This window comes from Salvelinus namaycush, chromosome 32 (assembly GCF_016432855.1).
Source record: "Salvelinus namaycush isolate Seneca chromosome 32, SaNama_1.0, whole genome shotgun sequence".
Lineage (NCBI taxonomy): Eukaryota > Metazoa > Chordata > Actinopteri > Salmoniformes > Salmonidae > Salvelinus > Salvelinus namaycush.
Window position 1 is genome coordinate 25,373,392 of NC_052338.1, and position 144,179 is coordinate 25,517,570.

The 144,179-nt window shown below is 42.6% G+C and overlaps 2 protein-coding genes across 2 annotated transcripts; both read right to left on the bottom strand.

The window, feature by feature from the left end:
• Positions 1-10,189: 10,189 nt before the first annotated feature.
• On the bottom strand, positions 10,190-74,047 carry LOC120027071 (calcitonin gene-related peptide type 1 receptor-like). Its single transcript, XM_038971914.1, has 15 exons — positions 74,030-74,047; positions 73,329-73,488; positions 70,402-70,509; positions 69,036-69,139; positions 68,156-68,306; positions 44,780-44,890; positions 42,425-42,537; positions 35,290-35,381; positions 29,839-29,965; positions 26,347-26,500; positions 23,414-23,474; positions 23,195-23,261; positions 19,684-19,902; positions 18,949-18,990; positions 10,190-10,414 (listed from the first exon to the last, which is right to left on the bottom strand). The coding sequence occupies exons 1-15, from the start codon at positions 74,045-74,047 to the stop codon at positions 10,190-10,192; spliced, it is 1,752 nt and encodes a 583-aa protein (XP_038827842.1).
• A 65,536-nt stretch (positions 74,048-139,583) lies between these two features.
• Positions 139,584-143,771, bottom strand: LOC120027444 (tissue factor pathway inhibitor 2-like). The gene is made up of 5 exons (XM_038972380.1): positions 143,668-143,771; positions 143,101-143,271; positions 142,627-142,806; positions 141,074-141,247; positions 139,584-140,109 (listed from the first exon to the last, which is right to left on the bottom strand). The coding sequence occupies exons 1-5, from the start codon at positions 143,741-143,743 to the stop codon at positions 140,006-140,008; spliced, it is 705 nt and encodes a 234-aa protein (XP_038828308.1). The 5' UTR covers positions 143,744-143,771; the 3' UTR covers positions 139,584-140,005.
• Positions 143,772-144,179: the final 408 nt, after the last annotated feature.

Genomic DNA, 144,179 nt, shown 5'->3' on the forward strand with positions numbered 1-144,179 from the left:
TTCTCACTCTTACTTTGTCACTACTATAATTTGCATGAGTTATGTTACGGGTCCCATTACCATCCCCCTTAGACTGTCGGGCCAAAGGGATTCGTAACAGTCATATCGTCCCTGCTGTCATATCGTCCCTGCTGTCATATCGTCCCTACTGTCATATCGTCCCTGCTGTCATATCGTCCCTGCTGTCATATCGTCCCTGCTGTCATATCGTCCCTGCTGTCATATCGTCCCTGCTGTCATATCGTCCCTACTGTCATATCGTCCCTACGTCATATCGTCCCTACTGTCATATCGCTGTCTGTCTGCATCTCAACTGGCCCCCCTATTCCCAACATAGTGCACTACATTTGACCAAAACCCTGTGGGCCCTGGTCAAAAGTAGTGCACTACACTCTTGGAAAAACAGATGCCATCTAGAACCTAAAAGGTTCCAGGTAGAACCCTTTTGGCTCCAGGTAGAACCTTTTGGGGTTTTGTTTAGAACCCATTCCAGAGGGTTCTACCTGGAACCAAAAAGGATTATTCTATGGGGACAGACAGAATGTGTGATTCACAGTTAGAAGAGCATCATAACTCCGTCGTTTCTAGTGTCTCCAGACAGTGACAACCAGATTGACAACATCTATCAGACGTGGTGTCTCCTCACACTACACACACACGCATGCACACACACATACACACACACACATGCATGCACGCACACACACACACATGCACACAAAAACACACACACACACATGCACACAAAAACACACACACACACATGCACACACGCGCGCACACACACACACATGCACGCACACACACACACACACATGCACACACACACATGCACACACGGGCGCACACACACACACACAGAGTACTGCATCCTCCTGATGGATTGGAGCTAAAGGCTGACAGATCTGCTGATCTATGTTTATGATAGTGTGTGTGTGTGTTTGGTAGGAGAACCGTTATCTCAGCAGGGGGCTAACAACGCCAGCATATGGAGGAAGCACAAAACAAAACTACTACATAAAAAATATTGAAGAAAATAAATAGTTGCACTCTCACAAACTGATTGTAGGCTGTTACATAAACACTTGCGAAAGACTTCCATTACAAGATCCATGATTGGTAGTACAGATCTTCTCCAATATGAATGTAATGCCAAAGGCAATCTGGTGCTGTGCGTTCACAGCAGATGGGACACTATGACATTGAGTTTTGAGCGGCAGCAATCCAATAAGCATTTACAGCTTAAACCATCGACAGGAGAGGTTCTGTAAACATTGGTGTGAGGTAAAATTCCAAAGTACATTGTACTTGATTACTCCTCCCTGGTAACTTACAGGTTAATACTGTACAACCATTAGCTGCTCATGTTGAGGTCAATGCTCAGTGAAGACCATAAGCTTAGCGCAACAAGAGACTGATGCAGGTCCAGTCATGAGACAATCCCAATTAAACAATGTTTTGTGGTGACGTGAAATGCTGTATACCCAAAATAAGACATTTATACAGATCCATACCGCTAGGATCACTGAGTTAGAATGATTGCGTAACAGGTGAAAATATTACAGCCTTGGGAAGGAGGGAGGGAGAGGAGGCTGAACTGTAGTTTACAGGCCCGTGTCAGAGGGCCGAGGAGAGAACGAGAGGAGATGTGGTTGGGTCTGGCGTCTCAGCGTGGGAGGCTAGACTAGGGGACACAGAGATGCGCAACCAAACAAACAAGTCATTTTGAGTCCCTTTCTGCACCCTGGGTCTATCTATATATGTCTATGTCCGGTCTCTGAGACACAGTACCAGTCAAAAGTTTGGATACACCTACTCATTCCTGGGATTTTCTCTATTTTTACTATTTTCTACAAAAGTTAATTTGTGGAATTTCTTTCTTTCTTTGAGCCAATCAGTTGTGTTGTGACAAGGTAGGGGTGGTATACAGAAGATAGCCCTATTTGGTAAAAGACCAAGTCCATATTATGGCAAGAACAGCTCAAATAAGCAAAGAGAAACAACAGTCCATCATTACTTTAAGACATGAAGGTCAGCCAATTGGTAACTTTGAAAGTTTCTTCAAGTGCAGTCGTAAAAACCATCAAGCGCTATGATGAAACTGGCTCTCATGAGGACCGCCACAGGAAAGGAAGACCCAGAGTTACCTCTGCTGCAGAGGATACGTTCATTAGAGTTACCAGCCTCAGAAATTGCAGGCCAAATAAATGCTTTACAGAGTTCAAGTAACAGACACATCTCAACATCAACTGTTCAGAGGAGACTGCGTGAATCAGGCCTTCATGGTTGAATTGCTGCAAAGAAACCACTACTAAAGGACACCAATAAGAAGAAGAGACTTGCTTGGGCCAAGAAACACGAGCAATGGACATTAGACCGGTGGAAATCTGTCCTTTGGTCTGATGAGTCCAAATTTGAGATTTTTGATTCCAACCGCTGTATCTTTGTGAGACGCAGAGTAGGTGAACAGATGAACTCCGCATGTGTGGTTCCCACCGTGAAGCATTGAGGAGGAGTTGTGATGGTGTGGGGGTGCTTTGCCGGTGACACTGTCAGGGATTTATTTAGGATTCAAGGCACACTTTTTATTTAACCTTTATTTAACTATGCAAGTCAGTTAAGAACAAATTGTTATTTACAATGACGGCCTACTCCGGCCAAACCCTAACCCGGACGACGCTGGGCCAATTGTACACTTAACCAGCATGGCTGCAGTGATACACCATCCCATCTGGTTTGCGCTTATTGGGACTATCATTTGTTTTTCAACAGGACAATGACCCAACACACCTCCAGGCTGTGTAAGGGCTATTTAAATCACCGACAGTAGGGCAACTGCACTGCCGCGTGCAACTGCAGGGCTCCCCAGAGGGTGGTGCAGTCTGCCCAACGCTTCACCGTGTACAAACTGCAGTACCTGCCCTCCAGGAAACTTACAGCACCCGATGTCATAGGAAGGCCAAAAAGATCATCAATGACAACAACTACCCGAGCCACATCCAGAAGGCGAGGTCAGTACAGGTGCATCAAAGCTGGGACCGAGATGCCATCAGACTGTTAAATAGCAATCACTAGCACGTTAGAGGCTGCTGCCCTATATACATAGACTTGACATCACTGGCCACCTTAATAATGGAACACTAGTCACTTTACATATTTGCATTACTCATCTCATATGTACAGTTGAAGTCGAAAGTTTACATGCACCTTAGCCAAATACATTTAAACTCAGTTTTTCACAATTCCTGACATTTAATCCTAGTAAAAAATTCCCTGTCTTAGGTCAGTTAGGATCACCACTTTATTTTAAGAATGTGAAATATCAGAATAATAGTAGAGAGAATGATTTATTTCAGCTTTAATTTCTTTCATCACATTCCCAGTGGGTCAGAAGTTTACATACACTCAATTAGTATTTGGTAGCATTGCCTTGAAATTGTTTAACTTTGGTCAAATGTTTCGGGTAGCCTCCACAAGCTTCCCACAATAAGTTGGGTGAATTTTGGCCCATTCCTCCTGACAGAGCTGGTGTAACTGAGTCAGGTTTGTAGGCCTCCTTGCTCGCACACACTTTTTCAGTTCTGCCCACACATTTTCTATGGGATTGAGGTCAGGGCTTTGTGATGGCCACTCCAATACCTTGACTTTGTTGTCCTTAAGCTATTTTGCAACAACTTTGGAAGTATGCTTGGGGTCATTGTCCATTTGAAAGACCCATTTGCGCCCAAGCTTTAACTTCCTGACTGATGTCTTGAGATGTTGCTTCAATATATCCACATAATTTTCCTTTCACATGATGCCATCTATTTTGTGAAGTGCACCAGTCACCTCCTGCAGCAAAGCACCCCCACAACACAATGCTGCCACCTCCGTGCTTCACGTTTGGGATGGTGTTCTTCGACTTGCAAGCATCCCCCTTTTTACTCCAAACATAACACTGGTCATTATGGCTAAACAGTTCTATTTTTGTTTCATCAGACCAGAGGACATTTCTCCAAAAAGTACGATCTTTGTCCCCAAGTGCAGTTGCAAACTGTAGTCTGTCTTTTTTATGGCGGTTTTGGAGCAGTGGCTTCTTCCTTGCTGAGCGGCCTTTCAGGTTATGTTGATATAGGACTCATTTTACTGTGGATATAGATACTTTTGTACCTGTTTCCTCCAGCATCTTCACAGGGTCCTTTGCTGTTGTTCTGGGATTGATTTGCACTTTTCGCACCAAAGTACGTTCATCTCTAGGAGACAGAACGCGTCTCCTTCCTGAGCGGTATGACTGCTGTGTGGTCCCATGGTGTTTATACTTGCGTACTATTGTTTGTTACAGGTGAACGTGGTACCTTCAGGCACTTGGAAATTGCTCCCAAGGATGAACCAGACTTGTGGAGGTCTACAAAAAAATTGAGGTCTTGGCTGATTTTTTTTGATTTTCCCATGATGTCAAGCAAAGAGGCACTGAGTTTGAAGGTAGGCCTTGAAATACATCCACAGGTACACTTCCAATTGACTCAAATTATGTCAATAAGCCTATCAGAAGCTTCTAAAGCCATGACATAATTTTCTGGAAATTTTCAAGCTGTTTAAAGGCAGTCAACTTAGTGTTTGTAAACTTCTGACCCACTGGAATTGCGATGCAGTGAATTATAAGTGAAATAATCTGTCTGTAAACAATTGTTGGAAAAATGACTTGTGTCACGCACAAAGTAAATGTCCTAACCGACTTGCCAAAACTATAGTTTGTTAACAAGAAATGTGTTGAGTGGTTGAAAAACGAGTTTTAATGACTCCGACCTAAGTGTATGTAAACTTCTGACTTCAACTGTATATACTGTATCCTGTTCTATTCTACTGTGTTTTAGTCTATGCCACTCCGACATTGCTCATCCAAATATTTATTTATTCTTAATTCCATTCCTTTACTTTAGATTTGTGTGTATCGTGTGTATTGTTGTGATTTTTTTTTTAGATTTGACTTGTTAGATATTACTGCACTGTTGGAGCTAGAAACACAAGCATTTCGCTACACCCGTAATAACATCTGCTAAACATATGTATGTGACCAATAAAATATGATTTGATATTTGACCAAGAAGGAGAGTGATGGAGTGCTGCATCAGATGACCCAGCCTCCACAATCACCCGACCTCAACACAATTGAGATGGTTTGGGATGAGTTGGACCGCAGCGTGAAGGAAAAGCAGCCAACAAGTGCTCAGCATACGTGGGAACTCCTTCAAGACTGTTGGGAAAGCATTCCAGGTGAAGCTGGTTGAGAGAATGCCAAGAGTGTGTAAAGCTGTCATTAAGGCAAAGGGTGGCTACTTTGAAGAATATAAAATATAAATGTATTTTGATTTGTTTAACACTTTTTTTGGTTACAGCATGATTCCATATGTGTTATTTCATAGTTTTGATGTCTTCACTATTATTTTACCATGTAGAAAATAGTCAAATATAGAAAAACCCTTGAATGAGTAGGTGTGTCCAAACTTTTGACTGGTACTGTAGGTCTACTCTTACTTAGTTTGAATGCTAAGATTCAGATTCAGATTATTTTCATGAAACTTTACAGGCGTGGTGAATTCACCACCAGTTTCAAGTTGAACACTATCATTTAATGATTCCTATTTATGGGTTGGGGTTTTCCTGTAAGTATTGTAAAACAGCAATTAGAATAATATTATTGAAATGGCTTTACAAATCCAACTTCATTGCCACTGACTTATTATGGGTTTACAAACACACAATACTATGAATATGGGGGCGGAATGCTTTTTCCTTTTTAGCTGTGCTTCGGAACCAACAGGCCTTGAAATTGTACTTCATGTTATAGATACCCTATAGTTGCAGCAGGCTCTTAGAAAAGCAAAAGCTTTCCCTTTTAGGATGATAACAGCCTTTACCAGAGTCTACTGATGAGAAGAACTGTCCTTTTCAGAGGACAACTGAGCTCTGATGGGCCCAGACTTTGCCTGCGTCTCAAATGGCCCCCTATTCCTTCCATAGTGCACTACTTTGACCAGAGCTCCTTTGGCCCTCGTCAAAAGTAGTGCACTATGTCGGGAATAGAATGCCATTTGAGACTTTGTGTTGTATAATGGGTGTCAAAAGCATTACTGTACGACGGTTGATGAATGAGAGAGCAGGAATATAAATTAAGTCAAACACTACACTACATAATTTCCCTCACATACTTACCACGCAAATCTTCTGAAGCTTGAAATGTGTATTTTCCATTAAGGACACTACATATCAAAGTACACCTAAATAATTTAGTGGGGACATTTTTATAGACAAATAATAGAGGGAGGATTGGTTGTTGTCTGCTGAGAGGTACATCGGTGATGAGGTATTTTGGAACTTTTAAAACCATATTTTTCTGCTCCTTCTCAAAAACACACACACACACACCAAGGCTGTTCTGAAGTACTAGAGGTTACCTGTTATCGTGCAGGAAAGAAAGAAATAACAGAGAATCTTTTCCAATATATTTCTGATTGCAATAGCTTTCAAACAAAAAGCTGGTCGATTTGTGCATTAAAAAAACACAGTTTTTCTCTTGTTTGAAGTAACTCCACACAAAGAGCTTAGAGGTCGAGAGCCAAACACAAGCAAAACAAAAGAACCAAAAACAGTGGTCAAAACATTTCACATCTATTACACACACAAACTTTGCGGTCATGTTGACATGGGCACTGGACAACATAGCCATGAACATACTAAATATACAGAAATATTCATCTCCCTCCAAATGAAGAAAAAAACAACCTTAACATTGTGTTCATATCCAGAACAAATCAAACTTAACATTGTGTTCATATCCAGAACAAATCAAACTTAACATTGTGTTCATATCCAGAACAAATCAAACTTAACATTGTGTTCATATCCAGAACAAATCAACCTTAACATTGTGTTCATATCCAGAACAAATCAAACTTAACATTGTGTTCATATCCAGAACAAATCAAACTTAACATTGTGTTCATATCCAGAACAAATCAAACTTAACATTGTGTTCATATCCAGAACAAATCAAACTTAACATTGTGTTCATATCCAGAACAAATCAAACTTAACATTGTGTTCATATCCAGAACAAATCAACCTTAACATTGTGTTCATATCCAGAACAAATCAAACTTAACATTGTGTTCATATCCAGAACAAATCAAACTTAAAATATGGATGGATCAAAACCTTTCTAAATCATCTATAAGACTTCACAGTAGTTAACACCTTCTCTGATATCAGACAGAATGAGCTCTTAGGGCTCTATTTAATCTGGATCGCTGAAGCCTTACAGAATGAGCTCTTAGGGCTCTATTTAATCTGGATCGCTGAAGCCTTACAGAATGCGCACTAGAAATGTAAAGGTAATTTCCGATTGAGGAAACATTTCCTTTACATTTCAATCGCTCTGTAACGCCGAACTTCCTCAATCCAGATTGAATAGAGCCTATTGAGACCTCATCTAATGGCCTTCTCCCATTTCAAACTGATTGTCTCCGTCTCTTCCATGATGGCCCAACAACAGCAAAGACATTGGATTCAGTATAAACATTGGCATAAGTGTAAAGATTTATTTGATCTTGGCCTAATAGGAATTGAAGCTGTAAAATAAATTAGATTGGCACAATAAGTGTGACAGGGTCTAAGGTAAGATAAGCTTGATTGTCCCCAAAGAAAGATGTGTCTTCGGCATTCAAATCCAGACTAGTCTGCTATGGGTCTGGGCACCTGAGGCCTCATGTATAAATTGTTTGAGATGTATAAATCATATTGTTGCTGTGGATTTCGTTGTATGCACAATTTAGGATTAAATATAGATAAAAAAGGTGTTATAAATGAGTCCCCTCGGCACCCTACTAAAGTCTTGGTATATATCTAGCATAGTGCTATACTCTTAGAAATAAAGGTGCTATCTAGAACCTAAAAGGGTTCTTTGGCTGTCCCCATAAGAGAACCTGTTGAAAAAAACGTTTTGGGTTATACCTTTCCACTGAGGGCTCTACATGGAACCAAAAAGGGTTCTATGGGGACAGCAGAAGAACCCTTATGGAACTCTTTTTTCCTAAGTGTCCACTATATCCAGATCAGAGCTGTTCTTAGTTTCTGAAAGTCCCCTGGAGATAAATCATAGCAGATGTCTATCTTTAAACACCGTTAATGTGAAGATGGGAATAATTTAAACATCAGAAGGCCCCAAGGCTCATGCATCACTAGCTCCATTTACACACTGATAAACATGAACACACATACACACACGCTCGCACACACACGAACACTCACACACATCTTTACTCAATACAAAACAGTATTTCAATGGTTTAGATTGGTTTTCCATGTGTCTAATTTAGGAATCTGTTATGGTTGCGTAACCTACAAAGGAATACATTTGAGAATAGGTGGAGATTAGGATTTCTGAGAAACAGAAGATAAATAGGAGTTATAACCCCACTTAAAATATCTCTTGAGATTCTGTTTCCATTCCTGACTCCCTAGGACAGCCTTTGTGACATAAAAGCAAAATCCCACTCCTAGAAATTAGCCTGGGCTAGCAGATTGGCTAAGAGCAAGGGATTCCACACTACACTCAATTCAGATATTCTGCGCTACTGATTAAATTGACCCCTGATTGAAATGCCTCAAAGACTTTCATTTAGGATCTAAGGGCATAATAATCTATGGGCATAATATAGGTGTATGAAAATAAACAGTGAATGAAAATACACTGTATTATTCACACAAGAAAAATGACAACAGAATCCTTCAAATAGCCCTCAATTAGAATGATTTTCTTCACATTTGACAGATTCTGTACACTAGAAGGATGCTATTTCAAGGTAATTATGTTTTCGATATAGATAATTGCCTGGGGAAACGAGGGTTTTACCTTGAAACATCTTCCATAGGCCTAGATTGTCAAGACTTTTCTTTTAAAAAGGGTATATTGTTATTGTGATTATTTTTGCAGGTAACCATACTGTTTTTTCTTCTCTCCTCCCTCTCTATTCATAACTGATATGACAGAGAAAATCATTTCACCATATTGGAATGGCTTTCATTTAAACACAAAACATCAAATAACGCTTATTGTGGAATCCTAGAAGCTTCACATTAGACCTTTTGGCAAATGGACACGTCAAACAAAATACAGACTATTTCACTGAAAATATTCTCAAGAGCCAGGTGGTACTCAAAAATGTGTCTGCTAAACACGTTACCTATGCGATTCAGTCTGTCTTTATTTTTATTCTAAGTTAACCAATCCTTTTTACTCTATCTCTCTTGAGCCCATATCAAGACGTTCTGTATCTTCTGCACTCTTTAAATACAGGCCTTGTGACAAACACACCGCTAGCACAGTCAGCAGCTGTAAGCAGTCTGGAGGAGCTCGCTAGCTTCACGAAACAGACAGAAAGTGTTTAAAGAGCAAGTCGTTGGCAAGGAAAAAAAACATTTAGTCATAAAAAATCAAATCCTCTAAAACACACTTTGACACTTTTAAAGTGAAAGTGGTAAACCATTATTTACAGGATTCCAGAACTTAGGCACAGGGAGCCTTTTAAACCATTGACCTCTTGTGTCGCCATGGACACACACACACATGCACTGTGCTGTCCGACAGTATGTGACCTTCAGGGGATCTCTTCAGTGTTGGATTCAGTTCACACAGAGCATGCCTCTCATACTGGCAGCCCACCCCACACACCCTTTGGTATAGGCAAAGCAACAATACAGTTTCATCATCACCATTAGCATCATCATCTTCATCATCATAATAATCATCATAGTCATTCTAATTATCATCTTCTTCATCATCATTATAATCATCAACATCAACATCAACCTTAACATTCCCATGATGTGTTAAGTCCCACAGATAGCAGCTTTAGGACGCGCCACATTTCAAACGCGGCTCCCGTTTCATGTACTGTATATCTTAGTGTTTTTAATAAGCAGCCATAGCAGCAGCAATGTCATGTAAATGAAGCATCAGCCATCATTGGCCAATTCATGGGAGAGATATCACTGTCCAGACACACACTGTCTTCTCCTTCACAGTCTGGGGCTGAACCCACCAGTTCTATCTATGAAATGTGGAACTGCGGCGGGATATTAGAGAAACGTCTCCATCTTGGTTCCTCTATTAATTCTACTCTCCTCCGACACTCAGACTGCCTCCCGCTTGTCAGGCGTACGTCTCCCCTGTCTTAAGAGCCACCAGCTCAGAGTCCTCAGAGGTGTGTCTGCCGTTTAAGTGTTCACTGTTGCAGTCGTGGTGGTACATGAAGGCGGGCACCTCAGTGATGGATGTGGCGGTGTAGGAGGTAGAGCGCATGGAGCAGTGGTCCCTCCGTCTCTGACCCCACTGGGCCTTGTGCTGAATCCATTGTCGCTTCAGAGCCGCCTGCACCTGAGAAAAAGGGACATTCAGATTATAAACTGTATTCTCTAATGGGTGAGTAAACATGCAAACACACACATAGAGAGAGAGAGAGAGAGAGAGAGAGAGGGTACAACCATATTTAGCTACTCTTGGAGGACAATGGAAGTACATTTCATAAAAGCTTCTTTATGAATTAAATCAATGCATTTCAGCTGTTGCCTTCATCAGGGTTTTACAGACTCATTAGGCAGGGACAGGTGCATAGAACAAATACACATAGCCTGTTTGTACCTCACTGTCATCACACAGCCCCTTTTTTCACCAAAGAAAACAAGTGATAGACAACAATACAGATATAAAATAAAATAAACAGTGTGCAGGTGTGGTTGGAAACCCAAGGGCTGATTTGAAAACCACAAATCTATATACAGTCATGTGAAAAAGTAAGTACATCCCCTGGAAAGTATTATTTATAAATGTTTTTAACATTTTTGAACACATGGATATGAGCTAAATTCCCACCACATTCATTGACAAAGGTAACCCAGTGTAACAAATCACCCCCAAAAATGTTTGGGAAAATGTTATGGAATTAAATAAACAAAAATGAATTTTCCTTATGCAGAAAAAGTTAGTACACCCCTACCTTTACCATCACATTAAATGGCTAAAATTAGAATCAGGTGCACCAAAACAGGTGCAAATAATTAGAGAGAAATTAAGGAGGGTCCAGCCTTCCATAAAGATTAGAAACTTGGTCTGGTTTGGTCTTAACCATATGGGTGTGTGGTAATACGTCATGCCAAGATCAAATGACCTACCCGAGGCCCTCGGAAGAAAGATTATTGATGCTTGTGAGTCTGGGAGGGGTTACAAATCCATTTCCAAGCAATTCGAAGTACATCATTACACTGTCCGACAGCTCATCTACAAATGGAGAAAATTCCAGACCACAGGCAATCTACCTAGGACAGGTCGTCCCACCAAATTCAGTCCAAGAGTTGACCCGAAAAACACTTATAGAAGTCTCTAAAAACCCCAGGGTAACATCAAGGGATCTACAGACCTCTCTTGCCACAATCAATGTCGAAGTGCTTGAGTCAACTGTCAGAAAGAGACTGCACAAGCGTGGCCTACATGGGAGGTCAGGAAGGAGGAAGCCTCTGCTCTCAAAAAATAATATCAAGACACAACTGACGTTTGCCAGACAACACCTGGGTAAAGACCAAGACTACTGGAACAATATGCTCTGGACAGATGAATCAAAGGTAGAGTTGTTTGGCCGCAATGCCAGACGCCATGTTTGGCGAAAACGAAACACTGCCTTTGAACAGAAAAACCTCATACCAACCATAAAGCATGGAGGTGGTGGCATTATGGTTTGGGGCTGCCTCAGGGCCTGGCCAACTTGCCATCATTGAGTCAACTATGAATTCTATAATGTACCAGATAATTCTTGAGGAGAATATGAGGCCATCTGCCAAAAAGCTGAACTGAACATGGATCTTGCAACAGGACAAAGATCCAAAAGCAAAGCTACAACAGAATGGCTGAAAAATAAGAAATGGAGGGCTATGGAGTCAAAGCCCAGGTCCTATCGAAATGGTGTGGGGGGACTTGAAGTGGGCCGTGCATGCAAGAAAGCTCTCGAACATGACACAATTGAAGTAGTACTGTAATGAAGAGCGGGCAAAAATTCCTCCCAGTCGATGTAAGAGACTGATCGACAGTTACAAGAAACGGCTACATTATGTTATTTCAGCCAAAGGGGGCAACACAAGCTATTGAAGCTAGAGTGTACTTCTTTTTTCTGCACTATGGAATTGCATTTCTGTAGATTTTTTAAATTAATAAATAATTGCAAAGTATAATCTTTCAGTGTCATTTGTTAAAATAGGTTACCTTTATCTGTCAATAGTGTTGAAGTGAAGATTACATATCCATCTGTCCAAATATGTAAAAAAAAGAAAGAAAATGACTACTTTCCAGGGGGTGTACTTACTTTTTCACAAGACTGAACATAAGTACAAAAATAAAAACGTTTGTTAAAACAGATAAAACCTACTATTTATAAGTGTATAAATTAATTGATCAGTAATTACGAAGGAAAAAAATTATATTATGGAACGCCATTTGGTTCTTTGCGTGTCAAAAAAGATGCACGTCAAATAACACTATTCTATTGTAGAATGGTGTGTGTGCTGAATTTCCACGTGCAAGCAGTGATGCCAATTTAGCAATTTTAATGCTAGATTTAGGAACTTTTCAGACTACCCTGGCAACATTTTTTCAAACGGCACCTAGCAACAAATTTAGCTACTTTTAAAAATGTATTTGGAACTTTAAGCAACTTTCGAAAAGTGACTCAAACGCTGAAATGCACGTATTCTAAATGACACAAACGCGATTTTCTCTGTCACACACTCAGTCGCAACACACGTGCCTGGCTGCAAAAGTGCATTGTGAGTGACGTCAGCAGCAGGCGTTCAGCTCGCGCACAGGCAGCAGCAGGCCAGCAGCAATTTCAACAAATTGCAAATCATTTGTTGGTTGACTGCAGCAGCAGTAGTATGGGTTCGGCGAGCGAAACCCAATGAATATAGTTGGTCACGAATGTTTGACCTTGAACAGAACTTACAACATCAATCAACATGTCTCAATCAAAATTGTACAGAAAAGAGTGGGAGTCTGTACCTGAACAAATGTCAAATCATATTTTTTGCCGAGATGGCCAGTCAATTTGAGTAACGTTATTGTGTATTCTACGTAATGACATCACAACGTCATTTAGCAACTTTAGCAACAAATCAACCTGCCTCTAGCAACTTACCCTGAAAATTGGTTGGCAACACTGCAGTATATTTAGCGAGTATTCAGACCCCTCTAGCGCCACATTTTCAAAAAAGCGACTAGCGACAAATCTAGCGACTTTTTCTGGTGTTATTGGAGACTTTTAGATAGTCAAATTGTATGAGTGGACTTGACAGAAAGTAGCAAAATATGAATGTAGATTTTTTTTTTGCACACATTCAGTAAAAATTTGGGATTACATAAAAACAGTTTGATTGCATAATTTCTTTACATTTTTTATTTATTTATTTGCCAAGTATATTATTTATTCGATGACATCCTCAAATTAATTGTGAGAGCCTATAATATAATTTCCCTCCAAAATGCAGTTTTGGAGCGAAATGCAATAATAAATAGTCAAGATAGGCAGAGTAGGCTCTTTCAACAATGAGACCAACCTTGAGGAAGGTGGTATGACTATTTCTTTCACACACACCTCATTGGCTAGGTTAGCTAGCTAACGCTAACTAGCCACATCTAGCACAAGCTCACTACTAAACTGACCTGGCAATCCTACTATCGTGGACACTTGTCTCCAAGCAGCATTTTTTGTGTTTATGTCCCTGTAGCTGTCAGCAGTTGTGTCAAAAAGACACGGTTTTGAGGATACTGCGAAAATGATTCTCTCCTCCATGTGTCCAACCGCATGCGACCATTTGCAAAAGGTACCTGCATCAGTATAGTTGCCTAGCTGCGCAAAATGTTATGCAGCAGTGATGCAATGACGCAGTCGGTGTGTTCGAAGCGTCACGCAGCAGTCCCTCCCAGCTGCAGTCAGAGCAGGAGATGTTCACCCCTCCTACTGCAAATGCGGGAAGCCGCAGCTGACTGACCCCGCCCTGGCTTACATTCAGGGCGGGATGTAAATGTAAAAAATAAAATAAAAAATTAAGTAACTCTGCCAGTGTCTCTTTTGGGTCACTTTTGCCGGTCCCAAGCCGGGATAAAGGAGGAGGGTTGGAATTGTGACATTAAAAAAACAAGAAGAAGAAAGTTCATTTGTAGTTCTAGACATATTTAGGGTGTTTTTTACTCACATTTTGTCTCTCCCACGATGTTATTCCTCTCTTCTACATCGTCCATCACAATTACATGCACGTGGCCAATTATGCAAATTAGGCGATGGCGTCATTTAGTGACTTCTAACGACTTTTAGGACAGCCAATAGCTACTTTCCTTACTGAGGAGTTGGCAACACTGCGTGCAAGCCAAGCGCCACTAGTACTTATCAGTAGCACTGTCAAAGCTGTACAAAAGTCTGCAAACAAGCACACACCGGCCACGAACGATGTTTCGCTACACTCGCATTAACATCTGCTAACCATGTGTATGTGACCAATACAATTTTATTTGTTCACAATACCGCATTGGTAATAAGGCATTATTTGTTTGAACGCTACTTCTGGGGTAGCTAGCTAGCTTTAGCTGCGTACCTAGCTAGCACCAATACAACCAGCCTGAAAACAATGACCAGTAGAAACTGCAGTTATTTTCATTATTCTTAGCAATGATTTAGGAATCCTTGTGAGTAAGTATTAGCTAGGTAGCTACTTGTTGTTCGCCTATTGAAATTGAACTTCAGTTCATGAAAATAAATAGCTAGCCAACTACTTAACCTTGTTGCCAAAAGCTAATGTTATAAACAGCCAGCTAGCTTCATCGGACTAGTGAGGCTTGACCGGACCGGGTTGTGTTGTGAAGCTAGCCACAATAAGTCTTGGGGATCAATGAAATGTGGGTATCAATCTACTCAATACCCAATATACACTGCTCAAAAAAATAAAGGGAACACTTAAACAACACAATGTAACTCAATGTAACAATGTAACACAAGGGGTCTGAGGATCTCATCTCGGTACCTAATGGCAGTCAGGCTACCTCTGGCGAGCACATGGAGGGCTACCACTAGACTCCGTCTCATGCTACCACTAGAGTGAAAGCACCGCCAGCATTCAAAAGTGACCAAAACATCAGCCAGGAAGCATAGGAACTGAGAAGCGGTCTGTGGTCACCACCTGCAGAACCATTCCTTTATTGGGGGTGTCTTGCTAATTGCCTATAATTTCCACCTTTTGTCTATTCCATTTGCACAACAGCATGTGAAATTTATTGTCAATCAGTGTTGCTTCCTAAGTGGACAGTTTGATTTCACAGAAGTGTGATTGACTTGGAGTTACATTGTGTTGTTTAAGTGTTCCCTTTATTTTTTTGAGCAGTGTATTTTTTCCCAACGCCCTCCTCAGACTTATCAGACTCCAGAACATCCACGCAGTATTGTTTTTCCTCTGGAATAATGTTAAATACACATAGTAGATTGACAATAAATGTGTCTCAATTCAGTTGTTTCAGAGACCCGCAATAAGAGCTAACTTAAAAAAAAAAAAAAAATGTATTTATATATATATATATATATATATTTTTTATTACCAATGTAGAAAAGTCTGTATACATACAGTATGTACATAAATAGACACTTATAACATATGCTAGGGGGTACAACAAATGACAAATGATACACAATAAGAGCTAACTGTTACAACACTAATGTTCTCTGCATGTCACTGAGTAGACTGATACCCCATGTCATTGATCCACAATCCATAGGTAAGGCTGTACAGTGAAATAAGTATGCCCACAATGCAATTCTAAAGTATAATACATCCAGTGTGATTTCAACATATTTTTGTAAAATTAACAAATTATTGTCTTTTGTTGATTTTATATAACAACATTCCAAACTCGTTTAGCATGATCTATTAAATTATGGCATAATTCTACTATTTGTATTAATTTGCATCACTGTCAATGATTTACTTTTATTTTGAAGGCTAAGCGCAAAGTCCAGTATTGTGGCTAATCCTTATTGTGGCTAGCTTCACATAGAGGGTCCGACCACCATTAATCAAATAAGAACTGTTTTATAAATTAGGGTTATTTTAGATGATGACACCTAGCTATATAGTTAGATAGCTAACTATAGCTACTGAAACAGATGATGTCGTTTTGCTATGTTTTTGGGGAAGAACATGGCATCCATCAGCTAACGATCTTTTTTTATGACCAGCACATTAGGTGCACGAGACAACTTTAACAGCGTCATAGCAAACGAATCGATGAATCGTTGTGACATGGAATACGACTGATAGTGTAATCAATGTGTAATAACTACGTAAAAAATGTATGAACGCGTTAAATTATTATGTGACGTGCAGTCATATTCCGGTCCTGATTGGTCAACATTCATATTTGACACGTCAAATAACACTATTTGACGTGTCAATAGAATTTTCTTACACACTCACATGAACACACATACAAAACAAACAAATATACTATGGAACGCCGTTTGGGTCTTTGCGTGTCAAAAAAGATACACGTCAAATAACACTATTTGTTACCACACACTTTCATCAATATGCATGATCATTAACTCAATTTAATGTGACAGCTGAGGAAATGTGGATTGATTTGATACATGTTAATAGAAGTTTGTAGATATGAATTTGGCAAGAACTGAATTCAATCACAATCTAGGCTCCCATTTCCTGTCATTACTTGAAGCACCTTCCTTCCTCACTGAGTTTAGTGCAGGTTGAGTAGCTTGAGGCATTTAAACAATAGTTAGGCACTTTTGAAAAGAGACACGTGAACACAAGTGTCAATTTAGGCTAGATTATCTGCTTTTTGTTTGTACATTTTACATGATGAGAGTATCACATTTTTGAGCACAGCACCAATCTGATTAAGGAGCGTTATCTTGTGTGATAATGTTATACTGCATGATAAGTGTGCAGTCTAAAAATGTAAATCAAAGCAGTGTGTGAAATAGGGCCCAATTCAATAATAATTATTATTATAATCTGTATCACTGAAGAGTTACAGAATGTGCCATAAAAGATGTAAAGGTAATTTCCGATTGAGCTGACGTTTATAGTGAATGCAATCACAGCTAACGAGGGAACATTGCCTTTCAATATCAATCACGCTGTAACGCTGAACGTCCGTGATACGGAATGAATAGAGCCAATAGTTAACTCAAAAGAACGGGCTGACCCAGAACAAGGAATGTCTAATTCCTGAACAACGCCACACTAATTACTGAGGGAAAATGAGGACAGGACACACTGCACTCTCCCATGATCTAATGATGCAGAGCATATCAACAACTAGCATTCAAAAACAATAAAAAGGCGACCAATCGCATGTCTTTCTTCAGTATGCTGTTTTTACTCTTGTTTTGTAATACTCGTTGTTCCTGCCAAAACCAGCAGCTGGACCGAGACACACTGCTGTGCACAGGGTTTCTCTTTCCTTTGTATTAACTAATTGTACTCTGTTCCAAAGTAGTGCACTATATAGGGAATAGGGTGCCATTTTAGACACAGCCTAGAAAACATAAAAATAAGTACAACTTCTTTCCCCATTGGCTGAACTTGACAAAGAGCTATTCAACAGTCTGTGTTGTTTGGACTGAGTCTCAAATGGCACCCTATTCACATATATACTGTAGTGCACTACCAGGGCCCATAGGGAATATAGGGAATAGGGTGTCATTTGGAACATAGCCTAGGTCTATGCAGTTTGGCCACAGAATCAAATCGGGCAATGAACTCAGCCCCAAAAACGAATGTTTCAGAGACAGTACAAACTATTATGCGGCAAAGCAAACAAACATTCCTCTACCGAAAAAACAATAACTTTGTGTCAATGTGTCTTTTATCCCCCCGAAACTGAATCTGTTCTTTGGACATGTCGAACTTGTTTACGGGAGCCGATGGAGTGACGCTGATGAGGTCTGATTGCTCATGCAGGAGCTAACGATTGACCCGTTTACCCAGCCCAGAAATCATTTCCAATGTATAAAACATAACTTAACACTGCGCCTGATAATGAACGAACGCTGTGTTAATTCGCTGTGTTTTTGTCAGTGCCAGATACCACCTCATGCTGAGTATTCAAATAAGGTATCAGTTTTTCTTGGTCTGTGTATTGTTTTTGTTTTCTCGTTTCTCAAGCGAAGAAAATGCTCAGTCAGTCCTTCTTTCTCCTAGTCTCTGGCCAAGCAGTATGCAACCCCTGAACTATCAAATGCGTTCTATCAACGTATGACATTAACTAACTGGGTGGGGCAGCCCACTGGTGAATCTAGACAGCAAACAGCTGCAGGCTGAGCTAAGTGGGCAACAGACAGGCAGACAGACAGGGTGATTCGCCCCAGAGAGGTTCAAGTGTCTGTCTTCTTTCCTCTTCATCTGAGATGGCCTTACTGCTGTTGTCCTTGCTGCTGTACAGGAGTCAGCAGCAGAGACGCTCCCTCCCACTCTATAACCACGGGCCACTCATCAATGTGTTATCAGGTGCACAAGATGGCCGCCTGTTGACCTGTAAACGCCACCAGGCAGCGATGAGCTGTTTCAATGATATCTGACTTGTCTTCCCCTCAACATGACCAATCAAAACTGTACTTTACCAAAGGGTAAGGGTTCTTCAGAGGTTCAAGTGTAAACTGTACTTAACCAAGGGGTAAGGGTTCTTCAGAGGTTCAATTAAAACTGTACTTAACCAAAGGGTAAGGGTTCTTCAGAGGTTCAAGTGTAAATTGTTACTGTATACTGTCAACTGTACCTCAAGAAACAAATTATCTAAGAGTCGAACTGAATGGGAAGTGAAGAAAAATATTTGCTTGAGTTTTACTGAAAAGTAATGCTTACCTCGCCATTGAAAAAGCAAAATATCGTTGCCACTAGTAACCCCTGGAGGAAAAGCAAAAAAAAAAAAACATCAGATACTCTCGCTAATATTAACATACTGTTTGTCAGCTCAGAGCTTTGGCAAGGACTGTGCTGCTGGCATACCATCAGTTGCATAATTTACCTGGTAATGCATTAATATATGCATGATGTAGTCATAGCGATCAGTAGCATTACCTGGTAATGTGTTAATATATGCATGATGTAGTCATTACCTGGTAATATATGCATGATGTAGTCACACCTGGTAATAAACTCAGCAAAAAAAGAAACATCCTCTCACTGTCAACTGCGTTTATTTTCAGCAAACTTAACATGTGTAAATATTTGTATGAACATAACAAGATTCAACAACTGAGACATACACTGATCAAGTTCCACAGACATGTGACTAACAGAAATGGAATAATGTGTCCCTGAACAAAGGAGGGGTCAAAATCAAAAGTAACAGTCAGTATCTGGTGTGGCCACCAGCTGCATTAAGTACTGCAGTGCATCTCCTCTTTATGGACTGCACCAGATTTGCCAGTTCTTGCTGTGAGATGTTACAGTCTATAAGTCTATAATAAACAGCGAGGTAATGGTAATGTATGATATAGTCATTACCTGGTAATATATGCATGATGTAGTCATTACCTGGTAATATATGCATGATGTAGTCATTACCTGGTAATATATGCATTATGTAGTCATTACCTGGTAATGCATTAATATATGCATGATGTAGTCGTAGACCTCCCCCGCCAGGCGGTTCTCTGGCCTCCAGGGGAAGATGACAAACTGGATGCCCAGGAGAGGGACCAGGATCAGGGTAGCTCTCACTGCCTTCATGTACATGTTAGACTCTGCCCGGTGGGTGTCCCTCAGCTTAGTAACCAGCACCCTCACGATGTTTAGCAAGAAGAACAGATTTACCTGGGAAAGAAAAGAAAGAAAGGATTTTATAAACAGCTGAAAATGGTTGCTGTCACGTTCTGACCATAGTTCTTGTGTGTTTTACTTGTTTTAGTGTTGGTCAGGACGTGAGCTGGGTGGGCATTCTATGTTGTGTGTCTAGTTTGTCCATTTCTATGTATGCCTGATATGGTTCTCAATCAGAGGCAGGTGTTTGTCATTGTCTCTGATTGGGAACCATATTTAGATGGCTTGTTTTGTGTTGGGGTTTGTGGGTGGTTGTTTCCTGTCTTTGTGTTCTGCACCAGATAGGACAATTTTCGGTTTTCACATTTATTGTTTTGTTGCTTGTAGTGTTCACGTTATTATCTTTATTAAATCATGTTGAACACTAGCCGCGCTGCGTTTTGGTCCTCTCCTTCATCCCAGGAAGAAAGCCGTTACAGTTGCAGTGTCTGAAAGAGCTGCAACCTAATCTGATTATAATGATTTTGTCGGAACGATGGAAATCTCAACACCAGCATGAGAAACCATTTGCTTTGATTGATGTGTTGCACATTCAACAGTATAACAATATAGGATTATAGGTCCAACAACGGCAACCCATTGAGTTTTGATCTAGCAGAAAATCCATGAACCATATGGGTGGCAGGTAGCCTAGCGGTTGGAGAGGTGAGAGTTGCCAGTCTGAATCCCGAGTCTGACGTGAAAAATCTGTCGGGAAGTGGAGGGTCGCTGGTATAGAATCCTAGATGCCATTTCCTGCCATTGTGCCATTTAGCAAGGCACTTAACCTGCCACAACAACTGCTCCAAGTGCGCCCAGAGTGGCAGCCTCCTGCTCCAACCTCTCCAACCTGTATATATACAGTACCATTGAAAGGTTTTTCTTTATTTTTACTATTTTCTACATTGTAGAATAATAGTGAAGAAATCAAAACTATGAAATAACACATATGAAATAATGTAGTAACCAAAAAAGTGTTAAACAAATCAAAATATATTTTATATTTGAAATTCTTCAAAGTAGCCACCCTTTGCCTTGATGACAGCTTTGCACACGCTTGGCATTCTCTCAACCAGCTTCATGAGGTAGTCACCTGGAATGCATTTCAATAAACAGGTTTGCCTTGTTAAAAAGTTAATTTGTGGAATTTCTTTCCTTCTTAATGCGTTTGAGTCAATCTGTTGTGTTGTGACAAGGTAGGGATGGTATATAGAAGATAGCCCTATTTGATAAAAGACCAAGTCCATATTCTGGCATGAACAGCTCAAATAAGCAAAGAGAAATGACAGTCCATTATTACTTTAATATATGAAGGTCAGTCAATCAGGAAAATGTCAAGAATTGTGCAGTTGCAAAAACCATCAAGCGCTATGATGAAACTGGCTCTCATGAGGACCGCCACAGGAAAGGAAGACCCAGAGATACCTCTGCTGCAGAGGATAAGTACATTATATTTAACTGCAGCTCAGATTACAGCCAAAATAAATGCTTCACAAAGTTCAAGTAACAGACACATCTCAACATCAACTGTTCAGGGGAGACTGCGTGAATCTGGCCTTCATTATCGAATTTCTGCAAAGAAACCACTACTAAAGGACACCAATAAGAAGACGAGACTTGGGCCAAAAAACACGAGCAATGGACCGGTGGAAATCTGTCCTTTGGTCTGATGAGTCCAAATTTTAGAGTTTTGGTTCCAACCGCCATGTCTTTGTGAGACGCAGAGTAGGTTAACGGATTATCTCCGCATGTGTGGTTCCCACCGTGAAACATGGAGAAGGAGGTGTGATGGAGAGGGGATGCATTGCTGGTGACACTGTCTGTGATTTATTTAGAATTCAAGGCACACTTAATCAGCATGGCTACCACAGCATTCTGCAGCAATACGCCATCCTATCTGGTTTGCGCTTAGTGGGACTATCATTTGTTTTTCAACAGGACAATGTCCCAAAACACTCCTCCAGGCTATGTAAGGGCTATTTGACCAAGGAGAGTGATGGAGTGCTGCATCAGAGGACCTGGCCTCCACAATCCCCCGACCTCAACCCAATTGAGATGGTTTGGGATGAGTTGGACTGCAGAGTGAAGGAAAAGCAGCCAACAAGTGCTCAGCATATGTGGGAACTCCTTCAAAACTGTTGGAAAAGCATTCCTCAATAAGCTGGTTGATAGAATGCCAAGAGTGTGCAAAGCTGTCATCAAGGCAAAGGGTGGCTACTTTGAAGAATCTAAAATATAAAATGTATTTTGATTTGTTTAACACTTTTTTGGTTACTACGTGATTCCATATGTGTTATTTCATAGTTTTGATGTCTTCACTATTATTCTACAATGTAGAAAATAGTCAAAACGAAGACAAACCCTTGAATGAGTAGGTGTGTCCAAACTTGTGACTGGTACTGTGTGTGGAGTGGTTGGGATAAAAAGGAAGTCAAATTTCGGTTAGCCCTTGCATACAGTTGATGAACCAAGTGATCTTAACCCACCTTATGCTGGGGACAATAAAAGGCCACTTTAAAATGTTTTGATACACAACACAATGCCACAGATGCCTCAAGTCTTGAGGGAGAGTGCAATTGGCATGCTGACTGCAGGAATTTCTACCAGAGCTGTTGCCAGATAACTGAATGTTAATTTCTCTACCATAAACTGCCTCCAGCGTTGTTTTAGAGAATTTGTCAGTACAGCCAACCGGCCTCACAACCGGAGACCACATGTAACCACACCAGCCCATGATTTACACATTCGGCTTCTTCACATGTAGGATTGTCTGAGGGGGTGCTGAGGAATATTTATGTCTGTAATGAAGCCCTTTTGTGGGGAAAAACGAATTATGATTGGCTGGGCCTGGCTCCCCAGTGGGTGGGCCTGGCTGCCAAATATGTGGGCCTATGCCCTCCCAGGCCCACCCATGGCTGCACCCCTGTCCAGTCATGTGAAATCCATAGATTAAGGTCTAATGAATGTATTTCAATTGACTGATGTCCATATATGAACTGTAACTCAGTAAAATCTTTGAAATTGTTGCGTTTAGATTTTTGTTTATTATAGTTGCAAAGTTGCTAATTAGCTAAAATGCTAAAAATGTCCGTGATGAGATTCGTATGTGCAACCTTTTGAGTTCCTAGACGTTCGCATTAAACAACTTTCTGTCTTATGCATCCATACCAAATATAACATATCATACTAATTTCGGTGTCCCGGATTTACATTTGCATTGTTACGTCTAGTCTATGAGACCAGGCTGTACAGGATGTAGCCTTGAGTGTTCACTTTAGGCATTTCAATTGAGTAGGGTGTGACTTACGAGCAGCGCTGCCATGATGGGACCGTGGACCACGTAGAGCAGGTGGGTCTCAACACTCATCCAGCAGCTACAGGAAGGAGACACATTAGCCGGTAAACAAGTCCCTCTCTACAAACAGACAATGAAGTATTCTTCTTCTCCTTCTAGATCTGTTTACTGCAGCCCACCACACAGCTGCTCAGCTTATTTACAATACCACTGCACAGGACCATTACTCACTTGTCATCAAAATACTTCTTCCTCGCCACAGCGTGAATGGATGCAGGCACTAAGGGAAACCCTGGAAACGAGAAGACAAACACTGTAAGGACATCTGCAAAACTTTAATTAATCAATTCATGAACTAATGATGTTGTGTTTATTATAAAGTAAACAGCTATAATGTTTTTACTACAGTAATTTGTGTGTAATTCCTCATTTATAAGAGTCACTTTTTGTATATCTACTGTACTGTAACCTGTATAGAAGAAGTTAAAGGGGAAGGTCGCCCCATGCACCTTTCTGATTCAGAGGGTTTGGGTTAAATGCAGAAGACACATTTCATTTGAAGGCATTAAGTTGTACAACTGACTAGGTATCCCCCTTTCCCTTTCCCTTTCACTCAAAATACAAAATGAGCATAAACACAGCCGAGGTAAGTGGATATCCCTTTGAACTATCCCTTTAAGGCTGTTAAGTATTGATCATGCAATTTATAGTGAAGATACCTGACAGAACAGACAGTGGAAGCTCTTTCTAAACTCAAAACAAGCTTATAGCATCATGTTGTCTGCTACAAGCTTAGCAAGAACAACCCATACGAGGCCATTTCCTCTACTTACCAAGTCTGGTTAAATCCTTTCCCTAAAAACAACCCAAACCATGCCAGTATTTATTGGGGTTCTCATTTTAGCTGGGGCCATAGACAGATGAAACAGATGAATCCGAGCAGCGGGTCAGTTTAGAAGTCATTTATCAAGGTCCTCCATCCATCTCTCTTATCCCTCTCTCCCTCTCTCCATCCATCCCTCCATCCCTTTGGGTGGCTGTGTGAAAGATACTGTAGCTACTGCCCCGAAGTTATATCGCTGCATCTTTAATAATGGCCAACCATTCACAGTTATATCGTACCACTTATCGGATGGCCAGGGCTCATACTATAACACTCCTCCTTTAATCAGAACAGACAGCACATTAATAGCTGCTATCCAATAGGAAGAGCTAATAAAGCTGTCAATCTGATGCAAGGTTTGGCGGGTTCGACACACGGGGAATGTCGCGGTTAACAGTGACCTCAGGGATGTCTCTGATCCTGTGTCCCAACACAGACTCTGTCCCGTCCTGTTGTGTGACACAAGCTGATCTATGTGTGGTTCAGCGATATGTTGGGAGCTGTTTACTATGTTATTTTATGTCTACAGTGAGTACAGGGTGATGAAATATGAAGATAGTCTATGAATCATAATATAAGGGAGCAGAGGCCTCCGAGGCTAAGTAAGAGGTGATTAGCCTAATGTTTAGAACACACTGTAACATACAACAAGCTGCTGTACAGGCTTGTTACCATATCGTGTTAACTCAGACATCATTTTTTGTGGTATCTAAATATAATTACAAAACAGAATAGAGTACAGAGATAATAAAATAAAGGACCCATAAAAAGATGGGCAAGGTACACTGTCAAAGTTATGGATTCCGTTTTAGTGAGCTCATCATAAAGGTGAATAGCCTACATCTGGCTAAACGACTGCATCATTAAATTACATTTCTCTTGATGGTTAAAAATGAGGACTGTCACTTTAAGTATAGTAGAAGTATAGTAGAAAGAGGAGAGAGAAATGGCCATGGTTTGAGAAACAATGAATTCAATTTTAAATAGTGTGTGCTGTAGGAACCACAGGAGGCTGCTGAGGGGAGGACGGTTCATAATAAAGCTGGAATGGAGTGAATGGAATGGTATCAAACACATGGAAGCCAATTAACCCAATTAAGGTGCAACCGGCTGCCTGTGGTAGAAACCTGTTCCATTGGGTTATCTGCCTGGAGAAAGGGAACTACTGGACTACTCTCACATAAGAACTTCCTATCATCACCAAGGAGTGGTGAGTTTATCCAGAGAGGAAGAGGCTACGTGAGAGGCCTAAATGCGCCCCAAAATCTGTTCGTGCGAAAATACAGCGAGAAGCAGAAAAGACTTTGGTCAACAAATAATGACATTTCTAATTTACTATGTGAGGCTTATTTTATTAAATATAAGTTTAGTAATGTTTAGGTTGTTACGAAGGTAAATAAAATGGACGCACATGGCATTCAGGCAACTTTGAGAAAAACTATTTTATATCGGAGTTGTTGCTGCTGTTCACATGCGTTTTTGCCCCCTCCTATGAGCTAGAATGTTCCAGCCTGATACCGCCTCCTCTCGCTTGCCTTTCTTCTTTGTGGACATTTATTCCCATTGTTATGCTGCATTCATAACCAAGTGGGAAGGTGGTAATTACCAGTTGTGAAATCGTACATACCAGTTGGATGCATTCACGTGCTTTGAACTCGTTCAGAAACGCTGATTGGCTAATGGCCACAAGCTGCATCAAGCATAAATTAAAAGTACAACTATCATGCATGTAAACACATTTGTGTTAAAAAAATTGATTAATTAGATTGCTTTTATAAAATATTATTTTTGTTGCATTCAACTGCAGAAAAATGTAATCAAGGTCAATTCCTTAGTAGGTGACGTCAGAGGTCAGCATCTGGGAGAAGTTGGAGCTCAGGGATGATAAACAAGTTTCCCACTAGTAATTACCAGTTGGAGGTAATTCCCAGTCGTATGTGGTAAATACCACCTTCTCAATTGGTTATGAACACAGCATACGAGCGATCAATCCAGCATCTTGTCAATATGTAGATAATCTTTGGTTGATCATTTATTATTTGTTCCTTTGTTGATTGACTCTCCTACACTTCTTATTGGATTATAATTTATCTTTTTGTGTAAAGAATTTAACTGTTTTTGGGACGTCGGATTTAAGGACATTTCAAACATTTTGATTCACCTTTTTTGGTTTTGTGACCATTCAACTCTGGATTATTGAATTGAATTGACTGTTGACCTTCTATTGCTGGCTATAACCACTGATCCTAGATCTGTGGTTAAGGCAGGTAGTAAGACTCACCCCAGCCTAGGAGGTAGTACCAGTGTAGGTGCTGCTCCTCGGCGAACACAGCCACCACAATGAGCGTGTGCAGGTAGATCCCCTCACACAGCATCCAGAAGTAGTTACAGCCCAGCATGTACATGTGGAAGAAGTGCAACACCTTACAGCCAACCTGCAGGGGATTAGGATCACAAAGAGTTACAGAGTCACAGAGACAATAACAACAACATTAAACAATAATAACAACAACACAAAGCCCAACACTCAACCAGCCCTGACACAAAATCGTTAGTGGGGTGTAATGATTTTTCCGAGAGGAGGATGTTTATCCGTTTACCCCTTACTGCTCGAGCCACAGCGTATCCCTCGTTCCACATTTCAGATAGTTGTATTTGCCAGAAAAAATAGACTGTTAAGCAGCCTATATTCTGTTCAATAATATCCCCACATTCTTGTCAGTCAACACCATACTATCATATGTCTCTTTCTGTCTTTTAAAGCCTTTCTATTTTTTTAATGGGGTTGCGTCCCAAATGGCTCCCTATTTCCTACAAATAACGAGGGTTCTTCAAAGGGTTGTCCTATGGGGACAACTGAAGGACCCTTTTAGGTTATTGATAGCACCTTTTCTTCTAAGATGGGACTTGGTCAAAAGTGGTGCACTATATAGGGAATAGAGTTCCATTTGAGACGGGCCTATACATATTAACTGAGGCTCATCTTCTAGTTTTTCCAAGTTGAGATTCCTGGTTCTCAGCCCTCTGTCTCCAAGTGTGCTGATCTAATTAGAAGATACTGGCATTGGTATTAGCTAGTCTCCTGTCCCTGAGGTCCGTGTACGCAGCATACGCAGCCTTAAAAACCTGTCAGTCACCCACAAACTCTTAGCCATATGTCACCTCCTCCTCTCCCCTCTTCCTCCTCCTCCTATTTCTCTTGCGCCATTACATGTATGGTGAAAGACAATTGACATTACTAAGGTCTATTGGTGTGATCAGAACACTTCATGGGAGCTCCCGAGTGGCGCAACGGTCCAAGGCACTGTATCTCAGTGCTAGAGGTGTCTCTACAGACCCTGGTTCGATTCCAGGCTGTATCACAACCGGACGTGATTGGGAGTCCCATAGAGCGGTGCACAATTGGCCCAGCGTCGTCCGGGTTAGGGTTTGGCCAGGGTTGGCCGTCATTGTAAATAAGAATTTGTTCTTAACTGACTTGCCTAGTTAAAAACCTCTTAAGGATCTGCCCCTTTTTCAATTTTTGCCTAAGATGACATACCCAAATCTAACTGCCTGTAGCTCTGGACCTTAAGCAAGGATATGCATGTTCTTGATACCATTTGAAAGGAAACACTTTGAAGTTTGTGAAAATATTAAATTCATAAAAACATTATATCTGGTAAAAGATAATACAAAGAAAATAATATGCGTTTTTTGTATTTTTTTTGTACCGTCATGTTTGAAATGCAAGAAAAAGGCCATAATGTATTATTCCAGTTTAGATTTTAGATGGCAGCAGTGTATGTGCAAAGTCTTAGACTGATCCAATGAACCATTGCATTTCTGTTCCAAATTTTGTATCAAGATTGCCCAAATATGCCTAAATGGTTTATTAATACATTTTCAAGTTCCTAACTGTGCAATCTCCTCAAACAATAGCATGGTATTCTTTCACTGTAATAGCTACTATAAATTGGACAGTGCAGTTAGATTAAAAATAATTTTAAATAATTTCTGCCAATATCAGATATGTCTATGTCCTGGGAAATGTTCTTGTTACTTACAACCTCATGCTAAACACATTAGCCTATGCTAGCTCAACCATTCCGCGAGGAACCCACCGATCCTGTAGAGGTTCAATTTAAGATATATTTTTTTAAACGTCTCACCACTTCATAACCACAGCCTGATGTAATGGGACAGTCTGGATGGTTCTCAGTGTTTTATGGAACAGAGTTTAAGGCACTCATGTCTGACGATTCCAAAGTGTGTCTCAAGTCTTTGCCCTACTTGACCTGAGCACTAGGGATCCACTCCTCTTTCACTACTGGCAGACTACTAGTCTCTGCTGTGATCCACCAGAGAGAAAGAGACCTTGTTCTTTTTGTTCAGAGAGAGCTGAGTCTATTCTCCCAACAGAGCACCACATCCCTAAATCAAACATGCAGTCAGAACACAGACCAACCCAGTCTAAATTTGCCGCTCTAGAATTTCAACATGTTCCACTAAAGACGTGTAGTATGTGCAACCAACTGTGATGGGATTTTTTTTCATCCCATCCCTGGAAATCAAAACCATGTTGTCTGAGGTGTGAAAGACAAACTGCAATTTGGTTCAAAACAAGCAGATTATAATAAATTTAAGACAGATTTGTAAAGATTGGGAAAGCTGGTTCTGAGCCAATGATGCTAGAACATAGCTATTCATATTCATTTTGAAAGCTGTCGTTCCTTCCTCCCTGTCGGTTGGATCACCAGGGTCAGCTGGTATATCTGAATAAATCTCCGACTGTGAATATGCCAGTTGGATTAGGCTTGAAGTCTGTTTCTCCAGTGAGAACGTAATGGTACGGGGAGAAGAGACGCTGAAAATCAAACCCAGACGACAGTTATTTTCTGTGTCTGGCTAAACTGAAGGACATCTCTAAAGAGATGCTCCAATCGAGAGAATGATAACAGGACCTTACTGTATACATTGGGCCAGCAGTTTTTTACTAACCATTTAACCTAACCGGGAAAAAAAACAATGTCTCTACTCATAGGCTATCCATCTCTACAAGCCCATGTTCTAGATATTTCTCTACATTAACATCATCTCTACAATTATCAGACCTGTTTTTATTATTATTATTATTCGATTTTTTTCTTTGTATTTTTATGGAACAGAAGCCTGCAACTCTGTAACTCTATACTCTGCTGAGTCACAATACTGTATAATAAGAAGATGATTTATTCAAATAATTTCCATTGAAAGGTGGACAATGAAAATGTCTCTTAAAAGACAATACTGAAAGTATCAGAAAGGGATGATTATTCCAGATACAGTAATGTCACATTCCATAGAGGCAGATTTACTATCTTCACCTTAACAGACCTTAGGATACAAAGAATTCACGTTTGACTGGAACTCAACGAGTGGCAACTGTTCAAAAGTCTGACAAATGAAAGAAGCCTGAGTGATATGAGAAGTATAGCTCTGGGCTGTCTGTTAATGGCAAAACACATTAAAAAGATATGCTGAAAAGAAGAAATGATATTCTAACGAACGCTTTTAGAAAAAACAGCTGATATAGAGTAAACTAATTTGAATGAAATAAAATAGTGCTCGAGGGCTACATTGTTTTTAAGAATTCAAACAAGTATTATTTTGAAATGATCATGCAGTGCAACACTGAGCAACACAGTACATTATATTTCCTCTTCTCATTGATCTTCTTTACCTTAAAGGTGAAATGTATTTCTGGGATGTATTTGACTGTGATATGGGTTGAGTAAAGTAAAGTGATACTTACTGGATTTCTTCCCACTACATCTGGGTTGTTGACCACTGCTATGAGGTAGATGAGGGTTAGGGCGGAGTTGAGGACATAGGAAACAAAGAGGTTCTTATGAAGCGTGATCCTTTGGCAGCTCAAGTTCCTGAGTGAAGACAAAGACACAGCATAATAATGTTAACATATGATGTGGGTCTGGCTGCGGTTACCCCAGCAGACATTCACAGAGAGAGCTACATCAAACTATTTACTAAATGACAGAAGCCAAAAGATTAAGCTGATTATCAAATTTTTTGGTGTGAAAATATGTAGGGAATGCTGCCGAGAACATAGGTTACAGAATTGTAAGTGATACAGAGAGAGTGTAAATTGTAAGTCTGAAACGAGAGAACAAACTTCAATATAAATCGTTAGTATGTGAAATATGAAAAATAACTTCACAGTTGATAGTCACAGATGAGAATATAATCTGCAAAACTGGAGGTAAATTATTCTTGTCATGAGAAACGATTAAAAAAATTACTGGGACTGTATGCAAATCGAATTTTAACAACATCAAATAATGAATATTCATGATGAAAAATCCATTCTGCACGTTGCAATAAAAAACTAATCTGCAACTTCAACATATTTAATCCTACAAAAAATATGTTTCGAGCTTTGATGAAGTAAACAGGACAATAAATAACATGAACCATTGGAATGACTAACTCTGACCCATAATGACTTAGTCAGATGTTGCGGTCATCTGAACGAAGGATCCTCTTGTAAAATATAAATAAAGATTGTCATTCCATTCAGAGCATGCTGTAAACTGGTATAAGAATACACAACAATTCTCCCAAGCAACACCAAAGAACTGATATCATTTGCTTCGGTTCAGCCGTGCTAAATACTGGCACACACAACGTCCGACAATAAGTGGAATCAGTTGTCAAAAAAGATTATTGACGACTGTATTTGAGGTCCCTGTGGAGCTTCCTGATTCTCACAGAATCTGATACAGAAGCGTATTAGTCACATAATAAGTAATTTACAAAGTAGTGGGGGTAAAATCATCAGTAATCAAAAGCTCCATCATCCATATGGATGGCAGTGGAATCAAATGATACTATTTTCTATAAAAGGTTAGGAAAGTAATGCCAAACACGAGCAATTAAAGATAGGAGGAAACAGTGTTTACTGGAGTGAAAACACTTTGTGCCAAACCTGTGTACAGCAACAATGTCCTGTTATCTGTCTCCAGTCATTAGGAAGCTAATGTAACAGTCTTGCTGTAAATGTGTTGTTTATAGAAGAAGAAGAAGAAGAAGAAGAAGAAGAAGAAGAAGAAGAAGAAGAAGAAGAAGAAGAAGAAATGTCAGCATGGCAACATTAGTAAATTACTTATTCTGGGTCAGTGGTGTGTGATGTCTTTGAGAACAAGGCTACCTTTAAATGGCACAACAGAAGTAAAATGACGTATTAGCAGAATATCTTCAAACTAGGATAAACAGAAAATAGAACAGACAGAAGAACGCTCTTCATCTGAAGATGCTGTATGGATGTTCTCAGACTACACCTAAACAAGCTAAAGGAGTTTCAGGGCAACGTCTGACATGCAAGGTACAGTAAAAGCAGGAACTACCAAAATGATAACCCCATGTACATTGACACTTTAATCAGACAGGGCCTGTCAAAACAGACAGCCATTTTATGACAACAAGCATCATGTATGCATTAGGACAGGATCAAACTGCACAGTGATACAATATTTTTTAAGCTAACCCAACTGTATTTTTCCACAGCTAGCCGGAGTATTTTTTGTCGGTGAGTCCTGGCAGTGATGAAGTGGAGGCCATAAATAAGAAGACAGTGCAGCTGTACTGCGTCAAATACCACTGTAAACTGCACATCTCGGAACATTAAGACTTTCAGTTTTAAAGGGATCAGCCTATAAAGATAGTGCCATGATCATAAAAACGATGTTCCCCTAAAAAGCAATGCTTTGCTTGCCATCTTTAAAATGTAATTGAGGTCATAATTAGCTGATGGCTTTGATCGTCCATTGATGCTTTACAATGCCAAGAAAGGATCTATTCTATTCTGATTCGTGTCATGACACAGTGTAGTTTGAGCATTTACTTTTGTTTTGGATAGCGGCTAGTTGGCTACTAAGATATGCACCTGAACTATGTCTTAGCTAGATTTGTGAGCAGGTATAAACGGAACATTGCAGTCTGTTACAAGACCTACTGTACGTTAGCTCACATTGCAGTCTGTTACAAAACCTGTTGCTCCACAGCTGCATTTGCTGGTTAACACCCTACTTGCTATATCCATTGAGATTTGAAACACGTCAAATGTCAACATTTTGGGAATTTTCACATTGGCAACTGAGCCAATTGAGAACTATCCCAAGTCTGTATTAACCAATATGATGCAGAAATGTTGTTTTTGCTCCTGCAGTTATGTCCCCCATAATGTTTATTCAAGGATAATGGCCTAATGGTTATAGACTCTTAGAAAAAAATGTTGTAGAACGAACCCTCTGTGGAAAGGGTTCTACCTGCAACCCAAAAGGGTTCTACGTGCAACCAAAAATGGTTATCCAAGGGTTATCCTATAGGGACAACCGAGGGAACCCTTTCAGCTTCAAGATAACAAAAAAATCAAGAGTGTATGGACATATTAATAACTTATCAACGGCTCAGACACGAGACGTATGTGGCAGGGACTCAAAGGGAAAACCAGCCACATCACGGACACCTACGTCTTACTTCCGGATAAACTAAACACCTTTTTCGCCCGCTTTGAGGATAACAGTGCCACCGACGTGGCCAGCTACCTATGATTGTGGGCTCTCGTTCTCCGTGGCCGACGTGAGTAAGACATTTAAGCGTGTTAACCCTCACAAGTTTGCCGGCCCAGATGGCGTCCCAAGCCGCGTCCTCGGAGCATGCGTAGACCAACTGACATATTCAATTTCTCCCTATCCCAGTCTGCTACACCCACAGCGTCTTTCTTTTTCCCAACGCAGTTAAGCCAAAACCACGCCCTGTTATTCAGAAAGGCGTTCTACAACGCTTTGAGCGCTCTCCATGTCCGGAAGTGAATATCACGTAGCGCGAAATTTCAGTCACTGATTAATAACATTTGCCCATGTATTTCAAGATTGAAAAATATATAACATAATGTCATGAACAGACCTAGCCATTAACGTCCCTTAACGCTCAAAGATAGATTCAATGGCTGTAGCAGAGCTTATTCGACTGAATGATTAGCTAATACATATTTTAGAAATTATTAATAATAAGCATATACTTTTACCTGAAAATAGACTACTACTAATGATAATATAACAACTAATAACAATACGGAGCTAGTAACGTTACGTAGCCTAGGTAAACTTAGCTGACCTTCAATTGAGGGAATTCAGCGGAGTTCTGAGACATTTTTACAACTCTAAAAATAAATACATGGGCAAATTTGACCAAACATGATAATAATAGGCCTGCATTACGGTAGGCAGCTAATTGTTAAATGACACTTTCCATCCTTACCTTGGAAGGCCACTGTCTGCGCTGATCGCCTGTGAGTGAGACAACATTAGCCAGCCAATGACAGCGTAGTAGAACACCTCTCTGAATAACGGGGCGTAGTTTTGGCTTAACTGCGAAAAAGAAAGACGCACCCTAGACCCACTTCAATTTGCTTACCGCCCCAATCGATCCACAGACGATGTAATCATCATCACACTGCACACTGCCAGTGTTATATCAGTTGAAACACACGGCCATCTTTACAATTCAGCTATCTCAAAGGAAACACACAGCCATCTTTACAATTCAGTTATCTCAGAGAAAACACACAGCCATCCAGTGGTGGAAAAAGTACCCAATTGTCATACTTGAGTAAAAGTATAGATTCCTTAATAGAAAGTTACTCAAGTAAAAGTGAAAGTCAGCCAGTAAAATAATGCTTTAGTAAAAGTATAAAAGTATTTGGTTTTACATATACTTAAGTTTCAAGAATAAAAGTAAAAAAAATAATTTACAATTCCTTATATTAATCAAAACAAAAATGTATTTGTCACATGAACCGAATAAAACAGGGGCAGACCTTACCCCGAAATGCTTACTTACAAACCCTTAACCAACAATGTGGTTAAGAAAAATTGAGTTAAGAAAATATTTACTAAATAAACTAAAGTAACAATAAAATAATGGTAACACGGCTACAGTATATATAAGGGGTACAGATACCTAGTCAATGTGCTGGGGAACAGGTTAGTCAAGGTAATTGAGGTAATATGTACATGTAGGTCTGGGTAAAGGGGCAAAGCAGACAGCAAGCACCATTGTCTTGTTTTAAAATGAATGGATATCCAGGGGCACACTCCAACACTCAGACATTATTTACAGATAGCCAGGGGCACACTCCAACACTCAGACATTAGTTACAGATAGCCAGGGGCACACTCCAACACTCAGACATTATTTACAGATAGGCAGGGGCACACTCCAACACTCAGACATTAGTTACAGATAGCCAGGGGCACACTCCAACACTCAGACATTATTTACAGATAGGCAGGGGCACACTCCAACACTCAGACATTATTTACAGATAGCCAGGGGCACACTCCAACACTCAGACATTATTTACAGATAGCCAGGGGCACACTCCAACACTCAGACATTATTTACAGATAGCCAGGGGCACACTCCAACACTCAGACATCATTTAGAGATAGCCAGGTGCACACTCCAACACTCAGACATTATTTACAAAAGATGCATTTGTGTTTAGTGAGTCTGCTAGGTCAGAGGCAGTAGGGACGACCACGTGTTCTATTGATGAGTGCATGAATCGGACCATATTCCTGTCCTGCTAAGCATTCAAAATGTAACGAGTACTTTTGGTTGTCAGGGAAAATGTATGGAGTAAAAAGTACAATATTTTCTTTAGAAATGTAGTGGAGTAAAAGTAAAAGTTGTCAAAAATAAAAATAGTAAAGTATAGATACCCCCCAAAAACTACTTAAGCAGTACTTTAAAGTATTTTTACTTAAGTACTTTACACCACTGCGGCCATCTTTACAATTCAGTTATCTTAGAGGAAATACACAGCCATCTCTTCAGTTAAATAATGACAAGATGATTGATAAAGCACTCTCAGATCCTTAGGAGAAATATATTATACCGCCTGAACTGTATCAATCGCAGTCATCACCACCATCAATATTATCATAACTTTCATCATATTTATCACCACTATCATCATCAACATCCTCATTTTCATCACGATTAGATGTGTCTCATCTTCATCATAATCACCATTATCATCATCGTCATCATTATCACCATCATCAGAAGTATTCATTAATCATGTGGGGGAAAAAGCTTTGATAGTCCAAGACCGACTACTCTCCCTAATCAAACCAGTAGTTTGTTTCATAAAGAAAGCAACAGCAGCATCTATAATTACCTGAAGTAGAAGAATATGGCCAGAGAGATCAGGAGGGAGGTTATGGAGAAGGCATGACCAACAATCGCCATGTAGTACAGGATATAGGCCATCTGGAAAATACAGATACATGAACATTAAAACAAACAGGATCATACAGTGGTGCATCAAGGACATTCGTGAACCATTATAAACTGGGTGGTTTGAGCACTGAATGCTGATTGGCTGACAGCTGTTGTATACCACAGGTATGACAAAACATTTCATACAGTGGTGCATCAAGGACATTCATGAACCATTAACCCTGACTTTCATTTTCTACCTTGATGTAAACAAAATATGAAAGGGGTGAGACTAGGACCTTAAAGGGATACTTCGGGATTTTGGCACTCATGATTATGATTATCTACTTCCCCAGAGTCAGATGAACTCGTGGATACTATTTTTATGACTCTGTGTCCAGTAGGAAGGAAGTTTTTGCGAGACGATATTGTCTAGTGTTACCGCAATGACAAAGTTTACAGGAACAGCTAAAATAAAAATGGTAACCACCAGTTCATCTGACTCTGGGGAAGCAGATAAAGGGCTTCACTGCCAAAATTCCAAAGTATCCCTTTAAGGTTTAGGACCTGGGTATTTCAAATCAGGTCCTTAAGCTCTGCAGCACAGCTGGTTTTCATTCGTACTCTAATCACAGTGTGACTAAGCCACGCTTGAACCATTTACCATGTAGAACAGTGGTCACTAACTGGTCGATTGACTGGTCAATCTCCAAGCCATTCCTAGTCAATAACCATTTCTGTAAAAAGAAAATGATAAAGCCTTGCGTTCCTATTTTTTAAAATTAGTTTTGCGGTGTTGGCGGCAGTTGCACTTGATTCAGTAGCCCTAGGGCTGGGAAGGCAAAGTGTTCTCATTTTGAACCATTTCACGTGTCTGTGTTTGCTAACTACCTCTCTCAAAGAGTGCAGTGTATGAAGTCAGAACATCTGCTGTTTCAGCCACTGCCTATCACCAAGAGTGAACCCCAAGGCTCGATCCTAGGCCCCACGCTCTTCTCAATTTACATAAACAACATAGCTCAGGCAGTAGGAAGCTCTCTTATCCTTTATATGCAGATGATACAGTCTTATACTCAGCTGGCCCCTCCCCGGATGTTTTGTTAAACGCTCTACAACAAAGCTTTCTTAGTGTCCAACAAGCTTTCTCTGCCCTTAACCTTGTTCTGAACACCTCCAAAACAAAGGTCATGTGGTTTGGTAAGAAGAATGCCCCTCTCCCCACAGGTGTGATTACTACCTCTGAGGGTTTAGAGCTTGAGGCAGTCACATCATACAAGTACTTTGGAGTATGGCTGGACGGTACCTTTGCCTTTTGGTAGGCTGTCATTGTAAATAAGAATTTGTTCATAACTGACTTGCCTAGTTAAATAAAGGTTCAATGAAGGTAGAACTCCACCCACTTGGCAGGCCCAGAGAGCAAATCAAGTGCACCTATAGGTCTACTGCTGACCAATCAGATAGCTCAGAACACTGTGTCTGCACAGTTTCCTAGAGCCATAGACTGTAAAAGAAGTTGATTTTTAAAAATATTTATTTATTTCACCTTTATTTAACCAGGTAGGCTAGTTGAGAACAAGTTCTCATTTGCAACTGCGACCTGGCCAAGATAAAGCATAGCAGTTCGACACATACAACAACACAGAGTTACACATGGAATATTTAAACATACAGTCAATAATACAGTAGAAAAATAAAACAAAAAGTATATATACAGTGAGTGCAAATGAGGTAAGAAAAGGGAGATAAGGCAATAAATTGGCCATGGTGGCGAAGTAATTACAATAGAGCAATTAAACACTGGAATGGTAGATGTGCAGAAGATGAATGTGCAAGTAGAGATACTGGGGTGCAAAGGAGCAAAATAAATAAATAAATACAGTACGGGGATGAGGTAGTTGGATGGACTGTTTACAGATTGGCTATGTGCAGGTGCAGTGATCTGTGAGCTGCTCTGACAGCTGGTGCTTAAAGCTAATGAGGGAGATATGAGTCTCCAGCTTCAGTGATTTTTGCAGTCCGTTCCAGTCATTGGCAGCAGAGAACTGGAAGGAAAGGCAGTCAAAGGAGGAGTTGGCTTTGGGGATGACCAGTGAGATATACCTGCTGGAGCGTGTGCTACAGGTGGGTGCTGCTATGGTGACCAGTGAGCTGAGATAAGGTGGAGCTTTACCTAGCAGAGACTTGTAGATGACCTGGAGCCAGTGGGTTTGGCGACGAGAGTGAAGCGAGGGCCATCCAACGAGAGCATACAGGTCGCAGTGGTGGGTAGTACATGGGGCTTTGGTGACAAAACGGATGGCACTGTGATAGACTGCATCCAATTTGTTGAGTAGAGTGTTGGAGGCTATTTTATAAATGACATCGCTGATATCGAGGATCGGTAAGATGGTCAGTTTTATGAGGGTATGTTTGGCAGCATGAGTGAAGGATGCTTTGTTGCAAAATAGGAAGCCGATTCTAGATTTAATTTTGGATTGGAGACGCTTAATGTGAGTCTGGAATGAGAGTTTACAGTCTAACCAGACACCTAAGTATTTGTAGTGTTGGAATCGGCTAAACTTTGAACATTGAGATATTAAATGAATGATAGGAAATGAAAGAGACTGGGTGTTATGTTAGAAGTTAATGGTTCTCTGAAGAAAGACAGAAGGCTTTGGAATGTGTTTGATGGAGGAGAGGAGAGCGATGGGTTGATATAGGGAAGACAGATGGACATCTGTGTATTAGATGAAAGAGGGGTTGAGGTCAGGAGGTGAGGACAGATTCTCTTAAGAGAGTAATACATGTTTGGAATCATTTTACCCTCTTTATTAGCTTCCCGTAGAGCCATAAAATGTAAGGATTGGAGAGAAAGAGGAGTGTCTTAAGTGGGATGTATATAAACTGTGATGTCTGAAATGTTTTGCTGTCTGATTTCAGCTGTACAGAACCTTTGGGATGAATAAACTTGGTTAAAGCTTCTCTAGTGTTTGTGGGTTATTTACTCTGAAAAAGAAGAACCTAACAGTAGTTATCCACATATTCTAAGTCAGAGCCGTCCAGAGTAGTGATGCTGGACGGGCGGGCACGTGCGGGCAGTGATCGGTTGAAGAGCATGCATTTAGTTTTATTTGCATTTAAGAGCAGTTGGAGGCCACGGAAGGAGAGTTGTATGGCATTGAAGCTCGTCTGGAGGTTAGTTAACACAGTGTCCAACGAAGGGCCAGAAGTATACAGGATGGTGTCGTCTGCGTAGAGGTGGATCAGAGACAACAGGCCCTCCGATTTGACACACTGAACTCTATCAGAGAAGTAGTTGGTAAACCAGGCGAGGCAATCATTTGAGAAACCAAGGCTGTTGAGTCTGCCAATAAGAATGTGGTGATTGACAGAGTCGAAAGCCTTGGCCAGGTCGATGAATATGGCTGCACAGTAATGTCTCTTATCGATGGCGGTTATGATATAATTTAGGGCCTTGAGCGTGGCTGAGGTGCACCCATGACCAGCTCTGAAACCAGATTGCATAGCGGAGAAGGTACGGTGAGATCCGAAATGGTCGGTAATCTGTTTGTTAACTTGGCTTTCGAAGACCTTAGAAAGGCAGGGTAGGATAGATATAGGTCTGTAGCAGTTTGGGTCTAGAGTGTCTCCCCTTTGAAGAGGGGGATGACCGCTGCAGCTTTCCAATCTTTGGGAATCTCAGACGATACGAAAGAGAGGTTGAACAGGCTAGTGAAAGGAGTTGCAACAATTTCGGCAGATCATTTTAGAAAGAGAGGGTCCAGATTGTCTAGCCCGGCTGATTTGTAGGGGTCCAGATTTTGCAGCTCTTTCAGAACATCAGCTGTCTGGATTTGGGTGAAGGAGAAATCGGGGAGGCTTGGGCGAGTTGCTGTGGGGAGTGCAGGGCTGTTGACCGGGATAGGAGTAGCCAGGTGGAAAGCATGGCCAGCCGTAGAAAAAGGCTTATTGAAATTCTCAATTATAGTGGATTTATCGGTGGTGACAGTGTTTCCTAGCCTCAGTGCAGTGGGCAGCTGGGAGGAGGTGCACTTATTCTCCATGGACTTTACAGTGTCCCAGAACCTTTTTGAGTTTGTGCTACAGGATGCAAATTTCTGATTGAAAAAGCTAGCCTTACCTTTCCTAACTGCCTGTGTATATTGGGTCCTAACTTCCCTGAAAAGTTGCATATCACGGGGGCTATTCGATGCTAATGCAGAACGCCACAGGATGTTTTTGTGCTGGTCAATGGCAGTCAGGTCTGGAGAGAACCAAGGGCTATATCTGTTCCTGGTTAAAAAAAAATTAAAGTGGCATGCTTATTTAAGATGGTGAGGAAGGCACTTTTAAATAATGACCAGGCATCCTCTACTGACGGGATGAGGTCAATATCCTTCCAGGATACCCGGGCCAGGTCGATTAGAAAGGCCTGCTCGCTGAAGTGTTTTAGGGAGCGTTTGACAGTGATGAGGGGTGGTCATTTGACCGCGGACCCATTACGGATGCAGGCAATGAGGCAGTGATCGCTGAGATCTTGGTTGAAAACAGCAGAGGTATATTTGGAGGGCAAGTTGGTTAGGATGATATCTATGAGGGTGCCCATGTGTACAGATTTGGGGTTGTACCTGGTGGGTTCATTGATAATTTGTGTGAGATTGAGGGCATCAAATTTAGATTGTAGGATGGCCGGGGTGTTAAGCATGCCCCAGTTTAGGTCACCTAGCAGCACGAGCTCTGAAGATAGATGGGGGGCAATCAGTTCACATATGGTGTCCAGGGCACAGCTAGGGGTAGAGGGTGGCCTATAGCAAGCGGCAACGGTGAGAGACTTGTTTCTGGAAAAGTGGATTTTTAAAAGTAGAAGCTCGAATTGTTTGGGTACAGACCTGGATAGTAAGACAGAACTCTGCAGTCTATCGCTGCAGTGATTGCAACTCTGCCCCCTTTGGCAGTTCTATCTTGTCAGAAAATGTTATAGTTATGGATGGAAATTTTAGGGGTTTTGGTGGCCTTCCTGAGCCAGGATTCAGACACAGCTAGGACATCCGGGTTGGCGGAGTGTGCTAGGGCAGTGAATAAAACAAACTTAGGGAGGAGGCTTCTAATGTTAACATGCATGAAGCCAAGGCTTTTACGGTTACAGAAGTCAACAAATGAGAACGCCTGGGGAATAGGAGTGGAGCTAGGCACTGCAGGGCCTGGGTTAACCTCCACATCCCCAGAGGAACAGAGGAGGAGTAGGATAAGGGTACGGCTAAAGGCTAAAAGAACTGGTCGTCTAGTATGTTCAGAACAGAGAGTAAAAGGAACAGATTTCTGGGCGCGGTAGAATAGATTCAAGGCATAATGTACAGACAAAGGTATGGTAGGATGTGAATACAGTGGGGGTAAACCTGTGCATAGAGTGGCGATGAAAGAGATATTGTCTCTCGGAATATAATTTAAAATAGGTGATGTCACCAAATGAGTTGGAGGTGGACTAAAGTGTTCAGTAAGGCGTATTGAGCAGGGCTAGCGGCTCTACAGTGAAATAAGGCAATAAATACTAACCAAAACAGCAATGGACAAGACATATTGACGTTAGGGAGAGGCATGCGTAGCCGAGTAATCATGGGAGTCCAGTGAGTGGCTTCAGGCAGCTAGAGGGCCGGGGCTAGCAGCTAGCAGAAGGGCCTTAGAAGGACGTTGCGACGGAAGAAAGTCTGTTGTGGCCCCCTCGTGCTGAAAATGACGGCTGATGGATCAGCAGGGCTCCGTGTGGTAAACCAAGCCAATTGGCAAAATAGGTATAGTGGCCGAAGAATTTGGGACTCTAAAGCTAACAGTCCGGTGTGCTCTAGACATCTAACGCTAGCGGGCCGTGGCTAGCAGTGCCGCGGAGCCCGTTTGAGTACCCCCTCGAGCAGATTTCGTCGGTAGTCCAGTTGTGAAGGATCGGCGGGGTTCCGTGCGAGCCATTTTTTTTGTCAAAATTAGAGTATACCCACTTCTCCAGACACAGCTACACCACTGAGTACAGCAAAGTGTTCTGATAAGCTTGCGTTGTTATTATTAGCTGCTTGTGTTTTTTTTTTTATAATTCACTTTCTCTAATCATAGGAGTAACAACAGGAATTGGTGCATGAGGAAGAGATAATGCAGTGTGACTTGAGTTCCACCATCAGCTGGAAGAATGTGTCCCCTTTTCTCAGCAAAGGGAGGAGGGAGAGCGGAGAGACGGTGAGTCGGGTGAGAGCTAGCCTCACCGCTGCTCCCTCCCTCCCCTCAGGCTGATCATCAGATGCAGGCCATCAGTCCAGTAAAAAAAAAAATATTATTATGCTCACTCAGCTGTGGCTCACAAGTAATACAACAAATGATCTATTATCAGTGTGATCATATATCTACATTTTTTAAATATAATTAAAAAATTGTCTGACAAGAACATTGGCAGGGCAATTCAAGCATAGCCAATATGCAGTGATAATGTATTGGGCCTAAAGCGTACTGCACAAACCTCATTGCTACAGAACTGTTTATAATTGGTTCATGTTGGATAGGCTTATGTTTTTCAAGTCATGTTTAAAAACAAACTGAGCGGTAGATCTCGGCTTGCATTTTGACTCAGAAAGAGATCCTGACTTATAAAAGGCTGGTGACCACTGACGTAGACAAATAGTCATAGCATTTTTTGTGTCCTCAGGATGCTCCACTTCTGTATAGCACTTTGTGACATCTGCTGATTTAAAAAGGGCTTTATAAATAAATGATACATTTGATTGATTTAAGAAACCGGCCCTGCCTGTTTCCCATTGCTAGGGTCAGGAGTTTTACTACTACTCACTGGTCAGAAATAGAAACCTTTGCCAGCTTAATTTGACCAGTTGTTCCCTCTATGACCTCTTCCATATGTCATGATTGTAAAATGTCATCAAGTGTAAGCTTTGGTACATTTATTGTACCATATTTATCATATCTAGCTTAATTTAACACATTTTTCCCACCTTTGTCTCCTCTGCATATTATCCCCTTGAGAAAATGTCCCCTTATTGTGATTGTAAAATGGGATCAAGTGTATGCTCAAAATAGCATGTATAAATGGGATTGATGGATCACTCTGTGACAACCCTTACCTTCAGCTTGCCTGTAGTGTGGAAGTTACACAGGGTGTAGTTGGACCACGTCCTATTGGTGTCTGGGTGGCGGAACCACTGTCCTGATTCGCTACAGATCTTTGTAGCTTTTTCTGTTGAAACAATCAAGTAGGACTAATGACACATGCTACAAAACATGTTTAACACTTAGACACTTAAAGGAGTAGTTCACTATTTTACAACTTGAGGTTAGATGGTTCCTCACCTTGAAAGTAGTCTATGGTAGTCTATGACACTTAAAGGTCGACTTTGGACAAAAACCGCACAAATAACGGCTTTAAACTGCATAACTTCTTAGCGCTAGGGGTCAGATGTTTTAATATATTTTTTAAAAATAACGTGCCCAACGTAAACGGACATTTTCTCTGACCCAGATCGTAGAATATGCATATAATTTACAGATTAGGATAGAAAACACTCCAAAGTTTCCAAAACTGTCAAAATATTGTCTGTGAGTATAACAATACTTATTCTGCAGGCGAAAACCTGAGAAAATGTAACCCGGAAGTGATATTAAAAAAATAAAATCTGTGTTCCCTGGCCCGTCTATCCTCCATTTAAATGGGTATCAACCAGATTCCTTTTCCAATGGCTTCCTCAGGCTGTGACCAGGCTTTAGACATAGTTTCAGGCTTTTATTTTGAAAAATGAGCGAGATGTTTCATAAGTAGTCAGGTGTCCTCTGAATGTTTCCTGCGCGCGAGAGCGGCTCCCCATTTTCCTTTTCTCTCTTAAAGAATAGGTTATGGTCCGGTTGAAATATTATCGATTATGTTTGTTAAAAACAACCTGAGGATTGATTATAAAAAACATTTGACATGTTTCTACGACCATTACGGATACTTTTTGGAATTTGTCGAACGGAACACGGCTTTGGTTTTCTCAACATAATGCGCAACCCAAATGGCGTTTTTTTTTGTGATAAAAGTAATATTTATCAAACAAAAATAACATTTGTTGTGTAACTGGGAGTCTCGTGAGTGGAAACATCCGAAGATTATCAAAGGTAAGCGATTAATTTTATTGCTTTTCTGACTTTCGTGACCAAGCTAACCAAGCTAATATAAGGCTAGCTGTTGTAGCATTGAAAGCTACACTCACAAAAGCTTGGATTTCTTTCGCTGTAAAGTATATTTTCAAAATCTGACACGATAGGTGGATTAACAACAAGCTAAGCTGTGTTTTGGTATATTTCACTTGTGATTGCATGATTATAAATATTTTTTGTAATATTTTTGCATTTGGCGCCCTGCAATTCTAGCGGTTGTTTAGGAAAGTGATCCCGTAAAAGGGATCCGTAGCGCAGAGAAGATAACTGATCAATGCACCATCATACCAGGTAATTGAACGCAAAAATAAATACAAATAAAATGATGAATGAGATATTTGGCTACAGAAGTGCCATTTCTTACCGATCTCTACAGCTTCTGTCCAAAAACAAATCCTGTGAAATGATGTCAACACATACTGGAGGAGTTACTGGCTAGCTACAAGTGGCTAGCTTAGCTAACGAACTAGCTACGTCGGTCGCGGCGCGCATGACCAGGATGACACATCGATGAACCACCAAATGCACACCCCATATCTGTTTGAAAATTGAGAAAGAGGCGAGTTGGACTGTTTTGTGTGCCCAAAGTTGACCTTTAAACATAAACACTTAAACTGTGCAATGTCCATAAGCTTTGCAACCTCTTGAAACCATGAATAATGAATTAAAGGTCCAATTGCAGCCGTTGATACTGTGATATCAAATCATTTATGGGTAACAATTAAGTACCTTACTGTTATTATTTTTAATTAAAATGGGCAAAAATAGCTTATTAGCAAAGAGCTATTTCTCAAGCAAGAATGTTGCTAGGACTGTCTGGGAGTGGTCTGAGTAGGTTTGGAACTCTCTTTCTTATTGGTCTAATAACTAATTTACCCCCTGGTGATGTCACCAGGCAGGCCAAAACTCCATCCCATCAAAACAGGCTGAAATTTCAGGCCATCTTTTCAAACAACTAAAAAGGTTTTATCATAATTTTCACAATTTCACAGTATTATTCCAACCTCATAGTGTGAAAAGGTATATAAAGCACTAGGTCTTTAAATACTATGAATATTTTAAATTCAAGACAAGTTCCAGAGTGATGCATTTATCACAAGGAGTTAACAAGTCAGCATTGGAGCATCTGACCGTCCAGAACTTTGACTTTATTTATTCTTGCTTGTAGTTTACAGAAAGTAAAGAAATGCAGAATTTACATAGTAAAAAATAGCATAGAAAACAAACGCACACACATAGAGACAAACAGGACACAAAAACAAACGCCTCTTATAGCCAGGACTTACCTGTGGAGTCGAAGTCAGGGAAATAGTTGGGGCAGTTCTGCCAGGTGACTGTCCCAGCTGGTGTATCATCCCAGCACAGCCAGCCATCCCAGGTCCGGTTACAGTACAGCCCTGCACCGCCAGCAACACACAACCAGACACAGCACACGAATGAACACTCACTGTGAAAACACTATGTAGCTTAGCTTAGTGAAACCAGCTGTAGGCTACATTAACCATTTGGCCACACTCGTCTGTCATCTGTCTACTGGAATAGCATGGTAATCGTAACTCTTCACAGTGACATTGTTTGGCTCTGTGATTTGTGACCGTACTTGTCTTTGTGGGTTCTTCTGATTGTGTGCTGTAACCTTGAAGTGGCTATGAAATGTATTATATTCTATTATAATTCTATTCTGGAATAATCACACACTCTGAGTTTGTATTATTATACGCCTTTTAAACCAATACGTTTTTATGCCAACTTTAGCATCCAGTCAACTTTTTGCCGACTTTTCTTTATAAAAGATATTGCCGGTTACAAAGCCTCTACTTTTATTTCCGCCAACCTACCTAGTCATGATTGAGGAAAAGTTCTGCCTACTATAAAATGTATCCGTAATGCTGTGGTGGCATTGGCAAGCACTACGCCAGGCCCGGGCAAAGACCGGCCCGGGGGCCGAATGCGGCCACGACCCATGACCTGATTCAATATGTACTGCTATGTACTGTCCCACAAAATTGCTAAACATAGCAAGCCATTCGCTGAGGGCGAATTCATTAAAGAATGTTTAATTGACTCTGCAGCAATACTTTGCCCCGACAAGAAAGAGCTGTTTGAAAATGTTTTCCTGTCAAGACGAACAGTGACACGGCATGTTGAGGACATCGCAGAGAATATGGAACAACAGTTGAAAGACGAGGTAAAGGATTTCACCTATTTCTCCTTGGCCCTGGATGAGACCAGTGATGCACGTGACACGGCACAGTTGTTGATATTCTTACGAGGCATAACCCCAGACTTTGAAATTACAGGGGAGCTTGCTTCAGTGCAGTCAAGAGCACAACCACAGGGAAAGATTTCTTGGAGGAGGTTAATAAGTGTGTGTCAAAGCTGGGACTGACTTTTGAAAGTTATCCAGTGTGACCACTGATGGGTGCCCAGGAAAAAACGTTGGCCTTTTGAAAAGGATAGAAGATCAAGTAGCTGAGCTGAACCCAGATCAGAAAATTATTTTCCTGCATTGCATTATTCATCAGGAGGTGCTCTGTAAATGTGTTCTGAAAATGAGCCATGTTGTGGATATAGTCCCTAAAGTGGTCAACTTCATAAGAGCAAAATCTTTAAACCACAGGCAGTTTGTCTCACTGTTGGAAGAGACAGCGTCGGGTCATGCAGATCTCCCCTACCACACAAACGTGAGATGGCTGAGTTTGGGGAAGGGGCTTAAAAGTCAGAGATGGCTGAGTTTTTGCAAATGAAAGGAAAACATGTGGAGTTTTCTCATCATTTTGAGGATTTCAAAGTGTTGGTGTTGGGTATTTTCTAGAACATGTGTGCTCATTTCAGAGGAGCCAGCAAGAATAGTGCTCTCTATATGTGCTCTTGGTCATTAGACACCATTAGATATTAGAGATGTCTGGGGAGTGGATATGACTGTTGTACCAGTGATATGGCCTAATATTTACTGTTGCTATGGTTACGCCTATTGGGAATTTTCCAGAACATGTGTGTTAATTTCAGAGGAGTTAGCAGGATGACATGTCTGTTAATTTCAGAGGAGTTAGCAGGATGACATGTCTGTTAATTTCAGAGGAGTTAGCAGGATGACATGTCTGTTAATTTCAGAGGAGATAGCAGGATGACATGTCTGTTAATTTCAGAGGAGTTAGCAGGATGACATGTCTGTTAATTTCAGAGGAGTTAGCAGGATGACATGTCTGTTAATTTTGAACTATTGCGATGGCTCTAATGTTTCCATGCCCTAACATGAAACCAAACTAAAATTAGTGCAAGGCAAAAAGATAACGGTGGCTAAATGCCAGAGGGGATGAATCATTAACATAAAAAGGAGTTACTATGTCTGTGATGTAAGGAGGAAAAATGTATAAGAAGTGTGTGCCAAGGTTGAAAAGGCAGTTGTAGGGCCTCCCGGGTGGCGCAGTGGTCTAGGTCACTGCATCGCAGTGCTAGCTGTGCCACCAGAGACTAGGTTCGCGCCCAGGCTCTGTCGCAGCCGGCCGCGACCGGGAGGTCCGTGGGGTGACGCACAATTGGCCTAGCGTCGTCCGGGTTAGGGAGGGTTTGGCCGGTAGGGATATCCTTGTCTCATCGCGCACTAGCGACTCCTGTGGCGGGCCGGGCGCAGTGCCCGCTGACCAGGTTGCTAGGTGTACGGTGTTTCCTCTGACACATTGGTGCGGCTGGCTTCTGGGTTGGATGCGCACTGTGTTAAGAAGCAGTGCGGCTTGGTTGGGTTGTGTTTCGGAGGACACATGGCTCTCGACCTTCGTCTCTCCCAAGCCTGTACGGGAGTTGTAGCGATGAGACAAGATAGTAACTACTAACAATTGGATACCACAAAATTGGGGAGAAAAACGGGGTAAAAAAAATATATATACGTTTTTAAAATTATAATAATGAAAAACCTACCAAAAGGAGAACATGGATGTGGTTTATTTCTGTGCATGTTAAAAAAGTCAAATAAGTAGCATATCTGGACGTGATTTACAGTAGATATATCTATCAACACATGATGTATAATCTTGTAATATGATTCTGGCCCGCGATGGCAAAAATATATTCTAATGTGGCCGCCCAGGCCTGCACTACACTCTTAAGCTCGTGGTTGTTGCTAAGCAGCACCCGTTACTACTATCCTCCTGGCAGTTCTAAACTTTGCTATCCTCTTGGCAGTTCTAAACTTTGCAAGGCATGTCAGTCACTTCACCCATCTCTTCACCCGCTCTCCACATGCACTATTTTCTTAACCACAACTGGACGGATCTGTAACGAATTAATGTGGGAATAAATAATCACTGAATTATGAAAATACTGGAATAAAGTATGCCAATGAAATTGAAGGCATCAAATTCTTGCTAACGGAAACTCCCAAAGTCATCCAATATTGTTATAATAGCCTACATTTGATTGAAGCAATAGCCTACCCGCGTGTGGTCAACTATTTCAGCACCATTTCATGCTGCTTTGAGACAAGCCTGCGGTCTTGATAAATCAATCAATGTCCGATTTTTATTTTCACTGACTCTCAGTTTGGATTTTGGTTAGGCTACAATTTGTCACGACCTTATCTGGTTCACCTGTCCTTGTGCTTGTCTCAACCCCCTCCAGGTGTCACTCACTATCCCGGTGTATTTATCCCTGTGTTTTCTGTCTCTCTGTGCCAGTTCATCTTGTTTGCCAAGTCAACTAGCGGTTGTCTCCTAGCTCCTTTTTTTCCCGGTCTCTGTTTTTCCCAGTCCTCCTGGTTTTGACCCTTGCCTGTTCTGACACCGAAACCGCCTGCCTGATCATTCTTCCTGCCCTGACCTCGAGCCTGCCTAACGCCTTATACTGTTTGGACTCGGACCTGGTTACTGAACCCCTGCCTGTCCTGACCTCGAGACTGTCTAACGCCCTGTACTGTTTGGACTCTGACCTGGTTATTGAACTCTCGCCTGTACCCGACCTGCCTTTTGCCTACCCCTTGTGTTATAATAAATATCGGAGCTCAACCATCTGACTCCTGTGTCTGCATATGGGTCTCGCCTTGTGCCCTTATACAATTAGGCTGTCGAAATGTTAGCCAAGTTGAGGTGAGTGCTGCTAATGATGATCTTGTCTAGTTGGCTCATTTATTAGGATGGATCAGAATATGTTGCCAGCATGTTATGTAGTTTAACAAGGGGATTATTTTGCTCTTCACTCGCAATAGTTTAGTAGCCTAGGTCTATTCACAACCAAAAAGCCTGCGACTCGTCTTAATCAATCAATATGATTTTGTTTCACTGAATCTCTGTCTATTTGGTTAATTCTCTGAATGGGAAAAATAAGTGGAGGTAGTATTGCTCATCTTTCACTTGGTCATCTAGCACTTATCAGAAATATTCAGCATGCAATAATGTAGCCTAAATCAAGTGTAGGTCATTATTTTTGCTCAATAGCAAAAGCACACGGAGGATGTCAAATATGAACACGAGACTCACGTTCTTTTGAAAATATCTATTTATTTATATTATTTTCTATGTGTATCGCGATGAAGATACTCTCAATGTAAAACTCTAGCGCCTGATGAAGATACTCTCAATGTAAAACTCTAGTGCCTGATGAAGATACTCTCAATGTAAAACTCTAACGCCTGATGAAGATACTCTCAATGTAAAACTCTAGCGCCTGATGAAGATACTCTCAATGTAAAACTCTAGCGCCTGATGAAGATACTCTCAATGTAAAACTCTAGCGCCTGATGAAGATACTCTCAATGTAAAACTCTAACGCCTGATGAAGATACTCTCAATGTAAAACTCTAACGCCTGATGAAGATACTCTCAATGTAAAACTCTAACGCCTGATGAAGATACTCTCAATGTAAAACTCTAGCGCCTGATGAAGATACTCTCAATGTAAAACTCTAGCGCCCGATGAAGATACTCTCAATGTAAAACTCTAGCGCCTGATGAAGATACTCTCAATGTAAAACTCTAGCGCCCGATGAAGATACTCTCAATGTAAAACTCTAGCGCCTGATGAAGATACTCTCAATGTAAAACTCTAGCGCCTGATGAAGATACTCTCAATGTAAAACTCTAACGCCTGATGAAGATACTCTCAATGTAAAACTCTAGCGCCTGATGAAGATACTCTCAATGTAAAACTCTAGCGCCTGATGAAGATACTCTCAATGTAAAACTCTAGCTCCTGATGAAGATACTCTCAATGTAAAACTCTAACGCCTGAAGAAGATACTCTCAATGTAAAACTCTAGCGCCTGATGAAGATACTCTCAATGTAAAACTCTAACGCCTGATGAAGATACTCTCAATGTAAAACTCTGATGAAGATACTCTCAATGTAAAACTCTGACGCCTGATGAAGATACTCTCAATGTAAAACTCTAACGCCTGAAGAAGATACTCTCAATGTAAAACTCTAGCGCCTGATGAAGATACTCTCAATGTAAAACTCTAACGCCTGATGAAGATACTCTCAATGTAAAACTCTAGCGCCTGATGAAGATACTCTCAATGTAAAACTCTAACGCCCGAAGAAGATACTCTCAATGTAAAACTCTAACGCCTGATGAAGATACTCTCAATGTAAAACTCTAGCGCCCGATGAAGATACTCTCAATGTAAAACTCTAATGCCTGATGAAGATACTCTCAATGTAAAACTCTAGCGCCTGATGAAGATACTCTCAATGTAAAACTCTAGCGCCCGATGAAGATACTCTCAATGTAAAACTCTAACGCCTGATGAAGATACTCTCAATGTAAAACTCTAACGCCTGATGAAGATACTCTCAATGTAAAACTCTAGCGCCTGATGAAGATACTCTCAATGTAAAACTCTAGCGCCTGATGAAGATACTCTCAATGTAAAACTCTAGTGCCTGATGAAGATACTCTCAATGTAAAACTCTAGCGCCTGATGAAGATACTCTCAATGTAAAACTCTAGCGCCTGATGAAGATACTCTCAATGTAAAACTCTAGTGCCTGATGAAGATACTCTCAATGTAAAACTCTAGCGCCTGATGAAGATACTCTCAATGTAAAACTCTAGTGCCTGATGAAGATACTCTCAATGTAAAACTCTAGCGCCTGATGAAGATACTCTCAATGTAAAACTCTAGCTCCTGATGAAGATACTCTCAATGTAAAACTCTAACGCCTGAAGAAGATACTCTCAATGTAAAACTCTAGCGCCTGATGAAGATACTCTCAATGTAAAACTCTAACGCCTGATGAAGATACTCTCAATGTAAAACTCTGACGCCCGAAGAAGATACTCTCAATGTAAAACTCTAACGCCTGATGAAGATACTCTCAATGTAAAACTCTAGCGCCCGATGAAGATACTCTCAATGTAAAACTCTAATGCCTGATGAAGATACTCTCAATGTAAAACTCTAGCGCCTGATGAAGATACTCTCAATGTAAAACTCTAGCGCCCGATGAAGATACTCTCAATGTAAAACTCTAACGCCTGATGAAGATACTCTCAATGTAAAACTCTAACGCCTGATGAAGATACTCTCAATGTAAAACTCTAGCGCCTGATGAAGATACTCTCAATGTAAAACTCTAGCGCCTGATGAAGATACTCTCAATGTAAAACTCTAGTGCCTGATGAAGATACTCTCAATGTAAAACTCTAGCGCCTGATGAAGATACTCTCAATGTAAAACTCTAGCGCCTGATGAAGATACTCTCAATGTAAAACTCTAGTGCCTGATGAAGATACTCTCAATGTAAAACTCTAGCGCCTGATGAAGATACTCTCAATGTAAAACTCTAGTGCCTGATGAAGATACTCTCAATGTAAAACTCTAGCGCCTGATGAAGATACTCTCAATGTAAAACTCTAGCGCCCGATGAAGATACTCTCAATGTAAAACTCTAACGCCTGATGAAGATACTCTCAATGTAAAACTCTAACGCCTGATGAAGATACTCTCAATGTAAAACTCTGATGAAGATACTCTCAATGTAAAACTCTAACGCCTGATGAAGATACTCTCAATGTAAAACTCTAACGCCCGATGAAGATACTCTCAATGTAAAACTCTAGCGCCTGATGAAGATACTCTCAATGTAAAACTTTAACGCCCGATGAAGATACTCTCAATGTAAAACTCTAACGCCTGATGAAGATACTCTCAATGTAAAACTCTAGCGCCTGATGAAGATACTCTCAATGTAAAACTCTAGCGCCTGATGAAGATGCTCTCAATGTAAAACTCTAACGCCTGATGAAGATACTCTCAATGTAAAACTCTAGCGCCTGATGAAGATACTCTCAATGTAAAACTCTAACGCCCGATGAAGATACTCTCAATGTAAAACTCTAACGCCTGATGAAGATACTCTCAATGTAAAACTCTGATGAAGATACTCTCAATGTAAAACTCTAGCGCCTGATGAAGATACTCTCAATGTAAAACTCTAGCGCCCGATGAAGATACTCTCAATGTAAAACTCTAACGCCTGATGAAGATACTCTCAATGTAAAACTCTAACGCCTGATGAAGATACTCTCAATGTAAAACTCTAGCGCCTGATGAAGATACTCTCAATGTAAAACTCTAGCGCCTGATGAAGATACTCTCAATGTAAAACTCTAGCGCCTGATGAAGATACTCTCAATGTAAAACTCTAGCTCCTGATGAAGATACTCTCAATGTAAAACTCTACCGCCCGATGAAGATACTCTCAATGTAAAACTCTAGCGCCCGATGAAGATACTCTCAATGTAAAACTCTAGCGCCTGATGAAGATACTCTCAATGTAAAACTCTAACGCCTGATGAAGATACTCTCAATGTAAAACTCTGATGAAGATACTCTCAATGTAAAACTCTAACGCCCGATGAAGATACTCTCAATGTAAAACTCTAGCGCCTGATGAAGATACTCTCAATGTAAAACTCTAGCGCCTGATGAAGATACTCTCAATGTAAAACTCTAGCGCCTGATGAAGATACTCTCAATGTAAAACTCAAGCGCCTGATGAAGATACTCTCAATGTAAAACTCTAACGCCTGATGAAGATACTCTCAATGTAAAACTCTAGCGCCTGATGAAGATACTCTCAATTTAAAACTCTAACGCCCGATGAAGATACTCTCAATGTAAAACTCTAACGCCTGATGAAGATACTCTCAATGTAAAACTCTAGCGCCCGATGAAGATACTCTCAATGTAAAACTCTAGCACCCGATGAAAATACTCTCAATGTAAAACTCTAACGCCTGATGAAGATACTCTCAATGTAAAACTCTAGCGCCTGATGAAGATACTCTCAATGTAAAACTCTAGCGCCCGATGAAGATACTCTCAATGTAAAACTCTAGCGCCCGATGAAGATACTCTCAATGTAAAACTCTAGCGCCCGATGAAGATACTCTCAATGTAAAACTCTAGCGCCCGATGAATATACTCTCAATGTAAAACTCTAACGCCTGATGAAGATACTCTCAATGTAAAACTCTAGCGCCTGACGAAGATACTCTCAATGTAAAACTCTAGCGCCTGATGAAGATACTCTCAATGTAAAACTCTAGCGCCCGATGAAGATACTCTCAATGTAAAACTCTAGCGCCTGATGAAGATACTCTCAATGTAAAACTCTAACGCCTGATGAAGATACTCTCAATGTAAAACTCTAACGCCTGATGAAGATACTCTCAATGTAAAACTCTAGCGCCTGATGAAAATACTCTCAATGTAAAACTATAACGCCTGATGAAGATACTCTCAATGTAAAACTCTAACGCCTGATGAAGATACTCTCAATGTAAAACTATAGCGCCCGATGAAGATACTCTCAATGTAAAACTCTAGCGCCTGATGAAGATACTCTCAATGTAAAACTCTAACGCCCGATGAAGATACTCTCAATGTAAAACTCTAACGCCTGATGAAGATACTCTCAATGTAAAACTCTAACGCCTGATGAAGATACTCTCAATGTAAAACTCTGATGAAGATACTCTCAATGTAAAACTCTAGCTCCTGATGAAGATACTCTCAATGTAAAACTCTAACGCCTGATGAAGATACTCTCAATGTAAAACTCTAGCGCCTGATGAAGATACTCTCAATGTAAAACTCTAGCGCCTGATGAAGATACTCTCAATGTAAAACTCTAACGCCTGATGAAGATACTCTCAATGTAAAACTCTAGCGCCTGATGAAGATACTCTCAATGTAAAACTCTAACGCCCGAAGAAGATACTCTCAATGTAAAACTCTAACGCCTGATGAAGATACTCTCAATGTAAAACTCTAGCGCCCGATGAAGATACTCTCAATGTAAAACTCTAATGCCTGATGAAAATACTCTCAATGTAAAACTCTAGCGCCTGATGAAGATACTCTCAATGTAAAACTCTAGCGCCCGATGAAGATACTCTCAATGTAAAACTCTAACGCCTGATGAAGATACTCTCAATGTAAAACTCTAACGCCTGATGAAGATATTCTCAATGTAAAACTCTAGCGCCTGATGAAGATACTCTCAATGTAAAACTCTAGCGCCTGATGAAGATACTCTCAATGTAAAACTCTAGCGCCTGATGAAGATACTCTCAATGTAAAACTCTAGCGCCCGGTGAAGATACTCTCAATGTAAAACTCTAGCGCCTGATGAAGATACTCTCAATGTAAAACTCTAGCGCCTGATGAAGATACTCTCAATGTAAAACTCTAGCGCCTGATGAAGATACTCTCAATGTAAAACTCTAGCGCCTGATGAAGATACTCTCAATGTAAAACTCTAGCGCCCGATGAAGATACTCTCAATGTAAAACTCTAGCGCCCGATGAAGGTACTCTCAATGTAAAACTCTAGCGCCCGATGAATATACTCTCAATGTAAAACTCTAACGCCTGATGAAGATACTCTCAATGTAAAACTCTAGCGCCTGATGAAGATACTCTCAATGTAAAACTCTAGCGCCTGATGAAGATACTCTCAATGTAAAACTCTAGCGCCCGATGAAGATACTCTCAATGTAAAACTCTAGCGCCTGATGAAGATACTCTCAATGTAAAACTCTAGCGCCTGATGAAGATACTCTCAATGTAAAACTCTAGCGCCTGATGAAAATACTCTCAATGTAAAACTCTAACGCCTGATGAAGATACTCTCAATGTAAAACTCTAACGCCTGATGAAGATACTCTCAATGTAAAACTATAGCGCCCGATGAAGATACTCTCAATGTAAAACTCTAGCGCCTGATGAAGATACTCTCAATGTAAAACTCTAACGCCCGATGAAGATACTCTCAATGTAAAACTCTAACGCCTGATGAAGATACTCTCAATGTAAAACTCTAACGCCTGATGAAGATACTCTCAATGTAAAACTCTAACGCCTGATGAAGATACTCTCAATGTAAAACTCTAGCGCCTGATGAAGATACTCTCAATGTAAAACTCTAGCGCCTGATGAAGATACTCTCAATGTAAAACTCTAACGCCTGATGAAGATACTCTCAATGTAAAACTCTAGCGCCTGATGAAGATACTCTCAATGTAAAACTCTAGCGCCTGATGAAGATACTCTCAATGTAAAACTCTAACGCCTGATGAAGATACTCTCAATGTAAAACTCTAGCGCCTGATGAAGATACTCTCAATGTAAAACTCTAGCGCCTGATGAAGATACTCTCAATGTAAAACTCTAGCGCCTGATGAAGATACTCTCAATGTAAAACTCTAACGCCTGATGAAGATACTCTCAATGTAAAACTCTGATGAAGATACTCTCAATGTAAAACTCTAACGCCCGATGAAGATACTCTCAATGTAAAACTCTAGCGCCTGATGAAGATACTCTCAATGTAAAACTCTAGCGCCTGATGAAGATACTCTCAATGTAAAACTCTAGCGCCTGATGAAGATACTCTCAATGTAAAACTCAAGCGCCTGATGAAGATACTCTCAATGTAAAACTCTAACGCCTGATGAAGATACTCTCAATGTAAAACTCTAGCGCCTGATGAAGATACTCTCAATTTAAAACTCTAACGCCCGATGAAGATACTCTCAATGTAAAACTCTAACGCCTGATGAAGATACTCTCAATGTAAAACTCTAGCGCCCGATGAAGATACTCTCAATGTAAAACTCTAGCACCCGATGAAAATACTCTCAATGTAAAACTCTAACGCCTGATGAAGATACTCTCAATGTAAAACTCTAGCGCCTGATGAAGATACTCTCAATGTAAAACTCTAGCGCCCGATGAAGATACTCTCAATGTAAAACTCTAGCGCCTGATGAAGATACTCTCAATGTAAAACTCTAGCGCCTGATGAAGATACTCTCAATGTAAAACTCTAGCGCCTGATGAAGATACTCTCAATGTAAAACTCTAGCGCCTGATGAAGATACTCTCAATGTAAAACTCTAATGCCTGATGAAGATACTCTCAATGTAAAACTCTGCAGAAGATACTCTCAATGTAAAACTCTAACGCCCGATGAAGATACTCTCAATGTAAAACTCTAGCGCCTGATGAAGATACTCTCAATGTAAAACTCTAGCGCCCGATGAAGATACTCTCAATGTAAAACTCTAGCGCCTGATGAAGATACTCTCAATGTAAAACTCTAGCGCCTGATGAAGATACTCTCAATGTAAAACTCTAGCGCCTGATGAAAATACTCTCAATGTAAAACTCTAACGCCTGATGAAGATACTCTCAATGTAAAACTCTAACGCCTGATGAAGATACTCTCAATGTAAAACTATAGCGCCCGATGAAGATACTCTCAATGTAAAACTCTAGCGCCTGATGAAGATACTCTCAATGTAAAACTCTAACGCCCGATGAAGATACTCTCAATGTAAAACTCTAACGCCTGATGAAGATACTCTCAATGTAAAACTCTAACGCCTGATGAAGATACTCTCAATGTAAAACTCTAACGCCTGATGAAGATACTCTCAATGTAAAACTCTAGCGCCTGATGAAGATACTCTCAATGTAAAACTCTAGCGCCTGATGAAGATACTCTCAATGTAAAACTCTAACGCCTGATGAAGATACTCTCAATGTAAAACTCTAGCGCCTGATGAAGATACTCTCAATGTAAAACTCTAGCGCCTGATGAAGATACTCTCAATGTAAAACTCTAACGCCTGATGAAGATACTCTCAATGTAAAACTCTAGCGCCTGATGAAGATACTCTCAATGTAAAACTCTAGCGCCTGATGAAGATACTCTCAATGTAAAACTCTAGCGCCTGATGAAGATACTCTCAATGTAAAACTCTAACGCCTGATGAAGATACTCTCAATGTAAAACTCTGATGAAGATACTCTCAATGTAAAACTCTAACGCCCGATGAAGATACTCTCAATGTAAAACTCTAGCGCCTGATGAAGATACTCTCAATGTAAAACTCTAGCGCCTGATGAAGATACTCTCAATGTAAAACTCTAGCGCCTGATGAAGATACTCTCAATGTAAAACTCAAGCGCCTGATGAAGATACTCTCAATGTAAAACTCTAACGCCTGATGAAGATACTCTCAATGTAAAACTCTAGCGCCTGATGAAGATACTCTCAATTTAAAACTCTAACGCCCGATGAAGATACTCTCAATGTAAAACTCTAACGCCTGATGAAGATACTCTCAATGTAAAACTCTAGCGCCCGATGAAGATACTCTCAATGTAAAACTCTAGCACCCGATGAAAATACTCTCAATGTAAAACTCTAACGCCTGATGAAGATACTCTCAATGTAAAACTCTAGCGCCTGATGAAGATACTCTCAATGTAAAACTCTAGCGCCCGATGAAGATACTCTCAATGTAAAACTCTAGCGCCTGATGAAGATACTCTCAATGTAAAACTCTAGCGCCTGATGAAGATACTCTCAATGTAAAACTCTAGCGCCTGATGAAGATACTCTCAATGTAAAACTCTAGCGCCTGATGAAGATACTCTCAATGTAAAACTCTAATGCCTGATGAAGATACTCTCAATGTAAAACTCTGCAGAAGATACTCTCAATGTAAAACTCTAACGCCCGATGAAGATACTCTCAATGTAAAACTCTAGCGCCTGATGAAGATACTCTCAATGTAAAACTCTAGCGCCTGATGAAGATACTCTCAATGTAAAACTCTAGCGCCTGATGAAGATACTCTCAATGTAAAACTCAAGCGCCTGATGAAGATACTCTCAATGTAAAACTCTAGCGCCCGATGAAGATACTCTCAATGTAAAACTCTAGCGCCCGATGAAGATACTCTCAATGTAAAACTCTAGCGCCCGATGAATATACTCTCAATGTAAAACTCTAACGCCTGATGAAGATACTCTCAATGTAAAACTCTAGCGCCTGATGAAGATACTCTCAATGTAAAACTCTAACGCCTGATGAAGATACTCTCAATGTAAAACTCTGATGAAGATACTCTCAATGTAAAACTCTAGCGCCCGATGAAGATACTCTCAATGTAAAACTCTAGCGCCCGATGAAGATACTCTCAATGTAAAACTCTAGCGCCCGATGAAGATACTCTCAATGTAAAACTCTAGCGCCTGATGAAGATACTCTCAATGTAAAACTCTAACGCCTGATGAAGATACTCTCAATGTAAAACTCTAACGCCTGATGAAGATACTCTCAATGTAAAACTCTAGCGCCTGATGAAAATACTCTCAATGTAAAACTATAACGCCTGATGAAGATACTCTCAATGTAAAACTCTAACGCCTGATGAAGATACTCTCAATGTAAAACTATAGCGCCCGATGAAGATACTCTCAATGTAAAACTCTAGCGCCTGATGAAGATACTCTCAATGTAAAACTCTAACGCCCGATGAAGATACTCTCAATGTAAAACTCTAACGCCTGATGAAGATACTCTCAATGTAAAACTCTAACGCCTGATGAAGATACTCTCAATGTAAAACTCTGATGAAGATACTCTCAATGTAAAACTCTAGCTCCTGATGAAGATACTCTCAATGTAAAACTCTAACGCCTGATGAAGATACTCTCAATGTAAAACTCTAGCGCCTGATGAAGATACTCTCAATGTAAAACTCTAGCGCCTGATGAAGATACTCTCAATGTAAAACTCTAACGCCTGATGAAGATACTCTCAATGTAAAACTCTAGCGCCTGATGAAGATACTCTCAATGTAAAACTCTAACGCCCGAAGAAGATACTCTCAATGTAAAACTCTAACGCCTGATGAAGATACTCTCAATGTAAAACTCTAGCGCCCGATGAAGATACTCTCAATGTAAAACTCTAATGCCTGATGAAAATACTCTCAATGTAAAACTCTAGCGCCTGATGAAGATACTCTCAATGTAAAACTCTAGCGCCCGATGAAGATACTCTCAATGTAAAACTCTAACGCCTGATGAAGATACTCTCAATGTAAAACTCTAACGCCTGATGAAGATACTCTCAATGTAAAACTCTAGCGCCCGATGAAGATACTCTCAATGTAAAACTCTAGCGCCCGATGAAGATACTCTCAATGTAAAACTCTAGCGCCCGATGAATATACTCTCAATGTAAAACTCTAACGCCTGATGAAGATACTCTCAATGTAAAACTCTAGCGCCTGATGAAGATACTCTCAATGTAAAACTCTAGCGCCTGATGAAGATACTCTCAATGTAAAACTCTAGCGCCCGGTGAAGATACTCTCAATGTAAAACTCTAGTGCCTGATGAAGATACTCTCAATGTAAAACTCTAGCGCCTGATGAAGATACTCTCAATGTAAAACTCTAGCGCCCGATGAAGATACTCTCAATGTAAAACTCTAGCACCTGATGAAGATACTCTCAATGTAATACTCTAGCGCCTGATGAAGATACTCTCAATGTAAAACTCTAGCGCCCGATGAAGATACTCTCAATGTAAAACTCTAGCGCCTGATGAAGATACTCTCAATGTAAAACTCTAGCGCCTGATGAAGATACTCTCAATGTAAAACTCTAGCGCCCGATGAAGATACTCTCAATGTAAAACTCTAGCGCCTGATGAAGATACTCTCAATGTAAAACTCTAGCGCCTGATGAAGATACTCTCAATGTAAAACTCTAGCGCCTGATGAAGATACTCTCAATGTAAAACTCTAGCGCCTGATGAAGATACTCTCAATGTAAAACTCTAACGCCTGATGAAGATACTCTCAATGTAAAACTCTGCTGAAGATACTCTCAATGCAGTGGTCTAGGGCACTGCATCGCAGTGCTAACTGCGCCACCAGAGTCTCTGGGTTCGCGCCCAGGCTCTGTCGCAGCCGGCCGCGACCGGGAGGTCCGTGGGGCGACGCACAATTGGGCTAGCGTCGTCCGGGTTAGGGTGGGTTTGGCCGGTAGGGATATCCTTGTCTCATCGCGCTCCAGCGACTCCTGTGGCGGGCCGGGCGCAGTGCGCGCTAACCAAGGGGGCCAGGTGCACGGTGTTTCCTCCGACACATTGGTGCGGCTGGCTTCCGGGTTGGAGGCGCGCTGTGTTAAAGAAGCAGTGCGGCTTGGTTGGGTTGTGCTTCGGAGGACGCATGGCTTTCGACCTTCGTCTCTCCCGAGCCCGTACGGGAGTTGTAGCGATGAGACAAGATAGTAATTACTAGCGATTGGATACCACGAAAATTGGGGAGAAAAGGGGATAAAAAAAAAAGAAGAAAAAAAAAAAAAAAAAGAAGATACTCTCAATGTAAAACTCTAACGCCCGATGAAGATACTCTCAATGTAAAACTCTAGCGCCTGATGAAGATACTCTCAATGTAAAACTCTAGCGCCTGATGAAGATACTCTCAATGTAAAACTCTAGCGCCTGATGAAGATACTCTCAATGTAAAACTCAAGCGCCTGATGAAGATACTCTCAATGTAAAACTCTAGCGCCCGATGAAGATACTCTCAATGTAAAACTCTAGCGCCCGATGAAGATACTCTCAATGTAAAACTCTAGCGCCCGATGAATATACTCTCAATGTAAAACTCTAACGCCTGATGAAGATACTCTCAATGTAAAACTCTAGCGCCTGATGAAGATACTCTCAATGTAAAACTCTAGCGCCTGATGAAGATACTCTCAATGTAAAACTCTAGCGCCCGATGAAGATACTCTCAATGTAAAACTCTAGCGCCTGATGAAGATACTCTCAATGTAAAACTCTAACGCCTGATGAAGATACTCTCAATGTAAAACTCTAACGCCTGATGAAGATACTCTCAATGTAAAACTCTAGCGCCTGATGAAAATACTCTCAATGTAAAACTCTAACGCCTGATGAAGATACTCTCAATGTAAAACTCTAACGCCTGATGAAGATACTCTCAATGTAAAACTATAGCGCCCGATGAAGATACTCTCAATGTAAAACTCTAGCGCCTGATGAAGATACTCTCAATGTAAAACTCTAACGCCCGATGAAGATACTCTCAATGTAAAACTCTAACGCCTGATGAAGATACTCTCAATGTAAAACTCTAACGCCTGATGAAGATACTCTCAATGTAAAACTCTAACGCCTGATGAAGATACTCTCAATGTAAAACTCTAGCGCCTGATGAAGATACTCTCAATGTAAAACTCTAGCGCCTGATGAAGATACTCTCAATGTAAAACTCTAACGCCTGATGAAGATACTCTCAATGTAAAACTCTAGCGCCTGATGAAGATACTCTCAATGTAAAACTCTAGCGCCTGATGAAGATACTCTCAATGTAAAACTCTAACGCCTGATGAAGATACTCTCAATGTAAAACTCTAGCGCCTGATGAAGATACTCTCAATGTAAAACTCTAGCGCCTGATGAAGATACTCTCAATGTAAAACTCTAGCGCCTGATGAAGATACTCTCAATGTAAAACTCTAACGCCTGATGAAGATACTCTCAATGTAAAACTCTGATGAAGATACTCTCAATGTAAAACTCTAGCGCCTGATGAAGATACTCTCAATTTAAAACTCTAACGCCCGATGAAGATACTCTCAATGTAAAACTCTAACGCCTGATGAAGATACTCTCAATGTAAAACTCTAGCGCCCGATGAAGATACTCTCAATGTAAAACTCTAGCACCCGATGAAAATACTCTCAATGTAAAACTCTAACGCCTGATGAAGATACTCTCAATGTAAAACTCTAGCGCCTGATGAAGATACTCTCAATGTAAAACTCTAGCGCCCGATGAAGATACTCTCAATGTAAAACTCTAGCGCCTGATGAAGATACTCTCAATGTAAAACTCTAGCGCCTGATGAAGATACTCTCAATGTAAAACTCTAGCGCCTGATGAAGATACTCTCAATGTAAAACTCTAGCGCCTGATGAAGATACTCTCAATGTAAAACTCTAACGCCTGATGAAGATACTCTCAATGTAAAACTCTGCTGAAGATACTCTCAATGTAAAACTCTAACGCCCGATGAAGATACTCTCAATGTAAAACTCTAGCGCCTGATGAAGATACTCTCAATGTAAAACTCTAGCGCCTGATGAAGATACTCTCAATGTAAAACTCTAGCGCCTGATGAAGATACTCTCAATGTAAAACTCAAGCGCCTGATGAAGATACTCTCAATGTAAAACTCTAACGCCTGATGAAGATGCTCTCAATGTAAAACTCTAGCGCCTGATGAAGATACTCTCAATTTAAAACTCTAACGCCCGATGAAGATACTCTCAATGTAAAACTCTAACGCCTGATGAAGATACTCTCAATGTAAAACTCTAACGCCTGATGAAGATACTCTCAATGTAAAACTCTAACGCCTGATGAAGATACTCTCAATGTAAAACTCTAGCGCCTGATGAAGATACTCTCAATGTAAAACTCTAGCGCCTGATGAAGATACTCTCAATGTAAAACTCTAGCGCCTGATGAAGATACTCTCAATGTAAAACTCTAGCGCCTGATGAAGATACTCTCAATGTAAAACTCTAGCGCCTGATGAAGATACTCTCAATGTAAAACTCTAGCGCCCAATGAAGATACTCTCAATGTAAAACTCTAACGCCTGATGAAGATACTCTCAATGTAAAACTCTAGCTCCTGATGAAGATACTCTCAATGTAAAACTCTAACGCCTGATGAAGATACTCTCAATGTAAAACTCTAACGCCCGATGAAGATACTCTCAATGTAAAACTCTAGCGCCTGATGAAGATACTCTCAATTTAAAACTCTAGCGCCCAATGAAGATACTCTCAATGTAAAACTCTAGCGCCTGATGAAGATACTCTCAATGTAAAACTCTAGCGCCCGATGAAGATACTCTCAATGTAAAACTCTAGCGCCTGATGAAGATACTCTCAATGTAAAACTCTAACGCCTGATGAAGATACTCTCAATGTAAAACTCTAACGCCTGATGAAGATACTCTCAATGTAAAACTCTAGCGCCTGATGAAGATACTCTCAATGTAAAACTCTAGCGCCTGATGAAGATACTCTCAATGTAAAACTCTAGCGCCCGATGAAGATACTCTCAATGTAAAACTCTAGCGCCTGATGAAGATACTCTCAATGTAAAACTCTAGCGCCCAATGAAGATACTCTCAATGTAAAACTCTAACGCCTGATGAAGATACTCTCAATGTAAAACTCTAGCGCCTGATGAAGATACTCTCAATGTAAAACTCTAGCGCCTGATGAAGATACTCTCAATGTAAAACTCTAGCGCCCGATGAAGATACTCTCAATGTAAATCTCTAGCGCCTGATGAAGATACTCTCAATGTAAAACTCTAACGCCTGATGAAGATACTCTCAATGTAAAACTCTAACGCCCGATGAAGATACTCTCAATGTAAAACTCTAGCACCTGATGAAGATACTCTCAATGTAAAACTCTAACGCCTGATGAAGATACTCTCAATGTAAAACTCTAACGCCTGATGAAGATACTCTCAATGTAAAACTCTAACGCCTGATGAAGATACTCTCAATGTAAAACTCTAACGCCTGATGAAGATACTCTCAATGTAAAACTCTAACGCCTGATGAAGATACTCTCAATGTAAAACTCTAGCGCCTGATGAAGATACTCTCAATGTAAAACTCTAGCGCCTGATGAAGATACTCTCAATGTAAAACTCTAGCGCCTGATGAAGATACTCTCAATGTAAAACTCTAGCGCCTGATGAAGATACTCTCAATGTAAAACTCTAACGCCTGATGAAGATACTCTCAATGTAAAACTCTAGCGCCTGATGAAGATACTCTCAATGTAAAACTCTAGCGCCTGATGAAGATACTCTCAATGTAAAACTCTAGCGCCTGATGAAGATACTCTCAATGTAAAACTCTAGCGCCTGATGAAGATACTCTCAATGTAAAACTCTAGTGCCTGATGAAGATACTCTCAATGTAAAACTCTAGCGCCTGATGAAGATACTCTCAATGTAAAACTCTAGCGCCTCCTCCCTAACAAGGCAGCGTGAGTGTAGGAAAGAAATTAAACGTGGATGAAAAAAGTATAGACTTGGGCTCTGTTTCAAAATATCACTTTTTTTATATGATAACGTTTCCACACGTTGTATGGGAAAAATATTAGTAGTATTTTATTCTGTTATATTTCATTATATTCTTAGCCTACTATAAAATATGTGTATTGACTGTGATCAGCGTAGCCTAAGTGTATCTTGTCTGTTTAATGAACAAAATAACTAGAGTTCCTGTGCATGGCACAGCCACATAGCATGTAGACTGCACAGACCAGTAACATAATTAAACTCAAAATATGCCATTCTATTCTTTTGAAAACACATTTCATTAGTCTTATAATGTTTCTCATGACCTGAGTATTTTCTCAATGGATTTATTCAAATAGACACCCACCCACATCTGTATACCACTACTACCACTCCTCACCGGCATGTGCACTGGAGGTATAAAAGGCATGTGCACTGGAGGTATAAAAGGAATGTGCACTGGAGGTATAAAAGGAATGTGCACTGGAGGTATAAAAGGAATGTGTACTGGAGGTATAAAAGGAACGTGCACTGGAGGTATAAAATGAATGTGCACTGGAGGTATACAAGGAATGTGCACTGGAGGTATAAAAGGAATGTGCACTTGTCACGCCCTGGCCTTAGTATTCTTTGTTTCCTTTATTATTTTAGTTAGGTCAGAGTGTGACATGGGGAAGGTATGTGTTTTTGTATTGTCTAGGGTGGTTGTATGGTTTAGGGGGTTAAGTAGAGTAGATGGGTTTGTGTTTAGTGTAGGTGTCTAGCTGTGTCTATGGTTGCCTGAATGGTTCTCAATCAGAGACAGATGTCATTAATTGTCTCTGATTGGGAGCCATATTTAAGACAGCCATAGGCACTAGGTTAATGTGGGTAATTGTCTATGTCTATGTTGCATGTTTGCACTTAGTCGTTATTAGCTTCACGTTCGTCTATTTGTTGTTTTGTTTCGTTGGTTTTTCTTCTAAATAAAGAGAAGATGTATTTTTCACACGCTGCGCCTTGGTCCTCTCTCTCTCAGCAAGACGATCGTGACAGAATTACCCACCAGAATCGGACCAAGCGGCGTGTAAAGCAGCAACAGGAGCAATACACAAAGGATTCATGGACATGGGAGGAGATACTGGATGGAAAGGGTCCTTGGGCACAACCGGGAGAATATCGCCTCCCTCGTGAAGAGCTGGAGGCAGCTAAAGCCGAGAGGAGGCGATATGAGGAGGCAGCACGGAAGCAAGGCTGGAAACCCAAAAATTTCTTGGGGGGGGGGCTAAAAGGGAGTGTGGCGAAGTCAGGTAGGAGACCTGCGCATACTCCCTGTACTTACCGTGGAGAGCGAGAGTACGGGCAGACACCGTGTTACGCAGTAGAGCGCATGGTGTCTCCTGTACGTGTTCATAGCCCGGTGCGGGTTATTCCACCTCCCCGCACTGGCAGGGCTAGATTGAGGATTGAGCCGGATGTCATGAAGCCGGCCCAACGCATCTGGCCACCAGTGCGTCTCCTCGGGCCGGCTTACATGGCACCAGCCTTACGCATGGTGTCCCCGGTTCGCCTACATAGCCCGGTGCGGGTTATTCCACCTCCCCGCACTGGTCGGGCGACGGGGAGCATACAACCAGGTAAGGTTGGGCAGGCTCAGTGCTCAAGGGAGCCAGTACGCCTGCACGGTCCGGTATTTCCGGCGCCACCTCCCCGCCCCAGCCTAGTACCACCAGTGCCTACACCACGCACCAGGCTTCCAGTGTGTCTCCAGAGCCCTGTTCCTCCTCCACGCACTCGCCCTATGGTGCGTGTCTCCAGCCCGGTACCACCAGTTCCGGCACCACGCACCAAGCCTCCTGTGCGTCTCCAGAGTCCTGTGCGTCCTGTTGCTGCTCCCCGCACTAGCCCTGAGATGCGTGTCCCCAGCCCGGTACCACCAGTTCCGGCACCACGCACTAGGCCTAATGTGCGTCTCCAGGGTCCAGTATGCCCTGTTCCTTCTCCCCGCACTAGCCTTCAGGTGCGTGTCCCCAGCCCGGTACCACCAGTTCCGGCACCACGCACCAGGCCTACAGTGCGCCTCAGCCGGCCAGAGTCTGCCGTCTGCCCAGCGGCGCCTGAACTGCCCGTCTGCCCAGCCCCATCTGAGCCATCCGTCTGCCCAGCGCCATCTGAGCCATCCGTATGCCCAGCGCCATCTGAGCCATCCGTCTGCCCAGCGCCATCTGAGCCATCCGTCTGCCCAGCGCCATCTGAGCCATCCGTCTGCCCAGCGCCATCTGAGCCATCCGTCTGCCCAGCGCCATCTGAGCCATCCGTCTGTCCCAAGCCATTAGAGCCGCCCGTCTGTCCCGAGCCGTCAGAGCCGTTAGTCAGTCAGGAGCCGCTAGAGCCGCCAGTCAGCCAGGATCTGCCAGAGCCGCCAACCAGCCAGGATCTGCCAGAGCCGCCAACCAGCCAGGATCTGCCAGAGCCGCCAACCAGCCAGGATCTGCCAGAGCCGCCAGTCAGCCATGAGCAGCCAGATCCGTCAGCCAGCTATGAGCAGCCAGATCCGTCAGCCGGCTATGAGCAGCCAGATCCGTCAGCCGGCCATGAGCAGCCAGATCCGTCAGCCGGCCATGAGCAGCCAGATCCGTCAGCCGGCCATGAGCAGCCAGATCCGTCAGCCGGCCATGAGCAGCCAGATCCGTCAGCCGGCCATGAGCAGCCAGATCCGTCAGCCGGCCATGAGCAGCCAGATCCGTCAGCCGGCCATGAGCAGCCAGATCCGTCAGCCGGTCATGAGCAGCCAGATCCGTTAGCCGGCCATGAGCAGCCAGATCCGTCAGCCGGCCATGAGCTGACATCTCTCAGTCCGGAGCTGCCGTCCCTCAGTCCGGAGCTGCCGTCCCTCAGTCCGGAGCTGCAGTCCCTCAGTCCGGAGCTGCCGTCCCTCAGTCCGGAGCTGCCGTCCCTCAGTCCGGAGCTGCCGTCCCTCAGTCCGGAGCTGCCGTCCCTCAGTCCGGAGCTGCCGTCCCTCAGTCCGGAGCTGCCTTCCAGTCATGAGCTACCCCTCAGTCCGGAGCTACCCCTCAGTCTGGAGCTACCCCTCAGTCCGGAGCTACCCCTCAGTCCGGAGCTACCCCTCAGTCCGGAGCTACCCCTCAGTCCGGAGCTACCCATCCGTCCGGTGGTGCCCTCTGGGATGGTCTTCAGTCCGGGACTTGCTACAAGGGTCGCCGCTCCAGAGGCGCCACCAAAGCGGGTATTGACAATGGTGGAGTGGGGGCCTCGTCCCGCGCCCGAGCCGCCGCCATGATGGGGGCCACCCCGGACCCTCCCCTTCTGTTTCAGGTTCTGCGGCCGGAGTCCGCACCTTTGGGGGGGGGGTACTGTCACGCCCTGGCCTTAGTATTCTTTGTTTCCTTTATTATTTTAGTTAGGTCAGGGTGTGACATGGGGAAGGTATGTGTTTTTGTATTGTCTAGGGTGGTTGTATGGTTTAGGGGGTTAAGTAGAGTAGATGGGTTTGTGTTTAGTGTAGGTGTCTAGCTGTGTCTATGGTTGCCTGAATGGTTCTCAATCAGAGACAGATGTCATTAATTGTCTCTGATTGGGAGCCATATTTAAGACAGCCATAGGCACTAGGTTAATGTGGGTAATTGTCTATGTCTATGTTGCATGTTTGCACTTAGTCGTTATTAGCTTCACGTTCGTCTATTTGTTGTTTTGTTTCGTTGGTTCTTCTTCTAAATAAAGAGAAGATGTATTTTTCACACGCTGCGCCTTGGTCCTCTCTCTCTCAGCAAGACGATCGTGACAGCACTGGAGGTATAAAAGGAATGTGCACTGGAGGTATAAAAGGAATGTGCACTGGAGGTATAAAAGGAATGTGCACTGGAGGTATAAAAGGAATGTGTACTGGAGGTATAAAAGGAATGTGTACTGGAGGTATAAAAGGAATGTGCACTGGAGGTATAAAGGAATGTGTACTGGAGGTTTAAAAGGAATGTGCACTGGAGGTATAAAAGGCATGTGCACTGGAGGTATAAAAGGAATGTGCACTGGAGGTTTAAAAGGAATGTGTACTGGAGGTTTAAAAGGAATGTGTACTGGAGGTATAAAAGGAATGTGCACTGGAGGTATAAAAAGCATATGCAGGCAAAAATTCAATTTTTTTTACAGGCAAAATCCCATAAATCCTATGTGAAAGCGGAATTAGAGTAGCGCACATCATCACTACCTGATTTGTTATATGGCTGGTCTCTGTTCATCTTCTCAAAGCATTTGTATTGACCGTCGATGATCTTCTTCCTCTCCTCCTCCTCCTGACTGGCCCTGGGGCTGACTGGAGTCTCCACAGTGGGCTCTAGCAGACCATGAGGAGTCACCTTCTGGCTGACTGGAGTCTCCACAGTGGGCTCCACAGACCCTGGCTCTAGCAGACCATGGGGAGTCACCTTCTGGGGAAGAACCACATGTAACGGGACAGACACCATAAAGAAACACACACAATACAGTATGAGGATTTCTACTTGTCAACAGGGAACAATAACAGTGAATACCAAGACACAGATAGATGGAATACAGCGTGAGGATTTCTACTTGTCAACAGGGAACAATAACAGTGATTACCAAGACACAGATAGATGGAATACAGCATGAGGATTTCTACTTGTCAACAGGGAACAATAACAGTGATTACCAAGACACAGATAGATGGAATACAGCGTGAGGATTTCTACTTGTCAACAGGGAACAATAACAGTGATTACCAAGACACAGATAGATGGAATACAGCATGAGGATTTCTACTTGTCAACAGGGAACAATAACAGTGATTACCAAGACACAGATAGATGGAATACAGCGTGAGGATTTCTACTTGTCAACAGGGAACAATAACAGTGATTACCAAGACACAGATAGATGGAATACAGCGTGAGGATTGGCACCCTATTCACTAAACAATGCAATACTTTAGACCAGGGCCCATAGGGTTCTGGTCCAAAGTAGTGGACTTTATAGGGACTATGGTGCCATTTTGGATGCATTGCCTGTCCCAGACAGACCTGTACTGTTTTGTCCATTAATCAACTGAAAACGAATCAATTTCCAATTACCTTTAACTTTTCCTTGGAGAACGTCAGACATTTGGACCAGGTCTTATTAATGAAGGGACTTTGGACCCAATTACCAGATTCATCACAATATTTTGACACTTTTCCTGCAAAAAAATAAACACTTCATGGTAATTGTTAGCGATATAATTTCAGCAATGAGTAATGGTGATTTGGCAGCTGCTGAATCCATCATCAATCCATCACTGAATCCATCATTGTCACATGAAGCCGCTGCTATAGCTACACTGACTGGACTGTAATATCAACTGTAGAGGCAATAGTTACCCACTGGGCACAGACGTCAGTTCAACACCTAGTTTTGATTTACATTTGGTTGAGTTGTCAACTAACGTGAATTCAACGTGAAAATGACAAAACATTTCACTATGTCATTAGGTTAGAAGCTGGATGAAAAAAATCTGAAATGCCTTTACATTGATGATTTTTTTTAAATCCTATCAGTTATTTTTTTTACATGACGTGGAAACAACGTTGATTCAACCAGTTTGTGCCGTGTCGGTAGTTTTTTCTCTCTCATTTTGCTGTCATATAAATGTTGCTATTTGTACCGCAGATTGCCCTTTTAAGTGTTATTCTGTATGTCCTCATTACTCAATTGAGCATCACTGCATTCCATAACACTGAGAGCCAGCTCCTTGTCATTCAACTAATTCACCACCAAAGCTAGAAAAACACTTAAGATATAAGTTATGAGCATCACATAACACTTTAATATACCAGACTTGGGGAAACTCTTCCCTGCTCTAATCACTAAAGCGTAAGTTGAATCTTCTGTTGGATAATGACTGAGATCACGATGTTCCCTGTCTGTAAGCACGTTAACCCAGCAGCCTGTCCTCCCCCAGCAGCTAATCAACGGTTCTGTACATAAAACCCAGCTGAGCGATCCAAGACAGCTTGCTTCAACAGAACAAAAGAAGAGTGAAATAATTAGATCAATTGTTGCATCACTAGTGATTAACAATCTATATACTCTACACTCATTAGTCCAACTCTCATTGCAGTCATTGTGTCACTAGTCAGATTGGTCAGATAAGTACCTGTATTCAAAAAGCATCTCAGAGTAGGAGTGCTGATCTAGGATCAGTTTTGCCTTTTAGATCACATTCCATAAGAGTACATGGACAGGGAGGACCTGATCCTAGATTGATGTTTGATACAGATCTAGGACCAGTTCCCCCCTGTCCATATAATCTGATCCTAGATCCTAGATCAGAACTTGAGTGTAAGATGCTACATTGTCATTCCTATAGAGACTATTGGTCAAAATGATCTCTATAATCTACCTGTGACTTGGCCAATTCCCTCTGCAGAAATTGGATCATTTATCAGTATGCGGTCTTACCAGTGGTGTCCAGGCCGGGGTAGTCTGGGCAGTTCTGTGTGGCGTAGGTCCCCACCGGAGTCTCGTCCCAACATAACAAGCCATCCCACATACGACTACAGAACACACCTGCGTTAGGGAGAATAACTTTTTAATATCTTTAGCTAGCTGTTCATTAATAACACTTCAGGCTACCTCCATATTGCTGAACCATGTGTTAACGATTCATGTCTAACACTATTATTTACAGTACCAGTCAAAAGTTTGGACACACCTACTCATTCAAGGGTTTTTCTTTATTTTTAATATTTTCTACATTGTAGAATAACAGTGAAGACATCAAACTATGAAATAACACCTATGGAATCATGTAGTAACCAAAAAAGTGTTAAACAAATCAAAATACATTTTATATTTGAAATTCTTCAAAGTAGCCACCCTTTGCCTTAATGACAGCTTTACATACTCTTGGCATTCTCTCAACCAGCTTCACCTGGAATGCTTTTCCAACAGTCTTGAAGGAGTTCCCACATATGCTGAGAACTTGTTGACTGCTTTTCCTTCACTCTGCGGTCCAACTCATCCCAAACCATCTCAATTGGGATGAGGTCGGGTGATTGTGGAGGCCAGGTCATCTGATGCAGCACTCCATCACTCTCCTTCTTGGTCAAATAGCCCTTACACAGCCTGGAGGTGTGTTTTGGGTCATTGTCCTGTTGAAAAACAAATGATGGCCCCACTAAGCGCAAACCAGATGGGATGGAGTATCGCTGCAGAATGCTGTGATAGCCATGCTGGTTAAGTGTGCCTTGAATTCTAAATAAATCACTGACAGTGTCACCAGCAAAGCACCCCCACACCATCACACCTCCTCCTCCATGCTTCACGGTGGGAACCGCACATGCAGAGATCATCTGTTCACCTACTCTGTGTCTCACAAAGACACGGTGGTTGGAACCAAAAATCTTCCATTTGGACTCATCAGACCAAAGGACAGATTTCCACCGGTCTAATGTCCATTGCTCGTGTTTCTTGGCCCAAGCAAGTCTCTTCTTATTATTGGTGTCCTTTAGTAGTGGTTTCTTTGCAGCAATTCAACCATGAAGGTCTGATTCACACAGTCTCCTCTGAACAGTTGATGTTGAGATGTGTCTGTTACTTGAACTCTGTGAAGCATTTATTTGGCCTGCAATTTCTGAGGCTGATAACTCTAATGAACTTATTCTCTGCAGCAGAGGTAACTCTGGGTCTTGCTTTCCTGTGGTGGTCCTCATGAGAGCCAGTTTCATCACAGCGCTTGATGTTTTTTTTGACTGCACTTGAAGAAACTTTCAAAGTTCTTGACATTTTCCATGTTGACAGACCTTCATGTCTTAAAGTAATGATGAACTGTCGTTTCTCTTTGCTTATTTGAGCTGTTATTTCCATAATATGGACTTGGTCTTTTACCAAATAGGGCTATTTTATGTATACCACCCCTACCTTGTCACAATACAACTGATTGGCTCAAACGCATTAAGAAGAAAATAATTCCACAAATCAACTTTTAACAAGGCACACCTGTTAATTGAATTCCAGGTGACTACATCATGAAACTGGTTGAGATAATACCAAGAGTGTGCAAGCTGTCATCAATGCAGTGCGGTTCTAGACCATTTCAACTGGGGGGGGGGGCAAGCTGGGGCCAGTTGTACTGTTAGAGGGGCCAGTTACATTAGACGTTATTGTTGTCATATTGTTTTTTTCACTGCATTGCAGGAATTAGCAGGCAAAAGACCATGTCCATAATCATCATTAATAATGGATGTAAAAAAATAACGATAGCAAAAATAAGTTATGTAAAAATTATTTCACACTCCACATTTAGGGGGGTCACAAGGGGGTCCAAAATTGTTCTCACATGGGCACTGCCCCCCCCCCCCCCCCCCCCCCAGAACCGCTAGTGCATCAATGCAAAGGGTGGCTACTTTGAAGAATCTAAAATATATTTTGATTTAACACCTTTTTGGTTACTACATGATTCCATATGTGTTATTTCATAGTTTTGATGTCTTTAGTATTATTCTACAATGTAAACATTTTTAGAAATAAAGAAAAACCCTTGAATGAGTAGGTGTGTCCAAACTTTTGACTGATACTGTCTATTTGAGACATTTAGCAGATGCTCGGTGCCTTTAGCACTTTCCATAAAAGCAGAGATGCTCCAACCATTTAGCTATGGTAGTTTTATAGGCCTTTATCACTGCATTTAAGTCATTTATAGGCCTATATCACAGCATTTAAGTATTTTATAGGCCTATATCACAGCATTTAAGTATTTTATAGGCATTTATCACTGCATTTAAGTATTTTATAGGCATATATCCCTGCATTAAAGTATTTTATAGGCATATATCACTGCATTTAAGTATTATATAGGCATATAACACTCCACCCCAAAACTATCTTTTGGTATTTTTTTCATTAGTCCATTGTTGACATATTCCCAACTTGTCAGCAAACAAGTTTTCAAGATATGTAACTTTCAAAATACAGAAATTATCTCCGTATGGCGCATTTTACATCATATGATGCTGTGTTTTATATTATATAATGCAAAATGTATCATACGTGATTATTTCTGTATTTTGAAAGTTACATATCTTGAAAACTTGATTGGTGACAAGCAAAACATTTTGGGACTATGTCAACAATGGACTAATGAAACAAATACCAAAAGATAGTACCAGCATTTCTATTACCTATAGCATCAAGGGAGCACTGATTACACATCCATCCACTAAGATTTACTTAAGCAACAAAGGTCATAGCATCAACACTAGTGCTTTCTCAAAGAGCTCCATTAATCAGATCCCAGACTCCCAGTAAGTAGTGTGATTAGATTAAAGGGGCAATCTGGGATTGGTACATCAATTTTTGTACTTTTAAATGAGTGATTTGTGCTTCACCTGTGATGTTGTGCTGCTGGTCTCGGCTGAACAGCTCAAGACATTTGTATTGACCCTCGGTCATGGTCTGCCTCTCGTCCTCCATTATGGTCAGGACAGGCCTGAGAGATGTGTCTGGGCTAGCAGGCTCAGAGCTGGACTCCCCGGCAACAGTTCCGCTCTGCAAAGACACAGCAACCACTTCATCTTACCAAAATAGAGCTATTTAACATCTAAGTGACTGGATAGTGATGTATGTGTAGGTTGCACCTAGGCTGTGCTGCCCTGAAACAAATTGCCCTGAGCTGAATCAATTTGTATTGTGTTGTGACAATATTGGCATGCTTGTTCTTCAACAGTCAATGTGAATGTGTAATGATCTAGAATGAGTCCTAAAATGAGCTGTTCTCTTTCTATGGTATACTATTGGAATTGTGAGAGCGATTTATTGACAGTATAGTCCCACATGAACTTGGGGCGGCAGGTAGCCTAGTGGTTAGAGGCAGGTAGCCTAGTGGTTAGAGGCAGGTAGCCTAGTGGTTAGAGGCATGTAGCCTAGTGGTTAGAGGCAGGTAGCCTAGTGGTTAGAGGCAGGTAGCCTAGTGGTTTAGTAGTATCATTCTGTGAGTGTCCCAATGCTGTACTTGAAACGTGCGTTGACATGGTTACAGATGACTAGCATACAAGAACCTACAAATTCTCTATCGATAGTTTTGTCAAACCGTGGTTGACTCATTCATGTATTCCTCCACACAGTAAAATGCATTTGAGAACTCAAAAAATAATTAATAAAAAGGGATAGATTTTTTATATGAAGAGGACAAGAGCGTCTCTCTGATCCTGTCTGTTCTCCTATTGTGTGGTTTGGAAAAAAAATCTTTAAAAACCATGGGAGCTCGTCTCGTCTCCAACGCTGATGTAGATAACACTTCGCTGCACAAAGACGAGAAGGAAATCAAGATTCAAATAGCAACTGTGTCCAATGTGTCGTCGTGAGTGTGACTCATCTCTCCTAATATTTCTACAGATAATTAAGCCACTCAAGCGCCGGGGCTTGTCATTTCTCTCGCTCGCTCTCTCTTATTCTCTTGTTCTCTTTCCGCTTCCACACTTTAATTAATTATACATAAATATTAACACAATAGCTTGGAGAGATCTGTTCGCAAACACCTCCCACCCGCCCTAACCTCCTCCCTCCTTTCTCTCTTTTTTAATTACTTTCATCTCTTCCCGTTGAACTTTTGGAGAGTTATTTTCCTTCTCCAGGGAATAGTACATCAGTTACCTGACAATTCAAAGCATACTGAGCTACAGACACAAACATAAAAGGAAGGGGAGATTTTTTTTTAAGTCTGAGAGAGTTTTCGGAATATTGACGATGTCCCATGTAGCAGTTTAGCAGCCGTACATATGATGTCACTCCAAACGTTGAAGTAAATGACGTCATACATACGACCACCAGGCCACCACCAATGTCAGCTTTAAAGGTCCAGACAATGAGTAAACCTCACCTGTACACAAATGTCCTTCCTCTATCCTTTCCTCCACACATCTTGCTGAAATAATAGTTACTTCAGAAGCTTAGAGGAAAGCTTCACTGGACGCAAAGACAAGTGCATGAACATCAGCCAGATTAAAGAGATCAGCATGGATTCGATTTACCTTTTACACTCAGCCAGGCAGACAAATGTAATTTAATTACATGGTACAAACACTTATCGACAGCCAACTTATCATCAGGTGAACATTTCATTTCACATCGACACTGATGAATAGAAGACCAAATGGACAAAGGTATTATTATCAGTACAAAGGTATTACTATCAGTATAAAGGTATTATCGTTAGTACAAAGGTATTATCAGTACAAATGTATTATTATCAGTACAAATGTATTATTATCAGTACAAAGGTATTATTATCAGTACAAAGGTATTATCATCAGTACAAAGGTATTATTATGAGCCAAAAACCTGTTGGTGTACCGATAAAGCAGTTCAACAATACAAGTATGTGTCCCGACAAACATGTTAAATAAAACGTCTAGAATCCATTTTGGTGACAAAGAAAAACTCATTTCTACATGCTTTACCTGGGCAAGCTCGACATGCTTTACCTACTTTACCTCTACATGCTTTACCTACTTTACCTCTACATGCTTTACCTACTTTACCTCTACATGCTTTACCTGGGCAAGCTCTACATGCTTTAGCTACTTTACCTCTACATGCTTTACCTACTTTACCTCTACATGCTTTACCTACTTTACCTCTACATGCTTTACCTGGGCAAGCTCTACATGCTTTAGCTACTTTACCTCTACATGCTTTACCTACTTTACCTCTACATGCTTTACCTACTTTACCTCTACATGCTTTACCTGGGCAAGCTCTACATGCTTTAGCTACTTTACCTCTACATGCTTTTACCTCTACATGCTTTACCTACTTTACCTCTACATGCTTTACCTACTTTACCTCTACATGCTTTACCTGGGCAAGCTCTACATGCTTTAGCTACTTTACCTCTACATGCTTTACCTGGGCAAGCTCTACATGCTTTACCTACTTTACCTCTACATGCTTTACCTACTTTACCTCTACATGCTTTACCTACTTTACCTCTACATGCTTTACCTACTTTACCTCTACATGCTTTACCTACTTTACCTCTACATGCTTTACCTGGGCAAGCTCTACATGCTTTAGCTACTTTACCTCTACATGCTTTACCTATTTTACCTCTACATGCTTTACCTACTTTACCTCTACATGCTTTACCTGGGCAAGCTCTACATGCTTTAGCTACTTTACCTCTACATGCTTTAGCTACTTTACCTCTACATGCTTTACCTACTTTACCTCTACATGCTTTACCTGGGCAAGCTCTACATGCTTTAGCTACTTTACCTCTACATGCTTTAGCTACTTTACCTCTACATGCTTTACCTGGGCAAGCTCTACATGCTTTACCTACTTTACCTCTACATGCTTTACCTACTTTACCTCTACATGCTTTACCTACTTTACCTCTACATGCTTTACCTACTTTACCTCTACATGCTTTACCTACTTTACCTCTACATGCTTTACCTACTTTACCTCTACATGCTTTACCTACTTTACCTCTACATGCTTTACCTACTTTACCTCTACATGCTTTAGCTACTTTACCTCTACATGCTTTAGCTACTTTACCTCTACATGCTTTACCTACTTTACCTCTACATGCTTTACCTACTTTACCTCTACATGCTTTACCTACTTTACCTCTACATGCTTTACCTACTTTACCTCTACATGCTTTACCTCTACATGCTTTACCTACTTTACCTCTACATGCTTTAGCTACTTTACCTCTACATGCTTTAGCTACTTTACCTCTACATGCTTTACCTACTTTACCTCTACATGCTTTACCTACTTTACCTCTACATGCTCTACCTACTTTACCTCTACATGCTCTACCTACTTTACCTCTACATGCTTTAGCTACTTTACCTCTACATGCTCTACCTACTTTACCTCTACATGCTTTAGCTACTTTACCTCTACATGCTTTAGCTACTTTACCTCTACATGCTTTAGCTACTTTACCTCTACATGCTTTACCTACTTTACCTCTACATGCTTTAGCTACTTTACCTCTACATGCTTTACCTACTTTACCTCTACATGCTTTAGCTACTTTACCTCTACATGCTTTACCTACTTTACCTCTACATGCTTTACATGCTTTACCTACTTTACCTCTACATGCTTTACCTACTTTACCTCTACATGCTTTAGCTACTTTACCTCTACATGCTTTAGCTACTTTACCTCTACATGCTTTAGCTACTTTACCTCTACATGCTTTACCTACTTTACCTCTACATGCTCTACCTACTTTACCTCTACATGCTTTAGCTACTTTACCTCTACATGCTTTACCTACTTTACCTCTACATGCTTTACCTACTTTACCTCTACATGCTTTACCTACTTTACCTCTACATGCTTTACCTACTTTACCTCTACATGCTTTACCTACTTTACCTCTACATGCTTTAGCTACTTTACCTCTACATGCTTCACCTACTTTACCTCTACATGCTTTAGCTACTTTACCTCTACATGCTTTACCTACTTTACCTCTACATGCTTTACCTACTTTACCTCTACATGCTTTACCTACTTTACCTCTACATGCTTTAGCTACTTTACCTCTACATGCTTTAGCTACTTTACCTCTACATGCTTTACCTACTTTACCTCTACATGCTCTACCTACTTTACCTCTACATGCTTTAGCTACTTTACCTCTACATGCTTTACCTACTTTACCTCTACATGCTTTACCTACTTTACCTCTACATGCTTTACCTACTTTACCTCTACATGCTTTAGCTACTTTACCTCTACATGCTTTAGCTACTTTACCTCTACATGATTTACCTACTTTACCTCTACATGCTTTAGCTACTTTACCTCTACATGCTTTACCTACTTTACCTCTACATGCTTTTACCTCTACATGCTTTAGCTACTTTACCTCTACATGCTTTAGCTACTTTACCTCTACATGCTTTACCTGGGCTGTTTACAAACAAAACCAAAGCGTGCGCAACTTTGGGGCAGAACAGATGAGGTTGGCTTACAATCAAAAGATTATTGACAAAATCTAAACCATATGTCCTCTCCAAATCTTTATTGAAAACATCAATAAAGTTGCCCAATAAGCACTGTTGTCTCTCAAATACATTGTTCCAGTTGTTGGTTAGCTAGCTGGTCCAAAATAGGGAATGATTGTGAAATTATTAGCGTTTTTTTTTTGTTTTTGCCAAATCTCCTCATCTGCTTGCATGCGGTGTTTTGGTACTTCCATTATGCACTATGCTTTTCTGCACGCTTACTATTCCACAGGTCAATATAGTCTACCTGTCTAAAGGTCTATCCTGCCCTCTATCCACCATTCATAGTGACAATAGTGGTAGGTGGATCGTTTGTCCAGATCTGCAATAGGCTAACTAGCAATCATACCACAGATTAAATCATTCACATCTGCACAGATTTTCAATATAAATCCACAAGATAGAATAGCTGATAGGCAGGGGAGAGGCCAGGTGTGTCATTGCGCTTGGATTTATTTATCTGTATGTACTATTTTTACTGCTCTATGGATATAATTATTGTTGGATAACCTTATTTACTATTATGTCGTTATTTTTCTTGTTCACTCTTTATGAGGTGCGCACTGCACAGAACACCGTAAGAATTATCACTGAATTATCACAGTGACTTATTGTAATATTTGTTTATGTGTCAATTAATCCCGTGAGGGATGGGTTGCCAATCAATCAATCAAATGTACTTACATCAGCCGATGTCACAAAGTGCTATACAGAAACCCAGCCTAAAACCCCAAACAGCAAGCGATGCAGATGTAGAAGCACGGCTACCTGTAGGCTACCTGTAGGCTACCTGTACGCTACCTGCGCACATTCATCCAATTCCACTCTAAATTCATTCCAGCATCCAAACTGTGCCACAACCTTTTGATTAATGGAAAGAGACAAAATGCCCCAAAAATCTGTTACAAAACACCAAAAGTTTAATGACATTCAGAGATTGCCAAACCAAGCCTTCGCTACTGAGTAGGGAGGGATGTATTTTCAGTTTGTCGAGATTGACATTCTCTACTTGACTGTGGTGTTGAAAACACAAACATGATGATAAGCGCTCGAAGTCGGTAATCGTTATGCAGTTATTCATTGCTTATTGGATGTGTGTGGTGCATTTGCACAGAAACCTGTTAGTGGAAAATTTGTTGGATATATTTTTTATAATTATAAATATAACATCAAGATTTAACAAATCTGATTTCCCCCTAGTTGATTATTGTCTGCAGCCGGCTCTGATCGTAGTGTAATGAGACAGGCAGGGAAAGTGAGCTCGTCCCCCCTCCCTTAGTATAGTCGTGCATAAGTAAAAACACCTCAAAACAAGACATGGTATTACAAACTGTAATTACACAAACGTTCTAACAAATTACCATCATACATAATACCCTTTGCATCTCATGAATAATAAATGAGGCTGATATCTGCTGCCTTGAGTTTCAAGATCATAAAGTAACAAAAGGCAAAGACAGTGGCATTTGTGCTATAAGGTAACTGGTTTTCCATGCCAGCTGACCATTGGGTTTAAGTAAAGTATGATGAGGGTTGGCAAACAAGTGGGGATGCATCCAGCACGCACACACACACACACACACACACACACACACACACACACAGAGAGAGACAGACAGAGACACAGATACACACCAGCCAACCAACCTCTGCCATTCATAGAAAGTATCTGCAGAGCGTCATGGCTGAAAGATCTTCTGGCTTTTAGGTCATCCATGCCTCTAGTTGCCAAACTGAACCAATTAGTGATTAACGGATTAGTGAACTACTGTAACGGCTGATTTCCTCCTCTTCGTCTGAAGAGGAGGTGTAGGGATCAGACCAAAACGCAGCATGTTGTGAAGACATGATGAATTTATTTAGACAAGACGAACACGAAGTACACTTGAGAAATTACAAAACAAAATAAACGACGTAGACCGACCTGAACATGAGAACTTACATATAAACGAAGAACGCACGAACAGGAACAGACTAGACAAACGAAACAGTCCCGTGTGGTACAAACACAAACATGGAAGACAATCACCCACAAACAAACGGTGTGAACAGCCTACCTTAATATGGTTCTCAATCAGAGGAAACGTCAAACACCTGCCCCTAATTGAGAACCATATCAGGCAACACATTGAACCCAACATAGAAACACATAACATAGACTACCCACCCAGCTCACGCCCTGACCATACTAAACACATACAAAAACAACGGAAAACAGGTCAGGAACGTCACAGAACCCCCCCCCTCAAGGTGCGAACTCCGGGCGCACCACCTAACAATCTAGGGGAGGGTCTGGGTGGGCATCTGTCCGCGGTGGCGGCTCCGGCGCAGGACGAGGACACCACTCCACCATTGTCTTTGTCCCCCTCCTTAGCGTCCTTTGAGTGGCGATCCTCGCCCCCGACCCTGGTCTAGGAACCTTAACACAGGTCCCCCCTAGATAGAGGAGATAACTCAGGACATAGAGGTAGCTCAGGACAGAGAGGTAGCTCAGGACAGAGAGGTAGCTCAGGACAGAGAGGTAGCTCAGGACAGACGGGCAACTCCGGACTGAAGGGCAGCTCCGGACAGAGAGGCAGCTCTGGACTGAATGGTCGCTCCGGACTGGAGGGCAGCTCATGACTGGAGGGCAGCTCATGACTGGAGGGCAGCTCATGACTGGAGGGCAGCTCATGACTGGAGGGCAGCTCATGACTGGCTGACGGCTCTGGCTGCTCATGGCCGGCTGATGGCTCCGGCTGCTCATGGCTGGCTGAAGGCTCTGGCTGCTCATGGCTGGCTGAAGGCTCTGGCTGCTCATGGCTGGCGGAAGGCTCTGGCTGCTCATGGCTGGCGGAAGGCTCTGGCTGCTCCTGTCCGGCGGAAGTCTCTGGCTGCTCCTGTCTGGCGGAAGGCTCTAGCGGCTCCTGTCTGGCGGAAGGCTCTAGCGGCTCCTGTCTGGCGGACGGCTCTAGCGGCTCCTGTCTGGCGGACGGCTCTAGCGGCTCCTGTCTGGCGGACGGCTCTGAAGGCTCAGGACAGACGGGCGGCTTTGAAGGCTCAGGACAGACGGGCGGCTTTGAAGTCTCAGGACAGACGGGCGGCTTTGAAGGCTCAGGACAGACGGGCAGCGCAGGTGGCGCTTGGCAGACGGACAGCTCAGACGGCGTTGGGCAGACGGGCAGTTCAGGCTCCGCTGGGCAGACGGCAGACTCTGGCCGGCTGAGGTGCACTGTAGGCCTGGTGCGTGGTGCCGGAACTGGAGGTACCGGGCTAAGGACACGCACCTTCAGGCTAGTGCGGAGAGCAACAACAGGACGCACAGGACTCTGGAGGCGCACAGGAGGCTTGGTGCGCGGTACCGGAACTGGAGGTACTGGGCTGGAGACACGCACCACAGGGCTAGTGCGTGGAGGAGGAACAGGACTCTGGAGACGCACAGGAAGCCTGGTGCGTGGTGTAGGCACTGGTGGCACTGGGCTTTGGCGGGGAGGTGGCGCCGGATATACCGGACCATGCAGGCGTACTGGCTCCCTTGAGCACTGAGCCTGCCCAACCTTACCTGGTTGTATGCTCCCCGTAGCCCGACCAGTGCGGGGAGGTGGAATAACCCGCACTGGGCTGTGTAGGCGAACCGGGGACACCATGCGTAAGGCTGGTGCCATGTATGCCGGCCCGAGGAGACGCACTGGAGACCAGACGCGTTGAGCCGGCTTCATGGCACCTGGCTCAATACTCAATCTAGCCCTGCCAGTGCGGGGAGGTGGAATAACCCGCACCGGGCTATGCACACGTACAGGAGACACCGTGCGCTCTACCGCAAAACACAGTGTCTGCCCGTACTCTCGCTCTCCACGGTAAGATCGGGAAGTGGGCGCAGGTCTCCTGCCTGACTTCGCCACACTACCCTTTAGCCCCCCCCCCCAAGAAATTTTTGGGCTTGACTAACAGGCTTCCGTGCTAGCCGCGTACCTTCATAACGCCGGTTCCTCTCTCCGGTTGCCTCTGCTCTCCTAACTGCCTCCAGCTGTTCCCATGCGAGGCGATCTTTTCCAGCCAGGATCTCCTCCCATGTGTAGCAACCCTTGCCGTCCAAAACGTCCTCCCATGTCCAGAAATCCTGCGATCGCTGCTGCTGCTTTTTTCCACGCTGCTTGATCCTTGGTTGGTGGGTGATTCTGTAACGGCTGATTTCCTCCTCTTCGTCTGAAGAGGAGGTGTAGGGATCGGACCAAAACGCAGCGTGTTGTGAAGACATGATGAATTTATTTAGACAAGACGAACACGAAGTACACTTGAGAAATTACAAAACAAAATAAACGACGTAGACCGACCTGAACATGAGAACTTACATATAAACGAAGAACGCACGAACAGGAACAGACTAGACAAACGAAACAGTCCCGTGTGGTACAAACACAAACACGGAAGACAATCACCCACAAACAAACGGTGTGAACAGCCTACCTTAATATGGTTCTCAATCAGAGGAAACGTCAAACACCTGCCCCTAATTGAGAACCATATCAGGCAACACATTGAACCCAACATAGAAACACATAACATAGACTACCCACCCAGCTCACGCCCTGACCATACTAAACACATACAAAAACAACGGAAAACAGGTCAGGAACGTGACAACTACATCAAATTCATCTCTCGATTTTCTCTATGCGTTGAAAACCAGCACAGCAAAACGTATTGCAGTTTATCTAGTACTTTGAGACAATGCATGGTATTTTATCAAGTTAAAACACATTTACAGAGTAAATCCTGTACAATTTGGTAAAAAATTACAGTAATATATAAACTGCATTACAGTAATAAACACAGCAAAAAGTAATCTAACAACAAGTATTTACAGTACCAGTCAAAGGTTTGGACACACCGACTCATTCCAGAGTTTTAATTTATTTTTACTATTTTCTACATTGTAGAATAATAGTGAATATGTCAAAACTATGAAATACACATATGGAATCATGTAGTAACAAAAAAAGTGTAAAACAAATCAAAATATATTTTAGTTTTTAGATACTTCAGAGTAGCCACCCTTTGCCTTGATGACAACTTTGCACACTCTTGGTGTGCAACTTTGCAAACTCTTGATGACAACTTTGCACACTCAGCTTCATGAGGTAGTCACCTGGAATGCATTTCAATTAACAGGTGTGCCTTGTTGATTTGTTGATTTGTGGAATTTCTTCATTTCTTATTGCGTTTGAGCCAATAATTTGTGTTGTGACAAGGTAGGGGTGGTATACAGAAGATAGGCCTATTTGGTAAAAGACCAAGTCCATATTATGGAAAGAACAGCTCAAATAAGCAAAGAGAAACGACAGTTCATCATTACTTTAAGACATGAAGGTCTGTCAATACAGGACATTTCAAGAACTTTGAAAGTTTCTTAAAGTGCAGTCTCAAAAACCATCAAGCGCTATGATGAAACTTGCTCTCATGAGGACCGCCACAGGAAAGAAAGACCCAGAGTTACCTCTGCTGCAGAGGATAAGTTCATTAGTGTTTCATACTCAGAAATTGCAGGCCAAATAAATGCTTCACAGAGTTCAAGTAACAGACACATCTCAACATCAACCGTTCAGAGGAGACTGTGTGAATCAGACCTTCATGGTCGAATTGCTGCAAAGAAACCACTACTAAAGGACACCAATAATAAGAAGAGACTTGCTTGGGCCAAGAAACACGAGCAATGGACATTAGACCGGTGGAAATCTGTCCTTTGGTCTGATGAGTCCAATTTGAAGATTTTTGGTTCCAACCACCGTGTCTTTGTGAGACACAGAGTAGGTGAACAGATAATATTTGCATGTGTGGTTCCCACCGTGAAGCATGGAGGAGGAGGTGTGATGGTGTGGAGGTGCTTTGCTGGTGACACTGTCAGTGATTTATTTAGAATTCAAGGCACACTTAACCAGCATGGCTATCACAGCATTCTGCAGCGATACGCCATCCGCATCTGGTTTGCGCTTAGTGGGACTGTCATTTGTTTTTCAACAGGACAATGACCCAAAACACACCTCCAGGCTGTGTAAGGGCTATTTGACAAAGAAGGAGAGTGATGGAGTGCTGCATCAGATGACCTGGCCTCCACAATCACCCAACCTCAACCCAATTGAGATGGTTTGGATGAGTTAGACCGCAGAGTGAAGGAAAAGCGGCCAATAAGTTCTCAGCATATGTGGGAACTCCTTCAAGACTGTTGGAAAAGCATTCCAGGTGAAGCTGGTTGAGAGAATGCCAAGAATGTCTTCACTATTATTCTACAATGTAGAAAATAGTACAAATCAAGAAAAACCCTTGAATGAGTAGATGTGTCCAAACTTTTGTTAATGAAAAGCTGAAGATGTACTCACCACCATGAAAGATATCAAAAGCCAGTAGAAGCTTTTTAACCCCATACTGTCTGGTCCCAGCCAAGTCTGTGGAGACAGAGAAGAGAAGGGAAGAAGAAAAAAATTCTAGCGGAAAATTGGATTAACAAACAGAACCAGGTTGTTGTTTTGAATCACGATTAGGCAGCCTTGAGGGTTGAGAACAGCACAACATTCTTTACTCTTGAATACTAGTATACTGCAACAGTGGTTCCCATATTGACTGTTCTGGGGCAATTAAAGTTTTTCTGTCCCGGGTTGTGGTGTGAGTGTGAGTGTGAGTGTGAGGGAGAGGAGGAAAACTACAGTGTGAGAGAGAGGAGGAAAACTACAGTGTGAGAGAGAGGAGGAAAACTACAGTGTGAGGGAGAGGAGGAAAACTACAGTGTGAGAGAGAGGAGGAAAACTACAGTGTGAGGGAGAGGAGGAAAACTACAGCGAGAGAGAGAGGAGGAAAACTACAGTGTGAGAGAGAGGAGGAAAACTACAGTGTGAGAGAGAGGAGGAAAACTACAGTGTAAGAGAGGGGGAAAACTACAGCAAGAGAGAGAGGGGGGAAACTACAGCGAGAGAGAGAGAGGAGGAAAACTACAGTGTGAGAGAGAGGGGGAAAACTACAGTGTGAGGGAGAGGAGGAAACCTACAGTGTGAGAGAGAGGAGGAAAACTACAGTGTGAGAGAGAGGAGGAAAACTACAGTGTGAGGGAGAGGAGGAAAACTACAGTGTGAGAGAGAGGAGGAAAACTACAGTGTGAGAGAGAGAGGAGGAAAACTACAGTGTGAGAGAGAGGAGGAAAACTACAGCGAGAGAGAGAGGGGGAAAACTACAGTGTGAGAGAGAGGAGGAAAACTACAGTGTGAGAGAGAGGAGGAAAACTACAGCGAGAGAGAGAGAGGAGGAAAACTACAGTGTGAGGGAGAGGAGGAAAACTACAGTGTGAGAGAGAGAGGAGGAAAACTACAGTGTGAGAGAGAGGAGGAAAACTACAGTGTGAGAGAGAGGAGGAAAACTACAGTGAGAGAGAGAGGAGGAAAACTACAGCGAGAGAGAGATAAGGAAAAATACAGCGAGCGAGAGAGGGGGAAACTACAGTGTGAGAGAGAGGAGGAAAACTACAGTGTGAGAGAGAGGAGGAAAACTACAGCAAGAGAGAGAGAGGAGGAAAACTACAGTGTGAGGGAGAGGAGGAAAACTACAGTGTGAGAGAGAGGAGGAAAACTAGAGCGAGAGAGAGAGGAGGAAAACTACAGTGTGAGAGAGAGGAGGAAAACTACAGTGTGAGAAAGAGGGGGGAATTGTAAACTCATTACTATGCTGGGTTACGCCAATCAGTGCACTGCTGTTAGCTTTCCACACCTCACTGGGGCTCCACAGCAGGTTCCACTGTCAGTTGATAGACATACATCAGTAAGCATATCATTGTGACTGGCTTTGGAGGTCGGACGGGGGCTGGGGGAGTGTGTTCAGTCTAAGAGGAGAAAGAACTGGAGAGGTGATTAAGCACTTCATTAATGTTGCTGTGATTAAGAACTTAATTATTTTTATGTGTTACTTAAAAACCTATAAGCCCTATATGAACATTATTGATGTGACATAATGAGCTGTGGCTTACTGGTGGCTAAGGAGCAGTGTAGGAAAGGAAATGATATCAGTGCAAGTGCATTCACTACCGTACACCCTGAAAATGTCAAGTGACAATGTGCAGCGGGTAGGACGGAGTCAGGCGCAGGACACAGAACTGAGTAAAAGACATACTTTACTCGAAAAGAAACAACAAAATTTCCACGCAGGGAAAACACACCAGCTCACAGAAGTCTTGAACACTAAACAAAGAACAAACACGCACAAAACCATGTGGGAACTAGAGGGTTAAATAGGGAATAAATTATAACATAATGGGAACCAGGTGTGTACAATCAAGACAAAACAAATGGAAAAAGAAACATAGATTGGTGGCAGCTAGAAAGCCGGTGACGACGACCGCCGAACGCCGCCCGAACAAGAAGAGGCACCAACTTCGGCGGAAGTCGTGACAGAAAATACATCCTCAGAACAGGCATAGTCATCTGAACAGCTTGGAGTAGAAGTTACCTGTAGGCAGCATAACCTCCCGGAATCAGCAAAAAACAGTAAAACTGACCACAGATCAGTGCCTAGGTGGAAGTCCTGCTGAGCACAGACAGTTAAAGCCCCTGTTCGTCTCTGCATGCCAGCTCCAGCTCCTACCCCTGCCAGATGGCTGAGGGCAGTGCCACACAGAGAACAAGGCACTTATCTGCTGCTGGCATGGCTTACCCACCCACCCGCCTGTGAAATGGTGCACAGAGAGAAATATGGGAATATGTGGGTGTTACAGAAAAATGCCAGGGTACATTTCTGTGGCACCCAGACATGGGAAGGAAGGAAGGAGAGAAGGGTGGGGATTGTAATGTACTGTATGTGCTAGGTCTACCTTTTTACCTTCATCCTGATCCTGTCTTACTACTGTGAGGCAGTGTCCCTCAGGCTAGCAAGTGTCGGGTCTTTGTTCCAAAGGCACAGTGTTAATGACAAACTGTTATGGGCTATAAATTCTATACAGGAACACCTCTGATACTGTTTATAAGCCATACATTTATAATTCAAGACTTCAAGGGAACAGAGACAGTTATAGCTTAAAGAGCAAGTTTTTCATGTAATGGTCATTTTGGAGAAAATTATGGATATTTTAACGTGACAATGTAGTGTTGCCCGTAATCTCGGTTAATCCAGAACTAAAGTCTCACCCAATTGTTAAAATGCTAGATTAAATTGTGATTTGTCCAACGCACTGGAACTAGTGCTGCTCATGCATCCTGTTGTATCATGACAGATCTACGGAACCATTTAGGTTTACGCAATCTGTCCACATGAGATTTTGTTGCCAGAAACAAAAACTTTGGGGACACATTGACCTGTGGAGAGAAACTGACCTTCATTTAAGGACACAGTTCACAGAGTATACCGCAGGGAACAACCAGAGGGACTAGCCTTAAAAAGTTATGAAACTCAAACCAACAACTACATAAATCAAATGGCAGCAGTGGAAGAAGATAGATCGTAAATGGGTCCGAGCCTGAGAAACTATTAAGAAACAAGTAACCACCCATCAGGACACAAGCTGTTTGAATTCACACTCAGTCGTATTCACGCTCAGTCGAGCGCCGTTAATTTTCTTGGTTCTTTGTGTGTGTCTCAAATAGCACCCTTTTCCCTATTTAGTGCACTACCTGCCTCAGACAGCCTTCTAAGACGGGCAGCATATTAGGGAGAGAACTCTATTACAGAAATTGAGTTTCAACAAGATGAATGACAGCCTAGTCAACATCAATACTGATATCTGTTGACTAAAATTGGACATAAGTGAATTGTAAACCATTATAGTCAACAGTGATCAAGTCTTTGGACAAAGACAGAATGAGAAACACTATAGGCTTTATGGATATAGTGTAATATAATATAATAATGTAATATAATAATATAATAATTTAATATTATAATATAATAATATAAAATAATAATATTATGAAGTAATATAATATAATAATATTATAATGTAATATAATGATTTAATAATATAATGCAATATCATATAAAAATATATTAATATAATAATATTATAATGTAATATAATATTATAATGTAATATAATGATTTAATAATATAATAATATAATGTAATATAGTATGCTTGTTTGGGATGCTCTGGATCGACGTGTACGACAGCGTGTTCCAGTTCCAGCCAATATCCAGCAACTTTGCACAGCCGTTGAAGAGGAGTGGGACAACATTCCTCAGGCCATAATCGACAGCCTGATCCACTCTATGTGAAGGAGATGTGTCATGCTTCCAGAGGCAACTGGTGGTCACACAAGATACTGACCCAAGCCCCATCTTTTTTTTAATGTGCATATCTGTTTTCCCAGACATGTGAAATCCATAGATTAGGGCCTTATGAATTAATTTAATTGACTTATTTTCTTAAATGAATTGTAACTCCCTTAAAATCTTTTAAATTGTTGCATCTTGCATTAATATTGTTGTTCAGTTTATATTGGAATATGTGTGTTGACTAGATACACTTCCTAGGAACATCCTGAGAGTCTGTCTCTCTCTCTCCATCTCTCTCCATCTCTCTCGCAATCTCTCCCTCTTTCTCTCTCAACAAAATAGTTTTTCCCAGGATGAGTTTGAACAGTACTATCCACTCTGTCTTAATAAATAAATAATGGGCTTTCCGTTCTGCATGAGCCTTAATATCTTAGGCACACATTAGGTAGTTAACCCCAGCCTAGTAGGCTAATCCCTAGACTATAGTTGATTTAACTCTCTGGGCATGTTTCTCTTCCAGCTGGGGAATTCACAGTGCTACAGTATTTCTGCCTAACCCATTATCTCAGTAGCTCAACAACCTCTACACAGAGATATATGGAGACCTTAACATCAATGGGCAATTATCTGTGCCTTTGACAAGTGTGGTATGTAAAGTTACAATACTGTGAATGGACACACAACTGAGATGTGGCTCTGTGTGTAACTCCCATGCAGAGGACAGAGGACAGAGGACAGAGAAAGGCACTCACTAGCTGGAGAGCATCTATAATAAGATGGCACTTTAGAGCAGCAGTAGCAGTAGCAGTGTACCAGGCACATCGCTGGGGAAAGGATGGTGATGTGGATCAAGTGGGGCTACAAGGGTTATGTGTAGAGGGGTAGGGACCTCTCCAGAGCCACTTAGACTAAAGGTTTGGTTTTTAGAAATGTGAGGACTAGATTAGGAGAGAAGAACACGGCAGTAAAGAGAATAAATTGCCAAAGTTTTATATGTGAGAAAATCTGACCAGCGATCTCTCAGGAAGAAAAGGACTTTATTGGCATGAGAAACATATGTTTACATAGCCAAAGCAAGTGAAATAGATGATAAACAAAAGTGAAATCAACAATTTAAAAAACATTACACGCACAAAAGTTCCAAAAGAATAAAGACATTTCTAATGTCATATTATGTTTATATACCAGTTGTAAATGAGAACTTCAACTAGCCTACCTGATTAAATAAAGGTCAAATAAATAAATACACTGTTGTAACGATGTGGAAAAGGGAAAATAAATAAACATGAATATGGGTTGTATTTATAATGGTGTTTTTTCTTCACTGGTTGCCCTTTTCTTGTGGCAACAGGTCACAAATCCTGCTGCTGTGATGGCACACTGTGGTATTTCACCTAATAGATATGGGAGTTTATCAAAATTGGACTTGTTTTTTCAAATTCTTTGTGTGTCTGTGTAATCTGAGGGAAGTATGTGTCTCTAATATGGTCATACATTTGGCAGGAGGTTAGGAAGTACAGCTCAGTTTCCACCTCATTTTGTGGGCAGTGTGCACATAGCCTGTCTTCTCTTGAAATCCAGGTCTGCCTTCTCAATAGCAAGGCTATGCTCACTCACTGAGTCTGTACATAGCCAAAGCTTTCCCTAATTCTGGGTCAGTCACAGTGGTCAGGTATTCTGCCACTGTGTATTTCTGTTTAAGGCCAAATAGCCTTCTAGTTTGCTCAGTTTTTTTGGTTAATTCTTTCCTGTGTTTCAAGTGATTATATTTTGTTTTCTCATGATTTGGTTCGGTCTAATTGTGTTGCTGTCCTGGGGCTCTGTGGGGTCTGTTTGTGTTTGTGAACAGAGGACCAGCTTGCTTAGGTGACACTTCTCCAGGTTCATCTCTCTGTAGGTGATGGCTTTGTTATGGATGGTTTGGGAATTGCTTCCTTTTAGGTGGTTGTAGAATTTAACGTCTCTTTTCTGGATTTTGACAATTAGCGGGTACTGGCATGCATTATTTGGTGTTTTATGTTGTACACAGAGGATCGTTTTGCAGAATTCTGCATGAAGTCTCAATTTGGTGTTTGTCCCATTTTGTGAGTTATTAGTTGGTGAGTGGAACCCAGACCTCACAACCATATCTCTCTCTCTCTCTGTCTCTCTCTCTGTCTCTCTCTCTCTCTCTCTCTCTCTCTCTCTCTCTCTCTCTCTCTCTCTCTCTCTCTCTCTCTCTCTCGGTTGTCGTTGGTGGAAGGAGAAGAGGACCAAAGTGCAGCGTGGTACGTATTCATAATAATTTAATAAAGAATGAATACTGAACAAAAACAACAAACCGACAAACGAACAGTTCTGTAAGGTGCAAACAAAAACACTAAACAGAAAATAACTACCCACAACCCATAGTGGGAAAACAGGCTACCTAAGTATGATTCTCAATCAGAGACAACGATCGACACCTGCCTCTGATTGAGAACCATACTAGGCCAAACACATAGAAATATAACGACTAGAACAAAACATAGAAAAACAACATAGAATGCCCACCCCAACTCACGCCCTGACCAACTAAAATAAAGAAATAAAAAAGGAACTAAGGTCAGAACGTGACAGTACCCCCCCCCCCCCCCCCCCCCCCCCCAAAGGTGCGGACTCCGGCCGCAAAACCTGAACCTATAGGGGAGGGTCTGGGTGCGCATTTACCGCGGTGGCGGCTCTGGAGCGGGACGTGGTCCCCGTCTCCACCATAGTCTCGGCCCACTTATGTGGCACCTTAGGAGTAGCGACCCTCGCCACCGACTCCGGATTGGAGACCCTAGTAGAGGGCACCACTGGACTGAGGAGCGCCTCTGGACTGACAGGCGGTTCTGGACTGACGGGCGGCTCTGGACTGGCGGGCGGCTCTGGACTGACGGGCGGCTCCTGACTGAAGGGCGGCTCCTGACTGACGGGCGGCTCCTGACTGACGGGCGGCTCCTGACTGACGGGCGGCTCCTGACTGACGGGCGGCTCCTGACTGACGGGCGGCTCCTGACTGACGGGCGGCTCAGGCGGCTCAGGACAGACGGGCGGCTCAGGCGGCTCAGGACAGACGGGCGGCTCAGGACAGACGGGCGGCTCAGGCAGCTCAGGACAGACGGGCGGCTCAGGCGGCTCAGGACAGACGGGCGGCTCAGGACAGACGGGCGGCTCAGGCGGCTCAGGACAGACGGGCGGCTCAGGCGGTTCAGGACAGACGGGCGGCTCTCGCCTGGAGAGAGAACCTGGAGGGAGGAGACGGAGAGACAGCCTGGTGCGTGGGGCCGCCACAGAACCAACCAGGCTGGGGAGACCTACAGGAGGCCTGGTGCTTGGAGGAGGCACCGGAAGGACCGGGCTGTGGGGGAGCACTGGAGCTCTGGTGCGCAGCCTTGACACCACTCCCCCAGGCTGGATGACTACTCTAGCCCGGACCCTCCAGAGAGCAGGCACAGGTTGAACCGGGCTGTGGGTGAGCACTGGAGATCTGGTGCACACTACGCGCACCTCTCCCTTAGGCTCAATTCCCACATTCGCCCGGCATGAGTGGAGGGCAGGCATAGGACGCACTGCACCCTCCCAGCGCCCCGGAGACACAGCACGCAGAGCCGGCGCAGGATACCCTGGACCGAAACGGCGTACCGGAGACCAGACACGCTGAGCCGGCACAATACGCCCTGGCTGGATGCCCACACTCGCATGACACTTTCGGGGGGCTGTCCTATAGCGCACCGGGCTATGGGTGCGTACTGGCGACACCGTGTGCTTAACCGCATAACACGGTGCACAGTAACGCGCTGCTTACAATAAGCACGAGGAGTGGGCTCAGGTCTCCAACCTGACTCTGCCACACTCCCCGTGCTGCCTCTCGTGCCTGTCGCGCTGCCGTGCTGCCTCCTCATATCGCCGCCGCTCAGCTTTCGCTGCTTCCAGCTTTGCCTTGGGGCGGCGATATTCCCCAGCCTGTGCCCAGGGTCCTTTTCCGTCCAAAATCTCCCATGTCCAGGAGTCCATAATCCTCTGCTCCCGTTTACCATGCTGCTTGGTCCTTGGTTGTTGGGTAGTTCTGTAACGGTTGTCGTTGGTGGAAGGAACTAAGGTCAGAACATGACACTCTCTCCCTCTTTCTCTCCCTCTCTCTTTCTCTACCGCTCTCTCTCTCTTTCTCTCTCTCTCTAAATAAATAAAAAATAACAACGATAAAATGGTAACGGTCAATAGTAGAAATGTAATAAATATAAAAGGCTGAACATGGAAAATGAAACTATAACTAACTTATAACTGTCATCTTCACCATTTCATCAGTACTACATCACTACCACCCTGACCTGTTCACCGGACGTGCTACCTGTCCCAGACTTGCTGTTTTCAACTCTCTAGAGACAGCAGGAGCGGTAGAGATACTCTTAATGATCGGCTATGAAAAGCCAACTTACATTTACTCCTGAGGTGCTGACTTGCTGCACCCTCGACAACTACTGTGATTATTATTATTTGACAATGCTGGTCATTTATGAACATTTGAACATCTTGGCCATGTTCTGTTATAATCTCCACCCGGCACAGCCAGAAGAGGACTGGCCACCCCTCATAGCCTGGTTCCTCTCTAGGTTTCTTCCTAGGTTTTTGCCTTTCTAGGGAGTTTTTCCTAGCCACCGTGCTTCTACACCTGCATGGCTTGCTGTTCGGGGTTTTAGGCTGGGTTTCTGTACAGTACTTTGAGATATCAGCTGATGTAAGAAGGGCTATATAAATACATTTGATTTGATTTGATTACAACGGAACGATTTGATTAGTGTAGTGTTAGCTAGCTACATAGTTGTCTTTGCTGTCTTTGTATCTAAGATAATTGTGTAGTTTAGAGTAATTATCTAGCCAGTTATCGAGGTTACCTAGCCAGTTATCGAGGCTACCTAGCCAGCAACACCTTCAAACAAAGTCAACAACGCAGCCACTGCTAGCTAGCCTACTTCACCAGCCAGCAGTACTGCATCATTTTAATCATTTTAGTCAATAAGATTTCTGCAACGTAAGCTTAACTTTCTGAACATTCGAGACGTGTAGTCCACTTGTCATTCCAATCTCCTTTGCATTAGCGTAGCCTCTTCTGTAGCCTGTCAACTATGTGTCTGTCTATCCCTGTTCTCTCCTCTCTGCACAGACCATACAAACGCTTCACACCGCGTGGCCGCTGCCACCCTAACCTGGTGGTCCCAGCGCGCACGACCCACGTGGAGTTCCAGGTCTCCGGCAGCCTCTGGAACTGCCGATCTGCGGCCAACAAGGCAGAGTTCATCCCAGCCTATGCTTCCCTCCAGTCCCTCGACTTCTTGGCACTGACGGAAACATGGATTACCACAGATAACACTGCTACTCCTACTGCTCTCTCCTCGTCTGCCCACGTGTTCTCGCACACCCCGAGAGCTTCTGGTCAGCGGGGTGGTGGCACTGGGATCCTCATCTCTCCCAAGTGGACATTCTCTCTTTCTCCCCTGACCCATCTGTCTATTGCCTCCTTTGAATTCCATGCTGTCACAGTTACCAGCCCTTTCAAGCTTAACATCCTTATCATTTATCGCCCTCCAGGTTCCCTTGGAGAGTTCATCAATGAGCTTGACGCCTTGATAAGTTCCTTCCCTGAGGATGGCTCACCTCTCACAGTTCTGGGTGACTTTAACCTCCCCACGTCTACCTTTGACTCATTCCTCTCTGCCTCCCTCTTTCCACTCCTCTCCTCTTTTGACCTCACCCTCTCACCTTCCCCCCCTACTCACAAGGCAGGCAATACGCTTGACCTCATCTTTACTAGATGCTGTTCTTCCACTAATCTCATTGCAACTCCCCTCCAAGTCTCCGACCACTACCTTGTATCCTTTTCCCTCTCGCTCTCATCCAACACTTCCCACTCTGCCCCTACTCGGATGGTATCGCGCCGTCCCAACCTTCGCTCTCTCTCCCCCGCTACTCTCTCCTCTTCCATCCTATCATCTCTTCCCTCTGCTCAAACCTTCTCCAACCTATCTCCTGATTCTGCCTCCTCAACCCTCCTCTCCTCCCTTTCTGCATCCTTTGACTCTCTATGTCCCCTATCCTCCAGGCCGGCTCGGTCCTCCCCTCCTGCTCCGTGGCTCGACGACTCATTGCGAGCTAACAGAACAGGGCTCCGGGCAGCCGAGTGGAAATGGAGGAGAACTCGATACCCTGCAGACCTGGCATCCTTTCACTCCTTCCTCTCTACATTTTCCTCTTCTGTCTCTGCTGCTAAAGCCACTTTCTACCACTCTAAATTCCAAGCATCTGCCTCTAACCCTAGGAAGCTCTTTGCCACCTTCTCCTCCCTCCTGAATCCTCCTCCCCCCCCCTCTGCGGATGACTTCGTCAACCATTTTGAAAAGAAGGTTGACAACATCCGATCCTCGTTTGCTAAGTCAAACGACACCGCTGGTTCTGCTCACACTGCCCTACCCTGTGCTTTGACCTCTTTCTCCCCTCTCTCCCCAGATGAAATCTCGCGTCTAGTGACGGCCGGCCGCCCAACAACCTGCCCGCTTGACCCTATCCCCTCCTCTCTTCTCCAGACCATTTCCGGAGACCTTCTCCCTTACCTCACCTCGCTCATCAACTCATCCTTGACCGCTGGCTACGTCCCTTCCGTCTTCAAGAGAGCGAGAGTTGCACCCCTTCTGAAAAAACCTACACTCGATCCCTCCGATGTCAACAACTACAGACCAGTATCCCTTCTTTCTTTTCTCTCCAAAACTCTTGAACGTGCCGTCCTTGGCCAGCTCTCCTGCTATCTCTCTCAGAATGACCTTCTTGATCCAAATCAGTCAGGTTTCAAGACTAGTCATTCAACTGAGACTGCTCTTCTCTGTGTCACGGAGGCGCTCCGCACTGCTAAAGCTAACTCTCTCTCCTCTGCTCTCATCCTTCTAGACCTATCGGCTGCCTTTGATACTGTGAACCATCAGATCCTCCTCTCCACCCTCTCCGAGTTGGGCATCTCCGGCGCGGCCCACGCTTGGATTGCGTCCTACCTGACAGGTCGCTCCTACCAGGTGGCGTGGCGAGAATCTGTCTCCTCACCACGTGCTCTCACCACTGGTGTCCCCCAGGGCTCTGTTCTAGGCCCTCTCCTATTCTCGCTATACACCAAGTCACTTGGCTCTGTCATAACCTCACATGGTCTCTCCTATCATTGCTATGCAGACGACACACAATTAATCTTCTCCTTTCCCCCTTCTGATAACCAGGTGGCGAATCGCATCTCTGCATGTCTGGCAGACATATCAGTGTGGATGACGGATCACCACCTCAAGCTGAACCTCGGCAAGACGGAGCTGCTCTTCCTCCCGGGGAAGGACTGCCCGTTCCATGATCTCGCCATCACGGTTGACAACTCCATTGTGTCCTCCTCCCAGAGCGCTAAGAACCTTGGCGTGATCCTGGACAACACCCTGTCGTTCTCAACTAACATCAAGGCGGTGGCCCGTTCCTGTAGGTTCATGCTCTACAACATTCGCAGAGTACGACCCTGCCTCACACAGGAAGCGGCGCAGGTCCTAATCCAGGCACTTGTCATCTCCCGTCTGGATTACTGCAACTCGCTGTTGGCTGGGCTCCCTGCCTGTGCCATTAAACCCCTACAACTCATCCAGAACGCCGCAGCCCGTCTGGTGTTCAACCTTCCCAAGTTCTCTCACGTCACCCCGCTCCTCCGCTCTCTCCACTGGCTTCCAGTTGAAGCTCGCATCCGCTACAAGACCATGGTGCTTGCCTACGGAGCTGTGAGGGGAACGGCACCTCCGTACCTTCAGGCTCTGATCAGGCCCTACACCCAAACAAGGGCACTGCGTTCATCCACCTCTGGCCTGCTCGCCTCCCTACCTCTGAGGAAGTACAGTTCCCGCTCAGCCCAGTCAAAACTGTTCGCTGCTCTGGCACCCCAATGGTGGAACAAACTCCCTCACGACGCCAGGTCAGCGGAGTCAATCACCACCTTCCGGAGACACCTGAAACCCCACCTCTTTAAGGAATACCTAGGATAGGATAAAGTAATCCTTCTAACCCCCCCCCCCCCCTTAAAGGATTTAGATGCACTATTGTAAAGTGGCTGTTCCACTGGATATCATAAGGTGAATGCACCAATTTGTAAGTCGCTCTGGATAAGAGCGTCTGCTAAATGACTTAAATGTAAATGTAAAATTTGATCATCATTACTACTACTACCACTACCACCACCATCATTAAACTGCTATCATTACCATCACCCTACTACCCGTACCACTACTATTTGGAATGATAAACAACAATAATAATAGAAATAACAATAATAGTAATAACAATAATAACAATAATACTAAGTTACTATTTACTATGCAGATGTTATTATTCATTGTGCCTCAGGCTATGGCAGGCAAATACATATTTGGCTGCAACAGGAGCTGTTACGACTTCTTGTAACGGGCTTCCTCCTTCTCTTCATCCGAAGAGGAGTAGCAAGGATTGGACCAAAGTGCAGCGGGGTGTGAATTCATAATGATTTATTAAACAAAACGACGAAACACGAAATAACACTTAGAAATACAAAATAACAAAAACGAACTAAACAGACCTAAACTACGAACTTACATGAAACGAAGAACACACGAACAGGAACAGACAAACCGAAACAGTCCCGTGTGGTAACATCTACTGACACGGAAGACAATCACCCACAAACAAACAGTGAGAACAACCTACCTTAATATGACTCTCAATCAGAGTAAACGTCAAACACCTGCCTCTAATTGAGAGCCATACCAGGCAACCCAAAACCAACATAGAAACAGAAAACATAGACTGCCCACCCAAAACTCACGCCCTGACCAATAAACACATACCAAACAACAGAAAACAGGTCAGGAACGTGACAGAACCCCCCCCTCAAGGTGCGAACTCCGGGCGCACCCCTACAACTCAAGGGGAGGGTCTGGGTGGGCATCTGTCCGCGGTGGCGGCTCCGGCGGTGGACGAGGACACCACTCCACCACTGTCTTTGTCCCCCTCCTTAGCGTCCTTTGAGTGGCGACCCTCGCCCCCGACCATGGTCCAGGAACCTTCACTAAGGCCCCTCCTACATAGAGGAGACAGCTCAGGACAGAGAGGTAGCTCAGGACAGAGAGGTAGCTCAGGACAGAGAGGTAGCTCAGGACAGAGAGGTAGCTCCGGACAGAGAGGTAGCTTAGGACAGAGGGACAACTCTGTACTAATGGCAGCTCCGGACTGAGTGGCAGCTCCGGACTGGGTGGCAGCTCCGGACTGGGTGGCAGCTCCGGACTGGGTGGCAGCTCCGGACTGAGTGGCAGCTCCGGACTGAGTGGCAGCTCCGGACTGAGTGGCAGCTCATGACTGAGTGGCAGCTCATGACTGAGTGGCAGCTCATGACTGGAGGGCAGCTCATGACTGGAGGGCAGCTCATGACTGGAGGGCAGCTCATGACTGGAGGGCAGCTCATGACTGAAGGGCAGTTCATGACTGTAGGGCAGCTCATGACTGTAGGGCAGCTCCTGACTGGCTGGCGGCTCTGGCAGCTCCTGACTGGCTGGCGGCTCTGGCAGCTCCTGACTGTCTGGCGGTTCTGGCAGCTCCTGACTGGCTGGCGGATCTGGCAGCTCCTGACTGGCTGGCGGATCTGGCAGCTCCTGACTGGCTGGCGGCTCTGGCAGCTCCTGACTGACGGACGGCTCTAGCGGCTCCTGACTGACGGACGGCTCTAATGGCTCGGGACAGACGGGCGGCTCTAATGGCTCGTGGCAGACGGATGGCTCAGAAGGCGCTGGGCAGACGGATGGCTCAGAAGGCGCTGGGCAGACGGATGGCTCAGAAGGCGCTGGGCAGACGGATGACTCAGAAGGCGCTGGGCAGACAGATGGCTCAGACGGCGCTGGGCAGACAGATGGCTCAGATGGCACTGGGCAGACGGATGGCTCAGACGGAGCTGGGCAGACGGATGGCTCAGAAGGCGCTGGGCAGACGGATGGCTCAGACCCGCTGAGGCGCACAGTAGGCCTGGTGCGTGGTGCCGAAACTGGAGGCACTGAGCTTGAGACACGCACCACAGGAAGAGTGCGTGGAGGAGGAACAGGACTCTGGAGACGCACTGGAAGCCTGGTGCGTGGTGTAGGCACTGGTGGTACTGAGCTGGGGCGGGAAGGTGGCGCCGGATATACCGGACCGTGTAGGCGTACTGGCTCCCTTGAACACTGAACCTGCCCAACCTTACCTGGTTGTATGCTCCCCGTCGCCTGACCAGTGCGGGGAGGTGGAATAACCCGCACCGGGCTATGTAGGCGAACCGGGGACACCATGCGTAAGGCTGGTGCCATGTAAGCCGGCCCAAGGAGACGTACTGGTGGCCAGATATGTAGAGCCGGCTTCATGGCACTTGGCTCGATGCTCAATCTAGCCCTACCAGTGCGGGGAGGTGGAATAACCCGCACCGGGCTATGCACACGTACAGGAGACACCGTGCGCTCTACTGCGTAACACGGTGTCTGCCCGTACTCCCGCTCTCCACGGTTAGCCTGGGAAGTGGGCGCAGGTCTCCTACCTGCCCTAGACCCACTACCTCTTAGCCCCCCCCCAAGAAATTTTTGGGTTGTACTTGCGGGCTTTTCGGGCTTCCGTGCTAGACGCGTCCCCTCATAACGCCGGTTCCTCTCTCCGGTTTCCTCCGCTCTCCGAGCTGCCTCCAGCTGTTCCCATGGGCGGCGATTAACTCCAACTTTAGCCCATGGTCCTTTTCCTTCCATGATCTCCTCCCAAGACCAGAAATCCTGCTTCGTGCGCTGTCCGTTAACCCGCTGCTTGATCCGGGTTTGGTGGGTGATTCTGTAACGGGCTTCCTCCTTCTCTTCATCCGAAGAGGAGTAGCAAGGATTGGACCAAAGTGCAGCGGGGTGTGAATTCATAATGATTTATTAAACAAAACGACGAAACACGAAATAACACTTAGAAATACAAAATAACAAAAACGAACTAAACAGACCTAAACTACGAACTTACATGAAACGAAGAACACACGAACAGGAACAGACAAACCGAAACAGTCCCGTGTGGTAACATCTACTGACACGGAAGACAATCACCCACAAACAAACAGTGAGAACAACCTACCTTAATATGACTCTCAATCAGAGGAAACGTCAAACACCTGCCTCTAATTGAGAGCCATACCAGGCAACCCAAAACCAACATAGAAACAGAAAACATAGACTGCCCACTCAAAACTCACGCCCTGACCAATAAACACATACCAAACAACAGAAAACAGGTCAGGAACGTGACACTTCTGCCGAAGTCGATGCCTCTCCTTGTTTGGGCGGTGCTCGGCGGTCGACGTCACCGGTCTTCTAGCCATCATTGATCCATTTTTAATTTTCCATTGGTTTTGTCTTGTCCTCCTACACACCTGGTTTCAATCCCATTCATTACCTGTTGTGTATTTAACCCTCTGTTTCCCCTCATGTCTTTGTCAGAGATTGTTTGTTGTTCAGATTTCGTGTTGTTTGTATTGTTGCGCGACGGGTCCTCGTACCCACTTTGTTTTTGTAGTTTTGTAGTTATGTTTTGTTTTAAGTCATTAAACCACTCCATTCCACTAATTTGATTCTCCTGCGCCTGACTTCCCTGCCACCTATACACACACGACTCTGACAGGAGCCTTTGTTCCTTCGCCCATGAGTATTTTTTGTTTTTCCTCTGAGTTTAATAAGTTAAAGTTTGGAATAAATGTAGTAATTTCTGCGAATAATGAATCTCTTGGTGAGGAATATTTCTCATAGGAAAGGAGAAAGTCAATCTCTGTTTCTACCTCCCCTGTTGTGCAGTGACCACATACATGCTCCTCTTTGGGTAGCCATGTCTTCTTACAGCACGTCTGCTGGTTTCTATTGCCAATTGGTGGTCACTCAGCTCATTAATATTCTCTGTTTATGGCCTGATAGCAATTTAGTCGGCTTTGGGATTTTGTTTTGTTTTTCCAATGTCCTTTGATTGGTTTTGTTTATTTGAATGATTTATTTTGAAGCAGTGCTGGTGTCAGCTTGGTTGGTTAGGTCCAACACCAGTTGACTGAGAGGGCTCGTTTCTGGGCTCAGCTCTTGGGTTTGAAGTGCTTTAAATTGGAGACTTGAATTTGGTATTTTTTGGTATTTTGGTATTTTAATTACCACTGGAAAGCGGCCTAATTCTGCCCTACATGCATTGGTGTATTTCTTTGGAATACACCAATTCTTTGGATAGAATTCGGCATGTAGGGCTTCAATTGGATGCATGTCCCACATTTTAAACTCCAGTTTATTGAGTGGCCCCCAAACCTCACTTCCGTAAAGAGCTATTGGTAGGATTATGCTGTCAAATATCTCTCTCTCTCTCTCTCTCTCTCTCTCTCTCTCTCTCTCTCTCTCTCGAGCGGCCTTTCCATACTGGGTATCTTTCTCTTTCACTGGGTATCTCTCTCTGTCTCGCTCTCCCTCTCCCTCTCTCTCTTTTTCCCTCTCTCTTTCTTGCTATCTCTCTCCATCGCTCTATCGCTCACTCTCTCACGAGTGCACTCTCGCTATCGCTCCATCTCTCTCACCCCCTTTCTCTCTATCTCTCTCTGTTTTAGTTATCAGTCTGTCTGTCACCTCTTGGTGCGGGGTGGTATTGTTGTTTGTCACCTCTCTGTCTGGATCTAGGTGTTCCAGGGTGAATCTTCCCAGCCATTATGATCTGTTCCAGGGTGAATCTTCCCAGCCATTATGATCTGTTCCAGGATGAATCTTCCCAGCCATTATGATCTGTTCCAGGGTGAATCTTCCCAGCCAGTATGATCTGTTCCAGGATGAATCTTCCCAGCCAGTATGATCTGTTCCAGGATGAATCTTCCCAGCCAGTATGATCTGTTCCAGGATGAATATTCTCTGGACCTGACATGTCATTGTATTAGACATCATTATTCAGTCTGGTTTGGTCATGGGTTTGGCCACACGAGTAAAGTAAATGTCTAGTGAAAAAATCTAACTTTTAAAAGTTAATATTCTGTTAACTCAGACCCAAATAATGTTGTTGGCTCATCCTATACTCTTATTTGTGGCCAACACATGAATTAAAGAAAAAACACTTCAAAAACCCCACCTCAAACTCCTGAGGAGGATGAGCTGGCCAATCAGTCGTCTACTTCATTGAATATTTTTAACGACCAGTAAACACCCACTACATTCTGTTGTTTGGGTACGCCAACATAATGCAAACACAGAAAAGCTGCTTTTTCACTCACGTAATTACATGTTTTTTTCACTCATATTTTCATGAATTAAAATCTGGAAAAACTGGACAGTTACTTTAAACCAGAGCCAGACCTGACTAAATGGAACCAGAGCCAGACCTGACTAAATGGAACCAGAGCCAGACCTAACTAAATGGAACCAGAGCCAGACCTAACTAAATGGAACCAGAGCCAGACCTAACTAAATGGAACCAGAGCCAGAGCTGACTAAATGGAACCAGAGCCAGACCTGACTAAATGGAACCAGAGCCAGACCTGACTAAATGGAACCAGAGCCAGACCTGACTAAATGGAACCAGAGCCAGACCTTACTAAATGGAACCAGAGCCAGACCTGACTAAATGGAACCAGAGCCAGACCTGACTAAATGGAACCAGAGCCAGACCTGACTAAATGGAACCATAGCCAGACCTGACTAAATGGAACCAGAGCCAGACCTGACTAAATGGAAGTGTGCAGAGCCATATATTTAAAATATTATTAAAATGTTATTATAATTATTTATTATATCTATCTTAAATGTATGGCTCTGGAAGTGTGTACACAGTAGTACACATAGGGAGTTTTGTATGGGGGAGATAGTGTACATAATAGTGTACATAATAGTAACATAATAGTGTACACTGAGTGCACAAAACATTAGGAACACCTTCCTAATATTGAGTTGCACCCCATTTTGCCCTCAGAACAGCCTCAAATCGTTGGGGCATTGACTCTACTAGGTGTCGAAAGGGTTCCACAGGAATGCTGGCTCATGTTGACTCCAATGCTTCCCACAGTTGTCTCAAGTTGGCTGGATGTCCTTGGGAAACTGTTAAGTGTGAAAAACCCAGCAGCATTGCAGTTCTTGACACACTCAAACTGGTGCGCCTGACACCTACTACCATACTCCTTTCGAAGGCACTTAAATATTTTGTCTTGCTCATTCACCTTCTGAATGGCACAAAATCCATATCTAAATTGTCTCAAGGCTTATAAATCATTATTTAACCTGTCTCCTCCCCTTCATCTACACTGATTGAAGTGGATTTAACAGGTGACATCAATAAGGGATCATAGCTTTCACCTGGTCAGTCTATGTCGTGGAAAGAGCAGGTGTTCCACTCAGTGTACGTTCTGGATGTGTAATGTGTATGTTTACATAGAGAGTGGGTTGGCCTTATATTTGTGACAACGATGCCATATTTATGTGCATTCATGGGGAGGTTGGTTTAGGAGTGGTGCGTATGTATTGCGGGTGACATGTTTATTGTAAATAAATAAGACGTCTTGAACGGCGGAGGTAACACATTCTCCATAATCCACACAATACCTGAGAGTCCTGTTCATTCCCCACTAAACTCAGCTCACATGTATTAGTTGTTCAGGTCAGGTCAGGGGTAATCTGGTACAGGACGAAGGTTAAAGAGGTAAATTACCTCAGTAAAACTTTTAGAACTGTCTGGATGACAGTCCCACTCACTCACTGCTATGATTGACCTTGGGTCTTATTATTCCCAGATGTGGGATCCCACTGACGAAAGGGAGTCCTCATGTGCTTAGTGTCACCCCCTCGTCCCCCTACTGTCCTCCTCCCCAATCACTGAGTGACTCCTCCGTAGTCTGATCCCCTGATTCATGAAACTCTATATCTTCCTCTCCTCCTGATCCCTTGATTCATGAACTACCCTCTCCTCCTCTCCTCCTCTCCTCCTGATCCCTGATTCATGAACTATTCTCTCCTCCTCTCCTCCTTTCCTCCTGATCGCTGATTCATAAACTACCCTCTCCTCCTCTCCTCCTGATCCCTGATTCATAAACTATCCTCTCCTCCTCTCCTCCTGATCCCTGATTCATAAACTATCCTCTCCTCCTCTCCTCCTGATCGCTGATTCATAAACTACCCTCTCCTCCTCTCCTCCTGATCCCTGATTCATGAACTATCCTCTCCTCCTGATCCCTGATTCATAAACTATCCTCTCCTCCTCTCCTCCTGATCGCTGATTCATAAACTACCCTCTCCTCCTCTCCTCCTCTCCTCCTCTCCTCCTGATCCCTGATTCATAAACTATCCTCTCCTCCTTTCCTCCTGATCTATGATTCATGAACTATCCTCTCCTCCTCTCCTCCTCTCCTCCTGATCCCTGATTCATGAACTATCCTCTCCTCCTCTCCTCCTGATCCCTGATTCATGAACTATCCTCTCCTCCTGATCCCTGATTCATGAACTATCCTCTCTTCCTGATCCCTGATTCATGAACTATCCTCTCCTCCTGATATCCTCATTCATGAACCTATATATCCTCTGCTACTCGGTTCCAAGCAGAGTTCCTCTATTGAGACCTGTCCCATTTCAAGTGTATCCGTCTCCGCCTCGTCTTACACTTCTCCGCCCCATTTCCACATGTGATCCAGCTGCTGCTATTCCCCAAGAACCAGACAAGGCATATATTCAACGACGCAGCCCCCGGAGACTGGCCTGACAGCATAAAAAAAATATGGAATAATAGAAAAAGAATGGAGGGAAAACGGCAACTGTAAGCAATTAACCACAGAATGACTTATTTTTTAAATATCTGTGGCTTTATGGGCCCAAAACCTGTTGGGTGTGATTAAAATGGAGGCCTACCAAACAGCGGCGGCGTGCAGCGCTCTGCCGTTCTCACCGAATGAGAGATCTTTATTCTGAGTCTCCATCTGGGAGTCAGATCCAGGTCAATTGGATTTGTACATTTGGTGCCGCATGCAGATAATGTATTTAGGAGGATAATACACAGCCATAATCTCCTGCTTGAGTTGGATACAATTTTTTTGTGTGTTTACTTTTCTATTGTTTAACTTTGAAAACCAGAATGGACAAAAAATGTAATAGAAAATGTTTCTACACCAATGTTGTTATTGTGAAGCCCAGCTTGGATATAAGTGTTGTGCTGCAGAATGAGGACCCAAAAGCGACGTAATAGTAACAGAGTCTTTATTCCAGAATAAAACAAATAATGATTCTCCTGGATATCCTCTCGTCAACAGAGAGGAACGACTGGAGACGCGACCACAGACTGCAGGTCGCTTCAGGAAGGCACTGGCCGTAGCTGACATTGACACCTGCTCACACGCAGCATCTGAAGAAGGCAAAGAACACGACAGGGCGGAACAAGGACACAGGAACAGCAAACGTCAAACAAGAATCCGACAAGGACAGAAGCGGAAAACAGAGGGAGAAATAGGGACTCTAATCAGAGGGCAAAATAGGGGACAGGTGTGAAAGAGTAAATGAGGTCGTTAGGAGAATGAGAAACAGCTGGGAGCAGGAACGGAACGATAGAGAGAGAGAAAGAGGGAAAGAACCTAATAAGACCAGCAGAGGGAAGCACAGGGACAAGACATGATGAAAGACAAAACATGACAATAAGAGCCCAGTAACCCAGCTATTCTTTCAGGAATGGTTAAATACATGTGTCCAGGCATCCAATGACACAGTCAGCATTTTTATCCAAAAGGCCAATACTTATCTTGTCCAATAACATTTTTAAGGCCATTTTGTTACAAAAAAACTTGTAAAATGTAATATTTACGGTTCATAAGAGCAAAAGCTATTGATCTGTTACTTGGCCCTTCTCCCATAGTTATTCTAACAGAGCACTGGGGGTTATTCCCTGCCTGAGCAGACCTGGTCGGTGTCCCAAATGGCACCCTATTCCCTTTGTAGTGCACTACTTTTTTTTACCAGGAACCATAGGGCTCTTTTCAAAACAAGTGCACTATATAGGGAATATGGTGCCTTTTGAGACACACTCCAGCTCTTTCCTATCCTTTCCTGCCATTGAGAAGGAGCACCCTTCACTGTGAGAGCAGATTTGATTTTCTACAGAATGGAATGGAAGACAGGAAAAGAGAGGCAGGCAGTGTCAAGTACTCTGGTGGTGAGCCTCTTCAATGCAAGCCATCAGGCGTTTACTACTCCATGTACACTTGATTCATATCACACCGGCACGCTATACGGCAACCCACGCATTTCCTTTATAAGCCAGCAGCAGAACCAAGGGTGGAGATGGGGGAATGGGGGGAGAGTTACAGGGCTAGGGAGGGGGAGTAATATGGATAGTGGATACACTATGAAAAAGAGTTTTGAGTTTTGTTTTAACAGGAGAAGGCCATGTTGGACAGTGTTTTGGAGCCTGAGGCTCTTCTCAGGCAGCATTGGGTGGAGATTTACAACGGGGGTTTTATGTTTGTGAAGGCGCCTGCTGAGAATAAATGAGCATTTCCTCCTTCAACACTTTGAATATGACAACATGGAATACTGTCGGGTCTCGTAAGGCTAACTCCCAGTCCACCCTGTCATAACTCAGACCCATAAGCTTCCTTACGCGCCTGTCTCTGTGCTCTGAGGATAGAACCTTTAAGCACTCCCTTTTAGAGCGAGGAAATATCTCAAAATGAGCCAGATTGTTCCATCCTTCCATCTCCATTCTCTAAAAACATTAGAGCATTAACAGCTGTCCCGAAATACACTCAGGTTTTATATTTATGTCAGGCAGAGAACAAAGTCATGTCGTTAGTAACAGTCTGAATATTTAGGGTATTATTCATTCTTAGTAACAGTGTGCTGCATATTTAAAGTATGAATCATTAACACACTCACTAGGAGGAAGCAATAATGGGCCCTGGTCAGAAACAGTACACTGAACGCCCTGGTTGAATGGTGCTCTAACAACTCTGCAGAATGATTTACATGTGTGTGATTGTATTCTGATGGCATTGTATTCTGATGGCTGATGGCATTGGGACACCTGGGATGCGGAGGAAGATTAAAGAGGAAGATTGACAGCTGTCTGGGGATTTTTTCCTCACTATCTACAGTACCAGTCAAAAGTTTGGACACATATGAAAATATATTTGAGATTTGAGATTCTTCAAAGTAGTCACCCTTTGCCTTGATGACAGCTATTGGCATTCGCTCAACCAGCTTCATGAGGTAGTCACCTGGAATGCATTTCAATTGACAGGTGTGCCTGTCAAAAGTTTAGACACACCTACTCATTCTTTATTTTTACTATTTTCTATGTTGTATAATACTATTGCAGACATCAAAACTATGAAATAACACATATGGAATCATGGAGTAACCAAATATATTTTAGATTTTAGATTCTTCAAAGTAGCCACCCTTTGCCTTGATGACAGCTTTGCACACTCTTGGCATTCTCTCAACCAGCTTCACCTGGAATGCTTTTCCAACAGTCTTGAAGGAGTTTCCACATATGCTGAGCACTTGTTGGCTGCTTTTCCTTCACACAGCAGTCCAACTCATCCCAAACCATCTCAATTGGGTTGAGGTTGGGTGATTGTGGAGGCCAGGTCATCTGATGCAGCACTCCATCACTCTCCTTCTTGGTCAAATAGCCCTTACACAGCCTGGAGGTGTGTTGGGTCATTGTCCTGTTGAAAAACAAATGAGAGTCCCACTAAGCGCAAACCAGATAGGATGGCGTATCGCTGCAGAATGGTGTTGTAGCCATGTTGGTTAAGTGTGTCTTGAATTGGGGTGGCAGGTCGCCTAGTGGTTAGAGCATTGGACTAGTAACCGAAAAGTTGCAAGATCAAATCCCCGAGCTGACAAGGTAAAAATCTGTTGTTCTGCCCCTGAACACTGTTCCTAGGCTGTCATTGAAAATAAGAATTTGTTCTTAACTGACTTGCCGAGTAGTTAAATAAATACAATTCTAAATTAATCACAGACAGTGTCACCAGCAAATCTCAAATTTAGACTCATCAGACCAATAGACACATTTCATAGTTTTGATGTCTTCACTGTTATTGTACAATGTAGAAAATACTAAATAAATAAAACCCTTGAATGAGTAGGTGCGTCCAAACTTTTGACTGGTACTGTACTGGAATTGGTTATCTAAACAGTGGTGCTGCTACATAGAGATTCAAACAATTATACTGTTTACCTGTAAATAGAAAACGTTTCTATTGCAGCTTCTTTCTCAGCTGTGCCAATAGTAGAGAGAAGAATAGCATTATAACTAACATGGAACCAACATGTTAGTTCATTCACAGTTCACGCAGAACTATTTTATTAGATGATATTGAACCTTTATTTAACTAGGCAAGTCAGTTAAGAACAAAATCTTATTTACAATGACGACCTACCAAAAGGCAAAAGGCCTCCTGCGGGGACGGGGGCTGGGATTAAAAATATAGGACGAAGCACACATCACGACAAGAGAGACACCACAACACTACATGAAGAGAGACCTAAGACAACAACATAGCATGGCAGCAACACATGACAACACAGATGGTTGCAACACCGCATGACAACAATAACACCACATTACACAGTACATTGATATGTTTCTGTGATGTTGAAAACATCGGAAGTACATGGAGAGTTACTATATGGATGAAAACACCATGTGTGCCGCAGACCTGGGCTGCAAATATAGAAAAGATGTATTCAAATACTTGGAACGTTTGCTTGCCTTCTGCCTGAAGTGACAGATGGGCAGGGTTTGCAGTTTTTTTTTTTACTTTCCTGTTTGTTTCTTAAGCCAGGCAAGCTCAAACAGACACAGATACACTATGTGAATCGATGTAGGTATTTGTAACCCAGTTCTGGTGTACAGTATCTCACCAGGAAAACAGTCCACACTCGTGAACCCCAAATACTTGCAATACCAGACTGTTAAACTCTGGTCTAGGACTAATAGGACTTAGTTTTTCTCTCAGGATTTTATTCAGGAGATGTTTTTCTCTCAGGATTTTATTCAGGAGATGTTGTTTTTCTCTCAGGATTTTATTCAGGAGATGTTGTTTTACTCTCAGGATTTTATTCGGGAGATGTTGTTTTACTCTCAGGATTTTATTCAGGAGATGTTGTTTTACTCTCAGGATTTTATTCAGGAGATGTTGCAGACAGTCAATCATCTCTAAATCCTACACACTTCCTCTTGTAAATCCCCCCTGCTTCCAGCCCTGTGGGTAGTAATGCTCGATCATGACGTCCTCTTTTTGCTCTACTGCAAGGCAATGAAGGAATGCAGCTGTGCTGGGGTGGCAGACAGCTGTCAAATATCCTATAATTTCCCCTGTATTTTCACAGTTGTCTGCTCTTTGATATCAACAAAGGAAAATAAATAAATAAATGTAATTCAGTTAAAGTTACAACAGTGCTCTTTTCTTGCCAACAAGCAAATTCTGTTCTGACAGTGCCGCCATTTTGATTATCCCTGGACTGATTTTGTATTGTTTCGCTCTTCTGTTACTAGGTAGACCCCTTGATTTCAGGCCCTTCTCTAACATTGCATAATAGTTATTTTCGAGGGGATAAAAAGTCCATGATTTCAGGCCTATTATACAGATATCTACGTTTGAATGAGGGCTGAGGGCTATTATAGGGGGAGAATATCAAGTCCTTTCATTTAGCCAACCTTCCCTCTGTTTATACTGATTTATCCTGCACTGGTTTATCCTTCCCTTTGTCTGTTGATTTCTTTTGACTTTTTCACCAACGTATATCTCATCTCTCAGCGAGTGACATTTGTTCTTCTCCTCTCCAAAAGCAGACAGTCATAACTATTATGACGCAGAGTGACGTATTGAATATTGCTGCCAGAGCTTTAGGCCATGTAGGCCCGAGAAAGGGAAAACACAGACAGGAATGACATCCCGATGATTGTACAGCAACAACAAAAAATAACATATACTGTACGAGTGTATCCATATTCCTATGTCAAACAACAAGTGCACAATATTGCCATCTTTTTAAAATCAGAACTGAATTATAAGGCTAAGTTTATTATGCCTGTTTCACATAGGTATTTCTAGATAATAAAAAGGTTGGCCTCATAGTGGAACTGCTAAGACAGTCAGAAATATGACAATGTGATCAAAACAGCACAACAGGTATGGCTGAGCTGCCTCTGTCCTAAAGCATTAGGACTGATGGGCCACATCCAGTCAAACCAAGATTAGGCCTCAGGGTCAAAAGCTGAGGATCTAGGAGAGATGATAGATCTGTGGACTAGATGGAAGGCCAAATAGGTCAGAAATCCTACTTAATCCTAACACTCAATCTTGGGACTCAAATTGAGAGGTTCAAAGCTTCAAAGAGAAAGAACACAGACATGCTCAATGATAAATATAGGTGCACAAAGGGAGTGTCTAAGAGCTGTGGGAAGTGCAGCGCTTGGTGAATGGAAGCAACATTGGTCCGATAAATCAGAGTGGGTAGGAGGCAAAAAACTGCCAGAAATAGCTCTGTTTGCATACCAAATGGCACCCTATTCCCTATATAGTATTCCCTATTCCCTATATAGCATTTTGGACACAGCCTCTGTGGGAGCAGAGAAGCAGACAGAGCCCAGTCAAGTCAATGGAGACTCGAGGGGGATGTCAGTCTTCCATCATGCAATATGGCCAAGGGGTAGGTTACACACCGACTAACCTTAATGAGAAGAAGACTGTTATTGGGCTTCCCCCCCCCCCTCCATGGAAAGAAGCACCCCCAACTTACTTCCCAAGGAAAATCTTTACCTAACAATGCACTTACAAGTCTTTCTCTCTGAAAACAAGACAGAAATATTGCTTGTGTACCATAAAAAAAAACAAGAATCGTCCAATGTTCATTCCATGGAAATCTCTTCAACATGTATTTTTAACTAGCACAGAATACCTGCAAAAGTAATTTCTTATGAAAATGGGTGAGCGTGCTTGCAAACCTGGCAAGCACAGCCATTAGAACATTATGACATATATAAATTAGGTACGGGAGGAGAAAAGAAAGGCTGCGGTTGGGTTAAACAGAATTCAGAGGACGGAGTGGTATCATCTCATTATTCTGTTGGCTCCCTGAGCGTCAGTCAGTCAGCATGCCAGCTACCACCAAACCACAGAATTTATTGCCTGCATGGTTGCTCCTTTGGAGCTTTCTATTTCTCTTTATGCTCCTCTCTCTCTCTCCCTCTCAATTTCTTATTTTTCACATTTTCTCTTTCCCTTTCCTTTTCTTTTTCCCTTTCTCTCTATATCTCTCTCTCTGTCTGTCTCACCCTCTCTCTCTCTCTTTCTCTCACCGTGTGTGTGTGTGTGTGTCTACTCCACACTCTCATATACACATTACCGGTGGCTAAACCATCCCATTGTGTATGTTAGGGTTTATACAGGGTTTACAATATTTTGTATGGTTGTTCCAGCCAAATAAGGAATCCCTGAATCAGCGTGATAAACCTATTCTTAACACCCAGTTTCCTTCAGAAATGACAGAGACATGAAAGGTGTATATAATGCTAGTCTACTAATACATGTACAGTTCAGCTGTGATTCTGACATCAACCTTTTCTCTTCACTGGCCTTTTCTGATTTTGCTAAATCATTTAAAGATGTACAGTTCAAATAAACAATTGAAACACACCATGATTATAAACCTACATATCACTTAATTTTATGACAAAACTCATTGCTTTGACAGCGTTTTAATAAAAGCATTACAGTAAATATCACTCCAAATAAGTGATGGTTCCAAAAAGTTAATGTAGCTTGACACTAGAGTGTTCTGGTTCTGTAGTTCTGCTCATTGTCAGCAACACAGACAGTTCAGCTGCATTGGACCCGTTGGGACAGAGTCACGCTAGAAGACAGCCCAGCTCTGGACCCTTCTCCCTGGCCAACTAATCCTCATAATTAACCACACCCATAAAACAAAACATTTAACCTATGTACCACATGTTCAATCACATGTTGTGTCAACAGTCAACACCACATTTCTTTTAGCGGGGAATAGAAAGGATCCGGTTTCTATAGCAGATTCGTCAGTCACACGAGATCAGAGCGGAGCTGCCACCGCATTCTCAGCCCTGGAACGTGGCCACGTTGAAAGATTTCCCAAATCGTTAACGAACAGCGCCAGCAGCACATTCTTCCCCAGTTTAATTGTGCGTGAATAATGGATCTAATTCCATCAAAATATAATAATTGATCTCATTCTAATGGCCTGTTCAATTTCTATGGCGCTAGTGTCCCCTATTCACTGTGGTGCATTCTGTCATATCGACCCCTACTGATGACGTAAGAGGAACTACATGTGACGACAACACTGGAGGGAAAAATCTATTATTAACCGGATTATTGCTATGCCTTTCCGAGCCATGTTCTCATTCACAGAAAAGCATCATGGGAGAGCGGCTTTTGATCCACACAACATGCCCCGCAGCCTCAGATGTCTGAATGGGGACGTTGTGTCCCAGAAGACAACAACATCAGAAAGAATGAGGACATTTACCTCTATAGTCTTAGACAGACCACTAGGAGGTAATAGAGAATTGGTCAACTTGCGTTTGTACCACATACCTTTAATCCAGGATCCTTTCATGTCACAATGAGAAAGGTTTTTGATACGGTGGAATGTTCAATCAAAGGAATTACTTTCTGTTTAAAGAAATAGCTTCCACATGAGAAGGGGAGCTTAAGCCCCATCCTCCTCAACATATATATCAACGAATTGGCGAGGGCACTAGAACAGTCTGCATCACCTGGCATCAACTTCCTAACCTCCTGCCAAATGTATGACCATATTAGAGACACATTTTTCCTTCAGATTACACAGATACACAAATAATTCAATAACCTGTTGCCACAAGAAAAGGGCAACCAGTGAAGAACAAACACTATTGTAAATACAACCCATATTTATGTTTATTTATTTTCCCTTTTGTACTTTAACTATTTGCACTTAATATGACATTTGAAATGTTTTTATTCTTTTGGAACTTTTGTGAGTGTAATGTTTACTGTTAATTTTTATTGTTTATTTAACTTTTATTTATTAACTACTTCACTTGCTTTGGCAACGTTAAAATGTTTCCCATGCCAATAAAGCCCTTAAATTGAAATTGAAATTGAGAGCGAGAGAGGGAGAGCGAGGGAGAGGGAAAGAGAGAAATTCTCAGTGAAGCCAGACACATCCATACAGTTGCATTCCCTGTGTCCAAAACAACCCTTAGAGACAGACAGACAGACAGACAGACAGACAGACAGACAGACAGACAGACAGACAGACAGACAGACAGACAGACAGACAGACAGACAGACAGACAGACAGACAGACAGACAGACAGACAGACAGACAGACAGACAGACAGACAGACAGATCCATACAATTGCATTCCCTGTGTGCAAAATAACCCTTTTAGTGAGGCGGTTCCTGTTGTGATGTCATCTGGCTCTGGTGACTGACAGATGACACATCTAAAATCCAACATATGTGCATAACATGCATAACACTTTTACAGTGCCTTTTAACATTAAATAACTATAATAATTCATACTTAGCTAATTTTAATTAAATTGTAATTAAGTCATGAGCACTGGGACTGTACCTGAAAGGTAATTAACGCCACTTTGATCATTGAAATGTATCTTTATAGAAATACTGCATGCCTAGCTCTACTGTGAAGATAACTACGTAACTTGACTTCTGTCTACTCTCGCTATTCTGCCTTAATCTATTTCTAGTCTCAGATTACCAATTTACAAATGGTCATTGAAGGGATGCATTTTCTGTTTTTCTGTTTGGTTAATCTACAGTTGTAACGTCCTGACCAGAGTTCTTAGGTGTTTTGCTTGTTTAGTGTTGGTCAGGACGTGAGCTGGGTGGGAATTCTATGTTGTGTGTCTAGTTCGTCTGTTTCTATGTTTAGCCTGATATGGTTCTCAATCAGAGACAGCTGTCAATCGTTGTCCCTGATTGAGAATCATATATAGGTGGCTTGTTTTGTGTTGGGGATTGTGGGTGGTTGTTTCCTGTCTCTGTGTTTATGTTCTGCACCAGATAGGACTCTCGGCTTTCACGTTTGTTGTTTTGTAATATTTGTTAATGTTCATCGTTTATTGTTTAATTAAACATGTTGAACACTAACTGCGCTGCATTTTGGTCCTCTCCTTCATCCCAGGAAGAAAGCCGTTACAGAACCACCCACCAAACCTGGATCAAGCAGCGGGTTAACGGGCAGCAGCGACAGCAGCAGTGGTTCAAGGAGGAATGGACATGGGAGGAGATTCTGGACGGAGAAGGACCCTGGGCAGAGCCAGAGGAGTGTCGCCGCCCAAAAGCGGAGCTGGAGGCATCTAAAGCGGAGAGGCGGCATTATGAGGTGCTAGCAAGGCAGAGCGGCTGGAAGCCCGAGAGGCTCACCCAAAAATTTCTTGGGGGGGGGGGGGGGGGCTAAAGGGGAGTGTGGCGAAGTCAGGTAGGAGACCTGCGCCAACTTCCCGGGCTTACCGTGGAGAGCGAGAGTACGGGCAGACACCGTGTTACGCAGTAGAGCGCATGGTGTCTCCTGTACGTGTTCATAGCCCGGTGCGGGTTATTCCACCTCCCCGCACTAGCCGGGCTAGAGTGAGCATTGAGCCAAGTGCCATGAAGCCGGCTCTACATATCTGGCCTCCAGTACGTCTCCTCGGGCCGGTGTACATGGCACCAGCCTTACGCATGGTGTCCCCGGTTCGCCAACACAGCCCAGTGCGGGTTATTCCACCTCCCCGCACTGGACGGGCTACGGGGAGCATGCAACCAGGTAAGGTTGGGCAGGCTCAGTGCTCAAGGGAGCCAGTACGCCTGCACGGTCCGGTATATCCGGCGCTACCTTCCCACTCCAGCCCAGTACCACCAGTGCCTACACCATGCACCAGGCTTCCAGTGCGTCTCCAGAGCCCTGTTCCTCCTCCACGCACTCTCCCTGTGGTGCGTGTCTCCAGCCCAGTACCTCCAGTTCCGGCACCACGCACCAAGCCTCCTGTGCGTCTCCAGAGCCCTGTACGCACTGTGCCTTCTCCCCGCACTCGCCCTGAGGTGCGTGCCCTCAGCCCGGTACCACCAGTGCCGGTACCACGCACCAGGCCTATAGTGCGCATCGAGAGTCCAGTGTGCCCTGTTCCTGCTCCCCGCACTAGCCTTGAGGTGCGTGTCTCCAGTCCGGTACCATCAGTTCCGGCACCACGCACCAGGCCTACTGTGCGCCTCAGCAGGTCAGAGTCGGCCGTCTGCCCAACGCCGCCTGCACTGCTCGTCTGTCCAGCGCCGTCTGAGCTGCCTGCCTGCCCAGCGCCGTCTGAACTGCCTGCACTGCTCGTCTGCTCAACACCGCCTGCACTGCTCGTCTGTCCAGCGCCGTCTGAGCTGCCTGCCTGCCCAGCGCCGTCTGAACTGCCTGCACTGCTCGTCTGCTCAACGCCGCCTGCACTGCTCGTCTGCCCAGCGCCGTCTGAGCTGCCTGCACTGCCTGCCTGCCCAGCGACGTCTGAACTGCCTGCACTGCTCGTCTGCTCAACGCCGCCTGCACTGCTCGTCTGTCCAGCGCCGTCTGAGCTGCCTTCCTGCCCAGCGCCGTCTGAACTGCCTGCGCTGCTCGTCTGCTCAACGCCGCCTGCACTGCTCATCTGCCCAGCGCCGTCTGAGCTGCCTGCACTGCCTGCCTGCCCAGCGCCGTCTGAGCCATCCGTCTGCCCAGCGCCGTCTGAGCCATCCGTCTGCCCAGCGCCGTCTGAGCCATCCGTCTGCCCAGCGCCGTCTGAGCCATCCGTCTGTCCAGCGCCGTCTGAGCCATCCGTCTGTCCAGCGCCGTCTGAGCCATCCGTCTGTCCAGCGCCGTCTGAGCCATCCGTCTGTCCAGCGCCGTCTGAGCCATCCGTCTGCCTAGCGCCATCTGAGCCATCTGTCTGCCCAGCGCCATCTGAGTCATCCGTCTGCCACGAGCCATTAGAGCTGCCCGTCTGCCACGAGCCATTAGAGCCGTCCGTCAGTCAGGAGCCGCTAGAGCCGTCCGTCAGTCAGGAGCTGCCAGAGCCGCCAGCCAGTCAGGAGCTGCCAGAGACGCCAGAGACGCCAGCCAGTCAGGAGCTGCCAGAGACGCCAGCCAGTCAGGAGCTGCCAGAGACGCCAGCCAGTCAGGAGCTGCCAGAGACGCCAGCCAGTCAGGAGCTGCCAGAGACGCCAGCCAGTCAGGAGCTGCCAGAGACGCCAGCCAGTCAGGAGCTGCCAGAGCTGCCAGACAGTCAGGAGCTGCCAGAGCTGCCCTATAGTCATGAGCTGCCCTATAGTCATGAGCTGCCCTACAGTCATGAGCTGCCCTACAGTCATGAGCTGCCCTCCAGTCATGAGCTGCCCTCCAGTCATGAGCTGCCCTCCAGTCATGAGCTGCCCTCCAGTCATGAGCTGCCCTCCAGTCATGAGCTGCCCTCCAGTCATGAGCTGCCCTCCAGTCATGAGCTGCCCTCCAGTCCGGAGCTGCCCTCCAGTCCGGAGCTGCCCTCCAGTCATGAGCTGCCACCCAGTCCGGAGCTGCCACCCAGTCCGGAGCTGCCACCCAGTCCGGAGCTGCCACCCAGTCCGGAGCTGCCACCCAGTCCGGAGCTGCCTCTCTGTCCTGAGCTACCTCTCTGTCCTGAGCTACCTCCTAAATCAAGTGGGGGCCTTGGGGAGGATTCTTAGGCCAAGGTCGTGGGCGAGGGTCGCCACTCAAAGGACGCTAAGGAGGGGGACAAAGACAGTGGTGGAGTGGTGTCCTCGTCCACCGCCGGAGCCGCCACCGCGGACAGAAGCCCACCCAGACCCTCCCCTTGAGTTTTAGGGGTGCGTTCGGAGTCCGCACCTCAGGGGGGGGGTACTGTAACGTCCTGACCAGAGTTCTTAGGTGTTTTGCTTGTTTAGTGTTGGTCAGGACGTGAGCTGGGTGGGAATTCTATGTTGTGTGTCTAGTTCGTCTGTTTCTATTTTCAGCCTGATATGGTTCTCAATCAGAGACAGCTGTCAATCGTTGTCCCTGATTGAGAATCATATATAGGTGGCTTGTTTTGTGTTGGGGATTGTGGGTGGTTGTTTCCTGTCTCTGTGTTTATGTTCTGCACCAGATAGGACTGTCTCGGCTTTCACGTTTGTTGTTTTGTAATGTTTGTTAATGTTCATCGTTTATTGTTTAATTAAACATGTTGAACACTAACTGCGCTGCATTTTGGTCCTCTCCTTCATCCCAGGAAGAAAGCCGTTACAACAGTATGTAAATGGTCAGTGGGTTCAGATATGTTTATCTCATCAGGAGCTCTTCTCTTATCTGCGCCTGGCTTAGGTATTTTCTTTAAACGTGTTGGTCTGTCAGTGAGGAAAACACGTACCATTCCCTTTACACTCTTTCTCTGTTTCTCTCTCTGTCCATCTCTCTCTCTCTGTTTCCCTTTTTCTCTCTCTGTTTCTCTCCCTCCCTCTGGACAGCTAAGTAAGTAAGGTCTAAATTACACAACTATTAACTAATCACTAGATGGGGTCTGGCCTATGTCTTTTTATGGGCAGTAAAGCAATCTGCAGTGGCTCTTTGAAGCTAATTTCCCAGGTCTGTCTAGGTGACATACACTGCACAGATTCAACTAAGATCTTTCCTTTTCTGTGGAGAAGTAGAAACAATTCAGTCTTGATGCATTTTTGTTTCTGATGATACTGTAGATGCAAATAAATCAGGGCTATTTAGCAGTGTTGGAAAGTCTCGAGGGACATTTGATTCTAGAAAACTAATGATGAAGAATGGCCATCGGTTGTGTTGCATTGATTAGAAGAGAAGGTAATAAATCCATCTCAGCCAGAAGCTGTTTGGTGTTCACCAGCAGGCCAGTGCATTTTTCTTTATCACATTGTATTTCTTGCAATAAAACAACGCTGCAAGTGTGGCAAAAGTAGAGCTTTTCTTTTTAAGACATCATAAATCAACTTTTCTCCTCACATTCTTCCATTGGCACTAAAAGATACGTCGGATGGTCCAGGAAAATGTTGATAACCACATGAAAACACTTCCCTGGTCCTGAATCTGCGACTTGGCATTAGGGTGAGCATGCCACAAGTGAAATGATGTCATTCTAGACTTGAGCCGAGTTTTGTACGTCTTTAATGATCACAGACACGTTGGTGTATTTTTGAGAGTTTGATAGGCTGATAATAACATTTCATGAACTGCTATAATTTATTTTTGCAGACATTTGGTAGGAATTCCTACCTGGAGTTTCATAGTTAGTGTGAGGGAATGTGCATTGCATTACTTTAGAGTTAGCTAGTATGATTTAGAATGGATAAAAAAATATATTTTTTAAATCCATGAAAAATAACAATGGTCATTGATTCTATATTGGCAAATCAAAAACAGTATATTCCTAATTGTTTCAAATGATTTTACTCACTTTGTTAAAGTACAGCATATTACAACAGATTAAAAAAATACAAATAACTATGACCATTCCATCTATTATGGCAAATTGAAAACAGCGTATTCCAAACTCTCTCCAATTACTTCACCATCTTTGTTTGAAGTAGTGTTTAGTACAACCAATTAAAATGAACATAAAACATGTCAAGATCTTTAGAAGAATTCATAGAAGATAAATCAAGAAAATAATCCAGTAGATTGAACCCAGAACCCTGTATGCAGACATGTATGTTGACTCAGTATAAGCCTTTCTATATATGATAATGCATCTGTGGATCATAACTCATGAGCTTTGATATCCTCCTTTTTCAAGAAAAACTTGCTCACATTCTTTTAGTGTGTGCTTTCAATTATTACCAGGAGAGAAGACCTTTCCCAAGAATCCCTTCTTACCCTCCCTCCCTTTCCATCTCGAAGACGGAGTGATGTGCTTTTCTAACGGTTTCTCCTTTTCTCCTCTATCACTCATCATCTCAACCTGACAGTGAATGGCAAAGACAGGCAGAGGCAGCAGACATCATTATATATCAACATCATGAGAAAACTACCTCATTGTAATCAAAGGTTCTATCTCGCTGAACATGGCAGACATTTTGAAAAAGTTTCTGGAGAACTTTTCATTTTCAATACAGTTTTCATTAATACAGTTTGGTACCAAATGAGATAGCATTACTGGAGTTTCAAAGAGAACAATTTGTAATGTGAATTAAACGTACCAACATTTTGTCAAATGCTGAATAATTTTGAAAAATATTCATCAAAAGATCAAAACAACTTGCTGATATGCAGAGTAGGCAAGATTCATGTTCATGTATAAATAAAAACAAAATTCACCCTTTGTCCCGAATGAAAAAGTCCCATATGTAATCGTTGGGGAAGTAGCCTTATACTTGCGGCTGGCAGAAATGGGAAAAGCGATTAAATAAACATTTGTGGCTGGAGATTAGCCGAGAAGCATTATGATTCCCTTCTGCACTGAGCTTTCCAGTATAGTCTTTTGGGTGTTGGACTAACTGGGCAGCATTTGGATGTAGTGGGGTGTGGATAAGCAGAGGAGAACAGAGGAGCTAGGAGCACGGTCCGGCGATCACAGACACACAGAACTAAAACAAGCACCAGAGCTAGGAAGAGAGACTCAGAAATAGCATCACAAGAGTTTGGTGTGTGAAATAAAAGACAAACATTGAGGGTGTGAGATGGCAAAAGAGAAATAAAGAGAGAGAGAGAGAGAGAAAGAGAACAGTGTCAGTGTACAGAGAGGACGCTAGTTATTTCATGACAAGCCCCCGGTCTCTCGTTAAATAGTTAACTGAGAAGCATGCTCTGGTTCTGGGACAGAGAACTCAAGCCGGGCCGCTATATTGCTCTGACAAGCTTGTTAAAAGGTAGCCGGGGGCCTGTTCGCCACTGACGATGGTTAATAATGCTCAACAGACCCTTTTATTGTTGATTGTTATCTTAGGCTGAGTTGATGCATGTTAGAGCTGCAATGTAGAAAAAAATAGCTTTTAATCAATTGTTTTTAACCAATTCTAAAACCAATACATATATCAAGTATGGAGAGTATATAAAGATTTTATACCACAAGATTGGTGCATAATTTCCATTGCTACCAATTTATATTGATTTTGGTAGAGACAATTCCACTGTGTAAACAGTGTTCACATAGCAGTAGCCTAAATGAAATTACAATTGTTAAAGTATACAAACCGTTTTAATAATATTTTTGTACATTTGACAAAATGTTTCTAAAAACTCTAACTTGTCTTCAGTATCCACTTTTGTTTGGTTCTCAAAAACCTATCCAGAAGAAATAGCCCCCACACAGACAGGAGATTAAGAAGGTTTAACAAAGAATATTGATCCGTTCGCCTGCGTCTCAAATGGCACCCTATTCCCTACATACTGCACTACTTTTGACCAGAGCCCTATCAGTCCTAGTCAGAAAGTAGCGCACTGTATAGGGAATAGGGTGCCGTTTGGGATGCAAACTTCCTTTGAAGGCACCAGGACAGGCCCTAGGGTTCATAATCAATAGAATAGAAAACCCCATCTGGGGATGATTGTTCCTGGTGTTCCAAAATGTGCCAAAATGGCAGTTACGTATAGGTGGCCATGTAAAACGCAATCAATTAGCAGTAGGAAAATCAATTACCATTGAGGGATTATCCGGACAGAGAGACTTGGAAAGGGGAAGCATAATCAGTCAGAATTATAAATGTCTCACAATTGTTAATGAATCGCTGAGAGAAATGAATTATAATTTGCAACCAAACAGTTATTCCAGTCTCTCTGATAGACTTGTGTAAGACTGGGGAAGCCTTTTAGTTAGGCAAAGTCTTGTTCTTATGGCTGGAATGAGAACTAAGCTTTCAAATCTGACTGTGTCAGTGTTTTCCTCAGTTTTATCAGAGGCTGACAGATCCGTTGTGCCCTTTTCATCCCAACCCCATGATAGCCTGTACAGTACGTAGATGTATGACGCCTAGAACATCTGCTCATTAATCAAAATATATCTATGTATGACGCATAGAACATCTGCTCGTTAATCAAAATATATCTATGTATGACGCATAGAACATCTGCTCGTCAATCAAAATATATCTATATATGACGCATAGAACATCTGCTCATTAATCAAAATATATCTATGTATGACGCATAGAACATCTGCTCATTAATCAAAAGATATCTATGTATGACGCATAGAACATCTGCTCGTTAATCAAAATATATCTATGTATGACGCATAGAACATCTGCTCATTAATCAAAAGATATCTATGTATGACGCATAGAACATCTGCTCATTAATCAAAAGATATCTATGGTCGACATTCTCAAAGTTTTCTACATTGATTCAACGTCATCACATAACATTTTGTTGAAATGACGTGGAAATAACGTTGATTCAACCAGATTTTGCACAGTAGGTAAAACGTGTCTGAACTCCTGCAACTCTCAGTTGGCTGGGCTCCGCACTTGTGCCATCAAACCCCCGTAACTTATCCAGAATGCCAGATCATGCCTGGTGTTAAACCTTCCGAAGTTCTCCCATGTAACCTCGCTCCTCGGCACACTGACTGGCTTCCACTTCAAGACCATGGTGCTTGCCTACAGAGCAGCAAGGGGAACTGCCCCTCCGTACCTTCAGGCTAAGCTCAAACCCTATACCCCAACCTGAGCACTCTGATCTGCCACCTATGGTCTCTTGGCCCTCCCATCCATACAGGGAGTCAGCTCCCGCTAAGCCCAGTCAATGCACTTCTCTGTCCTGGAACCCCAATGTTGGAACAAGCTTCCCCCTAACATCAGGACAGAGGAGTCCCTGCCCATCTTCAGAAAATGTCCTCTCTTCTTTCTCATGTCAGGGGAGACAACTCAAATGAGAGAGAGAGAGAGAGAGAGAGAGAGAGAGAGAGAGAGAGAGAGAGAGAGAGAGAGAGAGAGAGAGAGAGACAGAGAGAGAGAGAGAGAGAGAGAGAGAGAGAGAGAGAGAGAGAGAGAGAGAGAGAGAGAGAGAGAGAGAGAGAGAGAGAGAGAGAGGCTTGTGTTGCTTCTATACAGAATGCAAGTATTGAAAGATGAATTTTACACCTTTCACAAATAGAAGTAAAATCGAAGTAAAATCACAACAATGCATAGAACTCCCTCATTTGGAGAAAAATGACATCTGAATCATACCCTATGTCTCTCCTCTGATAAGCTCTGTATAGGATCAAGTGTAATCGCAGCCCTCTGCTATTTTTCTGTTTTTATTTTTCATTTCACCTTTATTTAACCAGGTAGGCTAGTTGAGAACAAGTTCACATTTGCAACTGCGACCTGGCCAAGATAAAGCAAAGAAGTTCGACACATAAAACAACACAGAGTTACACATGGAATAAACAAACATACAATCAATAATACAGTAGAAAAATCTATATACAGCATGTGCAAATGAGGTAGGATAAGAGAGGTAAGGCAATAAATAGGCCATGGTGGCAAAGTAATTACAATATAGAACTTACACACTGAAATGGTAGAATGTGCAGAAGATGAATGTGCAAGTTGAGATACTGGGGTGCAAAGGAGCAAGATAAATAATTAAATAAATAAATGCAGTATGGGGATGAGGTAGATTGGGCACACAACTATTGTGTACATCAGCTCCACCTACTGATGCAGACGGGGTGTTCAGTAGGGCTGGTATTATCACAATACTTGGGTACCGATACGATATGTATTGCGATTCTCACAATTCTAAAGTCAGCAAAAAAAGAAACATCCTCTCAATGTCAACTGCGTTTATTTTCAGCAAACTTAACATGTGTAAATATTTGTATAAACATAACAAGATTCAACAACTGAGACATAAAATGATCAAGTTCCACAGACATGTGACTAACAGAAATGGAATAATGTGTCCCTGAACAAAGGGGGGGTCAAAATCAAAAGTAACAATCAGTATCTGGTGTGGCCACCAACTGCATTAAGTACTGTAGTGCATCTCCTCCTCATGGACTGCACCAGATTTGCCAGTTCGATTGCGGTGAGATGTTACCCCACTCTTCCACCAAAGCACCTGCAAGTTCCCAGACATTTCTGGGGGGAGTGGCCCTAGCCCTCACCCTCCGATCCAACAGGTCCCAGACGTGCTCAATGGGATTGAGATCTGGGCTCTTCGCTGGCCATGGCAGAACACTGACATTCCTGTCTTGCAGGAAATCACGCACAGAACGAGCAGTATGGCTGGTGGCATTGTCATGCTGGAGGGTCATGTCAGGATGAGCCTGCAGGAAGGGTACCACATGAGGGAGGAGGATTTCTTCCCTGTAACGCACAGCGTTGAGATTGCCTGCAATGACAACAAGCTCAGTTCGATGATGCTGTGACACACCGCCCCAGACCATGACGGACCCTCCACCTCCAAATCGATCCCACTCCAGAGTACAGGCCTCGGTGTAAAGCTCATTCCTTCGACAATAAACGCGAATCCGACCATCACCCCTGGTGAGACAAAACCGCGACTCGCCAGTGAAGAGCACTTTTTGCCAGTCCTGTCTGGTCCAGCAACGGTGGGTTTGTGCCCATAGGCGACGTTGTTGGCGGTGATGTCTGGTGAAGACCTGCCTAACAACAGGCCTACAAGCCCTCAGTTCAACCTCTCTCAGCCTATTGCGGACAGTTTGAGCACTGATTGAGGAATTGTGCGTTCCTGGTGTAACTCAGACAGTTGTTGTTGCCACCCTGTACCTGTCCCGCAGGTGTGATGTTCAGATGTACTAATCCTGTGCAGGTATAGTTACACGTGGTCTGCCACTGCGAGGACGATCAGCTGTCCGTCCTGTCTCCCTGTAGCGCTGTCTTAGGCATCTCACAGTACGGACATTGCAATTTATTGCCCTGGCCACATCTGCAGTCCTCATGCCTCCTTGCAGCATGCCTAAGGCACGTTCACGCAGATGAGCAGGGACCCTGGGCATCTTTCTTTTGGTGCTTTTCAGAGTCAGTAGAAAGGCCTCTTTAGTGTCCTAAGTTTTCATAACTGTGACCTTAATTGCCTATCGTCTGTGAGCTGTTAGTGTCTTAACGACAGTTCCACAGGTGCATGTTCATTAATTGTTTACGGTTCATTGAGCAAGCATGGGAAACAATGTTTAAACCCTTTACAATGAAGATCTGTGAAGTTATTTGGATTTTTACGAATTATATTTGAAAGACAGGGTCCTGAAAAAGGAACGTTTCTTTTTTTGCTGAGTTTATATGTATTGTGATTTGATACTGTGTTTTTATTCCGATTCGATGTTCGAAAACATATTGATCACCATGTCTGCTGCAGAGGGACAAGAGAGAGCCATGAGAAAACGAGTTTTGATCAGTAATGGAAATAAAAGTGCTGAAAACTAATTGGCTCCTTATTTAAAAAGAAGATGGAGGACAATCTATAAAGAAAACGTTTTGGTACAGGTACAGCCAACTACCCTTTTTGCTATATTGTCAAAAATAATATCTCGATATGTAACTGTAGCGATTTTTCCCCCATCACTAGTGTTCAGTATATTATAGACACTGTAGTTCTGGAGAGTATGGGGGAGTTATCCCTAAGTGCTGATCTTGGGTCCGTTTTGCATTTCCCCCACTAATGGTTAATGTAATAATGAATAAGGGTTAGCTGATCCTAGATTTGTACCTTGGGGAAACTTCTCCCTGGAGCGAACGTTAGGTAGACACAGTGCAGGCAATCACTGGAAATTGTTCACCGCTTAGGGTGTGGAGAACTGGCGCACCGGGACTATCCAAAAATAGACCCAGAGAGAACAGCTCCTCTTTGTGTTGGAGCAGATTAATGAATAAGGAAATGTTAAGAAAATATTTCACTACGGTGTCATTTCATGGGTAGGTCGCAGACAACCGATCGTGTTGCTCCAAGAACATGAGTGATATGCACTAATTTGAAAATCACAGCACACATTGAAACACTTACACATGTAATGTAATAACCACATCATATCATCGCTAGCTCTGTAAATGTCTTTACTACATTACGGGGACTTAATCAATGTTTGTGGGAGCAGCTGCATCCACACATCCGCGAGAACAAGTATCCGAAAGGGAGCTGTATTCTCTCACACTGGCTTCATGCACTAATGTGTATTTTATAATGGGAAAACATCCACACGTCATTCTGGCTGGCTAATGTCTTGACTTAGCCCGTAGTACAATTTGATGCTGTGAAATTTGACAAGGTCCATAAAAGAGGAAGACAAATAGAAAACGACTACAAGATAAGGTTGCACAAACTTCGTCTTACACACAACCTACACTACACAAAAGGCCGAAGGACAACATGTCCCCACAACAACTAACACATTTCAATCCCATTTATTTTAAAGCTACAGTCTGGGATTTGAAGGACAACAACATGGAAGAATGAAATTTACTATTGAACAGATATTTTCTACTGGAAACAATTATGACAAATATCGTTGCTCTGTCAAATTACCCTAGTGGAGCGTTGTAGACAACAGAACCGCAGCCTGAGACAGACAGAGAGAGGCAGAGTGGCGTACATGAACGAACCAATGAATAAAACATGAAGCATTCGTTTAATACATAGGAACAACAAGCTCAGTCTGTATACACTGCTGACCTCCGTTGACAGATAGCTCTTAGTTACATACACTACCGTTCAAAAGTTTGGGGTCACTTAGAAATGTCCTTGTTTTTGAAAGAAAAACAAAAATTTGGTCCATTAAAATAACATCAAATTGATCAGAAATACAGTGTAGACATGATTAATGTTGTAAATGACTGTTGTAGCTGGAAACTGCAATTTTTTTAATGGAATATCTACATAGGCGTACAGAGGCCGATTATCAGCAACCATCACTCCTGTGTTCCAATGGCACGTTGTGTTAGCTAATCCAAGTTTATAATTTTAAAAGGCTAATTGATCATTAGAAAACCCTTTTGCAATTATGTTAGCACAGCTGAAAACTGTTGTGCTTATTAAAGAAGCAATAAAACGGGCCTTCTTTAGACTAGTTGAGTGTCAGGAGCATCAGCATTTGTGGGTTCGATTACAGGCTCAAAATGTCCAGAAACAAATAACTTTCTTCTGAAACTCGTCAGTCTATTCTTGTTCTGAGAAATTAAGGCTATTTCATGCGAGAATTTGCCAAGAAACTGAAGATCTCGTACAACGCCATGTACTACTCCTTTCACAGAACAGCGTAACTTGGCTCTAACGAGAATAGAAAGAGTAGTGGAAGGCCCCGGTGCACAACTGAGCAAGAGGACAAGTACATTAGAGTATCTAGTTTGAGAAACAGATGCCTCACAAGTCCTTAACTGGCAGCTTCATGAAATCGTACACGCAAAACACCAATCTCAACATCAACAGTGAAGAGGTGACTCCGGCATGCTGGCCTTCTAGGCAGAGTTCCTCTGTCCAGTGTCTGTGTTCTTTTGCCCATCTTAATCTTTTATTTTTATTGGCCAGTCTGAGATATGTTTTTTTCATTGCAACTCTGCAACACTCTAATGTACTTGTTCTCTTGCTCAGTTGCGCACCGGGGCCTCCCACTACTCTTTCTATTCTGGTTAGGGCCAGTTTGCGCTGTTCTGTGAAGGGAGTAGTACACGGCATTGTACGAGATCTTCAGTTTCTTGGCAATTTCTCGCATGGAATAGCCTTCATTTCTCAGAACAAGAATATACTGATGAGTTTCAGAAGAAAGTTATTTGTTTCTGTACATTTTGAGCCTGTAATCGAACCCACAAATGCTGATGCTCCAGACACTCAACTAGTCTAAAGAAGGCCCGTTTTATTGCTTCTTTAATAAGCACAACAGTTTTCAGCTGTGCTAACATAATTGCAAAAGGGTTTTCTAATGGTCAATTAGCCTTTTAAAATTATAAACTTGGATTAGCTAACACAACGTGCCATTGGAACACAGGAGTGATGGTTGCTGATAATGGGCCTCTGTACGCCTATGTAGATATTCCATTAAAAAAATTGCAGTTTCCAGCTACAACAGTCATTTACAACATTAACCATGTCTACACTGTATTTCTGATCAATTTGATGTTATTTTAATGGACCAAATTTTTGTTTTTCTTTCAAAAACAAGGACATTTCTAAGTGACCCCAAACTTTTGAACGGTAGTGTATGTCTTTGTGTCCTGTGTCCTTGTCTGTGTGTGGAGGAGGGGAGTGGGTGGGGTGGTGGAAAGGTAGGGTGTGTGTGTGTGTGTGTGTGTGTGTGTGTGTGTGTGTGTGTGTGTGTGTGTGTGTGTGTGTGTGTGTGTGTGTGTGTGTGTGTGTGTGTGTGTGTGTGTGTGTGTGTGTGTGTGTGTACGTGCATGCGTGCGTGAGAATGTACTTGTATCCCTCTCTCAATCTCACGCTCTCTGTGTGTGTGTGTGTGCCATTTCAGGGCATGAGAGCACCGAGGTTTAACTTTCATTTTAATTTGATCTCCCTCCTGGCTCTCTGCTTTCCTGTTAGTCTGGCATATTTGCCGCTCCACTCATCACTGATCAGACAGCTGATGTATCACTCCCCAATCTCACAGATAGAGCAACCAGACGTATGCAACTGAGCTCCATGTAACGGCCGTCTAAAGAAGAAGGAGTGGACCAAAGCGTGGTAAGTGTTCATGATTTATTAATACAACTGAATACTAAATAACAAAACAACGAAGAGAACGAACGAAACCGAAACAGTTCTGTCAGGTGCAGAAACACAAAACAGAAAACAACTACCCACAAAACACAGGTGGGAAAAGGCTACCTAAGTATGGTTCTCAATCAGAGACAACGATACACAGCTGCCTCTGATTGAGAACCACACCCGGCCAAAACCAAAGAAATCAAAACATAGAAAATGAACATAGAATTCCCACCCAAATCACACCCTGACCAAACCAAAATAGAGACATAAAAAGATCTCTACGGTCAGGGCGTGACACTCCAATTGTGTGTTTGTGTGTGTTTCTGACAGTATCCCGTCATATATGTGCACATCGCCCCTTCAGCCCATCATCCCGTCTCAAATCAATGCCCGTTCAGACAGACCGACAGACAGACCGACAGACAGACCGACAGACAGACAGATGGTAATACATTTCCTTAAACATGATTACATTAACAGAACTAATCTATTCAACATTTAGCCACAAAAGCCGCCTGGGTACTTTCTGCCCCTTCTATGGTCAATGTTAGTGCGCTTTGTAGGGAATAGGGTGCCATTTGGGACGTAGCCTGACTGATTCTCGACAAGAATGAATTTGATATAAGTAGCCTACGGAATGACATCATTGATTGCTAATGATCTTCTTCATCAATATGCTAAAACAATGTATAAGTAGAATGGTTCTAGGTTGTGTCATGGCAGTTCTCTTCTCACTATCAAATCGTCTGAGTGGACACGTTGTGGTGCTTGGATAATACCACACTGATTGTAATTTAACCTGGTGGTTGACTACGTTAGACTTTCGGTACATTGACAACAGCCACAGTCTCCCCAGTCCCAATCACATCTCCTTTACACACTCCTCATGAGGGGCAAAAGTGCTGCTTTAGGCACAATGTTTAATGCTCAACTGGCTACTTTGATTCACATGTAAAATGATATGCTCCTCTAAATGGCACTGCTAGACCACTGATCTGATTATACTTAGAAATCTGCCCAAATGACTGAGAGGGGAAGTGGCTATACAGTATGGTATGGGAATGAAAATTTGTAGTCTAAGCAATGTTTTCTACATAAGCTTTGCGAGAATGTCTTCAATCAGCATATTTCACATGCTGAAAATCTAGAATATGTGTCAACAGCATTAGTCTATTTGGGAGGGATGGGTGTGGGCTTTTAAGGTATGAAACATTTTAAAAGTCAATACAGCATTTCATTTTGTGATTTGATTTGTTATGATATTTAATAAATGTCACATTCCTATAAACCATGTTAAATTGTGTGAGACCGATTGCTTGATATGTTCAACGAAAAATGCCATCCTATTGACTAATGACTGATGAGTGTAGAGAGCTCATCAATCAGAAACCAACCAGTAGACCTACACATATGCCCTTTTATGGTCACAGATAAATTCATAATATATTTACCATTGTGCCTCTTTGGTGTTTATAACATTGGATTCCCTTGGTCTCATTCCTTCCATATCAGCCAGTATTATGAACAGAGTAGGTGGAAGGCAAAGTTCACTGCCATCTACTCAGCACAAGCTGTACAACGGAATATGAAGGCGCAATTTATTTATGTAAAATCGCAAAATTTAACAATGATCAATGACTGTTGATTGGCAAGCTATTCTAGTTAATTTTTTAAAACTTAATTTTAAGATTGTGACAGTCACGTTAAAAGAATTGAATGAATCCAAATAGGAATAAAATAAAATAAATGCAACAACATAATTGAAAGCTCTTACCTTGCTAAAAAATGGGTTGAAAGATTACAATTCTGTAAGGAGTCCAATAGTGATGTATTTCAGAAGAGCCCGGTGGTGCAGCCTATGTAGACAGAAAGCTTATTCTGAGACTGACTTCCATCGTCCGTGATTCTATTTAACTCAACCAAATGTACATTTACAATATTTTTTTCAACCGGAAAAGGAATATCCACTCGAAAATCTAATAATAATAATATCAATCAAGTGCGACAATTGCCATTGTTGATTTCATTGCAGCTATGAAAGCAATTTTTTATGACTGACGCGTGGTTTACGTTTTTGCGGTGATAACGCGCCAGTCTGTTCGCGGTTAACTCTGTGACACTTCACCAACCGGTAATCCAAGTGCATCTAACTGCCTCCCGTTTCGCGGAGTTCCTCCTAGGATTGTGACTGCCTGGTGGGTTTCAGCACTTTGTTAAAGACTCACAGTGGCGAGGCGCGAACATCTCAGCGTGTGCTTTCTTCTGACTGGCGCTCTTGGCACAAGTGATGGACTCTAAAAAGGACATTCAACGCTCAGGTTACAATATGCGATGGTGCTGGGTGACCGTCCCGGGTGAGGTAATATACATGCAACCCAATTGAAATTAAGACTCCCACCGGTTGATTATTGCTGTCGTTATCATCTTTCTCCTCAATGGATACTGATTCATTAAGAAAATGTTGAACATTAACTAACTCATAATTTTTTTATTATCTTTTCTTTTGTGAGGTGAGGAGTTTGTGATTTCATATATTAAAATTAAAAAAAAAAAAAAAATCCTTTTACAAAAAAGTGTCTTATGTGTAAGGTGTAGATAGAGTCGGGTTCCACTGAAAACCAGGTCCACTGAAAACCAGGCACAAGCAGCATTGAATCCTCAAAAGACAATGGCAAAAAGGAGGGGCAGCAGAAACCAACATCATCTTCCCCATCATCATCAGAACTGTCATTGTCCTGGTAATCATTATCAACATCATCACCATTGTCACCACCTTTTTATTCTTCCTCCTTCTGCTCTTCCTCCTCCTCATCATTCGCTAAATCAGAAGCCCCAGTTCAAGACATTTGGAAGAACATTTTGTTTTTCTCTGCTGTTTTTTATTTTCTATACCCACCTCATTAGTGCACTTCCAGGTGTTTGACTGACGTCAATGTCATTATAGCTTCAGCATTTATCTGTCTGTATTCTACACATGCACGCACACACGCACGCACGCACGCACGCACACACACACACATACACCTACACACACACACACAGAGAGGGGGTAATGGGGGCGTGAAGCTGCATATTTATGACATATTATTAGACTGAAATGCATGATGATCTTGTCATCTCTAAGTCTCAAACAGCAGGGGAAAACAATGCTGAGAAGATAGACATTTAATTCACTGGTGAGAACGGGGCGGGCAAACAATCTTTTCATATATGTTTTTTCTTCTTCCAACTTTGAAAATAACTTTGCAGTTTCTGTCTTTTTGCTACATGTATGTGCAGGGCCTAAAACATGTTAGGTCTGGGAATGTACCGTTCGCCAAGCCCCAGCCACGCCCATCACCTAATCCCCATTTTGATCCAGAAAAAAACCCTGGCATTGCTAAATCCATGCAAGAAGGGTGCAAGTGGACACTTTGGGGAGAACGGTGGAGAATCGGGGTACATTTTTTATTGGTACTACCTACTACCTACCCCTACCTACATGTACAGTTAAATAATAAACAATCAAGCTTTGTTTATACACTAGCTGGGTAGTGTAATGCGTGCGTACTGGCGGCAGAGAAGTCAGGCGCAGGAGAGCAAAGACTGTGTTACAACGGTGCAGTTCAATAATAAAAATCACAGTGAACAAAAACAATAAATAAATACAATGGGACGAAACCCTTCACACGCCAGACATAACGTGCACAAACTCTTACAATCAACAATACCGGACAAGGACATGTGGGGAACAGAAGGTTAAATACACAACATGTAATTGATGGGATTGAAAGCAGGTGTGTGGGAAGACAAGACAAAACAAATGGAAAATGAAAGGTGGATGGGCAATGGCTAGAAGACCGGCGACGTCGACCGCCGAACGTCGCCCGAACAAGGAGAGGGACCGACTTCGGAGGAAGTCGTGACAGGTAGTTAGCATAAAATGCTGTTGCCTCAGCATCGCCAGCTAGCTAGCAATCTAACATTGCTGTCCGGGTGATCGTTTTAAGCTGCTAGCTGGGATAGAAAAAATGAGGATGAACTGTCACTCCAAAACCTATTGACCAATAGAGACTCATCATCTAAACCCCACCTACATGGAATGAATGTGCCAGAATTTTGCAAACATAAAAAGGCAACGAATGCAAAGGGCAGGGTAACGTAACCAAAGATAGAAAACATTGCAAGCAAAGAGGGAAGTGTTTCATCACAATCACATTATCATTGAAAATGTTTCACTGCAATTTTTTGCATTCATTTACAATTAATTTGTTCTTGCCTTTCAAAATGTATTTCCTTGCAATATAATTTATTTTTCTCTCAATACGTTTGGGTTAATGTTTTGCTTTCAATATGTTTTGTTTTGTTTGCAATAGTTCAATTTTTCTCGAATTCTAAAGGTTTGCTTGATATTAAAGGCACACAAGTAATTACATATACAGTTGTGGCCAAAAATATTGGTACCCTTGCACTTTTTTCAAATAATACACCATTTCTTTCAGAAAACTGTTGAAATGTCAAAATATTTTGGTATCCAGTTGAACAAAACAAAAAAAATTGAATAATTTATTAAAGCTTAGCTTATTCCACAAATAAATCCTAAAATGGGCCGGACAATATTATTGCCACCTTTTAGAAGTATTATAAATAATTAGATCTCAAGCCGGTGCTTCTCCTTTACTTTGAAATTAAACTCACCTGTGGTGAGTTGCAGCTGCCTGCAATATAAAAATCACTCATTCAACCAGTTTGAATAGAGAAAATAACAAAGTCTCCTGTTTTGTGTCACTGTGTACTACAATGAGCATGGAGAAAAGAAAGAAAACCAGAGAATTATCCAAGGAGGTCAGACACAAGATTGTAGCCAAGCATGGAAAATCTCAAGGCTGCAAGTCCATCTCCAGAGACCTTGATATTCCTGTTTCCACCGTATGTAATGTTATTAGGAAGTTTAAGTTTCATGCCACTGTAGCCAACCTCCCTGGACGTGGTCGCAAGAGAAAACCTGATGGAAGATTGCAGCAATGGATTTTTTAAATGGTGGAAAGGTACCTTGTTCAACTGCCACATATTCAAAGGTATGACAATTTCAACTCGCACCATCCGTCGCCAACTCAATGAAAAGGGATTATATGGTAGGAGACCGAAGAGTACCTCACTGCTGAGAGAGAGACATAAGAAAGCCCGACTGCAATTTGCCAAAACACACCTGAACAAAATCCTCCTGCGAGAATGTCCTGTGGACAGATGAGACCAAATAAGAGCTTTATAGTTGAGCACACCATCTCTATGTTTACAGAAAACAAAATGAAGCCTTCAAAAAAAAAGAATACCTTCCCTACAGTCAAAAGTTGAGGATGTTCAGTGATGTTTTGGGGTTGCTTTCCTGCCTCTGGCACTGGGTGCCTTGAACGTGTGCATGGCATCATGAAATCAGGAGAATACCAAGGCATTTTGGAGCGTAATGTCGGACTCAGTGTCAGAAAGCTGGGTCTTCGTCGAAAGGTAATTGATCTTCCAGCAGGATAATGACTCTAAACACACTTCAAAAAGCACCCAGGAATGGTTCAAGACAAAACACTGGACTGTTCTGAAGTGACCAGCAATGAGTCCAGATCTAAATCCCATTGAAAACATGTGGAGAGATCTGAAAACAGAAGTTAGGAGAAGGCACCCTTCTAATCTGGGAGAACTGGAGCAGTTTGCACAAGAGGAGTGGGCCAAACTGCCAGTACGGAGGTGCAGAAAGCTCATCGATGGTTATAGGAAGCACTTGATTGCAGTTACTTTGACCAAAGGTTGTGCTACCAAATATTAAGTCTAGGGTGTATTTCTGTTTATTTTCTGATTCAAATGGATATATTAAGTTCTGAATTAAAAACAAAGGCTCTGTAATGTTAACAGTGAAATAAAGAATTGTGGAGACCAAATAATTGTCAACTTTTTTTAGGGAAAATTGTGAGTTACTTGAAAAAAGTGCAAGGTTGCCAATATTTTTGGCCACGACTGTATGTGAGGAGTGTTTGTTCACGTCTCCACGAGATCATTAGATTAACCTTAATAGGTGCATATCAAATTAAACTGCCACCTCCTAGTGATGCTTTTAATACACACTTTAATACACACTGTGCATCAGCGATGCCACAATGTTAATTTAACCAGGTAGAGAGAAGAAACTCCTGGGATGTGTTCGAAATGGCACTCTATTATCTACATACTGTAGTGCCTTACATTTAACAAGAGCCTTCATTGCTCTGGTCAAATGTAGCGCACTATGTAGGGATTGGGAATAGGGTCCCATTTAGGACACAGCCTTGGTAATAATAACCATACTACACAGGGGCATTCTCACCAGCTTCGCAGCTTCTCTCCTTTAGTTCTTCTGTCCATTAGAGACCAGTGAGAGTTGGGGTTTTAAAAGGGCAATTACACCTGGATGAAGGTTTTGACATAGCGTAAAACACTGAGCCAAGCTGTCCTCACTTGACCCTTCATCAGGCAGAATCCTCTTAGAAAGCCAAAGCCGCGGTTTCCACTAGTTACCACAGTCACAAAGTAAAAATTAGCTATATTTTAGAAATTAATGAAAACTAAAATGAATATTTTGCTCTTAATTTAAGGTTAGGGTTAGGCATAAGGTTAGCAGTGTGGTTCAGCTGCCCACTGGTTTGCATGTTTTATTAGATATGAGGCAGCCACAGTGACCTTCACAAGCAAGGAAGAGATCTTTATCCAGCTTAAGCCCATCATGGCCATTGTTTGAGCCAGGTAGAGAGGAAATAGAACCAGTCAGGCACCTGTTTCACGAGGAGATGCTACATTTTAGGCTCTGGAGGTGAAAATAAAGGCACGTAATGGCGGCTGGTGGCAGATAATGTCACGGGCATAAATTGTCTGGATCCACAGAGAGGATCCCTCTGGTAAAATCTGGAGACTTCCTCCAACTCCTCCAATTATTATATTTGGTAACAAATAAGTCTGTAGATTGTGTTGAATTGATAGGTCCTTGATTCTGGAATGGCTCAAAAATGGTGGATACCCACACAGATTCAAACCTCCCTAATGTATTTATCAAAGTCACAATCTTAAGACCTGCAGGTCTACTCACAGTGGGGTAAGATGCTGTCACACACATCACATGTCACTGTCATATGAGAAATTAAACTTTCTTCCAAGAACCTTTTTAAAAAACCTGTAGAGCCACAGAATTCAATCCCATCAACTGGAGAAGACCTTTATGGTCAAAATGTTGTCTGATTTATTGTGTGTAGGCAATACTGTGGGACACATTCTATTTACTGTAGACCCACTACAACTCAACTCCAGAAACTGTGGTGCTAGAAGCATATGCACTCAGTCTCCCCTGGTACCAGGCCAGCATTTCGTGACCATTCCTCTGAGCTGTGCTCCATTGGCAGAATAACGTTTTGTTTGATTTACGGAGGTAATCACAGAAGAAGGATGGTTCCACGCCTCACATCTGCATACGCCTTGCCTATTCAGAGGGTTCTAAGTTCAGCTCTCAGGAGGTGGAGCGCTCTACAGTAGCCTCCATCCACAAACCTAACAAAATATATTACTTTATTAAGACACACAAATACAATAGCGCCAATGTGTTTACCTGCCAAGTCTGCTGAGAACGGATGACATTTATTTTTTATATAAAGTTATTAACCTTTGGAGGCTGCCGCGTGGAGTGCACATATTGAAATCTTTCCTCACTTTACTTTGTGAATGTGTTGTAAAATACATCAGGTTAAGAAATGTGTGGCTGTGTGTCTGTATTCAGGGGATTTGTTTGAGTAATTTGTAATCTTCCAAACTTTGATTGAAAATGACTCTGGCACGCGTGCAGCATGCAGGCTACAGTGGTGGATCTACTTTATCTCCATTGAGAGTCATAGAATGTGTGCCATCAAGGAAGATTCTGTTTACAGACTGAAGGTGTATGCTACCGCCCATCACAAAATAAAGGAAGATTCTACCTACAGACTAAAGGTATATGCTTCAGCCCCAACATAAAACAAAGGTCTGTGAATAAACACAGATGATTTAAAATAAAATATTCACTATCAAACCCAGGATTCCGTGAATGCAGAGTTCACTGTTGAACTTTTTCGTAGGGATTCAGATGAAATTATAGCGCCTTTGATTACATCCTTTGAATATTCAAATCACATTCAAGCTCTTATTTTGTGCATGTAGATCTTAAGATACCAAGCTTGATGGATGTGAATGCTAAACCCCCAATTATACACTGAGTGTACAAAATATTATGAACACCTGCTATTTTCATGACATAGACAGACCAGGTGAATCCAGGTGAAAGCTATGATCCCTTATTGATGTCTCTTGTTAAATCCACTTCAATCCGTGTAGAAGAAGGAGAGAAGACAGGTTATTAAATAAAGATTTTTAAGACAATTGAGACGGATTATGTACATGTGCCATTCAGAGGGTGAATGGGCGAGACAATAGATTGAAGTGCCTTTGAACAGGGTATGGTAGCAGGTGCCAGGCGCACCGGTTTGTGTCAAGAACTGCAACGCTGCTGGGTTTTTCATGCTCAACAGTTTCCCGTGTGAATCAAGAATGGTCCACCACCCAAAGGATATCCAGCCAACTTGACAGAACTGTGGGAAGAATTGGGGGTCGTATGCTTTAAAGCAATGCCCATTACAACGTCTACAGCAGAGCAGTGGTGTAGTGGAGGGTAAACGTAAGTAAACGTTTCCCCAGCTTAAAAAAAAAGAAATTGCTTGACAGTTTACCCACCTTTTGCAGAAAACGGCATTGAAAGTATAGGGAGCGTAACTTTTTAATCACAACTACTTTTTTCACCACTGCATCACTCCAGCAGAGGTACACAGTACAGTTGATCTGTGTTTCCGTAACATGGCCACGTGACAGAGAACGTAGGCGGCGAGACAGATCGACAGGGAGTGTCAGCCAGGCCTGCCTAGCCCAGCCTAGCCTCGGACCAGACCAGAGAGATCAATTCAGGCAGGGGTGAGAGAGAGAGACACTCCTCTTAATCCCACACTGGATCATGGACTCTGGGGAAAATGTGATGCCATGTGTTGGTACGGAAACAGCCATGCTCCAGAGCACTCAGTCAGAAGATGTTTGGTTTAGTCAGCATCCCAAATAGCACCCTATTCCCTTTGTAGTGCCCTACTTTTAACCAGGGCTGATAGGGCTCTGGTCAAAAGTAGTGCGCTATATAGGGAATATGGTGCCATTTAAGACATACCCAGAGACTGACACCAAAAATTTCCAGCTGGTGGGCAAAGGTCAGAAAATGTACTTCTCTCATAGGAGGATTTAATTAGATTCTTTATTATATCAGTCACCTCAACATGACAAAACTTCTTGATTCCCTTTTGGTGGATAATTCAGAGGGATGTATGAGTGAAATGCATGATGAAGGGATGAAAGAAAGAAGAGGGGTGCTGCTGCTTACTCATTTACAGTTAATATGGGTGGAAGGTGGAAGTCTGTAAAACGTTGCCTTGGATCCCCACCCAGTGGCTGTTCAGGATCCAGCCCCTGCTGCCAAGCTATCAGGTCATGCTGAATGAAGGTCCTAACAGACCTAGGACCGGATCCATCCACAGATAGAGTAGTTAGAAGTAATAGACTCTGGTATAACTCTGTTAATAGACTATTTTAATTATGGATACTAATATACTAGGAACAGTCTACATGGAGCTACTGGGCGGTTTACTTTCTCAAGCATATACTGAATGTGTCCGAAATGGAACCCTATTCCCTATATAGTGCACTACTTTTGACAAGAGTCCTATGGGTTTTGGTCAAAAGTAGTGCACTATACAGGGAATAGGGTGCCATTTGGGATGCACTTCCTTTTTCTTTGCCAAGGGCAGCTGTAACGGGTGTAATTCTGCCACCAGGAGGCGCCTAAAGTTCTGTAACCTAAGTCCCCAAGTCATCCTCAAACTTGAGTAATCTTTTAGCTTCCAGCACTTTCAATTATATTATTTATAGAACACATGATTAATTGGTATACATGCAATCACTTTTATGAAAAATACTAATGTTTTGTTATTTAAATGTATATAGAATGACAAGTAATATTATGGTAGCTGAAAATTGCCTTAGAACAACAGGCTAGGCTTATACAGTACGTAAGGTATAGAGCTAAAGGGTCTGACAACAACTGGACTGATTAACACATGGATCTCATGGTTCTGTATATAAAAGTAATTTAATTAAAACAGTGAATTAATTACTAGTAAATTGCCCTACCTAATGTCCTGTGACTAGTACAGTGGCCTCAAGTACTTTTATATCAGTCAAATCTCTCATAATCAGCACCATTCAAAATTAATAGGTTCCATTTCAGACGGTTTGTCTGTAATAGAAAATAAACCACCATGTCTATTACAGAGATGGACAGCTTTTAATGGCTTTTGCTGGAGATTTTATCTCACAACAAAGCGACAAAAAACAGGGATACATTTTCTATGTGATTAAACTTAACAAGCTTGTCTGAAATGCGTCTTAGTTTATTTGACAAAAGCAAGGAGTGCAAACTCCAAAGTATCAATTTGCATACAGAAACTCTATGGGAACATTTTAATTCCTTCTAAATCCTTTTTAATGCTTATTACGTTTCTGGTCCATGGTTTTCTATTGGATTTTCTGACCCTTTCAAGTTAGGGTTCATGTCAAAACAACGAAATAAATCTGAATTGTCATGTCATGTTATTGTATAATGGATGGGAATGTACCTGCAGGTGTGTCAGTATCACATATTACATTGATGTTGTAACGGCTCTCGTTGGTGGAAGGAAGAGTTGACCAAAGCGCAGCGTGGAAAGTGTTCATGATTCCTTTTATTCAAAAAACACTTCAACAAAATAACGAAAGCGAAAACGAAAGCGAACAGTTCTGTCAGGCACAGACACTAAACAGAAAACAAGATCCCACAAAACCCAAAAAGAAAATGACAACTTATATATGATCCCCAATCAGAGACAACGATAGACAGCTGCCTCTGATTGGGAACCACACTCGGCCAAAAACAAAGAAATAGAAAACATAGACTTTCCCACCAGAGTCACACCCTGACCTAACCAAACATAGAGAATAATAAGGATCCCTAAGGTCAGGGTGTGACAGATGTGTTGACTTTGTGACCACAGTCATAAACCCTGCCTATTTCTACAATTTCTCTTCTTAAAATGTGATATTAAACCTACCACTAACCACACTGCTAACCTTATGACTATCCCTAACCTTAAATTAAGACCAAAAAGTGCATTTTTGTTCTCATTAATTGTCCGCCTCCTTCCCAACGCTAGCATCCTGTGACCCCATCTAAGGACAGGGAGATAGCCACAGCCAGATAGATTGATAGGCCTACTTATGACATCCTTTCTGATACCACGTCCTCAGCAATGGATGGTTTACCCTGGAGTCCTAATAGAGAACCAGCCCGACAGGTTTTACACTATTTATATCCCAACTGAATGGGATAGCAGTTTACCTTTGATGACTTCCATCAATATTTATTGACGCAGAATCAGTGCGCAACTATTATTTTTTGGAATGGTTGAATCATGTGGTTGAAAAATGCTATTTTGCTTCAGAGTGGCGCAGCGGTATAAGGCACTGCATCTCAGTGCAAGAGGCATCACTACAGTCCCTGGTTCAAATCCAGGCTGAATCACATCCGGCCGTGATTGGGAGTCCCATAGGGCAGCGCACAATTGGTCCAGGTTTAGCCGGGGTAGGCCGTCATTATAAATAATAATTTGTTCTTAACTGACTTGCCTAGTTAAATCAAAAAATTGAAAAAATTGAAAAAGCACAAGATGGGTAAAACGGAGTGTATGACAAAAAAATGCTCCTAGGTGTAGTTTTGGGAGACACAACACCGAAATCAAGAAAAATATGCCTGTGTAGTCAGTGCATGACTTGGTCTGAAATTGGTGCCGGTACTCATTTTGTGTGCCGGTACTGTTTATACTGTATTTAGGTGCAGGAACTCTGCAATAGTTTTAAGCCAATATGCTATTGGAAGCAGTAGACATTTTGAGGTGCCAGTACTCAGTTCCGGTGAGCTCCTGACCAAGTAAAGCACTGTGTATACTGATTATGCTGCCAAAACTAATATTTCCAGATACAATAAAATGTATGAGAGTTAACAAAACAGGTTATTACTTTTCTATTCTGAGTTTGTTTCAAACCAAAACTTTCAAGTTAGGGTTCATGTCAAAACAACGAAATAAATCTGAATTGTCATGTCATGTTATTGTATAATGGACGGGAATGTACCTGCAGGTGTGTCAGTATGTATCACATATTACATTGATGTGTTGACTTTGTGACCACAGTCATAAACCCTGCCTATTTCTACAATTTCTCTTCTTAAAATGTGATATTAAACCTACCACTAACCACACTGCTAACCTTATGACTAACCCTAACCTTAAATTAAGACCAAAAAGGGCATTTTTGTTCTCATAAATTTGTATGATAATAGCCAATTTTGACCTTGTGGCTGTGCTATCACCTGGAAACCCAGATGAGAAGGGACAAGGTGATGATGCAAGCATATCTGACCAAAGAGGATCCAGAGGAAAATAAAGATGTAATTTTTAAAAATGTAACTAGGCAAGTCAGTTAAGAACAAATACAGAATAAGTATTGATACACATTCAGTTCTTATTCCTGCTTAATAACAAGACTATCCAGACAAGGCAAAGTTAAATTATATCCAAAATATGCCATTGTGCGAAAACTTCATATAAAGCTAACCAAAGGTTTTTGTTGAAATATACTATGTTAAAAACACAAAATACTAAAAATACATTCATTATTTTGCTAACAAAAATGAAATGCTATATTGTATGATAGCTGCCATGGTAAATGTATTCTACAATACACCGTCTTGAGAAAGGTACACAGCAAAAATACTGCTGGTGTAGGTTGATTCCCATTCGAGTGGTTGGATGCTATTTTCAACAGTGCATCACAGTTAACAGGCAGTGCAAGTAGCTAGTTACTTCTGGTGCAGGAAAAAACATACAAATCAACATTTCAATGTCTGTTCATTTACAGTCAATCCATGTGTCTCTTTGAATAAAAATCACTGAATCAAATTGTTGACCATTTAATACCGTTATTAGACTTTATTCTAATGCGTTTTTTGGTGGTTGTTCTCTTCATGCCTGTTCTTCTGGGTTTCCATGGTTTCCCAGCTGGAACAAAGAAAATGACATATCGTTATATAGGTTATTATTCAGTTGTACAACTGACTATGTATCCCGCTTTCCCTTTCCCTTATTGAGTCATAGTAAGGTGCAGAACGTTCGGTTTGCCTGCTGGGGGGGGGGGCAGGGAGAGCCTCAGCTCGACTGAAACCATCTAAAACTATTGAAAACTGTGTGCAAATTAACCTAAACTACACATATTGTCAGTTATAGCATAATCATATATTATATTACACAAATATCCAATTAATGTGGCCAAAATTGAGAGATTGAGGTGTAATCCAGCTGTTTTGGGGCACTGTACTGCATTCAAAGCTGGCTGCGCTTGATCCCGTTAGAAATGGAAAAGTCATAAAGCATGTACCTTATAACCTGATCCACATACTGCACCACTACTACAACTCAGCTTCCTGGACGTGTGAGCAGTTCATCTATTCAGTATCCCCAGTCACATCATGACCTAAAACACAGCTACATGTAACTTCTACCTGTCTATAATCTGCCACATTTAAATTATTACTGAGATAGTAAAAATATACTCAGCGTGTTAGCTTTCGCTAACGAGAAGCCTTGTAGCCATTACTGCAATTATGGGGAACATGCAAATGGTTGCTGGGCTGACAAATGTAATAAGTCTGTTGTTCACTATTTTCAACAACACCATCTTCCTCCCTTACCTCCCAGATCTATCTTCAGATAAACAAAAAATAGAGAATACTGGGTGTGCGTGCACGTCTGTGGGTGGGTGAGTGTGTGCGTGCACGTCTGTGGGTGGGTGAGTGTGTGCGTGCACGTCTGTGGGTGGGTGAGTGTGTGCATGCACGTCTGTGGGTGGGTGAGTGTGTGCGCGCACGTCTGTGGGTGGGTGAGTGTGTTCGTGCACGTCTGTGGGTGGGTGGGTGTGTGCGTGCACGTCTGTACATGCGTACGTGTGTCATGACCATTAATATACCTTTAGCACAGACGTCCATGCAGCTTTGCCTGGATATAAAGTTGTTGCTGCCTCCTCCACAGCCTGAATAGATGAACCGCTCACACATCCTGGAAGCTGAGTTGTAGTAATACCGCAGAATAGACGCAGCACAGCCTCCTTTATCCAGGGGATCCAGGCAGAGCACAGGAGTAGCTGTCAATCACACAAAACAACTATAAGAACTCTGAAAGAGAAGGCTACTCTTCAGCTAACATTATCTCGTTTTAAACCAAGAAGCTCATTGCTGGTGTCTTAATTACATTAGTAGATGTAAAATTGAGCGAGGGCACTGGATGGAATCATTTCGGAATAATGGAGTCTAAAGAAAGGACAATAAGTACTCTGTAAATGTAGTCTACTCTTCAGCTAGCATTGTCTAATTTTAGATCAAGAGGATCATCTCCGGCTTCTGAACATGAACAGATGCACAACTGAGAGAAGGCTGTATAGAGGGCCATTTGGAATCATTTCAGGGCAATTTTTGAGGAAAATTAAGGCACTCGCAAACTGTGAGACCCTTGAGTATCGTATTGATAGAGCAGGCTGTTAGAGTCAGGGTTGGTATTTTTGTACTGCTGTTCCTTCTATCTTGTTGAATTTCCTGATTACTTACAGATGTATGATCTTAATTTGAGCCAGCAGGAAAAAAATCCTACAGCAACAGGAAATGTCAATTATGGTATAGATTATAATTCAAGATGCAATATTTCACTTTTTGGGCGACCCAACTAAATTCACATAGAAATGTTAGTTATAAATCTGTCATTCTCATTGAAAGCAAGTCTAAGAACCGGTAGATCTGTTTTATGCACGCTAATTATATGCTTCTTAAGTTACATTTTTGCTTATTTTACTTTCGGTTTTGTGCACCAGCTTCAAACAGCTGAAAATACAACATTTTTGGTTATGGAAAATATATTTCGCAGTGGTTTAGATAGTACAATGATTCTCTACACTATAATTTCTTATTTTGTCACATATCCTGAAATTAGGCAATCTATCTGAATTTTAGCAGCCAGGAAATGGTGGAGCGATTTCTGCATAGTGCACCTTTAATGGAAATGTTTGTAGGGGTTGATACATTTCGTAAGGGAAAATCAAGTCTAAAATTTTAAAGTGGGAATTACAAACTTCAGAAGCCTTTTTAAACGTCAAATACACTACAAGTTTAAAATGTCCTGGATGTGGGTGTTTACAATCAAATTGCCTGGCAGATTTCATGAAAGAGGTTCCTCTAATCTTGTTTCTACATACTTCTTCATGTAAATCTTCTGAGCAAAATTAAATATGTTTCCGCAAAATTAATACAAAGTTAACAACACAACAGAGTGAGCACAGTAGAACACAGTAGAATATGGGTCTAACTAGCATTGTTCACGTGGAATGAGCCTATGTGCTCAACACTGATGTGTTTACGTGGAATGAGCCTATGTGCTCAACACTGATGTCTTTACGTGGAAATGTTTTCTCTATTGTGCAGTACAGCTGATAGAAAACAGCATGACTGTTGACTTTGACCATTCTCCACATACTTTTGTGTGGTCTACAGTACTCCATGCAAGACATCTGGTTCTGGAAGCGGTTCTCGTTGCCCTGACAGCCGCCGTAGACAAACTGCTCACACTGCATGGTGGTCATGTTGAAGAAGTAGCGCCAGTGCATGGCACGGCAGGGACCCTCCTCCTTCTGGAACCTGCAGATCTGGGGGATCTCTGGTGGGTGGAGAATGTGCAAAGACACACATTCTTATAAGAACTATTGAAAAATGAAACGTGTCACGGTGTATTGCCATTTACCCTAAATAAATTGATGTGTCCATTTCAAATCTTTAGTGCTTTAATAGGCCAGATTTCCACAAACATCATGATTTCAATGGTTACAATAGTTTTGATGGCATATCAAATAAATAAATACATTATTTAAAACAGCAAACTTTTTAATGCAAAGGAAAATGACTGCAATTGCTAAACAAATACAGTCTTTCATTAAAATGCAAATAAACTTACTTGGTATCCTAAAACATGCTTTCTTACATTCCATAAAACTCATGAAGTTGTTGCCATTCCCTTGGCAGCCTCCATAGCTGAACACCTCACATTGTTGAGTGATAGTATTGTAGTAGTAACGCTGGCTATCTCCTCTGCAAGGCCCCTCATCTACTTGAAGAAGACACACCTCTGGAATGAGAAGAAACACACAACATCAACACTATTGCTGGCTATGTAATTAGGGTCTCTATTCAATCTGTATCGCTGAAGCGTTACAGATAACACGCTTGACATGTAAAGGTAAATTCCTGTTAAACCGGCAGCGTTTACCATAATGAGGGAACGTTGCCTTTAACTGTCAATCAAACTGTAACGCTGAAATTCCACGATACGGTTTGAATTATGCCCCCTAGGTAAAGACATCTCTGCTGAAGTACAGATTCATGTCAACAACAACTTTATCACTACTAGAAAGGCTTGAGCCAACGCCCATTATATTGATTATCATGGGGTTGAACGGTATTTTGGTGCTTAACTCTCATAACGAATAAAATCAACAGTCACGGTAATCAAATGTTTCTTTACCTTGTTTCGGTGACAACGCAAAAACGTAACAAAGGGAGCATGAAAGGATCAGAAAAATCAATAAACTGAACTCCATTGTTGTAGATCGGCTCTAAATTCAACTATCCTTCTAATTTTACGCACGAGATGTGCAGCCATTTATACTATTGTAAAGGTTTTCCCAAGGGGCCGGAGGGGCGGGCTATAGCTGATGACTCATTTGTCATTTTCATAAAAATTCGTAGTAGATCTTAAAACGACTGATTAATGTGATGATTTGAATCATAGACAATGTCACATTTATAGACAGCTAAAATATTTATGCAAGACACCCATCTTGGGTAATAGCTATGGTCTAATCATTGCTGTGGAAATACACCAGAAGAGATGTAGGCTAGTCTGGGAACGGAACTACTATGGTAGTGATGATTAATAAATCATCGGTATCATGAAAATAATGATTTGTTAACAGGTTTATGACCATATGTGTCATGTTGTGGACTGCTGTCTTCAGAGTAGTTCAATTACATGAT

What these genes read in the sequence shown, in the direction of transcription:
- LOC120027444 (XM_038972380.1), bottom strand. Translation starts at nt 143,743, where the DNA reads ATGGAGTTCAGTTTATTGATTTTTCTGATCCTTTCATGCTCCCTTTGT. An exon ending in TGCGTTGTCACCGAAACAAG is followed by an intron (nt 143,272 to 143,667) that starts GTAAAGAAACAT and finishes TTCTCATTCCAG; the next exon opens with AGGTGTGTCTTCTTCAAGTA. An exon ending in CATGGACGTCTGTGCTAAAG is followed by an intron (nt 140,110 to 141,073) that starts GTATATTAATGG and finishes TCTTTGTTCCAG; the next exon opens with CTGGGAAACCATGGAAACCC.
- LOC120027071 (XM_038971914.1), bottom strand. An exon ending in AAGAAGTATTTTGATGACAA is followed by an intron (nt 23,262 to 23,413) that starts GTGAGTAATGGT and finishes TCCTTCCTGTAG; the next exon opens with CTGCTGGATGAGTGTTGAGA. An exon ending in TTTGCTTTTTCAATGGCGAG is followed by an intron (nt 10,415 to 18,948) that starts GTAAGCATTACT and finishes CCTTTTTCTCAG; the next exon opens with GTGCAGGCGGCTCTGAAGCG.